Raw genomic sequence first — 143,309 nt, 5'->3', positions numbered from 1 at the left:
TGTCACCACGTTTCATCTGTGATATAGTTTAGGCTTTTTTAATCGACACAGTAACAAAATACTATTCACCACGAAATTGTTAAATTTGGAAAAATATGAGCACTCTCTGTTTCGATTTTAAATGTATCGACACTAATAAATAATGCTTGTGTTCATCATCAATGATGTAATTGGCCACCTGGTAACTTGAACAAACGGAACATGAATTTTAATCGGATCTAACTACATACATCAATACTTAAGCGTTTCACTGCCTCTAGATCAACAGTAAACATGTAACAATAGCTGAGTGCTACTTTGAATACTGAGAAACTTCTCTACATCTTCTTGCCATTTTAATCTAAGCATCATTTTAAATAACAAAAACATTAAATGATCTTGCATTGACCTTTTCATGTTTTAATATCTAACCCAGTTGTTTATGATACCTATATCCGCTCATTTCCATCACAAAAGAGACGTTCTATTTGTAGCGTCGATGGTACGGGTAATGCTAGCTTTTTTAGTCTGCGCATACTTTTTTATATTGTCAGGTACAAGAGAGGTGTAATTTGCTGGATAGAGTGCAACACTAAACTGAAATGGTGTAGCTGTAGCAACACATAGTCAAATAATAATCGAAATCAATAAGCTGGGTGATGAAACTTGTTGATATTTCCAAATGTATTCTCCAGAGTTATGGCCAATGTTAACGTACAGGTAAATATATGCATTGATGTTTATATTTGATTTTTGAGTCCTAACGAATTTTATTCCACTGATTGTATTTGTCAATCATCTCTTTGTTTCAATTGATTTGACAAACTTTAATGGTGACGCTAATGGTAAATAATAAAAGAAATATTCGAAAAAATAACCAAGATAATAAATTCTTGTAGATGTTTTCAAAGTTGTTCACCAGATTTAAAGCCTATCTACAATGTTGGGTAAATATATGCATTAAGATTGATTTTTTTTATGAGTCCTATCGGTTTGTATCGGTTTGTATTCCTATCAGAGATACCTTTGATGACCTGTGTGGAACAGACAAAAACATCAATGTCTAAATTAAAAACATACTTCTTATAAACTCTATTTTGTCTTTAGTCATTTCATTTATGAACAAAAATCATGCAAATAGACTTGGGCTTACCGGAGAATGTGTTTTTTCGCCTTTTTTCTTGTCGCCACCGACTTTGCGTTTTTCAAACTAAAAACAGAATTGTACTTGTTTCATCGAAGGCTTGTTATTAATGAACACATCACAAAATGCACAAATGTGCTATTTTACAAATGATAGTTCCTTTCATAATAAAATTGGGATTTGAACGTATTTTAATCGAATGTTTAGCTGCGAAATAAGATTAATATAGCAGTTTTACTGTAGAATTTTGCTTTCTGGATTCAAATAACCAAGCCTTTTTTATCTGAAATATCGTTTGCACAGATTATACTTGATTAATTTAAGTATGAATACGATAGATTTTAATTGAGAAATGTAATTTGCGTTTGTAAACAATGAAATAATCTAACAATATTCGAAATAACTATAACAGCTGAGGGAATTCTTATTAATCTGTTAACAGGATAATGATTATAATATGGTTATACTGGGATTGTAAATGTTATTTGCAAGTACAATTTTAAATGGAGGAAATGTACAATCCATGACTGTATTAATATTCTTATCAATATGATTCTAAATATGTATATAATACATAACGGAATATCCTTCCGGAATGATAATTATATGTATATTTATTACATTTTTGCCAGTGAAATATCGAATTATATCAACTTGATAAAACTGATATCTTTCACACTGTGACAAATATTAAAAGTGATATTTTCACAGTGTGAAAATATCACTTTTTGATATTGATCAATCATAACGGTATCTTCTATTCGCTGCATTCAAAGGCAACGATTGTTTTGTTCAGATTCAAATGAAGCGACGGTAGAAAAAGTGGTTGTTATGGTAAATGTTTGGTACACACACTTAAATATTTACATAAATATACAATTTATAACATTTTTATAAGCAATAATACCAGAAAATGGCAGAAAACGTCGGAATTGCGTTGAGTATCCCATTCAAAATAACAAATATATTTGTAATTACTGACGACACCATTAAATATCCTCTATATATTGATAGAATAATAATATATGTATCAATATTAAATTTGTGATAGAGGTCATTGGTTTGAGTTTGGTTCAGGTTCATTCATGTTGACGTGTGTATTAAATAATCATATGCGAAATTTCCTTCTCAATTTCTAGCCATCCGAACTTTTATCGATTGTTGTTCTGTCGCAATTGGGTTTTTTTCGTGGTAGAGAAATATTTTTCTTACTATCAAAGTTTGTCAAATGTTCATTTGTTATCAAGTAAGAAATTATTTCGAATACAATATCAACGTCGCTCGTACGTACCGAACCAGGTGAGGTTGAGTAAGGCCCCTCGGAGCTGGTTTCGAACATTCTTTTTTCATCCTGAAATTATGAATTATATCAAATTGTATCAGATATCCCTAGGTGATCTGCCTGTTAATGTGTGTATGATATCAGATAAAATCACAAAATATTTCCCACTGTATTACAGTCGATTATCATTCATTGCTTTTCCGGAATTAGTGGAGATTTTGTATTCGAGACATGACAATATTCAGGAAATTATGTTGTGTGCATTGGGTTTTTTTCTGTTTCCTCTATTAACATTCTTAATTCAAAGTTCACATATGTGATACAAATAGATTAATAGTGTCTTATTTTACAACTAATAATACTTGTTTCATCATTCGTATTTCGTTGATGGGAAAAGTACATATGTATGTGTAGAGACTGAAAATTCTAAACAGTTATGTGAATATATGGTTACATGGACCTTAGAAAGTAATACTAACCGAGTCGAAGTCGAGGTCAATATAACTTCCTTATGTCCGAGTAACCACATATTCAATTAAACAAAAGTCAATCATTGCTTTATTAGATGCTACATAAAGTTTTAATCTCGAACAATATCAAAAATATGGAAATTGTACAGAGAAAAACACTGCATCTGGCAGGGAGCATTGTATCGTTAAAAATGAATTGACGTCATAAAGTGGATATTAACCTGAGGCTTCTTAAAATAGTAACACCCAGTTATTATCAGAAAGCATCGACGTCCATGTGATTATGATCCAATCAATGAATATGTAAGAAATATATGTGTGTCATATAAGATGAAATGCAATATATCTCCAAATATATTCATGAATATCCGATAAAGGATACAGCTAATTTCTTAAATCTCCTTTCAGATGTACATTTGTACTCGTGTTGACCTTCGTCTGGAAAAGCCGTAAAATAACGCTCCTTTAGTCCTGACTTTTATAGGAAGTAATATTTAAATAGGTAAAGATATAAATAACAGGTCTGACATGTGATCATTTTATTTTTAACATCGGAGGTTATTCTGATCTATATAAAGTAGGTCAAAGATGTTTGAATGACCTGATTGTCAATTCTTCCTGAACACTCACAGTATGTTTTATAGGAGGCGACACAGTTAACCCTTCCACCCCTTGCCGTACAAACAAAGTTATCAATTTCATTATCGGTGTTAACATTATAACGCATTTTTCATTCTCTCCTACTGGTCTTTTCATTTAAGTCTTATTATACGAGAAAAAAAAATGATAATCATCAACAAGTCAGATAAATTCTAATATAAATCTTAAAATGAAGTGCGTCACGTAATCTTATTCACTCACCACTGATTGCATTTGTCAATCATCTCTTTGTTTCAATTGATATGACAAACTTTAATGGTGAAGCTAACGGTAAATACTAAAAGAAATATTCGAGAGAGCAAAAAAAGATAATAAAAATCTTGTATATGTTTTCAAAGGTGTTCACTAGATTAATATATGCATTTAGATTTATATTTAATTTTTTGACGAGTCATATCGGTTTATATTCCTATCAGAGATACCTTTGATGACCTGTGTGGAACAGACAAAAACATCACTGTCTAAATTAAGAACATACTTCTTATAAACTCTATATTCTCTTTAGTCATTTCATTTATGAACAAAAATCATCTTAGCGTTCTTCAAACTAAAAACAGAATTGTACTTGTTTCATCAAAGGCTTGTTATTAATGAAGACATCACAAAATGCACAAATAAGTTATTTTACAAATGATTGTTCCTTTCATAATAAAAATGGGATTTGAACGTATTTTAATCGAATGTTTAGCTGCGAAATAAGATTAATATTTGCTTTCTGAATTCACAATGGTACTATAATAATGCAATTTTGATTTTTCAATATCACTGCTTTATATTATTCTTGCTGTTTGCACGAACCTGCTTACTAATGTATGTATATAGTTTTTGCAATTAACAATTTTTTAGCATATCAACAATCTGCTATATACATGAATATAAATGAAAACTTCTTTTTTAACAGATATAAAACCACCTATATAGGTGAGATCTAATTTACTGGTTGATTTCACATATGATTATATATGCGTTTTTTAATAACCAAGCATTTTTTATCTGAAATATCGTTGGCACAGATTATACTTGATTAATTTAAGTGTGAATACGATAGATTTTAATTGAGAAATGTAATTTGCGCGTATGTATACAATGAAATAGTCTAACAATATTCGAAATAAATATAACAGCTGATGGAATTCTTATTAATCTGTTTACAGGATTATGATTATAATATAGTTATACTAGGATTGTAAATGTTATTTGCAGGTACAATTTTAAATGGAGGAAATGTACAATCCATGACTGTATTAATAATCTTATCAATATGAATCTAAATATGTATATATACTTCCCGAATGATAATTATATGTATATTTATTACATTTTTGCCAGTGAAATATCGAATTATATCAACTTGATAAAACTGATATCTTTCACACTGTTACAAATATTAAAAGAGATATTTTCACAGTGTGAAAATATCACTTTTTGATATTGATCAATCATAACGGTATCTTCTATTCGCTGCATTCAAAGGCAACGATTGTTTTGTTCAGATTCAAATGAAGCGACGGTAGAAAAAGTGGTTGTTATGGTAAATGTTTGGTACACACACTTAAATATTTACATAAATATACAATTTAGAACATTTGTATAAGCAATAATACCAGAAAATGGCAGAAAACGTCGGAATTGGGTTGAGTATCCCATTCAAAATAACAAATATATTTGTAGTTACTGACGACACCATTAAATATCCTCTATATATTGATAGAATAATAATATATGTATCAATATTAAATTTGTGATGGGGGTCATTGGTTTGAGTTTGGTTCATGTTAATTCATGTTGACGTGTGTATTAAATAATCATATGCGAAATTTCCTTCTCAATTTCTAGCCATCCGAACTTTTATCGAGTGTTGTTCTGTCGCAATTGGGTTTTTTGGTGGTAGGGAAATATTTTTCTTACTATCTAAAGTTTGTCAAATGTTCATTTGTTATCAAGTAAGAAATTATTTCGAATACAATATCAACGTCGCTCGTACGTACCGAACCAGGTGAGGTTGAGTAAGGCCCCTCGGAGCTGGTTTCGAACATTCTTTTTTCATCCTGAAATTATGAATTATATCAAATTGTATCAGATATCCCTAGGTGATCTGCCTGTTAATGTGTGTATGATATCAGATAAAAACACAAAATATTTCCCACTGTATTACAGTCTATAATCATCCATTGCTTTTCCGGAATTGGTGGAGATTTTGTAATCGAGACATGACAATATTCGGGAAATTATGTTGTGTGCATTGTTTTTTTTCTGTTTCCTCCATTAACATTCTTAATTCAAAGGTCACATATGTGATACAAATAGATTAATAGTGTCTTATAATAACTCTTATTTTACAACTAATAATACTTGTTTCATCATTCGCATTTCGTTGATGGGAAAAGTACACAACGTAAGTGCAGGCAAATTCGCCTTGCACCCAAATTCGCAACCCTGTGACGAAAATGCCATATGACGTCATAATACATAAGATGTGACGTAGATAACGTCACCATAGTCTTCAATACAGTTAAAGCCTTCAAAAATTTTGACAAGAAGAGGTATAAGATGGGAAAAGTTATTTCATTAATCAAAACAGTTATGAAATAACGCAACGAATCTTAAAGAAAATGTTCTGTGCGGCAGGCATATGCCCAGAACTTCAAGGTTCCAAACAATTTCAGAAATCGAATTCGCGAAAATAACCCCTGGGAAGAAATTCCGTTCACATAGTCGCAAAATTTACATTCGCGAAATTAAATAACTATAAAGTATTTGTATTGTTTTAATTTCACTACTTTCTCGGTCGTGAAACTCCAGTTCATTTTCAAGCATGTGATATGAATATTGAAATAAATGTATATGAGCGTATTATTACCCTATGGAAATATTAAAAACGCTTTACTTACACAAGAAATAATATTGAAAATTTGATAACTTTGAAGTGTAAAATAGACCCGCCCATATTGAATGGGACATCCGATATCCTTAAAAACGCCAAATATGTGAAATTCTTAGTTAACTCACTGTGATCTTGCCGCAAGAGAGAATTAATATATCGTTTGAAAGTATTTCAATGCTTATTTTCTACAACTTAATCAAAATGTATCCATTATTCCTTCTTGTATTCATTTAAATATAAAAAAAAAATCAAGAAACAAGACATCGGTGTGTGTATGTCCTATGCTGTATTGTAAGTAACCAAAAGCGAGTTACCTCCCTTTAATTACTTTATCGTTTACATATATGTATTTTCATTTCAAAATATCTATAAAATATATTTAGCTATAGTTCTATAATATTCTTGCAATACTCTAGCCACCTTTTGAAAGAATTTATATAGGCTTTCCTGTTATTCGATCCATTTGACCATAACACCATGTCAATAAAATCTGTTGAAATGAAATCAATTTTGTGAAACGTTCTTTCTATGTATACCGTCATCACGCAATATTAAGTCGTCATAGCTATGTCATTATTAGATATAGCTATGTCGTTAATATCAAAACGCAATATCGATATTACGAGATAGTAAGTATTTTTCAAGACAGATATTTTTTTATTTTATGAGCCGTACCCGTTCCCATAGACATCAGATGAGTTTACAGTCTAACAAGATTTACTGATGTCATGAAATAATCATTACAATATACAATATTAAGTTACAAATATATACTGCAAAACCATTCACAACAAAGTCCGATCTCCATAAATTACAAGCCCTACCAGGATCATGTGCTTTTTGCGAAGACACATAGTTTATTCTATTGTAAAAACTATTAATCAGAAAATAGCTTTATTTTGATATGATTTTGTTTTACCGACGGTGTCCACTAAAATCATCTCTGAATGTATTTTATGTTTATTTTGCTTTTTAAAAAAACAATATTTATGTTTTCCATATATTTATGTAATGTTCGATACTGTTAATCTGACAAATTATCAAGAACAAAAGAAATATAAAGCAGAAGTAACGGGACAGTTATATGTGAAAGGTAATGCTTGTAAAATAATGTACTTTGTAATGTTGCAAGCGACCTTTAAGATTGCTTGATGCTGGGTGTAAGCGGCCTTAATAAAAGTACTTAACGAACGCCATCTTGATATATGTGTGTTGTGACTTTTCAATGCTTCGTTATTATAATTGCATACATGTTATCATAAAAAAATGACAAGCTTATGACAAATATTGGGACAAGTGTGTGAGAATCAATATAAAGCTGCCTATATGAATGTTTTGTATGTTAGAAGGACGAATTAGTTCCGTGATGCAGTGTAATTCATTTACGCATTATCTATACCCAAAATTTAGACATGTTACGTTCACCCTTTAGTAATTCTGCTGTTAAGGATACCTGTTCCACTGTTTACAAAACGCTAGAGAGTTCCGATGTAGTTTTTCGAACATACAGTAACCTTCACTGAGCTTTGTTATGGATACAACTGTAGCGCGGCTTGGCCAGGTTACTACTGTTGACTTAGTTGGTCAGGGCGATAGTACATGTATATTAATCGTAAACACAGGGTTCCAATCCAGGTCTGACCCTGTTACATTTTTACACTCCGAACAAAGTTTTCTTTTTCATAAAAGTCTCTAAGGATTTTCCCGCTGATTATTTAGCAATGCTTTAGTCTTGTCGGAAAGAAGTTTCCAGGAAATAGTTACTGTTTTTAGCGGTGATACGGGGATCCTCGATTATTTATGTAATATAAATGTGACCGTTTGATCTTACCCAAGGTTCATCAATGTGCAATAAGACATCGTACAGTTGACAATGATTCATACTCTTATACGATTTAAACTTATTATTACAAATAAACAGTTATCGTATCTCCATTGATTTTGTCATAACATTTACCAGGGGTGAGCGTAACCATCGAAATTTCTAGGATGATTGTTATGGGGATCAATGCCTCTACGTCAAGATTTTTAATAAAAAATAATTTTTGTTTTTGATAAAGCAATGACATTCTTTAATTGTGACATAACATGAACTAGAATAGTGTTAAGATCACTTGTACTTACCGAAGATTCGGTGGTAAACTGACGACGGAAAAGAGGTTGTTTCTCCGGTCCTTTTGGCCCATCCTGCGGCGCTTTTTTCTGAAAAACACCAAAACAAAAAAGAAATTGAAAATGACACCTAGAATATTGAACACTGGGAATATTTCGCCCTATAATGTTTTCCCTTATCTTTATTATTTAGGGCCACTGTCGCCCAGGTATGCTTTGTATGTATATTCACAGATATGCAGATTTTGTCTTCATTACGAATGATATTCAAAATATTCAAATTTAAGAATAATAAAAATTATAATAAAATATGAAAAATGAAGATAGTGAGAATCATCAAGTGATGAAGGATGTAGCAAGTAATTACTTACCAGAGTAAAACCCGAGGCCAAAGAGGCCAGGCAAACAACAACAACAACTAGACAGAGCTTCATCGTGTGTCCAAGACTTCAAGGTGAAGATAGCTCTCTAAGACACATCACTCTCTTTAAATACACATTTCGACAGACTTTAACCTAATTACTATGACGTATGTGTGTCGGTTTTAATTACTTAATTACTCAAATTTGATTTCCCTTGCTTGTTAAGGTAATTTTGATTGCTGATCAATGTATTCTGTTTCGGTTTGTTCTCAACTAAGTATTGTTTTCCTTTATGGTGTATTTGTATACAACCTTTTTAAAAAGCAGAACACATGGCCTATTTGCTTTAAAGAAAAAGTATCGATTTACTTGAACGAACGATGACATTCCCATGATACCATTTGTTAACAAAACCAGACTAATATGTCAAAATATCCCCTGCTATGATTTGAGTATTAACAGAACCTGCAATTATAAGAGTAACGAGCTAGCCGTGCTTTGTATCAGTGAGTTCAAAGATTCTCTTGTAATATTGTCACCAATTTAACTATTGTTATACTTTCTGAAAGAAATGTATTTCAATTTTGGTTTGACATTAAAAGCCATTTCTATTTTGACAATATGACAATCGTACAGAAAATAAGTCTCACCTGTCAATTGTTTCAAAAATTCATTTGAGATCTAAATAGAAATATTATGTTAACATCTTCATATATACTTTACATTAACAATACACTAATTACGCCATACATGAGCTAGTCTTGACCGTTTTTGGTAAGTGCATGTTAAAAGAGAAAGAGACCCTGGGAATAGTATTGTAGCCATGCTCTAACTATCGCCTTATTGATAACGTGAAGGAATTACTAGATATCCTTTGTCCTAGAGAATCAACTGTAAGCATAGTCAGTTTGGTAGTTTGGTTTCGAATCTATTCACTTTCTATTCCCACCGCCATACCATTTTCTATGGAGGAAAAAAGCTATAATGAATTTACCATTTAATGGATGAAATGCCCTATAGTTAAATTGATATATATAATGTTGTTTGTTTCTTTCTGTATTGGCATGCTGGATATTTTGTATGCATGGTTCTTACTCATCAGATCAGTTGTGATTGATTGCAATTATCATCAAAGCATTAATGTTGATAGCAAAATAACGGATTTGTTTTTGTCAGTTCTGGTTCATGGTACATACAAGAAAAAGAAAAAATCCTATATTAACCCGATACTTCAATATTGGCCTGATAGAATGCAAGTTTAACATCCAAACTAGTTATACCATGCTAAGCTGCGGCATATACCATATGTTCCATATTCCGACTATGCATGGATAATCGGATTCGCGGCTGTTGCTGAAAATTTTAAACAGCAAGCAGATTAATGACAGATAACTAATGGGGAAACTGGAGTAAAGGTGGATGTACACAAGGATAGTCGGCTACGTACAAGCTGAATATATAGACAATCGGGTTATTAGTATCATGCTATTGGGAAAGCCGATTTGTGGCTGCTGGAAGTGTGATCACTGGGCAATTAGTGGTTGGATATTAGGACAACTGGATTAGTCCGTGGCAGGATACTGGGTCAATCGGGTTAGTGGTGGCTGAATAGATTTGTAACCGGAGAATGGATGACAGGATAGTTTGACAACCGGGTTAGTTGTTGCTATATAATTTCATAACCGGGTTAACGGTAGTTTGATCGCAGGAAAACCGGGTTAGAAGTTATTTTGAATAGCGAGGCAAGCAAGGTTATATATATATGTTTGTTGACTGAAATAACGAGGCTCAAATACATCCTATTTTGAATTTGCTATTGTATCCGAATATCATATATCGAAAACCCTGACGAAAATCGAAAATGTTTCAAACAATCTCCCAATGATAATGTTAACATGAACATAGCAATTACATACTTTTCTAAAATTACTTAATAACACGAAAGAGAAATATTTTTGCATATGTACACATTCACTGTAAAGAAGAACAATGCTCATGACGTCATCAATTTTTGAAATTGAGTGACGTCATCAATTTGTAGATGTGCTATTGTTATGACATCGTCGCTTGTTAATGTTTACCGTTAACTAAGTGAATTTATTAGGACCTCGGAATAAATATACGTCATTCATGCAAAAGGGCCTGATGACGCAAAAATTTCAACAATTGTATTCTTCAAAAAGATGATTTTTTTAATACTGGTAATCGCCACAATGACACCTTGACTATGTTTACTTATTAGTGTATATTTCTTATCAATTTATGAATATATTATCTCTAATAATTCTACATTCACGGTCAACTTATGTATTTATTATAGTCACGGTTATAAGTAACGTATGTAGTGCAGGTAGTACAGGTGTACTAGTGTCCGGATATGAGGCCGAGGTGACACAGGTAGCCGCGTGAGGCGGGACGGGTGATGTGTAACCGCACGTGTTACAGGTGCGACACGGGTGTCTATAGAGTAGTAAATGTAGTTTAAGGGTTACATATTCATTTGAGTCTTGACGGTTCAACGATTCACTTCAAGAAATTATATTTCCTTTTGTTAAATCATAGAGTTATGGAATTTCCCCGTTTCCTTAAGACAGGCACAAACTCATGGGAAGATTTAGGAACGAGATTTCCTAGCGTCTGCCAGGATCCGGACTCAGGATGAAGAGAAGAGAGAAGGGAAGGAGGATCGGACACGTGCCCTTTGTATTTCATGTACTTGTTCCTTTAATAAAATGATTGACCGTCGAAGGCCACTACCATACATATGTGTTGAGTTTTATATGATAAATGCTTAATGTTCGGTTGAATGTAGTGAATTAGAATCATAAGTTATTATATGTAAAGTCATCAAAATTCGTGTCTTATTAGGATGTTTTCAAATAGTTCTTAAAAAAAAACACGTTTTATACGATCTTCTAAAATCTGATATGGGTAATATCGTGGGAGGAATATTTAAAACTATAAGTATCCAGATGTTGGTAAAATAGAATTATTCTTGTCACTATTGATCACAAAGGTGATAAAGATAATTAGAGCTCATTTGCAATGACAACTGTAAACAAGAGATAATTTGTTAGTAACTGTATCGTGATATATCTATATAAAGCTTACGTTAGTTCTGTGAACAATAAGACTACTGACCTGACCTACATGGCTGTCTGACAGCTACTGTACGCTATTGTTTCTCCAAGGTCACTTTATATTGTGATATATAGCTTAAGACGAAAATTGCTTAATTACGTACCCGATGTCTCGTTCTCTTATTAGCTGTAATGTATTTGTCCGAAAATTAAGGGGGGGGGGGGGGGTTGTCAACCACGTACACAACCAATGCATATACAAACGGTATCGATTGTGGAACATGAACGCTGGAATTCTATTTCTTTCTTTTTTTGTAAAATGTTGTTCATATAGATCATGCGATATTCAAATTATGAAGTTCAAAAACACAATGAACAGAAGTATGGTTATTTGTCGTTTACTATCACGAAGTTGAATTTAGAATTTTGATAAAGGCTTACAAATAAATAGATTAAAAAGGATTTTAAGGCCATATTTTGATAAGTGTAAATATGATATGGAATGCACTTGAAATTCTAAAACGTCTTACCACGAAAGTACACTGATACGAAATCTCGTTTGAAGTGATCTGAAAGGCCGAAAATCGGCACTTCGACATGGTGTTTGGTGATGTATGGTTAAGCCAATCGTCGACTAATGTTAAATTAATTTTACCGCTTATTCGTGAAAGAATTTTTGACCAAGGTCAACAACATTTAAGAGGTTTACTAGAGACTTCCTCTAAGTGTTTTTTATACAAGTGTATCGTAGACCACTTTTCCATTCAGTATTATTTAACCATATATATTTCTAAGAATTATAGAATTAGTCTAACAAAGTTACGAATGTCTGCACATTCATTAGCAATCGAGACCGGTAGATATCGCAACGTTATTCGAGAACAGAGATATTGTACGAACTGCAATTCGGCTACAGAAGTCGAAGATGAATACCATTTTATTCTGATATGTAAAACCTACCAAAACTTAAGAAGTCGCCTTATTAAAAAGTACTACTGGAAAAAGCCATCCATGTTTAAATTTATACAATTATTGTGTGTTAACAATACTAAGGAATTATGTCAACTTGGAAAATATATTTTTGAAGCTAATAAGTTAAGAATCTACTCCACTCTCTCATTGTGTATTGTGAGCCGTGTTATTGTGTATATTATGCATTGTATTGCTATATTTGTACTGATGGGCCGAAAGTTAATAAATGAATTGAATATACTTATCAGACTCTTTTCTCAACGTCAATGGGTCATCAAATTAACTTGACCCCACTGTCAATTAATGTACACAAATTAAAACACCTGTTGCCATATGAAGCTTGATAATTGTCTTTACAATTTAGACAAAAGCTACAGCGCGCGCTGATCTATGACGGCCCCGATTATGTTTACGCAATCAGTGTCAGCCACAATACACAAGTGAGTAGACAGATTGTTTTTTGGGACAAAGATACAGATTTTCCCCATTTTTAAAAACTTAGTAGTCAATTTAGTAGCCACATCGTATTTTTAGTAGCCAATAAAAAATAAAAAATATCCGATAGCGCGAGCCCATTTGGACGAGAGGTCACCTGTATTTAGATATCTATAGAGACCACTTTTAAACATCGCCATCGAATTTATTTTCATATCTATCTGAACAGGTATCACATGATGGATTATTTGACTTATATATCTCTGCGGACTATCTTAGGACACTATTATATATGCATATTTAGTTTCTTTTCATCGAATTGGATTTGTAATATAATATACAATATATCAGATGCTTGTGTAGAACTATTTAAAAACTATAAAAGTGGTTATTTCCAAGGATGAAATAACTGCCACGTGTGAAAACTATAGCGAAATAACTATTCGGCCTGCTATAACATCAAAAGAGTATCTCGGTAGATGGTAAGCATATTTCAGAAGAAACACAGAGCAAATAAAACGGTAAAGCATGAGAGCGAAGAGCAGTTCGCAAAAGGAGTGTTCTCCAGGCAATAGACCGAGGGCTTACACCCAAATATTTTAACCCTTTTTGTAAAAACAATAAATAGAAATATTTGATATAGTGACGCTAGAATAAACCACTTCAACATGTTTCACAGTGTAATATATACCAGTCATACACTCATGATCAGTACAGTATAACAAGGGGCCGCGGTGGCCGAGTGGTTAAGGCGTCTGCCATTCTACTATCACTAGCCTTCCACCACTGGGTCGCGGGTTGGAGACCTACGTGGGGCTGTCGCCAGGTACTGACTGTCGGTCGGTGTTTTTTCTTCGGAAACTCCAGCTTTCCGCCACCATCCAAACCTGACACGTCCTTAAATGACCACAGCTGTTACATGTAATAGGACGTAAAACACAAACAAGCCAAACCAAACAATATATAAATCTATACAATTATATAGGCGCTCACATTAGCCTCTCATGCATCAGTCGTGAACTACTAGCCCTGTATCTGGTGGTTAATACTTCCACGTGTGTATGTATGCATGCGTGTTTGTTCTATTTTGTTTTATGGTGTAACCACGGTTCAAACAGTGCCTCCTTACATGAAACGTAAACAACAGATACTGCAATTTTTCCAGGCCATTTTATACTCCCGCTGGTTTGTTGAACTGATGCTGACGGAAACAATGTACTCCTCCGAATACTACCTACCATGATGAATTTGAGAGTATCATCTCGGCGATCTACGTGGAAGGCAGGAGTTTCAACCACTCAGCAAAAACCGCCCATGTGAACGAAATAATTAAAAAAAAAGTGTCAAATTAACAGTTGCCATACGAGGTGCAGTGACATTCGTTCATCTTTTAAGAGTTATGTCCTATTAAAATAGTACGTAGCGTTCAGTTTAAAACATATATGAGGTTAACAAAGTAAGATTGCAATTTTCGTGTGTCCCTTTGGCCAACTGTATACCAGAGAACACTTATATATGTACCACCGAGATACGACGTCCATACACATTATGGTGTTAACGACACATTATTTAACAAAACCTACATACTGACGCCCTGAAAAGTATATGTATGGAGTTTTATGATACACATCTTTCTTGCAAATAAACGATTTCAAAATTGTTAAGTACAATGTACCCTACACAACGGATCCCATACTATGTAAAAGCAACTGAATTTCAAAAATTCAAATTCTACAAAAATAAAGTAGCATTGTTCTGAATGAACACATCTAATAATCATTTTGATATTCAATCAAATTCAAATACATGTAACACATTGATCATTTTGATATTTATACAAATTCATGTAACACATTGATACATTTAGCATCTTTGTCTAATGTTCCAATCTCGAAAATAGTCAATAGGAATATATGAACGACTTTTATGACATACTACAGATGAGTCACTCCTGAAGATTAGTAAGACCAGGCAGGAACTAATTTGTGTCGTTCGACGTTTTGATTGATCAATGAAAAGATGAGGCGTCGAATGTTCTGGTTAGACCACAACCCGACTCATGTTTCCTCCTATAACCCTGATCTAGATAACAATGTAATAATATTTTTAATCATATTTGTATGAATTAAACTTTTCGTACGACATATTTACTGTTCGCATTATATCTTTTAATATGTACATATATCTAGTTTTATTTGCGTTGGCAGTTAAATACCATAATAAAATGAAACGAATTTTCAGGCATTTGAAATAGTAGTTAATTGTTCAAAAACGGTAACATTGTGCTCCGTTTCTTGGAAATCATATCCTACGTAGCGTTAAAGTGGTGTTCCATGACGCTATCATCGATCCTGCCATCGTCAGAGGGTTAAAATGTACCCTATGCTATTTGTCTAGTCAGTGCTGACGCCTTGCCAGATCACGAAACAAGACGAATTCAGGGTTGCGTTATCGTACGCATGCGCTGTCACCAATATCCTGTCTTGAATTCTTCATCCCCTGATCGAGCTCAAAAGTAAGGGGGCATACTTGATGTTTGGCTCATGAGGCTGTAAGGATACTGGCAGCCATTTCGATCTGGGTTGGCGGATTCCATGATGTGTCGGGCCTTGTGACGGAGCAATGCCAAAATTCTCCTTATCCATCTTTGCACCAGTTTGGCTTTTTTTATTTATGTTGTCTGTTTTCCCTTCGGGTTGATGTTTAATTCCATACCGGAATATTACATTTCGTCTTCTTTGTGTAATTACAGTTTGATTTAGTCTCTTTTGGCTTGGAGAAGTGTCTTGCGTTCATTTCTAATCATGAGACCAACAATCTGTGGTCTGATAAACAAGACGAATTTAGTAGTCACTAGTCATGAGTTAACTTAGTTGATAGTTGGCTTGTATTTCTGTTTTCACTACGTAATGTTATAACAAAACTCTACGAAATCTGTCTTGCGAAGCCATTTGTTGTCATAATCAGCATCATTAGACTGTTGGGGGATATTGAACAGATTATTTTTTCTCCTGTCGTGGACTGTCACTCTGGCAGTTTCCTTGATATGCTTAATTTCTAAATGTAAATCAAGTTCACATCTTCACGAAATGGGTATTGCTGAATTGACCAATTTCAATCGCTTAGGGTATTTATTGTAATAAATTCTTGATGCCTTAATATACTTACCCGTAGACGAAGATTGAAATATGACGTAGTGCCAACATCTGCAAATATAATTATGGAAACAGATTTTAACAGTTATTAAGTGATTGACAAAGACAATATATTCATTTTTTCGTTTGCTGCAGAAATACATTTCTATATCTTTTTTATGACGAGGTGCATTTACGAGAGCACATGACATGGGCACTGCTGCTAAATTGCGTGGCAACGCGTTTCGAAAATAGTTCTTTAAAAATAAAAATAATAATATCAGCTGCTCCTTCGTTGCTGTCCTAGTTATTGACCTAGTCTCGGCGGTAACAGTGCGCAATTTTGCATTATTGAGGAAACATCAATTCTTATTGCATTTTTTAGATAAAGACGAAATCATGAGCATTACACTGCCTAGCTGTGGCAGACCTACCGGTACAATTGCAACGTGTGTCGTAGACAAACTGATGGTGCATGATAGCGCGCATCCTTAATACTCCAGGGGTTACGCTCACTTTCGCTCTCTTCACCCCTGGTATATGTCATAGCAAAATTGAAGGCTCCGTGTGCGCCACCTTGTTGATGAGACAAGAATTCGGGTGTCGCTCCTTTGTAATCTTCAAAGGACAGGTATTAGCCGTGCGATAGGTCAGGTCTTTTTACCTGAGACCAATCAAACAGCTATCTTCGTGCCTTCAATTTTGCTATGACATATTCCAGGAGTGCAGAGGGCAAACGTGAGCGTAACCCCTAGTGTATCGAGGATGGATAGCGCGCCATGACAGTTTATCGCATTAATGCATTCAGGGGAACGTCACTCCACGTGGTGCATTAATAGGCAGATTGAAAGAGGATCAGATCAGACGTGTTTATATTTCTTGTGCTATTGTAAGGGTTACCACACCGTGACCACGATATTAAACAAAATGGAGGACAAGACTATTCAGGAACAATCGTCTGCTGATCTGCTGAGTGATACAGCGCAACAGACAAAGGGCGAAAAGTCACTGTCAGAGGAACTCAGGTGTGATAAAGCTGTTCGATTCAAAGTCCTCCTGAGTGTATGCGTGTCTTTAGCATATGGAATACTGGTATGTGATTAGTTTAGCTATGCTAGTCAAAAAGCTCTACAAATCGTATGTCAATGGTTATATTTACCCACCGACTCTTAATAAAAATTGATCTCATCTTTTCTTCTTTAAAATTATTCTTATAGTTTTTCAGACTCTACAATTAGCATAATTAAGAAATACAGTAACTTATATAACATGTATTCCCGTTTGCATATGTTACATGTTCATATATTATTTTGATGCAGATTCAATACAAGTATCGCTTTAATGTATTCACCACCCGCATAACCTATGTCCGCGGTGAAGTTTTGCCAGCTCTCCCAACTGTGACTATCAGACCTTGACATGCGTAAATGAAGTGCAATATGCAGAAACCTGTACCTGCAGATACAGGGTGTCTACCCAACATCCATTAGCACTAAGATATTACGGCATTTATTGTTATTTTAATGGATTTTTTTGTAATTTAAAATCCCTAGCACAAGATAAAATTGATGATAATTCTTTTTAGAAAAGCCCAGTCAGCGGAAAACCAGTTTTTAAATATATGACATAGTCTATTTCCAAACTTTTATGAGATATCTTAAATGTATCGTGAACGCATACACTTTAATAGCAGACGTTTAAATGGAGATGATTTATATAGGTTTTACCTGTTTCTTATTAAAATACATACCTAATTATACAATAATATTTCTGTTGTTGTCAAAAGTTTAAATCAAGTCAAATATGATATGGAATAATATAGTATAACATCGCCAATACACGTGAATAAAATCATTGAAAAAGAACGCAAGGGAAATTAAGAGACACAAAATAAAATGATCGACGTGATGAGTATCTATCAAAAGAAAATGGTAAAAACAGAGGTATTAAAGGAAAGATTCGTGAGATTATATCAAATGTCTTATAAAGTATAAAAAAATTACCTCTTAAGTCAAATAAAATAGCTCAAACGTACTTTCTCTGGATCGCCTATTCACAGAAATATCTCGATCGCAAAATTAGCGAAAATTATACCTACCCGAAAAATATAAACTTACCAGTATGCCATTCGTAGCAATTTCTTGTACATTGTGCATTATTATACTCGGGTCCAAGCGAACCAAAGGGGTTCATTTAAATACCAGTGAACAAGTAAAATAGTCACTCTGTGTGTATTTTCTCTTTGTCTGCTGTTATTGTGAAGCGTTTTTGTGAAATGGCTGCGTATTAAGAAATGGTTTGATTGTCTCTAAAAGTTGACACACTGTTTCGCCCCCGCTAGTAAATTACTACTCTGCTGAATAATACTGGTTATAATTAGGTGTCAAATTTTACGAGCGACCTGCTTCTTTTTCAAGACAAAGCAAGTACGATAGTACTCGTGACAATAGCATAATACCCCAAAATACGATAATATCAGGTACAAACCAATAGCATGTCTTCAATGACTTCTGACAATTAAAATACGGAAAATGCCGACGGTTCCCGATTGAGTTTCATGGGTGATCGCTGTTGTGATTAAGGTATGTAATCAACTTAAGAAACCCGATGCATTTGTTTATCTTAGGAATAACGTGTCTGTAATGAATTCAATTCCAGATGTTTGATTGAGATCGCAAAAGGAGTTTGCTTAATACGACTAACTATCCTGTATGTTCATTTAGTCAAGGAGTGGTGACTGGAGTGCAGGCAAATAAAAATGACGTGTGCACAGCATCACCTAAAATAGTAGTAAACCATGTACAACCGTGTGACAGTTAGCACTGGTGTTTATCCATCAATAAATACAGGGACAACTTAACACATCTGTATGATAAACAGTTAAAGTTCCTTATAGGCCGCATAGCAACCATCGTTTCACGACTGTCACTTAACTTAAGGATCCCTGTTTCACTGTAGGCAAAATACTAAAGAATTCCAATGACGTGTTTCAGGTAGTTATAAGTTGAATCGGGCTACCATGTGGTGATCGCATGTCCAGGTTTTCGATTCCCGGTTCTGGCCACTAGCATTTGAGCTCTTAGAACATTCTTGATGTTTTTTGGTTGTTTAGGGTTATAGTTTTTGTTTTTGTTTTTTTTTATGGTTGTTTTATGGGGGGTGGGGGGGGGGGGGGGGGGGACGTGAAAGAATGGGGTCATCAGCTCGACCTCGTGGGTATTCTCCGGGTATTCCGGTTTTAACCCATATTAAGTCCCTCTGTGCGTTTCCATCCGGACCAACATGAGAGGTTAATATAAGTTGGAAGGAAGAACTTGTTTCATAATTGTTATCAATAAATTAAGTTTATATGTAAATATATGTCAAATACGTATTTCTTTCCTCAGGGATGGACTTAAGGACAATCTGGACCAGCGTTTCTTGATATCCTGGTCATCTCTGGGACAGACATAGACAAAGGATCTGCATTTATGACATCATATTACATTGGTAGAATGGTTGGACCAATCATGGCCGGCATATTATATTCGAAAATTTATTGAAGATGCAAATTGTATTTTCTGTAATTAGGGTGTCTCCTCTGTCACAATTTGTGTGGTTACATACCTCAGTCCTCAGTCAGCTGATGTCGATCTATATAAGCTTTGAATTCATATAGATTTTTTGCCAGCGAAACATTCTGCGAACATGAAACAACTGATATTGTTCACATTGTGGCAGATAGCAAAAGTGACAATATCACGTTTAATTGTTATTGACCAATCAGAACGGTTCTTTCTATTCACTGCATTTAAGCTGTGAGATGAAGCAACGGCTGCAAAAAATGATGTTTTGGAACATATTTACTACATACACTTTAATGTTGATTGAACTACGTAGTTGGTAACGTAATGTAAGTAAATCTTGCCAGATTGTAGTAGAAAACGATGTAATTGTAATTGAGTAACATAATTCAAAATGACTCTTGTTGTCCTCGACTTCCTCTCGGTAAATATCACTTTCTTAGGTCCATATAACCCCATATGCACCCAAATAAAAGTCAATAATTGATAAATGTTTATTTTTTTCCTCTATTTTACTTTAGTCGTGTACTATTGATATGTATACCCGAAGATATATTACAAATTTTAATAGCATCATTTTAGATCCCTGCTTTTGCCAAAAATAAAACTCTGAATATCTTTTCTTTCAGCCGTGATATCCGAAGCGGTAACTATATGGGGAAGAACAACGAGGGGGCGGTCCTATCTGCAAATACTGAACACAGTCTTTGCCATTTTCAGCGTATTGTCGCCATTAGCAACCGCGCCATTTTTATTACAAACATCAGAAAATGAAACTTATCATCAGGGAAATTCTTCAAACGTCACAATGGTCAAATTGGACTTTAAGCCGATAGTTGCAAATACATCCTTTCCATCCTCAGCTGATTAGATGTTTGATAACAGGACAAAATCGTCTTCTTTTCCGGAGTCGACATCCCGACTTTATATCGCCTATACTATTTCCGCTTCTATAATGATGATAGGAGTGATTCCATTCTATGTGCTGTATCATCATTCTAAATCAAGCGACAGCCAGATTAACCAGAATGAACACATAAGTTACAACTTTCTGGGAAATCGTTCTATACTTGTAAAACGACTGCAATTACTCAATGTGGGTATATTCAGTTTCTTTTATTTTGATCTGGATTTCACCTTAAGTGGGTTTCTGTCGACGTTCTGTGTTCTTGGTTTAAACTGGACGAAAACATCCGGGGCTTATCTTACCTCTGTTGTGTTTTTCGCGACGTTGTTTGGCAGGATAAGTGGCATCTTCCTTGTACAAATCTTACACGTCCGAACTATTCTTCTAACTTCCACATTTGTGTACACTGCCGGATATATCGGGATTTTAATCAGTGCGCATGCTCACGTCGATATCGCTATATGGTTTCCATATGTGTCATTGGGTTTCCGTTTGGGTTTGCTATGATCTTGACCTTTGCATCTGGATTTCCCCTCCTGTACAGTATCTGAAGTGGAATGGCATTGTTACTAACAAGCACTTTCCTATTACAAGATGACGATTATAGCTCGCTAGACTAGCTATGCATAACGCATAAGATAAAGATTACAATAACCATTACCGTGATAGCTTAGTTTATTTGCAAGCGTATCTGTAACGAAATCATTTTTCGCTTATAAAAGTCGACAACTTGCATTTTCTTCATTTCTTTTATTTTGCAATTTCCGTTTTCATTCCATGTTGGTCCTGTGATAGGAAGGATATGAATGTGCTTAAAGCAGAATAATCTCCTTGATAAATACATCCCTTATGATCTTATCAATGCCGTTGTATATGGATAATGCCGTATATGAATAATGGCTGATCTCAGAATTCAAAGATCTTTCGTACAAGCACCCTGCAGGTCGGGGAATGAGAAAAAATATATATGATGGTAACTTCTACACGTGTAAGAGACAACTAAAGTGGTTACCCCTACATAATTGGGGATTTGCTTTTGTGCCCTCTACTAGGACCCACCGATGCGACCAGAATACATTTTCTGTGCCGATTGTAACAACTTCCTTAAAACCTTGTAGTTTTTGCTATTGCTTGGCAATACCTCACTTTTTTTTACCTTAGTGGTGAACGTTCGTCCAAGTGAGGAATGCATTGGGTTCTGTTGCAAGCCGGGACTTCTCAAAGTTCGTGAAAATTGTAGTTGTTGTTGTTGTTGTTGTCTGTTAATCGTTCAGCATTTAGGGTATTTACAACAACTGGTTGACTCTTTGCCAGGCTAATGTGACCGGGTTAGAATACCATGCCGGGCGCCTTCAGCATGGTATTTTGAGGAAGCGGTATAAAGTAGGCATCGGATCCGCGCTATCACAAGGAGGAAATCTACACCACCATCATGCCTCCAGCACATATCGAACGATAAGAAATATTGTGACGTCACGCCTAAAAGTACATGACGTCACAGACTTACGCACTGGAGTCAAAATGGCCGCAAAAAAAAAAAAATGAAAAAATTCTTAGATTCGTTTCATAAATCTCATATGAAATGGAAACTCATTTAAGATCCTATTTATATATGTAATAAAGCCCGCCAATTACAGAGAGTCAACCTATTATTATTCGGCATCTTCCTGTCAACATGTGAAGGCATTTCGAAATTCCTGTTACAGTCACTGTAAACAAATACAAGTTTACGCGGAGTAATGTATACATAAAACACTTCCTGTCATCAGCTGTCCTATATCTGAAATTTACGCTTCAATGGTCATTTTTCCCAAAAGATATTTGTTCGTAACTTTAAAAAAGAATTCTTAACGACAGATTTTCCCCATGCTCAGTGATTTTGATGGATAATCGTGACCCTACTCAGCAACCTGACGTTACTTAGCTCGCGCACACATTCTACGATTTGCCGAAAGGGAACAATCCATTTCCAGGTTGTTCCCTGGATTTATCATGCTACTAGAAGGTGGTACAAAGTAGTATGTGCATGACGAACTGAATTGTTTGTATTTCTCTAAAAATAACACCAAGTTTAGGTGATATAACTTGTTATTGCGACAAATTGGGATCGAACTAGAGATTTACAATCGGGGCGCGTAACTGGACTGTCAACAATGCAAAGCTTATATAATTACCATCTTAGGGGATCCGGCACACCCAGCTGAGGGAAAAAATGAAATCTAGAAGCTCTGTGATGCTGTCTGGTAGCTTTTGATAGCAACATTTGAGTGTTTAATTTATTCAATATGATGGTTTTTCTTTTGGGGGTTTTCCCAGAATGCCTTGGTGGAAAACGTGAATTGTTATTGAAATAGCAGAAAATAATTTTAGTAAAAAAAAAAGCTATTACAAATTCGACATCCATTTCCCTATATACTTAATACGTAATAACGATTGTTGGCATTTTTGTCAAGATATGGCTCATTGTAAGGAATACATACAGTTAAGTACATGCAATTGTTTATTTTCTTACATCACAGGGGTTCGTTACAAATGTCTGAAATACACATATGCTATACTGATATATGTGCTGTGACCCATATCGGTATAGACGTTTGTGTATTTCAGACATTTGTAACGAACCCATATGCTTACATAGCAGCTACGCGGCTGATGCCAATATAATTCATAACCCATTAACGGAACTCTCTTGTATTGAAAACCAGAAATATAATGGCAATGGCCGCTGTTTATGAATCACGGTCAATCACCAATTTAGGACTAAGATCACAATTAATTTTACTATATGTTTCATTGTAACATTTAATTTCATACCAAATTCCCAATATTTGATAGCCAACTTTCCATCTAACCTGGTCAAGAGCAACATCTTGGGAGTAAAATATCAAACTTTCAACATAGGATGTTGGCCTTTTTCTTGAGAGTATCGTCTGCATGTGTCACCAATGTCAAAAATAAACTTCCGGGTCAGGGGTATAGGTAAACACAGGACTTTTCACACAGCACCCTGCACCAAAAAATAAATGCACAATATAAAAATTTGACACAGAAATTGTTAGATTGATATCTTTACACAAATACCAAGTTCTAAGAGGCATAGTATATTTTTTACTAAAGTACCTATATTTCTTAGGGACTTCATTCGTGGGTACTGCCCCGGAAGCAATTTAATTGTGACCTCAGTCCATCTCCACGCAGAGTTACGGTCCGTGTGATTGAAAAGGAGAGACAACCCTGAATCACAGGTACTAGCCTCGTGTGTCTTATAGGTGAAGACAGACGAGGCTAATACCTGTGGTACAATCGGGAATCACAGGCACTTTCCGTATCAATCGTCATCATATTATAATAATGTAAAGATTATGTTATAAAAAGAGTAAAGTTTTATAGAATATTAACTCTTTTATATTATTAGGGCGTTCAAGATACTGAATGTTGACTGCGAATTTTTTATCATTCGAGAAATAACTGGCATCATTTATATCAAACTCTGTAGATAATTACAGCAAAACTTCGTTATACTGCCACTATTTGTCCAGCAATAAAAGAGGTGGCATTATATCGAAATTTTAATGTACATGTACATAAACTTTTACAATATATTCATACTACGGGGTACTTGTATATTGTTATGTACATATAGTTTTTCATTGATGGATAAATCAGAGTACCTGGAGGAAAAACCACAGTTGTCAGCTAGAAAAGAAAAACAGGAAACCACGATGATACTTATAATGGGCTGTCCCGATTTTATCCTTGTGTGTTGACAATATGTTATTTTACGATTATCATAATTTTATTATGAATACATCCTGCTATGGTTCGAAGTTCAATTATGTTTAACGACGCAGTCTGAGCGTTCTGAAGTGCTCTTGTAGTTAGACACGGATCGCCATGACCTTATTGCCTAATTTTAGACGATTTATTTGAAAATCTTGAGGAACGTTTGCTAATTGGCCGGTCTGTCCACGCCCCATCGTTTATATAAGTGTTCAAATCAAGGATTCACCATGACATATGTTCTGTGTGTATGCGTGGAGCTGTAAGATCGAAAGTAAGTATGGATTTTAATACTTAACCACACAGTTCCTGTCAGCTTAGTGACAAGTTTTAATATCATGTTTTAATTAGTTGTATTTTCTTGATTACAAAATACGCATGCGCAGCAATTCTCTCGTGAATAATATGCGGAAAAGTACTAATATCTTTGTCAGTATTTTTAAATGATATATTTGGCTAGATAACGATAAAACGGTATGCCGGGTGGCGGATTCCGGAAAGTATCTCGGTCATGCGGCGATAGTAATTGTGTGTAGGCGGTCGTGTATATCCGGATAAGGTTTAAGAACGAATAATTTAAAGCTTTCCTAAAAAATTAAGTGACTAAATTTAACAATGTGCATCGGTATATGCACATAAGAAAACGTGTTCAGTTACTTAAAATATTATGACATATCACAGTGTATATATTTCGTTGCTGTTAGGTGTTCATGGTAGTGGGTTAAAGTCCACGTGGAAAATATTCATACGCAAAATAAAGCAAAATCTGAAACCTTTAGATAAACACATATATGTCGTATTTCCCATCTACTACATACCAGGAAATGTTCGCAGTAAGATACCAGGTAAAAGAATGTTTATTTAACGGCACAGCAGTTTAACATTCCCCACTTTCGCCTTCCCTTATATGGCCACAATGATCTTGAAAGCGAATATTAATTCACAGCATATATATTAAACAAAAAAGGGAAGGGCGAAAGTTTGACTTGTTGAAAATGTTCCGGTATATCGTCTATCATGGCTATATATGATTTTGATATAACACAATTATCTATTTCTGCCAGGCTATGACGGGGCGTCTACCGTTATGGGCACTTATGTGTCTACCAGGCCTGTTTGGACAATTGCTGTCAAAGGAACGTGACTATCAAATAGCAAAACTGGAAAACCAGGTGATGGAGTCTATCCGAATCCCTATCATGTCCCTTACTGAGAGTATACTCCAAACCCAGATGGATCAGTGCGACAGGGCTATCAACCTGCTGCAGAATAAAATGGTAGAAATGGAGGAGCGATTGCAGGTTCAAGAGACACGGGAGATAAGTATGTAAATTTGAGTGAAGGGCTGTCGCAATAAATCGGAAAATCGGTGTATCACAATACACCGGCATATTGCATCGTATCGCAATACATAAATGAAACCATCCTCAATACTCCAGGGGTTACGCTCACTTTCGCTCAGGCCAAACGTAATTCTTGAAGTGTCTAGGATGCTGTATATGACAGGAATTTCCTGGAAGCTAAATTTTATGTATCTGTTATGTTTTTAAGTTGCGAATCACTTCAAGTACTAACAGGTATACAAAATAACTATACAGAAAGAGGTATGGCGTACTTGTCCCTGTTTCGACCTTAACGCGACCCATTGCAAAATCATTAATAATACAAATGTGTTTTCAATTTCGGCAAATTTAGATATCTAACGTGGATGGAGTTTATCCTCGTGTCAATAAATAGAAAAAAGCTTTGGATATGTGCCGTACGCAGGACGTAAAAGATTCTTCTTTTGAGAAATATTCAATGAAACAGGGATTGTCTCGACTTTAAATGCGTTTTAACAGACAATTCATTCAGGTACCAACTTTTGGGCTGTTGATTTTAAACATTCAACATCAAATACAATTTCAATCCTATTCTCTAAAAGTGGTAAAGGAATTCGCTGTTATTGAACAAATTTAAAAACAAACTACGACTAAACGTGTTATAAGGTTATTGAACTCCATCTTGAACAAATTTATGAAATGTTAATGGTCTGGTCCACAGCTTAGACAGTAAAAGGTTTTGTTTGGTAATTCCTAGATTGAAAGTTTGAGTCCGTGTCCCGTAGAGCATTTTTCTGTTTCCCTCCATACTATATATTTTTAAACGAGTCAATTGGAGCAATCGGGAACCATCGGCAATTTCCGTAAACGGGACAAAATGCATTCTCTTTTACGGAAAGTGCCAACGGTTTCCGATTATCAATTGGAGCTGTAGGTGTGGGTGGTTTTTTTTTAAATTCATATTTCAGATATTTAAGATTTGGGAAAACGAATGTTGTATTTCAGAAAAAAATGCTTATCAAGAATTCGCTTCATTGCTTCATAATATTAAAACAACGAATACTGGTAGCCTTATTTAATTTGGTTTTAGACTCATTTTGCTACAAAAAGTATATACAGTATATTTGCTTTTAATTAGGCTTGAACAAGCTAGATGTTCTGTATTTAAAAATGTCATGCATGAAAATAATTAACTGTTTAATTGATTTTTTATGTTCATTTGATTAATGCTCTATTTGTATTTCCCTTCAATATTCATAATATCATGAACATTTTGTATATAATACCTGATACGTGTATGACAGAGAGTTTGCATGTACTATTCTTAAACAACGAGTTACTGAATGCACGCACATTAGTAGCTTTTAATCGTGTATTTTAAACGGTGTCAATGCGGCAAACTGAAATAGTTGTTCAGCGAACCTTACACGTCATACCTTATCCCTAATGGTTTGAACGTAAATATAAGTAATAATGTTTCGTCTGCCAGTTCATCCATATTAAATATAATTTCAATTCTGAAATAAATGTCTACAACTTAAATCCACATTTTAGGCAATCAAGCCATTGAGCAAATCCGATTTTTTTAGAATTGAGAACGATTTTAACAAGAAGCCCAGAGGGCCTGTATCGCTCACCTGGATATCAAAAGTAATCATGGCAAAATGTTCTCCAAATAAGATCCAAGGGAATGGGCCAGACCCCAAGGTCAATCGTTGAATCATATCTATATTAGATGTGTCATGCCCAGCAATTTTAGGTATGGTTATAACTTATGGGGTGGGAATCTCAAAAGGTGTGATTCAGAAATTAGGTCCCTAGGGTTGTGGCCAGACCCCAGGATCAATTATAATATCATGACTGCATTCGTCTTTTTATGCCCAACAGTTGTAAATATAGTTTTGGGGTGGGAATCTTAACCGTTTCAAAGCCATGACCCGGGGGTTAAATCTCCAAGATTGGGGCATACCCCAGGATCAATTATAATATCATGGCTACATTCGTCTCTTTATGCCCAGCATTTGTATATACAGTTTTGGGGTGGGGATCTCAACCGTTTCAAAGTTATGACCCAGGGACTATGTCTCCAAGGGTGGGGCCAGACCCCTGGGCAATCCTGGAAGCATATGTGCATTCTTCTCTTCATACTCAGCAATTGTATATATGGTAATATATGGGGATCTCAACCATTTCCAAGCAATAAACAATGTTTTGCCCCACCCTTAGACAAAGGGGTCAGCCCCACTACTTTTACAATTTGAATCCCTGCCTCCCATGAATGCTTCCAACTAAATATGATTGATATCAAGTGCATAGTTCTACGTAAGAAGTAATGTTTAGCAATATAGCAAAAATTACCCCCTTTTGGCCACGCCCCTCAACTCCCTGGGGGGTCAGCCCCACCATTTGTTCACTTTTGAATCCCCACCTCTCATAAATGCTTCTGACATAAATATGATTGATATCCAGTGCACAGTTCTACAGAAGAAGTCATTATAGAAATTTAACCAAATTGACCCTTTTTGGCCACGCCCCTCAGCCCCCTGGGGGGTCAGCCCCACCATTTGTACAATTTTGAATCCCCACTACTTAGGGATGCTTCCAGCCAAATATGGTTGATGTCAATCTTTTAGCTGTAGAGAAGAAGTTGCAATATAGCCAAATAACCCTTTTTGGCCCCACCCCTCAGCCCCTTGGGGGTCAGCCCTACCATTTGTACAATTTTTAATCTCCGCCTCCAATGAATGCTTCTGACTAAAAATGATTGATATCCATAGCAACATAGCCGAATTGTCCCCTTTTGGCCCCGCCCCTCAGCCCCCTGGGGGATTAACCCAACCATTTGTACAAATATGGCATAAGCTCACCTTGGTCCTTCGGACCAGGTGAGCTAATAAGAGGACAATTTGGATTGTAAAGAATAGGCAACTTCATGACAGTGAACACAAAAAATTCATATATTTACATCTCCGCTGCAAGTCCCTGAACTGCCAAAAGAAATTGCATTCATATGGTTATGAACGCAACGCGATCAGTGTGACTTTGACGCGTCTCTTTCCTTACGACACCATTTTAGATGACGTAAGGCTGTACCAGGAATGTCGTTTGCACTGATTATACGAAAAATATCGATACAATAAGCATCGGAAATAATTCCGTTTAAATCACTAATAACTATAAATTAATAATGAAAATATATGTATTGCTTAACGAAAGGCAATCGGGAACCGTCGGCACTTTCCGCATTGTTTACGGAAAGTACCGATGGTTATAATAGTCCAGTAGGCCTCGGGCTAATCACTCTGTGCACGACAAGACCCGAGACAATCGGGAACCGTCGGCACTTTCCGTAAACGAGAAAAATACTCGTTTACGGAAAGTGCCGACGGTTCCCGAATGGTCCCGAGAGCGAGATTCTGGGGAAAGCGAGACTAGCTTCGTACCACAATATGGTTATAAGCGATTGGCCTTTATATTGTCAAGATAGAAAAACTCTGTTCAATAACTTTGCTTCCGGTTCCATTTCAGATAGCAGGATAGGATTCTACACATATATAACTTTTGAAACCACGGACGCCATTCTTAAATTCGACAGAGTCATATTTAACGAAGGCAATGCGTACAACAGCTCCACCGGTAGCTTCACGTGCCAAGTACCTGGCACGTACCATTTTGTTTGGTCAGTCCAGATACAAAATACGGACTGGGGTCACGTGCTTGTGGATTTCCAATTGAACGGGAACACAAAAGGTTTTACTATAACGTTTGGTCCTAAGGAACACACAAGCACGAATTCAATTATTATTCGGCTTGAGCAGGGAGACAGAGTTTGGCTACAGAAAAGGTCGATGAATCAGATCAAGATTGCGGCCTACGAAACCTCATTTTCCGGACACTTTTTGTTTTATTAGGCATACATATATTACATATTACGTCTCTGATGATGCCAACAAATCATCTTCGACTGTTTGACAATAAAGGCATACTCTGCATTTTGTAGTTTGTTTATAGTCAAATAATGACATCTTTCTAGCTGATTAAAACCTAGGTTCTTGTGTTCACTTTCTATTTCAAATTCTCGATACTCTGCACTCCTGGAATATGTCATGGCAAAATCGAAGACTCAGTGTGCGCCGCCTTGTTAATGAGACATGAAGACTATATTGATCCTTCGATGTTCATCAAAAGAATCTCGCGGTCGCTTAACGGTAAAATTACCCGGCTTTGAAGTCGGTGTCCCTCCTCTTTAATCTTCAAGGACAAGTATAGCGACTGTTCATGTTTTTCTTTTCCTGTGACCAATCAAATAGCTAGCAGTGTGCCTTCAATTTGTTCATGACATATTCCAGGGGTGCAGAGAACGTAAGTGAGTATTGAGTATTGAGGATACCTATTTCGGCGTTACTAGTTTTGTTTAGTAGTCCACAGGGCCAGTTCAGTAGATTAATTGCTAGCCCTACGTCAATATATCTAGTCCAAGACAAGCCCTTAAGGAAGCATACCCAATGCGAAACATGATTAAATGAGCATAGGAACATTAAAAAATGCAACATATCTGTATTTTAAAACCGTTTTTAAGAAAATATTGTTGTGTTATAATCTATCAACTAATATTATGATAATAAACATGTATGTCGTTTTCAAAAGTACAAAGAGCCAGTTAGGTTAATTGATTCAAAAGCCTTTGCTGAAATCTATTTCTATGGGACTGGTTGTTGTCAAACCCTGTATTCCTCTTCGGTATTTCTGTATATTTACTCATTAAAATAAATTAAATTAAAAACATTGTCTTCCGTCTTCTTTTGTCAATAAAATGTATTGTTTATTGTGTGAATACTAGTGACGATTTTTGTCCTATTTCGGCCTTATTTTATATGTCATCGAAAACCGTCGGCTCTTTCCGTAAACGAGTATTTTCTCGTTTACGGAAAGTGCCGACGGTTTCCGATTGTTTAATTTGTATGGTAAAAGATGGTGGCGTTAAAGGATACTTGTCCCACTGCAGATAATTCCGCTATAGTTTTTCACAATTTTCACCTTCCCTTCGGCGTCTTATTTCAGTGAGACAGCACTATAAGGTCGGCATCAGATCCGCACTTCCACAGAAAGGCAATCACACTAACATACCCTGACTCTAGCAGAAACACACACATGCACACATACACAACACGCATTAAAGCAAGTCCATGAATTACCCTATTCCGTCTTTGCGTATTGCAGAGTTATCTTCTCTTGGGAGCAGGTATTGATTGTTACGTCACTTATTTATGAGAGTAACGTCATCAATTTTTGAAAAAACGACGAAATTTTCCCGCACAAACCAATGACGTAACAATCAATACCTGCTCCTAAGAGAAGATAACTCTGCAATACGCAAAGACGGAATAGGTGTTGATAGGACGTTCATCACTGTACATTAGCATTGCTCCTTTGAAACAGGGAAAGCTGGCTTACCATATGTATCCGGAACTCTATAAAGTAATATCTATTAATAAATTCATCGTATGTGTTGTATTTAGAATTGTATTATTTGAGATCCAAAATCAAAGACTCGATCCGACAGCATACCTTTAAAACATTCAAGTGGCGTGGACTTTCGACTTCTCGAAATGATCCGTAAACTGTTTCAAGGCGTCAATGGTGACAGAAGACCAATTATATATATTAACGCCAGGTCACATGACTGAATAATTAGAAAAAGAAATAAAATAATTTGCATACAAGAATGATCTCTGACCCATATTTCGTCATTTCCGGTCCATGGAAGTGATCAACGAGATAAGGTAAGTGACAATTTCTTTATAATATCGTGCATTTTTTATTTGTGTGTTTCCATAAATATGATGATCACGTGCACATACAAATGGTGCCTTTCGGTGTGATGTGTTCTTTGCGCAGAAAATCCCCCAAAAAATAAATGAATGAAAGGAGGGTTTAAAAACCTACCTCATCCTACCATTATGGAGCGCCTTATTCCTTTTTATAGTAGTTTAATTTTTCAATAAATCAATTTTTAGCTATCAAGAAATCAATTTTCGATATCAAGATTTCGAAGTATTGAAATAAAGAAATCAATTCCTTATATCAAGAAATAGATATTTTTTATATCAATAATTTTACTTCTTGATATCAAGAAATAACTTTATTGATTCAATAAATTACTTAATTGATATCAAATTATATTTCTTGATGTCAATTTATGCTTTTTTGATATCAAGAATTTGCAATAATTCGACCTTTTTAAACCAAATATTCCTTTTTTGATATCAGTAAATTGATATCGTGATACTTGTATATAAAACTGGGTTACTAGTTCGATGGGGTCCCCCATCACCCTACACATAAAGTCATATTCTTACGGTTACACGAAGCAGAGGTCTTCTTAAGTTAAGGAAACATAGCACGTTAATAATCAAAGTCTATTGAGGATTTCCTTCGCATTTAATGTTGTGGAATGCAGATATCTATGTCACAGATTTTGGTATGTTGATATATAAGTGTGGTTTGTTGGTGCTAGGGTAAAATTTAACTAAGGCCGCTTTCGTTTATTGCTATCCAAACGGTTGAACCGGTTGGATTCGAGTTGTTCGTTTAAGAAATAAGGTCGGACCCAGTAATCAGATGCTGTTTTCAGGCAAGCATTGACAAAGTCTTGCAAGGCATACACTTTTGCAGGTCCGCCAGGATTTATACCAAAATTTGTTGCATATAGAAACAGACGAACCGGTTGTTCCGCATAAACGAACAGGCCCTAGTTTTACGAACATTGTGATCCACCATTATACATACATACACAATGTTAACTACAGTGTAACACTATATGAAACTTACGTGCTCCATAGATTGTGTCTGTCCACAGGGACAAAAACAGGACAATTATATTTAAAGCTATGTTAATTTAACTGAAAACAATGCCTGTGGTTTGACTGCAAGTATTTCAAGCGTCCTTGATATACATGTAATACAAATGGCAGTCGCTTAACTAGGGAGACTCATTATAAAGGGGTGGGCTCATTGTTTAATAATTAGCCTCGTTGTGAGGCAATTAAATATACATCATTAGAGCTTCTCAATCGGGAACCTCCGGCACTTTCCGTAAACGGGAAAATATAATTAAATATACAAGTTTGTAAACAGGTCTTACGGAAAGTGCCAATCGGGAACCGTCGGCACTTTCCGTAAACAAGTATTTTCGACTGGTAAACGATTGGTAGAGGTACAATACACTTTTAAAGCTCTATGATACAGACTCGACAATTGAACTGTCTATCATAGAAACACAGTTATGCGAACTCACCATTGTAATATCTAGCTCAAAAACGGACAATTCTGTAATCAACATCCAACAAAAGCAATATCTGAAGAAGAATCACTGTGATCCAGACTCAATAAAAATACTGTCTCATTTCTAAACTACAATATAGCAACTTCTACTATAGAAACTCTATGAACCGGACTCTATAATAGCACTTTCTACATTGACAACTCTGTAATCCGGATTCAACTAAAGCATTATCTACCATAGAAACTCTGAGACCGGACTCCATAATAGCACTTTCTATTTTGACAACTCTGTAATCCGGATTCAACTGAGGCCATATCTACCGTAGAAATGTGTAAACCTGATTCTTTTATTAGCATGGTCTACTTTGAAACTGTGTCATCTTGGTTTAACAATAATAATTTCCATTCAAGACAATCTCCGATCTAGTTCAACAGCAAAACTATCTTCTTTAAAACCTCTACAAACCGGAACTGAACAAAACTGAATAGCACTGTCGTTTAAAGAAACTCTGTAATCCGAAACCAACAATAACATTATCAGGTTTAGAAACTCTACAATATAGACTCAAGAATAGCATCCTCTTTTTTAAAATTTCTGTATTTCAGACTCTTCAGAAAAGATTAACTACTTTAAAACACTGTTATCCTGACTCAAAAATATCACTAAATACAAACGTTCTTACGTACTTTGTAATCCGGGTCATTAGGACGTAATTCTAGATTTAAAGTAAACTTACAAAAAAGTTGTTAAACATATCAAATCCCGGCTTCAATGTCATGTAATAGACGGGCAGATATTGGAATCTAATCGCTACGAAAGCAATGGGTGTAGTCAGAAAATATCATTTAATGTCGCAGCCAATCGTCACTTCCAGCATCTGAAACAGTCCATAACTACCAAGATATTAAGATAATATTACATTCCATCCTCACAAAATAATACAAGAGGCCCAATGGGCCTGCATCGCTCACCTGTTATTAATCTAACACTTGTAATCGTAAGATTTCATAAAAACCTATTAAGATTTAAACCTATGACGCCTCTGACCTTGATTGTCGAACAAGGACATTAGGTTGAAAGTGGATCAAGGGCATTCATTTGAACAAACTTGGTAGCCCTTGATCCCAGCGGGCTACTGGCTAAATATCTTCACCCTGGGCCTTTTGGTTATTGAGAAGAAGTTGGTTGAAGATTTTAACATATTTCAACCCTTGTGACCTTGAAAGTTGGTCAAGGTCATTCATTGAACAAACTTGGTAGCACTTCATCCCAGTATGCTACAGGCCTAATATCAGTACCCTGTGCCTTTTGGTTATTGAGAAGAAGTTGTTTGAAGATTTTAAAGACATCTTACCCCAATGACCTTGAAAGCCGGCCAAGGTCATTCATTTGAACAAACTTGGTAGCACTTCATCCCAGCATGCTAAAGGCCCAATTTCAGTACCCTGGGCCTTTTGGTTATTGAGAAGAAGTCGTTTGAAGATTTTAAAGACATCTTACCCCAATGACCTTGAAAGCCGGCCAAGGTCATTCATTTGAACAAAATTGGTAGCCCTTTATCCCAGTATGCTACAGGCCCAATATCAGTACCCTGGGCCATTTGGTTATTGAGAAGAAACTGTTTGAAGATTTCAACATATTTGATCCCTGTGACCTTGAAAGTGGGTCAAGGTCATTTATTTGAACAAACTTGGTAGCCCTTGATCCCAGCATGCTACTGGCTAAATATCATCTTCTTAGGCCTTTTGGTTACCGAAAAGAAGTTGTTTAGACAAAAAGTTGACGCCGGATAGACGGACGACGAACGACGGACGCCGCACCATAACATAAGCTCACTTGCCCTTCGGGCAGGTGAGCTGATAATAATGTTGTTTGTAATAATAATGAGCATTCCCTTGATAAATTATGATAATATCATTTCATAGTTTTTGATTCCTTCAATTGATTTATTGAATTAATTATATGATAACTGCCATTAGTATGTGTGGTCAACGCTTCCCAGTAAGTCAGTGGATCACAATTTGATAAGGGGAGGTAATCATATTGTCTCCCTTCGTTAATTTGCGTGTCCAAGTTGGTATATTGCAATAAAATCTTATTTACGATATTAATATCATGAACTCACAAACGTTAATTTTATTCCTGATTGTTTTCCTTGTCAACTTAAATGTTTTGAAAGATATTTGTATAACAAAAAATAAAGTTAAAAATTCATACATCTAAATTGCAATCGCATTAAATGTGAGGTTTTATCACAACTCAGCACGTGTGAAAATCGATCGAAAGGTTCCGATTTTGATGATGCTATCGTTGACTCATTCATAGGTTGCAAACAATGGGACAAAATTCAACGAAAACCAAAGTACAAGCGGTGACAGCTTGGGGAGCCGAGAAGACATCGTCGAACAAATCTGTATCTGCTCCTCCTGCGCATATTACAGAAAAATCAAACTCATCGAATTCCAAATCCTCTCCAACTGTGCAAAATACTCTGGGCTCATGTGTAACGCTGTCTGAAGCTCCAGGGAATGGTCGTTCTTTAACAACAACAACAGCAGCAGCAGCAACAACAACCACAACCACAACAACCATTGCGCATGCCAAACAAAACAAGAATTCTAAATGGTCCATATTGATGCCACCAAGCACGTATGCACATACTGATGTACCATTGCAATTGGCTGCCGAATATTTTACGTCATTTCCGTTCACGATTCCCTCCGATCAAGATGCAGATGGTTTCAAACATAACCGAGTGGTGGCGCTAGCCGACGATACAATCATCTTGTTAGACCGAAACAACGATAAATTGAAACTCTTCAGCCCAGATTACAAGTTTCTGCACCATTTAAGAACGCCGACACGCGGGCCAGTGGGAGTGGACTATGCTAATGGTCTGACTGTGGTTGACAAGTCAACGGTGGCGGCGTCTTTCGGTGGTGTCTATAATTGCGTGAACTTGTACACCGTGAAGGGCGGTAAACTTGAACTGACCACTTCAGCAAAACGGAGGGACAAGAGTGGCGATCTGCTGGACATCGCTTATCAAAACAAGAGCTTTATTTGTCTGGTGTCGCATTATAGCGAATTCATTCGGAGTATTGAATTGATGGATACGGACAACCACAGGCGAGTCATAGTTAAAGAAAAGGGACTCTTTTCCGTATATACGGATATTATAGCCGGTAATCGAAACTGTTTCTATGTGTCTTATACATATCCACACAAAGTTCGATGCTTTTCCTTCGAAGGAACGCAACTGTGGAACATACCGGCCCCAACTGGCGCCGCAGGACTGGCGCTAGTGCTAGGACAACTTTGTGTCGTTTTGGAAAACGGCATTTTGCGAAGTGCCACCAGGAACGGTCAAGTGTGTAGTGATGTTAACCTCCGGTTGCCTTTCACGCCTCACTGCGTGTGTTACCAGCAACATGCGAAGAAATTTCTTATGACTTACTGTCCACTCTATGAACGCATCAGAGTATTCTCTTTGTGTTGAATACAGTTTCGGCGATAATCATTTTTGCCAACATCTCACCTTGTTCGTTAGGGAGAAACAGAGCAGAAAAACTGTCCTTTAGACAGGTGATGGTAACTGCATGCGGAGGTTGTACTTTAAATTTTCGGTCGATTTATTAAATATGTTTTGAGTATTTTTTGTGTTCGATTTTTTTTTATAGAAGAAAATCGACCGAACCTTTGAATTACGGTTCCCGTAGCTAATATGTATACAGAGCATTTCTCTGCAAATACTTGTTTTCAATATTTGAGGAATAATGTGGCACATGTAGTACCAAGGTATTTTGGCAATACCGCCATTATTCCAACTTCATAATCTAAGGGTTCCTCTCTCGAACAACATCGGAGGCTCTTTACGCGACACCTGGCGGACGATACAAGTAGACTGTTCTGATGGCTTTGATGAAGACCGAAGTAATCACACTGTTTCGTAACGGTAAAATTACCAGGCTCTCAAAATGGGTATTGCTCCTAACAATCTTTATATGACAGGTATCGGCCTAGCGATTTGTCAGATTTTTACACCTGAAACCACATTCGGCTAACCTCGGCTGATTCCGGTACTCAACATGTAGGTACAGAATCTGGCGAGTTGTGACGAGTGCGGAAACCAATCAACTGGCTTGCCGCAAGTCTTCAGTATTGTCATGAAAAATCAACGCATGCGTAACTTAATTGAGCCTAACTTCTGAAATTTCGACGATTTAGATTCACATATCTTCTCTGTACCCTTGGAATATGTCATGACAAAATCGAAGTATACAGAGGAGTTATGACTGATTGCAACGCCGGTCAATTTTACCGTGAGGCTGCCGCGCTATCCTTCTGATGTACAGACTTGTGCCAATAAAGTGAAGATAATTTCAAGATGGCTGCCACATACAGTTGTCAAGCACCTGCCACTTTTCAACGTTTTCAAAAGTAAAGGTCAAATGTCACGTCATAGGTCAAATGGCTGAAGGTCATTCATTTGAACAAACTTGGTAGCCATTCATCCCAGAATGTTACTAGCTAAACATCATCACCTAGGCCTCTTAGTTATTCAGAACAAGTTATTTTTTTTAACATATTTGACCCCTGTGACATGTCATACATTTGAACAAACTTGGTAGCCCTTTTTTCCCCAGCATGCTACTGGCCAAATATCATCATCCTAGGCCTTTTGGTTATTCAGAAGAAGTTGTTTTAAAAGGTTTTTAACATATTCGACCCCATTGACCTTGAATATAGGCAGGTAAGCTAAAAACGCATACATGTAGCAAGATTACTACATCTGTAATTTGTAATATGACAAACCAATTTTCATATTAGTGCAAATTGTAACCGCAAACAATATACTGAACTTTATGACACTCTTAACCTGATGAAATTAAAGCTTACAGCCATAAGGAAATGATTTTTACTTGAAATTTTCTCTTTCCTAGCTACATATTTGAAAATTGAAAAACAATAAAACATGTTTTGAAAAATAGTAATTTATTATCCTTCCCTTTGTCATCTTAGACAAGGTAACTATGTGAGAACGCCTTGCATATACGTTTTCTCACACTTCACATAGACTCGCATGTATTCTCACACTCGCCCTCATTCTCAAAGTTCTCATCGGAACAATTCTCAGTCACATCACATGTCCAAAGTGCTCCATATCAAATGTTGAAAGACAATTCTCAGCAAATACTGATGATCTAATGTACATACTTACAAAACACCCACAAATTAATCACATGGGAAACAAAACAGGTTAAAAACAGGAACTGATAAAACACAAGTTTAAAACAATTGCTGATTTGTCAAGCTTAAAACAGAAATGAAATAAAACTGGTTGTTGGATGATTAGTAAAAATGGAGAAATTTCAAAGAAAGAAACAAAAGCCCCCTTCCCAAACAATTAAAGCAAATTAGTTCTCCCCATGTCAAATCATCCTGTGGTACATTACAGGATTTCACCTGCATGGAAACTCTTTATATAAAACACATTTGGCATCTAAGTGTAATAGTATATTTCATCAGTGACCTCTGAGGTCGTCAATGACCTCTGATGACTTCAGTGACCTCTGACGACATCAGTGACCTCTGACGACATCAGTGACCTCTGACGCCTTCAATGACCTCTGACAAATGTACATTTGAGTATAGCACAAATTGAAGATACATATGTACATTTTAGTCCTGAAAAAGAAATTGCAGCCTCTTGCTACACTTTTTATTTATAATAATCTTCCCTATCTATACAGAAGGTTGATATTCATTATTAAAAACATTTTTTTTAAATACATGTTTTAAATTTTGCTTTTAATATGATAAGCTTTAAAATCAAACTTGGAATTAAAAACAAAACAAAGAACTTAACACTTATCAAAACAAACAAAACTACTGAATATTAACCTCGACATTTATTTCCTTTTCTATTTATTTCAATGAAATGTTGGGACGGATGAGTCACAACCAATATATTTAGTAATTGAAGAGAAAATCATATTTTTTCTGTCATTGAATCGAAAAGTTGAAAAAAAATTTGATAATATCAAGAATTGATTGAAGAAATTAGGAAAGAACACTTGAAGAGAAAATTGACAGGACAGTGAATTCTACACAGAATAGACAGCAGAAGGGCAGACAACTCTGTATCTCGTTACAAGAAAACACAAAATTAAAACTACAAGTTGCTTTCAGCTAAACAAAAGAACACAATTTGACTATACATGTACTGCTGTATGATCAAACTCAAGATAATAAAGCCAAAATATGAAACAGTATCCTAAATTTTAAATAAATTTTCCAGCCGTGGCAAAAATTATTGTCCACAAAATATCAAAATTCTTAATAATGAAACAGGTTCATTTAAGGAAATGTTCACAAAACCTCAAAAATAAATTGCAACACAGAAAAAAATAAAACACATAACTTGTATTGCTTATGGAGTGGTAATTGTTTTGTTTTTTTAGCTAATTACAGCCGCTGTAAGGAAAGCAATTTGTTACATATGTATCCTGGAGAGTGTGGGTCATTGGACTGGTCCAGTAAACACAAGCTGGATACATCTATACGGCAATAGATGACAGTTAATGTTAGAATCTTGATCAGCATTCACAAACACTCCCCAAACCAGTGTGCATTATTCCGACTAATAATCAACATCAATTTTGAGTACTTTCTGTTTCAGGACATCATAATAGTACACTTCGGGTTATCTGATAGAAGTTATAGTTTTAAAATCAAACATTACAAAATCCTAAACCTGCAGGTATCTAATGTTGTCTTGATAGGTAATATACAGTGAATCGGAGAAAGTCTAATATTCATTTTTTTCTTTTTTCTTTTATTTCAATATAACGACATGCACACTGGTAAAGAGTTGAGAGTTGTCTTGACAGCAGACACACACATAGACTTGACACAGCACACAGTTTGTATGGCAAGAACATCACACAGAACTTAACACACAGTAAAGCGATGAAATCATACAGGACACTACACACAGAACACAGGTAGTATGGCAAAATTAACATCACACAAAAAAAAACAATGCAGGTTTGCATCATGTTGAGCACTTGATCAAAGGTACACCAACACCTCCACACATGGACATTCGATTCGCTGACACACATGATTAAATTTATAGGCTGTAACTTGACTAGACATATCTATGAATCTGTGCCGCGACAGTGTTGCCGTCATCTATTTCGGTTTACGTGATTAATGCAGCAACTATATTTTTTTCCCTTTTATATTTTCAGAGATTTACAAAACAGACAATGAATTCCATGTAAATATTTCATGATCCCCAAGCACAACAGAAGAACAGTTTTATGCCAGACACTGCCTAGAACGGACATTACAAGAGACCGAATAACAAAGATTGTATACATAACAATGGATTTCAAAGAGACATGATTAACTTGCAATTATTGTTAATGCTTTCCCATCTTTGTACAGCGACAGGGTCTTACCTGACAGAGCGTCAATGAACTACCTTTAATATTACAACACAATTTTGTTAAGCTTTATTCAAAATTTTAAAAATGCTTTACACAGATCATGTAAAAGCTAATTAATTTATTTTCTTTAAAGTGTTTCCATGCTTTCAATGAAATCAAAACTACATTGCTTCATCTTAAACTAAAAAAAAAAAAAAAAATCCTGTGAAGAAGAGATGTAGAAAAATTAAGAATTTGTAATTTACAACAGCTGCTGCATCACTATGTAAATACAGCCATAAAGAACCAGATAACTATTTTCAATTGAGCTCTTAAAAGGCCATTGTTTTATTTTTAATTCTACTAATTCTGCCAGTAACAAAACCCTATTTAAACTAGTTTCAGGATAATCTCATGAGGTGTTGTGCTTTAAAACAAAACTATGATATACATATATACGATTAAAATTAAAGAGTCCTGTATGTTTGTTTTACTTTATAACAGAAAAAAACCCAATCTGTTCCCATTTAAATATTTGAAAAATAAATTGTTCATGATTAACTTGAAAACTGATCAATCAAGTAATTAAAAGGTAAGGATTCATTTGTTCATCAAATTTAAATATATTCCATTTTTTTCCCCTCTTAATTGTGCAGTTTTCAAATAACTCTATCCAGTTTGGTTTTAACACTAATTTATTTTGGTAAATAAATAATTACATTCTATTCCATGAACCAATACTGTAGCATTGTTAAAAAGTAAATAACTTCAACATAAATTAAAAGTAAAACAAATTAATTTTTGAATAAATCCATCCCTTATTCCAGTTGTTACGTTAAAGCGCCATGTAACAAGTTTGTAATATAATAATTTTCGGATAAACAAAAGACAGAAACTGCCGAATAAAACGGGGATAAAAACTGACCGTTTTCCTGAATATAAACGAATATTTTGCAATTAGCCAACTCTGTATCCTAGAAGTTCTACTGCTTCAAAAAATAATTATATTTGCAAATTCAGAATACATAAAATTGTATATTTTTTTTACATGTGATTTTCCAAAACAATAATAATTTGTCTATTTATAGTATTTCTTTGTTAACCAAAAGAACAGTATTGTTTGTTCTCTTAAAATCGTATTTTCATGTCATAAAAGCCTTGCTTGCTGACTTTCTTACCACAAACAGGTAATTCATATTTTTGCCGAAATCTGGCAGAGCTAGCTTTATTTTGCTTTCCAACCAACGACCATGGAAATCAGGAAAATTTCAACTTAAACCCATATAACTGCAAAAAGCACCTATTCTACTATCAGAAATTTGCCCCAAAAAAATAATTCAGATTTTTTTCAATATATATGCAAAATAACACCCACTTTTGAAGAATATGGTGTTAATGGGCTAAAACATGCTTAGTTTGATAGAAAAACACCCTTGAATTTATAAGACTATGAAACAGTGGATTCTGAAAAGCTCAAGTTCCTGCTTAAAACTGATCATCTGATTAACAATAAAAAAATCACTGCCTTTATAAAGTAGCAAAATTTCTTAAAACTTTTCTCTGAATGTGATACAAAAGTATGCCATAAAAAAAATGTCACCCTGAAAATCAACAACATAATTGAATTTCTTAATATTCCATCGGTTTTCTTTTCTCAAGAGAAATGACAATTTGAATCAGTGGACCATTCGCTCATTGGTCTGAAGAGGTCTACACAAAATTGATATATACATGATTAATTTATACAAGATAGATTTGGAATCCCCTTGGACAGGTGAGAGTTGCATACAAAAGCGCGCGCACACGATAACACTGTACAGGGTTTTAGCCAAGAGAACTGGCACTCGCTAAAACGTCTTCGCGCATGCACTCCAACCCAAACAACAACGCTGCAGACTCTTTGTACACACGACGTACAGACCCACCCCATCATCAGTTTGTTGGGATGGTTTGTTCAGAGGCAGATTTCCGAAGTTGTGTCCACCCGTCAGTTTTCTACAGTGGAGTATCGACATGGAATTATCAGTGTAGTTGCTAATGTAAGCACAGGTAGGAAACTTGTGAGATCATAGCTAATATTTATAAGCAAGGTTTAAATCAATCATGTGTGTAGTTTGCCCCACAGAATTTTGGAATAAATAAATTAATCAATTTCATTCATGCATTTTATTCTCATTCTTGTTTTTTTGGGTTTTTTTTTTTTTTTTTTTGGGAAAATATTATTTCCATTTATATATTGCATAAAGGTTGAAAGCATCCACAATTCAGAACCTAGCTTCAAATTATAACAAATAATCATTGAATCATAAGTCAATACTCCCCACAGCCATTTTATGATATCAAAGACTTATCTCAAGAACATTCCTTGCTGTGAACGTCAGAAAGGAGGTTATACAAGCAATATGTGACCATAGTGGACATTTAAAAAAAAAAAAACCATGTTCATCTTACAAACCTTTTTCCCCCCCAGAGAATAAATTAATCATTGCCTGAAGTTTAATCCTATGAGTTTATGTGACAAACTCTTGTTTTCGGATCAGAAAACCACAAAGTTATCTCTGTAGAAATCATTTGTACAAAAGGAGGTGAACATTGTTTATTTAAAGATCGGAATCTGTCCCCACACAAACCACGCAGCAACTGACCGATGTATGGTAGGATCTGTACGATTAAACTGGACTTTGTCAAGTCCTTCAATGACCACTTTCTATTTTACCAGTGCATGAACGTGTATCTAGCTTTCTCCATTCACAAACTATTAAACCTCGTAACTCTTATACTCATGCATACATCAGAGTTCTTAACTCTTTTCACTCTTTCCACAACGTGTGTAAAACACACAAATTTTTAAATAAAGAACATGTTCAGAAATTTTCCCAAGGACAGGCTGTGCACAGACAATACAGATTTGGTTGCTCTATCACATATCAGCACTGAAAACTGTCTGGGGACAGCAGATAGTGTCGCTAATTTTTCTACTGAATAACATTAATGTCTGTCATAACAATTTAAATGGCTTTTAATGTTATTCAGGATCACTTTTGCATTTCAAATTTAGCTATAATTTCCAATTTTGTGATGTGGTAGTTATTCCTTTTATGAGGAAACACAATTCATAATGAAATTCCATTTTTTCTCTCTTGCAAAACTTATATTTAGTAAAAGATGCACTTGAAGACTGGCAGAACTATTTTGATTGTCTAGTTCAACCGGTAACTAGCAATGTCTGGAACTAGACGTCATAAATTGCTTCTCCACATATGGCCTTCAAGGAAAAGTGGGTTTTAAAAATATCTATTTTCTATCATAATTGTAGCGTACAATCCTTCATCATTAAAGCTTTGCTATGTGGTCTTGGTTGTTTTAAAATATTTTCTGCAGATATTGATTTTTTTCTGTATATTTTCTATCGACACAGCCAGTCTTGAGAACAGTTCTGACCATATTCCGGTACAATAAATGCTGAATGCATGACCATGTTCTCACAGGTAATTTCACAGCCAACGGATGACACCAGTGCAGTTATTTTTATAACATAAATATCATGCCATCTAATTGAATAAAAAAAAGTTGGCAACAAATGATGGTGAGAACAGACCCCACCAACTTAATGCAGTTTCTTTTAAACACAAGCTTGGTCAAAAGATTTAACTATCACCAATTCTGGTGAGACTTGTGTATATAAGTGCTATTGTGTGGTCTGCCGGAGGCCCTCAAGGGACCTGGCGCGGCGCCCGCCTGTCCATCTGTGCGACCTCCAGACAATTTGTGACGGCAACATGACTACATGGGGCTTGCCCCATACACAGTTGTCTGGGCTCGGCTAGCACATGGAATTGTAGGTGGAGGTCAGTTATCTCCCTTGGGTCAACGTCCAACACACTGTTGTCATGTTCTGTCCCCAAACGTAAAGCCGGAAGGTTGGTTGAGCGACAACGATGCCTGTATAACACTGTTGGATCCGGATCCCAAACCACTATCACCTGAATGTCTGCAAGGTCATGAAAAGGTCAATATTAAAGTATCTTTCACATGGTAAAACAAGATCACTATACATGACTACACAGAAATTCTTTAATAATAAACCTGGTAAAACCAAGATAATTTTGATTTCATTTGCCAACATTCTTCGTACACATATAACAAGGAGTTCATTTGCCAACATTCTTTCGGACACATATACCAAGGAGTATGTATATTGTTGTCTCATGAATTCATGTCCTTGACAATTAACATTATGATGATATATGAATTACATTTGCTAACCAAACTTCAACCTTAAACCTATTCTGACATAAGGTTTTAATATTTTCTTGTGAATCACTTCACACAAAAAAAGTGTAAAAATAAAACTTTTTATAACAATATTGATAAACATATTCTTCAACTGTTGAGCAGGTTTACTTTTTCTTTTCTTATTCACCTAACCTACATTTAGAAGTACAAAAATGTACCTGAATTGGCATGAATTTCTGAAGCATACCATTAAACATTATACTCACCAAATAGAAGATACCTCATATTCAGGGAAATTACCAAGTTAACTTAACTAGATTCAAAATACTTGAAATACAGCCATTGCCTGCAAACACTCGCCTAACCCAGTGTTAAATAGTATCTATTTTTCTTTTTTAAGCTTTTCAAGGGTGCAGGATATTTCGACTGAAAAAGCCAGATGCAACCACACAATTTTGTAAAAGTAAATGGGTTCACACGACTCAAGATAAAACTGTAACTTACTGAGCAGTTACAAATTTCCTGTTTTAACCCTTTCACCCCTATGTAACTTCAGTAAACTCTTCCATGCATTGATTTGGATGAGTCCATTATGGTCTACAGTGGTGAAAGGGTGAAGGTTGTAGCCTGCTTAATGAATGACTAATGTTAACTACAGTTACCCTTTGGATTTCAGCGGGGCAGGCCTAAGATAGTCTTGGTGAGCCAACAATAGGACATCTGGCCGATGTTCCTTCTTGTACTGCAAACACTGTCTGATGAAACCCTGCAAAATCAAACCAATGATAATGGTGGTATTTTATTGAAACCTGTTTAATATTTCTCAAAGCAAATAATGGATTTTTTGTTGAATTTTGAAATCATTATTTTTCATTATGTTGATAATCTTTACGACACAATCAACTAGTGAAGAAAGTCACAGGGTCACAAAGGTCAGCTTGTCCTTTTATCAATGATCAGGTTTTATTTGTAACAAACAATTATCTAAATTTTGAATGAGAATTCACTAGTATTGTAATGCAAATAACAGTAGTTTCCATACTGCTGATCACCCATCATACAAGGTAGGAAACCAATTCCTCTTGTTGAAAAGAAATTACAGATAAAACAAGAGGCCCAAGGGCCTTAGTGGTCACCTGAGTTATATCATAGGTACTGGTAGCTTTATTTTATTGTTTAGATGTGATGTGGAAATCAGCATGTAAACTAAGTGAAATACAATACTTGTCATGTCATCAAAGGATAATAATTTGAAAATATTGGTAATTGTTCCCTTTGAGGCCCCGCCGTAGCCCCTGGGGATCTGGCGGGCCCCCAAAGGGACCATATCAATCAAACCCTTTCCATATCAAATAAATAAAGTACTTCCTAATGCCTACTTGTGCACCTCTGAGTTTATCACCGTTAACCTATCAGCATACCTTAGCCTCAGTACTGATCTGAGGTTTGGCAGGGAACTCCACCTCTGTAGCCTTAAGAATGGTGTTTTCTTCTAGTATGGCAGCTTGAGATAAGTTGTGCCCAAATGGCTAAAAAATACAAGCACAAGTTAAGATTCAAAAAGACCTTGTGAATATTTTAATATTTATTTCTAAATTCTTTTTTCTAATGTCTTCTCAGAACCACTTATAAATGTTATCATCAATATTTGGCCAATTCAAACAACTTCAAAAGAATTAATAGAATTGGGGCTATAAAATTACAAAATAAAATTTTGCAGACCTATCAATAAACAGTTAAAAGACTTTTATTAGATGGTATTTTTAGTAACATCCTTACCTTTTTGCCGTACAGACATTGGTAAAATATCACTCCTACTGACCAGACATCCACTTTGGAAGAGATTTTGGGCGGGTTGGAACCAACGACGAAACATTCTGGTGGCAAGTACCTGTTGGGATTTTTGTGTGTGTCAAATTTCATTAAAATAAGCATACATGTACATAATAACTCGAAGGAATATAAAAATATTGGTATAATTCTAAAACTTTACCCAGCTACTACATCTTTATTAAGAAGGTTGCTGTATCAAACAGTAGAGTGTGGTTTATTTCACCTGAATAAATTTGACTTGTTTTTATCACAATTTCCCATTATACCTGTATTTGACATATTTCAAAATGGCGAATAGATTGAGGGTGTTCGGGCCATACCAGCAACGTCCAAAAAAAAGAGATAATAAAACCTAGTGACATGATACAACTACTTCAAAGTATCTAAATCTAATGTTGGCAAACAGAATGTAGATAGCTACGTACCAGTACGTGCCGGCTCCTTGGGAGGTTAGGTCCATGCCGTCTGGTGTCAGATTGTCGTCGTCCATCACTTTACTGAGACCAAAATCGGTGATTTTGATCTCCCCACTGACTGACCCACTTCCAAGCAGTATGTTGCCTGAAAATTTATATTAGAACCAACAGGTTACTTTCCGTTACCACCATCAGTATGTTATAGTTGTATTTGTCATACTCTCTGAAGCTCTAACACAGTGTAGCAAAAATCAAGCAATTGATTCTTATATGTGTGTATGCCCTAAATAAACATGGAAGGATTAAGTAGGGGACAGTTTTGCCAACAGCTTCAAACTAGGTATGTGGCTATGGCAAACACATATTGAATGACATATTCCCGTTTTATTCATTTTGTGATACACGATTGAAGAATCTGAATTTTGCTCCAATTTCATGAGATATATCACAAGAACTGGTTCATAAAATCATGGGAAATTGAACTGAAAATGGAAATTCAGCCAACAAACTGGAGTTAAAATTCTGCACATTAGAAATGGTTTGTTCTGTTCAAGGAGACCTTTACCACTGCAGGTAAAACACAGGATATTTCCACTTGTTTTTACATTCAAAGAGTAACCTCCCCTTAAATTGGTATTAGATATAACCGCAGCATGACTCTGCAAGGGTGCCTCAGTTGATATTGGTGAAAGCAAGAGTATCTTGATCGGAGATCCAGATTCAAATTCTAGTCAGGCCGCTTTGCATATAACAAGAGGCCCAGAGGGCCTGTTTCGCTCACCTGGATACCTAAGCAATCATGGCAAACTATTCTCCAAATGAGATCAAGGGAATATGCCAGACCCTAAGGCCAATCCTTGTAGCATAGCTATATTAGATTTTTCATGCCCAGCAATTTTATGTATGGTTATGAGGTGGGGATCTCAACTGTTTCCAAGCTTTGACTCAGAAACTAGAGTTGTGGCCAGACTCCAGGCTCAATTCTAATATCATGACTGCATTTGTCTCTTTTTGCCAAGCATTTGTATATATAGTTTTGGGGTGGGGATATTAACCATTTCAAAGTTATGACCCACGGGTTAAGTCTCACAGGGTGGGGCAGTCCCCAAGGGCAACCTGGAAGCATATGTGCAATCATCTCTTTATACTCAGCAATTATATATATACGGTTATAGGGTGGGGCTCTCAACTGTTTCCAAGCTGTGGCTAAGAAACTAGGTCCCTAGGGGTTCAGTCGGACCCCAGGGACATCCTGGAAGCAATGTGCATTCTTCTCTTTATACTCAGCAATTGTATATATGGTTATATGGAGGGGATCTCAACCATTTCCAAGTAATAAATTTTATTGGCCCCACCCCTTAGCCCGGGGGGTCAGCCCCACAATTTGTACAATTTTGAATCCCTGCCTCCCATGAATACTTCTGACCAAATATGATCAATATCCATGGCATAGTTCTACAGAATAAGTCGTTTGTAGCAATATAGCCTGATTGCCCCCTTTTGGCCCCGCCCCTTAGCCCCCTGGGGAGTCAGCCCCACCATTTGTACAATTTTTAATCACTATCACCTAGGGATGCTTCCAGTCAAATATGGTTGATATCCATCACTTAGTTCCAGAGAAGAAGTCGCTTAAAGCAATATAGCCAAATACCCTTTTTGGCCCTGCCCCTCAGCCCCCTGGGGGGTCAGCCACATCATTTGTACAATTTTAAATCCCTGCCTCCAAGGAATGCTTTTGATCAAATATGATTGATATCCAGTGCACAGTTCTACAGAAGAAGTCTTTTGTAGCAATATAGCCAAATTGCCCCCTTTTGGCCCCGCCCCTAAGCCCCCTGGGGAGTCAGCTCCACCATTTGTACAATTTTTAATCACCACCACCTAGGGATGCTTCCAGTCAAATATGGTTGATATCAACTTCTTAGTTCTAGAAAAGAAGTTGCTTAAAGCAATATGAGCAAATTGACCCCTTTTGGCCCCACCCCTCAGCCCCCTGGGGGGTCAGCCCCATTATTTGTACAATTTTGAATCCCCATCACCTAAGGATGCTTCCAGTCAAATTTAGTTAAATTCCAATCAGTGGTTAGGAAGAAGAAGTTGTTTAAAGAAATTGTTGACGTACGGATGGACGACGGACGGACGCCACCGTATGGCATAAGCTCACCTTGGTCCTTCGGACCAGGTGAGCTAATAATATACAATCAGAACACTAATGTTGATTTATTTAGTTCATAAATGTTCTGCAAGGTACGGTTTTCTTCTCAGAAATAGATCCCGTGCAAAGTCCTAGCTTTTGGTATGGGGTTCCTTAAATATAAATCTAGGATGGAACATTTAGAAATATCACCTGGTTTAAGGTCATAATGAATCACAGGTGGCTTTATCTCATTCAGGTAGCGTAGAGCACTGACGGTCTGGGAGATGATGGAACGGGCTTCCTTCTCCGGAATGGATTTGTTTTGTTTCAGATAGAAGTCCAGATCGTTCCCTTCACAGTACTCTAACACTGTACAAAATCTTTAAAGGAAACAAACCAATGGGCATTCAACATTCCATAAATATCTGAATTTTCAAGAAGACTTCTGTTTCCTCAACAATTATTTTCAAAGAGACAAATTTGTTTTTTAAGTTGTACTGCTCATGACAAATTTTAAATGTCTGAAAAATATTCAAGAGATGGTTGAACTTGCTTTTACAAGTGAATGTGCAAGATGTAGACAATTTAAGGTGCAGTAGAATAAATGCTCGATATCAACATGCAGCCTAGCATCATTAATGTAGCCGACGTGGCTGAGCGGTAGACAAATTATATTACAGGCACATTTTTTCAAAAGAAGATTTTTCTTTCACAAACTTGCCAAAGAGCACAACACTTCATATATTGCTATTAAAATCTTAAAACACAAAATTCTTCAGTGTTATTTGTTAAACAATTGTACAGGTAAGTCCTACAGAAATAAATTTGACTTGTGAAATCATATTATTATCATAGATTTAATAATCATCCGGAGTGTTGATTTTCCTGACTTTTAGATCATAAGGAAATACTTCCAAGGTGTACAGGTACTTACGAGTTATTGTCTATTTCAAATACATCATACAGTCGCACTATTCTGGGATGATTAAGACTTTTGTGGATATTGTATTCTCTTAAAGCGTGTCTGAAAAAGGAAAAGCATCGTTTTATTATATAGTTATTTTAATTCGGGTGATATCATGTCAATTTTAATGTATTTAAAGTAGGATCATAATCACAGCATACTAATGTGTCACCAGTCAAGTGACTGGGTTTTTAAATTTATTTTGTCGACCGATTTCAATAAATATTACAAAACGTTCAGATGAAATTAAAACTGTAAGCCAAAGGCTAACTTAAGTACCCCCTCCCAGATCATGATCACCACTCATCAAAATGTACATGTGCCCTCAATAGAAAAGCATGTGCTAGGCATGTACAATGATTTACCCTACCAGGTTTCATAGAACTCTTCTGGCAGCAATTTGTCTGAGCAAGACACATACATAACCATGGGACTGGTAGGCTGGATGCAAAGTTACACACTGCAGGAAGATGGTTAAGCTTAACGGTTTCAAGAGTCAGTTGTAAACTGAGAATCTTCACAAAATAAGTTTGGTTAAATTTTGAAGACACCAAACAACAGACTGTTACCTGCCAAAATGTCCTTTTTAGAGAAGGGAGACAACTTCGATAAACATTTCTTTCTCAAGTTTTACTTTTAGATACAAATCAAAAATTACCACAAGTATTGTAACGATTTAAACTTGAACCACTCTATTATTTTTTTTCATATTTTGCTGCACCTCTGTTTAAAAATTATTCTTAAGGCACTTGATAAATTCCACATGTGCAATAGTGCTTAACAGGTAAAAACAGTAGCACTGCATTTACTGTAACCAGTCAATTCAGCAATAACGAAGAATACAATATCTAATTATTAACTCATTCACCCCTGAAGTTTCATAATGAACTATTCCTTGAACTTGATAAATTCTACATGTGCAATAGTAATAGTGCTTAACAGGTAAAAACAGTAGCACTGCATTTACTGTAACCAGTCAATTCAGCAATAACAAAGAATACAATATCTGATTATTAACTCATTCACCCCTGAAGTTTCATAATGAACTATTCCTACCTTTGAATTGGAAGAGTTCAAATGTGTCTTCAGGGGTAAATGAGTTCACAAGTCTTTTTGTAATGCAAAACAACGATGCCAAACAAAGTCTAGACACTACTCACTTGATATAATTGGCTTTCTTGTCGTCCTTCCACTCTCGGTTCAACTGGTGGATCTTGCAAGCCACATATCTCTGTTCTTTTAGGTCAAAACCCTGCGGAGAATGATACATATAGACTTCAAAATATGTTTATTTTTCTAGTTATATCTCAAAGAAATTGTTGCATTATAATTTCACAGAAGATGACGGTCTTTGCCCAAGGCTGTGTGGGCATCAATGTAATAGAGGTCATTAACTGTCAATGCCTGTGTGGGGCTGAACCGGACACTTCTGGTCTACTAATCTGATGCTCTACAGATTGGGCTGAAGAGAAATGCTGAGTGGTTAAGAGAAATGTCTAATACTTAATATAACCGGTGTGACACAACTCATAGGAAACAGATTTCCCTATCACCCACAAAAACACACTTTTTTAACTAACCCATTATAAATTGGCTTGAACTCCCTTTAATAATTTTAAAGATAAAGCTTTTGTACAGGACTATTTAAAAACAATATTTCTTTCTTTCCTCATACAATAATACAAATGTAAATACTGTATAAACATTATTTATTTTACAACAGTTACAAAACCAGTTTTATCAACTGATATTAATCACTCTTGTTGACCCGGATGTTAGCGGACCTTTGCATGTCGTATTGGGAAATCAAAAACCAGCCACCTTGGTGAACAGCGAGTGCATTATCCACTGCGCCATCCGACCACCGATATCACCGACATATTTATCATCAATCCATCCAAGAAAATATTCAAACAAGTATTCCCATCCATGACTGCTCACAAGCGTTACTTACCTTGTGTACTTCACTGAATCCCCCTTTGCCTAATAAACATAGCAGGAGATACCGGTCATGCAGTGTTGGGTGTTCTTTGAACCTGCCAAGAACAAAATAAAACATCTGTAAGAATGAATGGTACATCAATATACATATTAACAGGGTGATCAGTTGGAGGTACCAGATGATGTAGTATTCTAGGTTATCAAAGAGGACAAATCATTAATAATTACACTTTAAAACCCAAGTTTTCATATTTCGAATAATGAAATCTGTTGATGAACTACACTGCTGAACCATGAAGTACCACCAATCACAGGTGAATAGAATATTTATGGTATCCAAGCTCAGTGCCATGCTCTGGTGTACATCCTGTTGTTCCTTTATTTACATGAATAATGCTGTTGTCCGATGAATCATATAATATCCTTGTTTATACCAGAATTGCTTGAGTTAACATAATATCCTTTGGTACCACAGTTCGGTGTGACACTTCTGTTAACACAATATCCTGAAATACCAAAAATAACATTTTGTTCCAGGCTCCACTGAATAAAATATCCTGTGGCACTGCATTCAGTTGGGTGTCATGTTCCAGTGAACACAATCTTTGGCGATACAACATCTGGCTGTCACACTCCAATTAACATATTATCTTTTTGTGCCGAAATAATTTTGGTGCCATGCTCCAATAAATCTAATTCGTGTCAAGTTTGTGTCCCACTCCAGTGAACATAATATCCTTTTGTACCGAAGTTGGTTGTCACACTCCAGTAAATTTAATATCCTTTTGTACTCAAGATGGTTGATACTCAAGTGAACATAATATCCTGTTGTACCCAAGTTGGTTGTCACTCCAGTGAACATAAAAAATCCTGTTGTACCCAAGTTGGTTGTCACACTCCAGTGAACATAATATCCTGTTGTACCCAAGTTGGTTGTCACATTCCAGTGAACATAATATCCTGTTGTACCCAAGTTGGTTGTCACTCCAGTGAACATAAAAACTCCTGTTGTACCCAAGTTGGTTGTCACACTCCAGTGAACATATAATATCTTTTTGTACCCAAGTTGGTTGTCACACTCCAGTGAACATAATATCCTGTTGTACCCAAGTTGGTTGTCACTCAAGTAAACATAACAAGAGGCCCAAGGGCCTTAGCGGTCACCTGAGTTATATTATAGGTACTGGTAGCTTTATTTTATTGTTTAGATGTGATGTGGAAATCAGCATGTAAACTAAGTGAAATACAATACTTGTCGTGTCATCAAAGGATAAGAATTTGAAAATATTGGTAAATGTTCCCTTTGGACCCCCGCCGTAGCCCCTGGGGATGGGGCAGGAATCCCAATTTTACAAAGTAATACTCTCATTCACCAAAGATGATTCTGACTAAGTTTGAGTAATTTTCTGCTGAAAATGGATAAAATATACCCAAAAGTGTCATTTCCCTATATAAACTATGGTAAACTTTACCCCCTCCCTAAGGGAGAACGGATATCTCGGGGGTCCTGAAATTTACAATTTAAGTAAAGCCCCTAATGATCTTTCTTTCCATGCAGAGAAAATGACTGTAGTACCTCCGAGTCTGGAGAAGATTTTTGAAATATTGGTTAATTTTCCCTTTGGGGCCCTGCCCCCAGGGGTTGGGGTAGGAATCTCAATTTTACAATTTGAAACCATCTTCCTCCAAGGATAATTCTCACCAAGTAAAAATAATTTCCTACAGAAAGTTGTCAAAATATACCCAAAAAAGTTATTTCCCTATATAAACTATAGTAACCTTTACCCCCTCCCCAAGGGAGAACGGATAGATCGGAGGTCCTGAAATTTACAATGTCAGTAAAGCCCCTGATGATCTTTCTTTCCATGCAGAGAAAATGACTGTAGTACCTCCGAGTCTGGAGAAGATTTTTGAAATATTGGTTAATTTTCCCTTTGGGGCCCCGCGCTTGCCCCAGGGGATTGGGTAGGAATCCCAATTTTACAATTTTGTAGCCTCATCTACCAAGGATGATTCTGACCAAGTTTGAAAAAAATCCATCCACTGGTTCTTGAGAAGAAGTTGAAAATGTAAAAAGTTTACTACGACGGACGGAAAGCTATTAGAATAGGTCACTTGAGCAAAGCTCAGGTGACCTAAAAACTCCTGTTGTACCCAAGTTGGTTGTCACACTCCAGTGAACATAATATCCTGTTGTACCAAAGTTGGTTGTCACTCCAGTGAACATACTATCCTGTTGTACCCAAGTTGGTTGTCACACTCTAGTGAACATAATATCTTTTTGTACCCAAGTTTGTTGTCACTCCAGTGAACATAATATCCTGTTGTACCCAAGTTGGTTGTCACACTCTAGTGAACATAATATCTTTTTGTACCCAAGTTGGTAGTCACACTCCAGTGAACATAATATCCTGTTGTACCCAAGTTGGTTGTCACACTCCAGTGAACGTAATATCCTGTTGTACCTTAGTTGGTTGTCACACTCCAGTGAACATAATATCCTGTTGTATCCAAGTTGGTTGTCACACTCCAGTGAACATAATATCCTGTTGTACCCAAGTTGGTTGTCACACTCCAGTGAACATAATATCTTGTTGTACCCAAGTTCATGTCACACTCCAGTGAACATAATATCCTGCTGTACCCAAGTTCATGTCACACTCCAGTGAACATAATATCCTGTTGTACCCAAGTTGGTTGTCACACTCCAGTGAACATAATATCCTGTTGTACCCAAGTTGCAACCATTTGGCAAGCACAGTGTTTTTTTCATCCATCATTTTGGAGTTTTTGCATGTCAGTATGTTTGTTAAATCATTGCAAATGTTATAAATAGAATCTTCCTTGTACCTTGTTGTGAAGACCAGTTATTGTTCAAACACTGTAAAGCTGTTCCCCAAATTTACCGAAGGAGAGAGGCACTTTTCAGGGACCCATCACACACGAAATCTTAAAAGTGATTAAATATCAGGAATGATAGACAGATCTGCTTTTAACCCCACCACTCATAATATGTTAATACAGGGCGGTTTTCTTTTAACGTAATCCAAATGGTTAAACCGGTTGGACCAGAGTTGTTCTTTTATGAAATAAGGTTAAACCTAGTAATCTGATGCTGCTTGACAAAGCCTTGCAAAGCATGTATAAACTTTTGCAGGTCTGCCAGCATTTATACCCTAAAATGTTACATTTAATAATGATCGTGCAGGCTGTTCCACATAAATGAACAGGCCCCTGGTGCCTCCCCATACAATAAATTCTGGAATAGCCCTTAGATGAACTTTTATGTCTCCGACTCATTGAAATATTACCAAAGTATACACCTAACAAAATATAACCGATTTTCATCACAAAACAAGATTACCCTCCCACTATTTTATAAAAACATGAATCGGCACCTCTACTCTGGATTACTCTTGAAGAATTGACGAAATAAATCCTGAAATTTTTGTTTAATCCAGGGGAAATCCTTGTTAAAACTTCTTTAAGAAACAATATTTCCTCCATATTTGTTAAACATCACAAAGAAAATCGGCTAAAACCAAGAGGTACGAAACAGTACCTAGAGTTGTCCTCATTGTGAATCCGTTTAAGTTCTCGTATATGTAGGTTCCGTTCCCTTTCTAATTTTTCTAATTCTAGCTGAAGATCTGCATCCTCCTTTTTCAGGCTGGCTTGACGCAACTTTAATATTTCATCCTGTTCGTAGAATTCAGCCAGCGTCATTCTGAAACAAAAGAATAAGCTTTAGAATTCTCTCTCAACACTAATAACTGTAATATCAAAGTTTTACTATCTACACAAACAATGTACGTAGTCAAGACCGACTGGTCCCTTTGTCAAGCTATTACTGAATTTGATTCTTGTGATAACCTGATGAAGTAGCCATCTTGTGATCATTGCATACATACACTGTTGGTGAGATACCGTTTAAATTCCTTCCAGACTTGTAATGCACATGGAATAAATACAACAATGATAAATTGATATCAAACATCATCTAATCAATGGTTCAGATATGAGTTGGTCAGATAAGAGGTGGTCTCGTATGAAATAGAGAGATATGAGTCTACCATTGCATACTGGGAAATGTTCGCCTAGTCAAACATTCAACCTTCGCCTGTAAAATCCATATTTGCCCAGTTTTAATTTCGCCCTTCATATTTAATTTATTGTTTATGATGCTGTGTACGTATAATCGCTGTAATGATAAATTCGCCTTCATCACAGAGGGCGGAAAAATGTGAAAATTGAACAGCAGCGAAAAAATCTCAATATACAGTATATATTGGAGAACTCTATTGGAGAATTCTATAACCAATTTCGCCCTTTATATTTAATTTACAGTTAATTTTGCTGTTCACTTATATTTCGCTATAATGTTAAATTTGCCTTCATCACAGAAGGCAGGAAAATGTGAAAGTTGAATTGCAGCGATAATTTCTCGACATGCAGTGTATATTGGAGTATTCTATAGCAACAGAAAAACTTCAATACACCGACAAATAAAATATTGAAGAATATATTAAGATAATGACACTTTACCAAAAGACAACAATAAACTATCTCATAGAAGCAAGATTTATCACAAAACTCTACAATTTTCAAATTTCAGTAGATCTGCTGCATATTTGTTGGAAAATCAACTAATTCTGATGAAAGTTTTATTTTGAATCCATAAACCTGACTTTAAACATTTTATCCTAAGGCAAAACAAATTAAGTAGATTATCTCCCTTGCATTGAGTTGGTCAAAATCTAGATGTCATATTTGAGTTGATACTTACGGCTTATCTCCACCTGGCTTGAGGAAAGCGTCATGTTTCGAGTTCTTCATCACAGTTGGGGTTGGTTTTTTCTTTGTAAGAAGTTTTCTTTGTTTTTCTATTTCTTCTCTATCAGACGATATTCGTTCTTGTTGTCTGGAAAAAATAATAATATCAAATTCAATAATGATCCAAAACATTGAATCAACATTTTAAAGGAGATCTATATCTTGTTCCTTTGTCATTCACCAGTTCAATTTTCCATGACAAACAAAAAGTTAAAAGTAATACATTTGTCCATAGTTATATTCAAATCATTCTAACTGTGTTGCCTGTTTTTATCTGATCACATTTTGAATATGTTAACCATAATATGTTTTTCCCTTGTGATTTGTTTATCATACTGTCCTTTGAAATAAGTAAGCCCAATATTGGATTTACAGATTTGTACTTCATAATTATATTTCAATATGTGTATAAAATTATGTCCTATTTTGAAGTTGCGTCGTCATTCAAGGGCCAAAATAAAACACAAGAACATTTCTGTTTTACAATGCACAATAACTCAATCAAATATGTGCCTTTAATTTCGCTATGACATAGTCTAGAGGTACAGTGAGCGTCATTGAGCGTGGTAAGCCCTGGAGTATCAAGGATGCAGCTATACTACACCGACCAGCTTTGAAATGATCCTGGATTACATCTTAACATATTTGCTAATACTGTTTGAGATTTGCTTTTTCAGTGCAGCATTTGAACATTAAAGAATTGCATCCAAAGGACAAGTTCAATGGAGGATGAATTTAGTTGCTCTTAGACAAACTTTATAAACTGCAGGGCAATTCGTTTTCAATTTGTCAAAAGTTAAACTTAACTCATCATTACCAGATGACATTGACCATAGCAAGATACAACTCAAAAACATCAAAAACATGGCAATGTAAACTGCAATATTGAAATTAGTGAAATATACAGAAAATTGGCAGAAGACCTCCAGCAGTACTTCACAGTTGTATCAATAATTGTGCCACCATTTTCGATTTTAACTTTTTTAGCAGCGCACACACACACACTGCCAAGAATAACCAACTCAATTTCAGAGAAATCTAGAAGGTTACATCCAGTAGTTTCATGGAGTAGTAACTTTGAGAGAGGACAGGACCCTTACTTCATCAGGTCTGTGAAGGCCCATCCGTCGACCCAGTTCTCCACGAACGTAGCACCCTGTCTCTGCGTGACAAACTGGCCCAGTCTCAGTCGGTCCCCCATACACTTTTGTCTCGTCGTCTTCTTCTCCAACTTACTCTGTCAAAACATATCACAGTTACCCTCCGAGAACAGGTCACAGAATAGCTATACACCTGATAAAATTTCATCCTAAAATCGGTGTTATTGCAAAAAGTACAGCAAGTTGTTAAAAGAAGCATACAATTCATTCACATGTGAAAACTTTAGGTAATATATTCTATTAGTAAATACCGACATTGCCACTAAACCTAACCTAAAATGCACTAGTCATGGAGGTTTTGCTGGTGGAATTGTACTCCCATGATTGTTAACGTATTCTACAAATTGTCCTGTACTTAATCTGCTGTATACACGCACACTGGCTACAGTGAGCAGTTGGGTTTGTGTGAATCAACAGCTTTAACTCATTCACCCCTGAAGTTTCATAATGAACTATTCTAACCTTTGAATTGGAAGGGTTCAAATGTGTCTTCAGGGGTGAATGAGTTAAGTTATCTTCTACAGACATAGTCTTTACCAACCTTTTCTATTAATAATGACTTGTTGACGTTGAGACACTTCTGTAAATTTTCTTTGTGCTTTTCTATAAGCTTCTGTTGTGCTGTTAATTGTCGTCGTAACTCATCGTTTTGCTGTAAAAAAGAAAGAGGTTCATGTTAGAATGAGTTGACGACATAAGGAAATCACATGGAAGAGTATGATATTGTAATGGTGTGAATATGGGTACATGGTGCAGGTCTGGTCTGTGATAGTGCTGGCATAGGAAAGATTTACGATAATGTGTGTATAAGAACTGTCTGTGATGGTGTGTGTATAAGAACTATCTGTAATGGTGTGTGTATAAGAACGATCTGTGATGGTGTGTGTATCAGAACGATCTGTGACGGTGTGTGTATCAGAACTATCTGTGATGGTGTGTGTATAAGAACTATCTGTGATGGTGTGTGTATAAGAACGATCTGTGATTGTGTGTGTATAAGAACGATGCGTGATGGTGTGTGTATAAGAACTATCTGTGATGGTGTGTGTATAAGAACGATGTGTGATGGTGTGTGTATAAGAACTGTCTGTGATGGTGTATGTATAAGAACGATCTGTGATGGTGTGTGTATAAGAACTATCTGTGATGGTGTGTGTATAAGAACTATCTGGGATGGTGTGCATATCAGAACGATCTGTGATGGTGTGTGTATCAGAACGATCTGGGATGGTGCGAGAATGATTTGTGATGCTGCATGTATAATCTTTGATGGTGCACATATAATATGCGATGGTTCAAGTGTGTCCTGTGAATGATGATAGTTTGGTGGTGGTATGAGGATGGTACGGACGGAGAAAGTACAATGATAGTTTGGTGGTGTTATGAGGATGGTACGGACGGAGAAAGTACAATGATAGTTTGGTGGTGGTATGAGGATGGTACGGACGAAGAAAGTACAATAATAGTTTGGTGGTGGTATGAGGATGGTACGGACGGAGAAAGTACTTTGATAGTTTGGTGGTGGTATGAGAATGGTACGGACGGAGAAAGTACAATGATAGTTTTGTGGTGGTATGAGGATGGTACGGACGGAGAAAGTAAAATAATAGTTTGGTGGTGGTATGAGAATGGTACGGACGGGGAAAGGACAATGATAGTTTGGTGGTGGTATGAGGATGGTACGGACGGAGGAAGTACTTTGATAGTTTGGTGGTGGTATGAGAATGGTACGGACGGAGAAAGTAAAATGATAGTTTGGTGGTGTTATGAGGATGGTACGGACGGAAAAAGTACAATAATAGTTTGGTGGTGGTATGAGAATGGTACGGACGAAGAAAGTACAATGATAGTTTGGTGGTGGTATGAGAATGGTACAGACAGAGAAAGTACTTAGATAGTTTGGTGGTGGTATGAGAATGGTACGGACGGAGAAAGTACAATGATAGTTTGGTGGTGGTGTGAGGATGGTACGGACAGAGAAAGTACAATGATAGTTTGGTGGTGTTATGAGAATGGTACGGACGGAGAAAGTACAATGATAGTTTGGTGGTGGTATGAGGATGGTACGGACGGAGAAAGGACAATGATAGTTTGGTGGTGGTATGAGGCTGGTACGGACGGAGAAAGGACAATGATAGTTTGGTGGTGGTATGAGGATAGTACGGACGGAGAAAGTACAATGATAGTTTGGTGGTGGTATGAGAATGCTTTGGAGGCAGTATATGTATCTAAGCATGCCATTTCCAAAGCTAAGCTTACATTATAAAGAATATGCAAGGGTAAATAAAGAGGAATACAAATGGCAAGGAAGGCTGTCTGTATGGGCACATTCCATGATGATATAAGCTCACTCGAAATGTTAACAAAGCTGACAAAAAATCAACAGAAATATTATGGTACAAACAGCTTACTACTGGTACTTCTTTTTTATATATTTTACAGTAATTATTAAGAATAATTTGAACTATGAGCTTTAGACATGTAATTAGGGTCCCAATGGGATATTTTATTCCTTGCCTTGGAATAACTTACTAGGTTCATACTATGTTGGAGCTTTTTCTTTTAAAGATAAAATTTTGTAGACATGTCGAATAATGACTAAAATAGTTTGATTTTCCCCTAGGCATACATACTTTGCAGGTGATAATCTTCAGATCTTTCTGATTTCAGCCAATCATCGAAACTTTCCAAAAATAACCAGCAATGCTAAGGTCAACAGACCATGACCTTCATTCAGTAATTTTTTGTTTCTTTACAAATTCCAATTTTCTTTCAAAAATATTTTTTAAATTGAGTGTCTATATATAGTGTTTGTCATGTTACTGGGATATTTTTGGACAACACTTTGGTTCAGAGGTGATAGTTACCCGTAGTAGGTCATCTATTTTGCTATCCTTCTGTTCTATGTGAGATGAAGACTTGTTTTCTAGGACAAGTATCTGTTGTAGGTTCAAGTCCGTCTGTAAGGTAAAAAGGGTATAAACATCATCAGTATGTGATGGGTTTAAAGCTAAAAGCAGGGGGTTTCTGTGTATTTTTTAATTTAAATGGCCACCTTCCTTGACCTGGGGGAAAATACTAGCACAGCAACAGCATCTAAAATCCATTTATCCTCTGTGATTTTTGTTATAAAATATGTAAATTCTGCAGGAAACAAAACGCCAAATTTTCAAAGGAGAAGTTTTATTTAAGGTTTTTAATATTGATATTTCCCTTTATAATTAATTTGAGAGGAAAATTGCCTGATTTTTTTTTATAAAGGTAGGAATTTTTTGGACTTCTCTGAAAAGATTTTGCCATGGCACATGGTCCGATAATTAGATCACTGGTTATATTATGAAATACTTGCAGGAATGAAAATAACAAAATAAATCATATAAAACATGCATAAAATGTTGGCATATGTCCTAAGGAAATGGATGAGAGGCAGAAATGTTGGCATATGTCATAAATGATTGCTTGTTTACGTTATTACACATCGATGATAAGATCATGTTCATGTTCCATATCTCCTAGCAACCTAACAATACCCCTCATTACCTAGCAACCATATAATAGCCCTCCTCTCATTTCCACCTGTTAACCAATACCCACCATATTTTCACGGCAAATGCATCGACTACTTCCTGCTTATTGAACATCTATTAAACCAACATTGACTTGTTTTCCCATTACAACACTTGGGACCTTTATTTTTTCTTTTCTCCGTTACCTACTCTTTCATTTAATCAACATATTTCTAGGCCCCTCTAGATCTGGTCTTGTTACAGTATATACCGAAGTACTTACCTGTATGGTCTTGTTATAGTGATAAGGTAGGTCTCGTTATAGTGTGTACAGACTAACCTGTATGGTCTTGTTATAGTGATAAGGTAGGTCTCGATATAGATGTACAGACTTACTTGTATGGTCTTGTTATAGTGATAAGGTAGGTCTCGTTACAGATGTACAGACTTACCTGTATGGTCTTGTTATAGTGATAAGGTAGGTCTCGTTACAGTATGTACAGACTTACCTGTATGGTCTTGTTATAGTGATAAGGTAGATCTCATTACAGTATGTACAGACTAACCTGTATGGTCTTGTTATAGTGATAAGGTAGGTCTCATTACAGTATGTACATACTTACCTATACCTGTATGGTCTTGTTATAGTGATAAGGTAGGTCTCGTTACAGTTTGTACAGACTTACTTGTATGGTCTTGTTATAGTGATAAGGTAGGTCTCGTTACAGTATGTACATACTTACCTATACCTTATCACTATAACAAGACCATACAGGTTAGTCTGTACATACGGAAACGAGACCTACCTTATCACTATAACAAGCCCATACAGGTAAGTCTGTACAGACTGTAAAGAGCCCTACCTTATCAATATAACAAGACCATACAGGTAAGTCTGTACAAACTGTAACGAGATCTACCTTATAGTGATAAGGTAGGTCTCGTTACCGTATGTACAGACTTACCTGTATGGGCTTGTTATAGTGATAAGGTAGGTCTCATTACAGATGTACAGACTTACCTGTATGGTCTTGTTATAGTGATAAGGTAGGTCTCTTTACAGTCTGTACAGACTTACCTGTATGGTCTTGTTACAGTGATACAGAGGTACAGGAGGGTAGCCAATACTGTCGGAATTGCTGTGATTACTAGGGGAGGGGGCAGTGTAGCTGTAGCTCATCCCCTGGGGTGAGGGTGACTTGGTCCCGGCCGACTGACTGTTGGCACTACGACTAGGTGACTGGTTCTGCTGTAAACATCCATGACAGGTATACTGTAAATCTGACAATTTACAGCACACAGTTACCAGGTTAACATGTTTAAAATGGCCTACTCAAGATGATTTTAATTTGAAAAGAAACTTCTTGCTGTATTCTTAAAGTCAGCAAGACACCTGTCACATGACTCAATATATTTAGTATATCATGTGACAGAATGTCTCTCTTAAAGTAGGGGCCTGACAAAACATCTTCATCCTAAGTTTTCATCATCCTGGGTTAAGATTGGAGATGGTCAATATCTCCAAGAACATGAAAGAGTATACATCACTTGAAACCTTTGCACTAAACATATCCTTATGGCCTGCCTGCAGCCTCCTTGTAAAATCAATTTAATCTTTCATGAGTATTTATTCTGACTTTTTTTTTTTTTTAATTCCAATCATTCAAGACCGATTTCCTGAAAGTTTGATTTTACAAGAAGGGGTCAACTCCTTCTGAATTGCGAATTCTAATCTTCATCATATAAGGAACAGAATGTTGGTGAAAATCCAACGGTTTCACAGCAGCTGTGTTAAGAAGATTTCTGTGACTGTAGCTGACTCTGCCCCTCAGCCCTATCAGGGTTAATCCTTTTCTGGTTGTAAGCTTTTGAATTCATTGCTATGATAACATATATCCGCTAAAATAGTTGATAGGTACCGTTTTGAAATATTTTTTTAATATATTTTTTCAGAATTGTTTTTCGCTGGACAAGAAATATCCTGGTCATAATATGCTAGCAGACTTTTTCCCTGTAAGAGAGGGCAATTACAGTTCACCAGCCTGAATCCAACACCTCCCCGACAAATAACAGGCAACTAAATACCTTGAAATATTCATTGATTTTCTTCCCATTAGCTTCTGGTCGGTTGGATTTTGGAGTATCTGAAAAGACAGAATTAGTTCATCAGTTAAGCACAACATTTATTTTAGACAAAACCAATTAAACGGAACTTAAGCAACTATTTCGACCTTTCCCCCCATATAATTGCTTGACAGGAGTTCATATATATACAGCAGACAGCTGTAGTAAACAGTACGACCTTCACCCTGTCCAGAACACTTTTTCCTAAGACACCAGCTTTCTATCACGTTAATTTCTATGTCTGACAGCCCTAGAACATAAACAGGGTCAACCTGGTCCTAACATGACCATATAGCTAACATGGGTCCTGTCTGAACTGTCGGTCCAACTGATCAACAACAGTCATCTCCAGAAAAATGATAAACGGACCCCAGAATTTCGGTAAAATGTTTGTGATATTCATCCATTTGTAGACAACAGTAAAATATCCTGTCCCCTGACATCTGTTGAATGCTTGTGATTTGTTACATACTCTTCCTTTTCTAGCATCAGTCATTTGTATTTTCCGACTGTCAAAAGTTAAAAGCATTATTTAATATCTTTATTTTTCAAAACTACTCTTTTTTTCTCTGTCTATTTTACAATTACCTTATATTAGCTGATTCCAATATGTAAATGTATCATGAAATTAATTATGCATATTTATTATTATTTCTTATCAAAATTTTCAGAACATAATTATTTTTTGAGAAATACATTTTTCAGCCACTATCCGTATCTCCTAAATCTTCAACAAGAGAATCACATTTTATTACGATATCTATCTCCCCTAGCGTTCAAAAGCATGTCTTCAAATTCGAAACTACTGGCAATATATTGATGTTTTTGCATCAGAATCTTTCAAATTTATAATCAGCTGTAACAAGACCCCTCAAGGCCATGCCGAAACAAACTTCCAGAATCTGACAATTTCCCTGATTTCGACATCATTTTCTTTCTACAGAGCAAAATATCCTGAAATTTGGTAAAACAAGAGGCATAAAATAAATTGGATTACATACAATGTACTGTAGTGTGGATCAAGAGTACAATGCTAAATACACTTTGACAGAGAGTTCTTCCGACATCTGTACTAAAGTATTATATAACTAATCACTGCCCTGGGTAACCATGTACATTACAGTACTAAACCAACCTCTATAGATATCATCACTGCACCATGTACCTAAACAAAAACCTTCAATTAAAGTTGAAAAGCAGTAACGAGCTACGTATACATGCCAGGAGCAGTTAAAGCATCATGTTACACACTTAAGGCACTTTGGGTAAAATAATCAGCATGATGTCATTGTACAGGGCGAGCATGCTTGCTGCTCAATTTCTACCTTCAGCGCACCTCCCTGCATCAAAGACTTTCTCTCGTCTCAGTTTCCTGATGCAGTTACACAGGCACGTTCGCGGGTTAGCAATTACATTCTTTGAAAACACAGTTTTCCTTAAATATAGCAGGACTGCGATGTTAAATCAACAAGTGTGGCTACAGCTAACAATCAAAACCTCTAGCTGTTCGTTGGTGTATGTAACATTTTGAACCTACTCGAACCATGCTATAAACTAGAACTGTAAGCGGACGGCTAATATATTTACCCCCGCTCATCTATGTGAACGAGTGCCTTCCATGTACCCTTGATCAACTTGTACTAAAAACAATTGATGTGATAAACCGCAACGGAGTGACGTTTCAAAGAAATTGAATAAAATGTTACAAGAATGGAAACAGGGACTACATTTACAAACAAGGTTGTGTCTACAGACAGAAAGGCATACTAGCCTACAGACAGATAGCTATATAGGCGGACTACTAGCCTATAGACAGTAAGGCGGACTCCTAACCCTGAGACAGTTAGGCGGACTACTAGCCTATAGACAGTTAGGCATACTCCTTACCCTGAGACAGTTAGGCGGACTACTAGCCTATAGACAGTTAGGCGGACTCCTAACCCTGAGACAGATAGGCGGACTAATATCCTACAGAGAAAACAAACACCAATGCACCTTGGTCCTGTGGTTGACCTTCATAAAGCAAGAAAATGAATGACCTTGGTGTGACCTTTTATTTGGAACCCTGAAATACAAACTCATCTGAAGGTCAAAGAGATTGAGTTTACAGGTAATAAACATTCTGTAAAATATACTGTATGCATCAAGGAGCCTATGCATGAAGATCCGTAACTATAAAGCTGCTATAATCGGTCCAAAAAGGAGTCAAGTTCAATGGTGAAGGTCAAAAATATGCTGTGAAACATGCATTATTCAAGGCACATAAGTATGAGAATATACATGACCCTATAGCTGGTTGCAGTAATTTATTCTTAACCGACCTAAATTCAAAAACATTTACTGGCCAGACAGATATAGTTTGCAAGGTTAACACTCAATGCCCCTGCACCACAGCATGGCAAGGTGTAAAACAATTGAGGGGTTTTGAAGTTAACATTAAATTCTTGGCCAAGAATATATAATTTATATAGAACAAGCACTGGTGAATATATGTGGCTTTATTGTAGACCGTGACATGACGAGGCTGATCACCTCTGACAGTTATAACACTGCAGCCGGCAGCAGAATCTCGAGTGGATAAACACCTTGGTACATATACCAGTTACACAGCATGTACAACATTAGCACATCACATGATACAATCTTAAATATTGATTGGACCACCACGCTCAAATGTCAGTGCATAGAACCCAGCCAGGAGCATCATGTCTTGAACAAAAGTCTCCCAAACATAAGAGGGTCAAACACGTCACAATACCTGGAACTTTTTTTAATATGAATCAGAGCTGCAAAAATTGTTTTGAAACATTTCCCCACGCTAGTAGGTCAAACATGTCACATCACCTTGAACTTTTTTTTATATATGTATTGCAACCAGAGCTGCAAAATTGTTTTGTTACCTTTTCTTTGGTTTGGTTTGTTTGTGTTTTACATTCTATTAACGGCTATGGTCATTTAAGGACATGCCAGGTTATAATAATGGTGGTGGAGGAAAGCTGGAGTTCTCGGAGAAAAACCACTGACTTATGGCCAGTATGTTTCCCCACTGAAGTAGGTCAAAAAGTGTCAAAACAACTTGAACTTTTCGTGTGTATTGCAACCAAAACTGAAAAAAATAATGTTTTAATAGTTCCCCTGCAATGGAAAGATCCAGTACAATCTAAAACGTGCATGGTTAGCGATTTGTTTGATCAGAGTTTTGTAACCTCGCAACAGTACAGTTCATAGCTGTTACTAAAGTGATATTAGTAAAGACACCACTGCTATAAATTTCACAGGTGTACATGCGTCTACATTATTCATTTGGTTTAATCCAGAGCAGAATACCTTGACCTATTTGAATACCAAAACATGTAAGAAATGGCACCCATTTTTATCAGATGTTAGGTGAACTTGCAGTACTTTTAAACAAACTGACCCATTTGTTACATTAAGAAGTTCACCTATGGCTTTCACTAAACAGTTTTATCTAAACTTTGGATACTGGACTTTTAAATCAACAGGCAATCTTTAAACCTAACAGTTAAATGTACTTATGATGTCATCGCCGTTATACCATGCGACTTAGGACAAAATACCCAGTTTTTCAGACAGTACATGATTTTGCCAACACAAATTGCATAACTTGGAGCTTAAGCAAAGCTAGGACATGAAAAATACTTATATCACTTATCTTATACTTTTTACCTTGCAGAGAGCTTAAAATGAGGTTTTAAAACCTGTTGTCTAATGGTTGTTAACATAATAATCTTTATCAGGCTTATTTATACTATTGATTTAGTTTTGAAAAACAGTTGCATAATGAATGGGTCGTGTTGCTTTTAGAATGAGACCAAACATGGATTTCATTGACTGTTATAGCCTTTCTGACTAAAATCAAACACAGTTTAAATATTCATTTTAAAATCTGCTAAAAAGAAACAAAACATGAACGTTTGCTTCACCTACACGGGTTTGTCTGCTCTAGATATAGATCTGTGTTAATGTTCGTCAGTGGTTTGTTATTTTTTAATAGCACTACAGTGCTAACGTTGTATATATACATAAATTACACGAATGGAGCTCTTTTACTCTTAAATGAATTCACGAATAAATCAACAATCGAACAATGTTTACTAAGTTCACTATCCGCCTCGCTCACTATTTAACAGCAAGGATACCATATTTATCAACCAGCCGACTTCCAAACAGGGGCAAGCAATGACTGTCAAAAGGGGCTTAATGTCAATATTGAGAATAGGTCTATTACAACTACAGTCTAAATATGATGGCGATAAATATCTGAACATAGATTACATCATTAGAAGCAAACCAATCTGGTCACAGTAATCCCAGACCTTGTACATCGGATTGTCCCGACATTACATAATCTTGCCATAAATACATGTACATAACATATGAAGGCCAAGTGAATAAATATTTGTTTCATGTTACCTTTTGAACTACCAGGTTTGTGAGGAATGAATTCAGTATACTGGCAAAGCTAACCATTACAAATAGAAATTCATGCTTAAGTTTCAAAACTATAGTGCAAGAAGGAACATTTTTGAAAATTATTTCATACAAACAATAAATTAGACACCAGCTAGTGTACATACACTGTGCTGGGTATTCACTGTAAAAAAGTAGTCCTTATCATAATATATTTTATTTCAGTTTGCAATAGACTGGCTACCAGCCCTAAGGGTTTGTGAATATTTTTTTCAGTTGCATTTTACTACATGTACTACTAAAAACAATTTGAGGTTCTTATATACCGCTTAATTCATCACAACCTAGTTTGTAGGTCGTCTCAAACCGATTCACAAATTATTATCCGTGGTTACCTTGCTTACTTATCTCCCCTCGTTTTAGAATCACACATCAAAGTGATCAATCAAAAATTATTAGAGATTATTTTTTCTGATTAGTTCAAAATTCTAAAGATTGTCATAAATGTCAAGGAACGATCTATAGTTTCTAGACAGTCTATAACAAAGTAAAAGTTCTTCTGACTTATCTCCCCCTGGTTTCTGACATCCAAAAGATCACTATTGTAAATCTGATTTTCTCCCTTTATGAATACAAGATTCTAGAAACAGAGGCCGGTCTAGACCACAAACTGTAACTAGAAGCTCAAAGATCTGTCATGACAATCCTGAAATTACAGTGATTATGTTTTAACAGTAACACCGATTACCTCCGCAGTAGCACTTAATTTACACAGGCCCTGCAGACTGTGGTATGTGTTACTATATAAAGACAGTGGTTCTGTAGATGGCAGATCTAAATATTTTTAATTCATCATCATGCCTGGTTTACAGTATAGCTATACTAACAACAGAAAGCAGAATACATGTCTGTAAATTATCAATTTTTCGAAGATGTCTCTACATGTCTAGTTATTCTGAACAGTCCGGAGAAAAAAGGGGAGGGGCTATGGACCATGTGAGCATCAAAAATTTGTATGGCCTTCAAGATTTATATTTGACCTATTAAACTAGTCGCAATCTCGAAAATAACCCCAGTCTGTTGTAGCCATTAAACTTTCTAATCACCTAGAACATTCCATGTTAATCTTTAACTGACAGAAAAACTGTGGTTGGTAGCATAATTAACTATCAGGGTTCACAGACTTGCAGAAATACATGTTTGCTCATCTTGCATACATTTAGTGCAGTAGTGGAGTCTAGAGTTTCGAGTCTCGCTCATCTTTCCATCTTCATTCTCAGCCTAACTAGCTGAATTGTGAGACAGCCTGCATCATTTTCTGAATATTTTAGAAAGTTTTCATCCAAAATTGCACCCTTCTTGGAAAAAGTTGTCATGATTTTTTGTTCTGTTTTACTGATTGGGAATTTTAAGTCAATTTTGGGGGGAAAAGAAGATAATTTTCATCTGGATTGGCCTAATTTACAAATGCAGAAAAAGACTGACAGCTGAATTACTGCCTAGTTAAAGTCTCCTACCAGAGGCCCAGAGGACCAGTATCGCTCACCTGCATATTCAAGCAATCATGGGAAAATTTTCTCAATTAAAGCAATTTTGCAAATATTTCCACACATTGAGTCTCCTTGGCTGTTGAGTGTTCCAGACTTGGTGACTGATTTCACCTTTACAGATTTTTCACCATCTTTCTAAAATATTCACTGATACCGTTTCTCCTCCTCGACCTTTGTTCGGTGCGAGAATGAGTAGCCGTATATTCCAGAATACTACTGGCTAATAATCATTACCCTGGGCCTAGTGTTTTCTCTCTACACATTTGACACCTGAACTTTGAAAGTAGGTCAAGTTCATTTCTTAATGAAACATTGTACTACTCTATCCTAGCATGCTATTGGCCAACTATATAGTCACCCTAGCACTCTTCGTTTTTAGGAAGAATTTACACATTTGACCCTGTGACCTTCAAGTAAAATCAAGGTCATTTACAGGAGGAAACTTTAAAACTTCTCTCCAAGCATGCTACTTGTTCAATGTCACCATCCAGGGCCTCCTGGTTATGAGGAGCAAGTTGTTTAATGTTTTTATTTTTTTTTACATATTTGACCCCTGTGACCTTGGAAGTAGACCAAGGTCATGTATTTTGGGACTTTATAGCACTTAATGACAGGTACCTACTGGAAAACTATGATCACCCACCTGGGACTTTTGGTTGTTCAGAACAAGTTGTATAAAGGATTTCAACACATTAAACCCTTGAGAGTAAATCCTTGATCAAATTCATACTATACCTTTAGTTTCATGTATAGTCAGTCATTGGCCTAAAAGTCTGAACATTTGTGTGGATATTGATGGAAAGACTGCTGGTATTCTACCTGCAATATTTTTCTCAAAACGAAGAATGAAGTTGTGTTTTCTAAATTTTTGATTGTTTCACGATTGTTTTAGTGTATCCCACTGACTACAGTCAATTCAATTAATCACTCATTCACCTCCAGTTGGGGAGAACAGATCTGGAGAAACACATGATAAACATGTTTAAGACACCAGTCTATTGCACCTTGCCCCAGGAAAGTGGTCCAAATTCTTGCACTCGCCAGAGCACTAAAGAGGCAAGTGAATTTTTATACCCGGAAAAATTGTGAAATTTAAAAGATTTAATTTTTCGCAATTTCAATAATTCTTTTCGATTTCTTAAGTATATTTTGGACATTTACACCTTAACTATCCTATCTCGTCAATTTTACAACATTCACTACAACCACTTGTTCGTCATTTTTAGAAAATTTACCACACCCATCCAATCTGTTACAAACTAGGACATCTACCATACCTATTTCCTAGAGTCAAGCACCAACGTTTGTATAAGGCAAGCTTATCTGTAATTTATGTGTCATTGACAACAATTCGCAGCACTTCCTGTATAAGGTGCCGACTAGACAAGCTGAACCAGTAGGCAGTAATATGAGTGTGTGTGAGTGTGAGTGTTAGGCTTGATCAGAATATACATATGTTACATACAATACAGGCATTGCAGCAAAATCTCCCACACATTTTATGCTGTGATGACATTTGGCTGGCAGAAAATAGGCTTTCACATAATGTAAGATGGCATTGTTATTATGTGATACCAGACAAGAACAGCCTTTTCCTGAATGTTACAGATGGCACCTTAACACTATATTCTACACCGGCAGAAACGTTTTTTTTTGGTGAAATAACTATTTTATCCTCTACCAGAGGAATAAGCTGACAAAAGAAAGGATATGCTACTATTGGACATAATAATGTTAAAAAAACGGGCGATTTTTTGACATGATGTAATTTTATCATTTAATTTTCCACACATCCAAGTACTTTTCTTTAAATTCCAAAATGCATTTGAATAAACCTTTTATTTATTTTTTAATTTAAATGTAGTTTCCTTCTCATCAAAATGTCTTAAAATTCCAAAATACATCTATACTACATTAATTTCCTTTTTTTTCTTTTTCAAATTTATATATTTTTTTTAATTTTTATTTTAATGTACTGTTTCAAATTCCTTCTCTATCTTTTATTTCTTAAAGGTAACTTATATCAATATGTATATATGTATTAGAGGAAATCAAGACTGCATGTTTCTGTGATCCGAAATAACTCCATATAGGACAAAACAAATTACGGGGATAAGTCAGTCTAGTGCCATCACACCACCATATTGATCCCGGCGACTCACGAGATATTTAGTCCCCGACTGAATAATAGATACATGGGTATATATATATGTATACGTGTCATATACGGGATCTGTGGTCATCCCAGTAATGACCAAATCATTAAGTGACCAAGTCATAAGCTACTACCAGCCTCTGTAGGCACACAAAAGCTTCTTTATAGCCACACCACAGTAATGATCTAGTATTGAGGAATATTTGTTATTTCACTTCAGGGGCAGTGTTCAGAAGATTTATTGTCAGTGAATTTACATTCTTTGTGAATTTATTTTACCTAGTTTTACAACAGAACAAAAGCTGCTTTCTCTAGCAAAAAAAAAACTTTCTAAAAGTGAGAAATATCGTCCCAATTTTTATAAAAATATTGTTATATATTTTCCAATTCACGCAGGATCATCAGGCTGTTGTAAAATTTAGGTAGAAGAAACACTGATTCTAGCGTTGTGTCAATTTATTTGAAAATTTTAAACAGAAAATACATAAAACAACATTTGGAAGAAAATGAATAATGTTTGAGAGAAAAGTTTCAATATTCTAGAGAAAGACAATGCTAGAAATAACCTTGATTTTTTATTCTGGACAGTCAGGTTTCTTCAAAATTTGGGAGAAAACAACATTTGAAATGACCTGGATTATAAAGTTTTAGGTTTCTACAATGTTGAGAGGAAAAACATTTGGAATTACCTGGACTGATCTATGGACAGTGACAGCCAGCTACTGCAGTAGTTTATCCAGCTGTGCTGGTATACTTACTGCAGCACTACACTCACAATCTGTGTGTTACACCAGTAGTGCCTAAAGCTACAGTACCATATATACATTCATCTGTTAATGCACAAGCTGGGGTTTATTATCCAACAAATATATCATCATAGAATCCCTATACTTATAGACTGCTTCAAAGAATGAAGGCTACAATAAATATCCCTATAGTTATAGTCTGTTTCAGAAACTGCTTCCGTCAATGCTAAAAGGTCGAGGTCAAATATCTGTTTTCCAACACTTCTGATACTATTATCACTGCATTGATAATGTTTCTGCTGGCACTGGCAGCGAGCTTATTGTATACCAGGGGGAATGTCCTGGATGATAATATTGGGTGGGCACTTCTGCTCTACGCAGTTCAATACTAGTGTGTATAAATGTAGTCTGCAGGAGGACATTAACTGTAATTAAACTGCTGCTATAAATAGTACAAGGTTTAATGCCCTATAACTGAACTGTTGGTGACTATAAAGCTATTTTAACATTCTGTCGTAATGCTAGCTACCTACTGTACTTAAAACTGTGAAACACTTTTACTGTAGTGACAAAGCATGAGCGAATTTCTACGAGATCAACTGCATTTTTTTTTTTACATAAATTGAACCTTAATTGTGAAAACTTGTACTTTTTTTTGTACTTCAAAGTTCCATTGTACATTACTTATAATTGTTTTTATTTTTATTTAAACATATTTTTCATTTTCATCAAATATACCAGGGAATATGGCACAACTTAGTTTATTCCTAAAAAACATGTTACACATATAATTCAATTTATTGTAATTAATGTAAAACTATAATCATAAATTATAACCTTTTATTCAAAATATTTGTACAATGAATTTATAAAATGAATATGATCAGTTTAAAAGTCATGGTAATCGACTGCACACAGCTATTATTATATAGCTCTTTAAGAATGCCATTTTCATGACAATGCTAAATGCACCTGATCAATTATTCACAAAAGATGTGTCATTGTAAAACGAGCATTGTCTGTCTCTATTTTGCAATGTTAAATACTAATACACTTGTGCTGATGATATTTAACCATTTTAAGGCATATTTGTAGCTTAATTATACATATATATATACAAATGTAATACTCATGAGGAATGAAATAAACAAGCTCTAGAATTCCAAGTATGTTGTTCTATATATATGTACACTATAAAGTCACTGTGTGTACTGGGAAGTAAAATTCCTTTCACCTTTCTGTATATTTCTAGTCAAAATATCATGTATAGCCTTATGATTGAAACATATACATACAAATGTATATATACTACAGGTGTATAAATGTTTGAGTCTGAATTCAGTGACTGATATTTCCATTGTGCCTTATTTATCGTTCCTTCATATCAAGACCAATGCATAGACATGTATACCACCTATCCAATACCTATATAGATCTACATGTACACTGTCCTAGATCTTGCAATTTACACATCCTTCACTATAGGTCTATGAGAATTAGATTTCTGATAGACTTGCTGAAAGTTTGATAGACCAGACCTTGACAAAGTAAATTTTACTTATAAGTTATCGTGTTCAAAAACATTAAACAAAGAAATATGTGTAATAATAACGGAAGACCATTAAACAAAGAAATATGTGTAATAATAACGGAGGACATGCATTTTCAATGAGGACTGTTTCTCTAACCACTACGTACATGATACTTATCATTGAATTAACCCTTTCACCCCTATGTAACTTTAGTAGACTCTACCATGCATTGATCTGGACGAGTCCATTATGGTCTACAGTGGTGAAAGGGTTAAATACAACACAGGAAATAACTTAGAAGACAACTTGCTCTATGAAGTCAATAACTCCCACCGACTGAGGACTGCAGCGATACGCATACCTCACGATACGATACATATCGCCGTATGATGTTTACGATACCATATGCATACTTATCACGATACAAATATCTGCTGAAAAGGTCAACATCATAATGATTGAGTGCAGGATTTTATAGAGTTTTGTGACAGATACTATTGAAGTCTATTTTTTGTATAATATCTAGTACTTTGGGGTTTGGCTGGAGGGTGAACCACATCTTTACTGACAGATTCAAACAATAAGTACACTTTTTTTAGAATTTGATAAAACTTGATTGATAATTGATAATTTAAGTACTGTTAGTGCATTGTGATACATCAAAAAAGGCTTGATAAGAGCACTAGCTTCATAAGTGTACAAAACTTCCTGTATACATCTTGAATGCAAATGGCTCCAATAGAGTGCTAGGTTGATAAGTGTACAAGTTTAATTTCAATTTGTTATTTTAATAGTTTTGAGATCATGCTTTAGAACCCCCAAGTTTTGTATTTTTCCTTTTTCCATGGCAACAGAAAAAGAAAGAAAAATTATCCAAAATGAGAACTCCTTCAGTAGCAAAAAATGCACCAAGAGAGTGCTACATGTAGCTTGTACAAAGTGTACAAAGTTTCAGGCAGTTCTTGAACAATTTTATTACCATGCTCCGGAAACCGTGAAATTTGTAATTTTGCCTAACTAGAGTGATAGGGTGATAGGATGATAAGTGGACAAAGTTTCAGGTACAATGTAGTTATCTTGAAAGGTTTTGACATTTTACTCTTGAAACAGCAAAATTTGTAGTTTAGCCTATCTGTTTCCATATGGAAACCATTTATTTTTTAAAAGATGAGAACTCCTTCATTGGAAAAGGCACTACCAGAATTTTAGCTTGATATTTATACAAAGTTACAGGTAGTTATCTTGGAACAGTTTTGGAGTCATGATCCATTCAACTGAAATTTGTAATTTGGCCTATCTGTTTCCATGGTAACTGAAAAAGTATTTAAATGGGGAACTTCTCCATAACAAAAGGTACTACTAGAGTACTAGCTTGATAACTGTACAAAGTTTTGAGTAGTTGGGAACTGCTCCATAACAAAAGGTACTACTAGAGTACTAGCTTGATAACTGTACAAAGTTTTGAGTAGTTATCTTGAATGGTTTCAGAGCTCTGGTCCAGAAAATGCACATGCACGGACGGACGGAGGGAGCCTAATTTAATATCACGTGTAATGGGGTGCAAGATAGAAATTTCCTAAACCCCTTTTCTTACCCTGGGCAGCTCTATCTTACACACAGGGAAATGAGAGAAATAACTTATCTTCCATAGCACACTTCTGTTAGTTGTTTAGTGCCTTGCGACACCCATGGCCATTCAACTCATTCAAGTAGCTAGTCTTAAGAGAACTATTGACTGCACATTTGCTGAAGTTTTTCATTGAGAGACCCATACTGTTTTTACTTCTTGATATTTCCTACTAAATTAGGATAAATATCATCAAGATATGAAACCACAATAGGGTAAAGTTAACTGCCCACATCATTGCTCCCTTCCTCCATATCCAGGAGGTTAGGCTCACTTTTTACTCTCTGCACCCCTGGAATATGTGGTAGCAAAATCAAAGGCTCTAGTGCACACCGTGCTATTGGTGAGACTATTGGTGAGACGAGAAGGCTAGTTTGATCCTTTCATGTACATCAAAAAGGCTAGTTTGATCCTTCGATGTACATCAAAAGAATCTGACGGTGGCATGAAGGTAAAACTTATTGGCTTTGAAGTCAGGCGTTGCTCCTGAAAACTTATTTGCTTTGAAGTCAGGCATCCCTCCTCTGTTATCTTCAAAGGACAAGAATCAGCCTAGTGATTAGTCAGTTGTTTTTCTACCCGACACCAATCAAATAGCTAGCCGGGTGCCTTCAATTTTGTCATGACCTATTCCAGGGGTGCAGAGAGCGAAAGTGAACTTAGCCCCTTGGTATCGAGGATGCATTGCTCCAATCAGTAGGTAAATTGAGCATTTGTTATATCAAAGAAGACAGGACCACAACAAATCACTCACAGCGTTTTTTTCATCGCTGAAGCTGTCTTGTCATCAACAGTTGCTGGACCACAACAAATCACTCACAGCGTTTTTTTTATCGCTGAAGCTGTCTTGTCATCAACAGTTGCTGAGGTTTTGCATGAATATATTTATCTTTTTACTATAGATCTCTGATTCCTAAAACATTTTTTGGAAACAATCCTGCAGCAGTCCAATAAATAGGGCTAATTATGTACTGGTATGACAGTTTGTTACGTTACAAGATCAATGACAACAACCAACCTATCAGCATTGGTCCATCACTGATCATGGAGTTTTCCATCTTTGTATCGGACAAAAATGATTCTATCATGGTGCATGCCTGTTGAAGTTGGCCGCAGAGGTTTTGCGGGGCACTCATTATGGAGAGATATGGGTACTCTTGGTGTAACCGGTCAGGAGGGAAGACGGAAAGCAGGCAGGGAAGCAGAAACATCGTCCCTGTGGATTTAGAGGGTTCGAGACAGAGAGTTGAAGAGGGCAAGTTAGTGATGTGTGTAGCAGTGGCAATGAACTTTACATCGCAGGTTATGGACAGTGTAAGCTGTGTTCACTGCAGCAGACTGCCCGCAAACATGGCGACGAAGCTGACCAGTTCAAGGTTGAGACTGATCACCTCAGCCGGCGCACTTTCGGGAGGCCGTCATGGAAGCGCCAAAACGACCAATGAAGAAGGAACCTACCTGACCATGGAGCTGGTCTGCAATGGTACTGCCAAAATGTAACCAAGGTAATGAACTTTGAGTCTAGCTTTTCATTTTCATAAATGCCTTGAACTTTTCATTTTCTTATACCAATCAGTTTCCACTGTTTCAAGTAGTGTTTTTCGAATATCATTGCCATAATGAGCAAATGTGTGTACACTGCCCGAGATTACCGATGACAAGTGGTGAGATTCTTTCTCTGTAATTGTGTGTACGCTGCCCGAGATTACCGATGACAAGTTGTGAGATTCTTTCTCTGTAATTGTGTGTAAACTGCCCGAGATTACTGACAACAAGTGGGGAGATTCTTTCTCTGTAATTGTGTGTAAACTGCCCGAGATTACTGACAACAAGTGGGGAGATTCTTTCTCTGTAATTGTGTGTACACTGCCCGAGATTACTGACAACAAGTGGTGAGATTCTTTCTCTGTACTTGTGTGTACACTGCCCGCGATTACCGACGACAAGTGGTGAGATTTTTTCTCTGTACCTGTGTGTACACTGCCCGAGATTACCGACGACAAGTGGTGAGATTCTTTCTCTGTAACTGTGTGTACACTGCCCGAGATTACGGACAAGTGGTGAGATTCTTTCTTTGTAATTGCGTGTACACTGCCCGAGATTACTGACGACAAGTGGTGAGATTCTTTCTCTGTAACTGTGTGTACACTGCCCGAGATTACCGACGACAAGCGGTGAGATTCTTTCTCTGTATTTGTGTGTACACTGCCCGAGATTACCGACAACAAGTGGTGAGATTCTTTCTCTGTAATTGTGTGTACACGGCCCGAGATTACCGACGACAAGTGGTGAGATTCTTTCTGTGTAACTGTGTGTACACTGCCCGAGATTACCGACGACAAGCGGTGAGATTCTTTCTCTGTAATTGTGTGTACACTGCCCGAGATTACCGATGACAAGTGGTGAGATTCTTTCTCTGTAATTGTGTGAACACTGCCCGAGATTACCGACGACAAGTGGTGAGATTCTTTCTCTGCAATGTCAATATTCCTTCTCATGATTTTGTTTTGCAATATCATCATGTTAGCATAAACAAATAAGTCTGTGTCAAGTTTTCTTTCTCTTGGCTTTGTTTTGCCATCATGATCATCATCTTAATGAAATTAATCTTAGTTCTATAGGGCAAGGGTTCGACTATATCACTAGTCCTCTAGTCCAAGACTTAGTAGACTTCAACAAGGACTACTGAATCACCTAAACTTGCAGGGTTTTAGCCAGCTGTTTTGGGAGACGGCCCCCTAGATGGAATTGGGGAAAATATCATTTGGATTTGGCAAAAGTTGCGAGTAACAGTATCCAAGTTTATTTCGTGTTAACGCTAAAATTAGTCAAGTTTCAGAAACAAACGACCAGAAGTTGACTAAATTAATTAATCAGAACAGCACTACTTGAATGATTTGTATAATGTACAAAAACATCAATATTATGCTTAAATCATATTGGTTGGCAGCTCTGCTTATTTTATACTATTATAGCTGTTGTCAAAAGGACTTTCTGTTCACGAGAAGTAGCAACAAAAACATTTAAAATGGCTGGGATTAATCAATTTATTGCCCAGGTTAGATTCAATTTACATTTTGCACTTGTTCGACCTTTGACCTAGAGGTGAAGGTCATCATGACCTGATTTCAATGTACTGCACATTTTTGAGGGTGATGCAGATATGCTTGAAGTTTCAATGTTGACCTTTGACCCAGTAAAGGTGAAGGTCACAATGACCTACATACATAGTGACCTATTTACCTTCTATTGGTGATGCAGGTTAATTTCAGTTTTAATACAAGAGGCTCAAAAGGGCCTGTATCGCTCACCTGAATATTTAAGCAGTCATAGCAAATATTCTCATTAAATGTTATATTGCACTTCAAATATTTCCCTCGTAAACTTTGTCAGCTCCATCTGTTGAAACCACCAGCCAAATATTACAAGATTCTATGCTTTTTTGTTCTTTTTCAGAAGTTGTTTGACATATTTTCCCCTTTGATCTTGTAAGTAGGTCAATGTCATTTTCCTTCTCAAACTTTGTTAGCTTTATCCCAAAAATCTACCAGCCAAATCTTATGAATCCATTTCTTTTGGTTCTTCAGAACAAATCCTTTGAAATGTTGTTGACCTCTGTGGTTCAAGTAGGTTGAGGTCATTGTCATTTGCAAACTTTGGTAAGCTCTATCCCAGAAAGCTAACAGCCAAATATTGTAATTTTATGCCTTTCGATTATTTAGAAGAAGTCGTTCAATGTTTTTGACATATTTGACAACTGTGACCTTGAAAGTTGGTCAAGGTATTTTCCATTCTCAAACTTTGTCGGGCTCTATCTCAGGAAGCCAACAGCCAAATATAAAGATTCTATAACTTTCAGTTCTTCAGAAGAGGTCGTTTGAAGAGTTTGACAAATTTAACCCCTGTGACCTTGAAAGTAGGTCAAGGTCACTTTCATTCTCAAACTTTGTCGGGCTCTATCTCAGGAAGCCAATAGCCAAATATAAAGATTCTATACCTTTCAGTTCTTCAGAAGAGGTCGTTTGAAGAGTTAGACAAATTTAACCCCTGTGACCTTGAAAGTAGGTCAAGGTCATTTTCATTCTCAAACTTTGTTTGGCTCTATCCCAGAAAGCCACCAGCCAAATTTGAAGATTCTATACCTGTCAGTTCTTCAGAAGAAGTCGTTTGAAATGTTTGACACATTTGACCCCTATGACCTTGATGGTAGGTCAAGGTCATTTCATTCTCAAACTTTGTTTGGCTCAAGGTCATTTCATTCTCAAACTTTGTTTGGCTCTATATCAGGAAGCCACCAGCCAAATTTAAAGGTTCTATACCTTTCAGTTCTTCGGAAGAAGTCGTTTGAAGTGTTTGACAAATTTGACCCCTATGACCTTTAAAGTAAGTCAAGATCATTTTCGTTCTCAAATTTTGTCGGGCTCTATGCCTGTTTGTTCTTCAGAAAAAGTTGTTTTAAGGAAAAGTTGACGGACAATGACAGACGTACGACAGACAGACAACGGACGCCGCACTATGACATAAGCTCACTTTCCCTTCGGGCAGGTGAGCTAAAAAACAATCTGCAAAGGTTTAAAATCAACAGCCAAGAGAAGTCTTTCTTGAAAATTTTGAACTTTCTTGACCTTAAACTTTGAGGTCAAGGCCACGGTGACATAGCAGTACATTGCACACCATCTGTGAAGGATGCAGGTACACTTCAAGTTTTATGAAGATATATCTTTAATGGGTTAACTGTTATGGCACAGACAAAACTTCATAAAACTTTTACACTTTTTGAGTTGGACCTGGGGGGTCAATGTGACCTACCTACAGTGCACTACACACCTTCTGCGAGTGAAGCATTCATACTTCAAATTTCATAAAGATATCTGCAACGATTCATAACTAACGACCCTGACAAAATATTAGCAAAAAAGGCAGAAAAACCAGTACTAATACAGTAAGTCTCCCCTTTTTTCAAAGGAGTGACTTGAGAAGAAGGAGCTCCTGGGAATTTGATGCCAATTGAGGTGAACCCAGTACTAAACTAACACTGATCCACTACAGCTGCTGAAGAACTCGTATATCAGGTAGACGATCACTACAGCTGCTGAAGAACTCATATATCAGGTAGACAATCACTACAGTGGCTGTGACTTACTGCTTTCGGTGCCTTCACTGGTGGCCTTTCGTTTTCTTTTCCTCTCAGAAGGTGTCCGAGCATGCTTCTCTGGCGTGTGGACCACCCCGATTAGCTGGAAAAACAATGTAAAAATCAAAATTAGATTCTATCTTTACAACTACAATCATCATTTCAACTAAATTGTAAGTAGTGGACCTGATGAAATTCAAGAAAGATCCCTGCTACAGAACTTTCTGAGAAATTAAATTAACATTTTATGGTCAAATTAAAGACGACTGCCTGGCAGCCACTTTGTTTTTGTGATCAATCTCAAAAGCTGAACACGCACAAATATGGATCTGGACCAAGGGTAACATAAATGCAACATATAAGAAGATCTGTCAAGCACATTTTGAACAGTGAAAAAAGATGTTCAAGTCAAAATCCAAGATAGCTACCTGGCAGCCAAATTGTTCTTCTGATATGTTTTAAAACTGACCATGAATAATTAAGGACAAAGACAGACCTTGAAAAAGATGCCTTAAAGATTTTCTAAGAAATTGCAATAGTAGACTTAAGTGTTAAAACATGTTTGTTCTTGCGGTAAGTCTCAAAGTTACTACAGAGTGCTAGTTTTTGAAAAACCTTTCAAGCATTTCTTTCTTAAAAAAATAGCGATAAAAACTGTTTGAAGACAGAGGATGGATGAAGATACAATAGACAAAAATGCATTTTGAGCTGCCCAAATGTTTTTCCAAATATTTTGAGTCATCAAGATCAATGTTAAAATGTGTCCAATGTTATTGTTATAGGTATTTATATGGCAATAGTTGTATTTTTTGATACTAAAACATCAAACCCAAATCTGAGTAGAGTTTCGTTTTGTTTGCCACTTCAACTTCTGACATCGTGTTTCTAGGCACCGTGTTGTATCTATGAGCAAGATACTTAACTCTGCTTGCTCCAGTCTACTCAGCTGTAAATGAGTACGTGGTTGGGCAGTGCTAGAATTGTTGACTGCTAGCTGTTAGCGCCGAAATGTCAGCACTGGCTGTATGCTCCCCAGGGAGTTGAGAAAGATATTGGCTGGTTGCAAAGGCCTTATAACCACGGATAATAATTTGTGAACCGCTTTGAGACGACCTACGAACTAGGTTGTGACAAAGCGATATATAATTATATTATTATTATTATTAAATCAACTCTGTAACATTAGTTACATTAGTGTTTTTGTGTCCCAGCAAATGTTTTAGTAGCACTGTTAAAATGTGGTCCTGTCAAGACACGTTTAGGCTGATCAATACCAAACACTGACCAAATGCCCTGGAAGATTTTGAAGCTTGTTTACCATGAAATTTCAACAAATTACCATTTTTTCGGTGAAAAATATATGCAAGAAATATTTTTAACTGCTTGACCCCTCAAGACCAATTATGGAGTTGTTCAGATCAAAGGATGGAAGAGTGTACAAGAGTTAATCAGGGGTGAAAGGGTTAAACAGTCCAAGGGGCTTTCTAGTGACAGATTCTTGGCAGCCTGGCTACTGTTTACCAAACTGTTATTTTGTTTATTTTCCAGAAAATGTATGTCACCAAATTACGGAGATTCTGTTGTAATAAATTAAAGGTAGACAAACAGAATCTTTCCCTTCCTTTAGGGCGTGACAGAGAAATCTCCACCCCAAGGGGCGATTTTATCGGTGGTCTAAACCGAGGCTCTACTGAGGGTTAGACCACCAAATTATCATCCTGAAGGTTGGAGATTTCTGTTCCATCCTCAATGTAGGGAATGATTTTTTTCCACCCTCCTGATTATTTCAGTCACAACTCTGCCGACAGTAGAATCACACGTTAGATTCAAAATGGACATCTCCCAATGATTTTGCCGTCATGCATTCAGTGATTTTCTACCTATTTTTGATAGGGGCCTTGTGACCTCGGGAAATTATTGCACGCAAATTAAAAAGCATGGGCCGACAGAGAAACACATGAGACAATTTAGTGAATGGTTGGAGAAATCTGTGTAAAAGGTGATGGCACTCTCAGGGTATTACCTCGTCATCCCTCTCCGCGGAGCCTGCGCTAAGGTTACTGTTGTCCTGCTGTTGTGTAATGTTCAGAGGCTGAAACTGAAACGAAAATTAACAATGAACAAGTAATGGAAATGAGGAAAAGCATAATCATATACAAGTCATTTTACGAGAACAGTCAAGCATCTCAGACAAGACACAGTGGCGGATCCAGAGGGGTTTTTTGGGCTTCAGGAAACCCCCCAACCTGAGAATTTTCTTTAAAAATCATGTATTTTCACCACTTTCCTCAATTTTTCCCCACATGGACACCCCCCCAGGAAATTTGGAAACCCTCCCAGATAGGTGTCTGGATCCGCCACTGAGACATATATCTTGTAATGTTACCAGAATCAGTGATAAGAACTAGTTAAATTTTACCAGGATCTAACCATTTTTGGGATCATTTTCAATCTGTTGTAGACCATTGTACTGAACAATGACTCGGTCTATTGGCTCCTAATTCATAACAAACAGCCAAGCCAATATGTAGCTGCTAGTACAGATCATAGCTCTTGATATGTTTTGATGGATTGCACTAGAGCTATAAATACTCTGTATCCTTTTGGAAACTTGCACAATTGCAGCCTTGCACATGTGCATAATAATTAATATGCTACAGCAGGTTGTGTAGTTTAGACATAAATCTTTAAGTGAAACTATAGAAGTATGTAACTGATATCCTGATGACAAAGCCAATTTGCAAGGGCCCGAGCTCCAAATGACAATCAGAGTGATTAAAAAAGATATGTATGCCATCAATCTAGATCTGCAATAATCATTGGTCCTGCCAAATACTCAAGAAGATGCAGATCATATTCATTACAAAGAACCAGACTCCCGGGCGGGTAGACAGGAATCTTGCCATATGTCCATGAAACTGGCTTACCAACAGACTGAGAATCTTACCCTACTTCCATAGAACCTGGCTTCTAACAGTTCTTGTTTTCTTGGGTCCAGGCTTTGTAGGTTTACATTTTCCATGCTGTTGTTGACAGCTGAAAAACAACAAAATATTGTGATTAATTCTATCAGTTGGTTTATAAATTACATATTTCTATCAAATTCTAAGCTAGTAAATTTGCCAAATGCTTGCATTACTGCCATGGTCAATATAGCAGTCCCTGCGGGTAGGGCGTAAGAACTGTACCTGCTGCCCCCATTGCAAGATCGTAAGGGGCAACTAAATTTGGGATCTTATCTTATCTTTCTTAACATTTTTCTTCTTGCTAATGTCTCCCTTGACAATGCCTCACTTTTGGCCTTTAGTTGAGCATTCACCCCTGTGAGAAAGGCTTTGGGTTCTGGCTGAGACATACCAGAGTCTGTAAAAATGGTAGTTTCTACTCCTGCTCAACGCCGACAGCAATTTAGGAGTGGGGCGACTGGTTCGCTCGTTGTCAGTATAATGACTGGGCGGGGGTCCTGCTGCATGTCTTCGGAAGTATGTTTCAGTGAGGTAGCACTAAAAAGTCGGCATCAGTTCCGTACTATCACAAGGAGATGAACACGAACATATCCCAGCCTCCCAAAACACACACGCATACATCTTGCACACTGGAGAGGCCGTCCTTAAATGACCATAGCTGTTGAAAGGACGTTAAGCAATACTAAACCAAACCAAGGTCAAGATTGCCACATTTGTGTGACTCTGAAATCGAACTTGACACAGATCAATGGCAACCTTCTGATTTCAACATAACTTTGTGACCAAATCAGCGATGTACAATTCTACTAGCCAGAGGCCAGGGCCTCGAAGATTTTATGTCAAGGCTAGTACAAATTTGCAATGGTTTGGCTGTAAAAAAAAATCAAAATCTGACTGTGGGCTAGTACTCTAAATAAGCAAATATACACCCATGTATAATCATTTTCAAGTTCTCACATAACCATGACTGACAAATAATTTATCATACTTTTGCAACACTAGTATACAATTTTCCGGAAAACAATGTACTTTTTATCACGTAACTGAGTTACATTTTGACAGGTTTTAAAGCCAAAATGTAGAGGGCTTAATCAAACGGAGACAGACATTTTGTTGCGCCATTCACAATTTGTTACGTCACGTCATTGTACATATTATGACATCACAATCGATTTCTGACTGGCACAGCCAATGAAAAACGCTCCAGGGTATATTACACTAGTGATATATGTAAAAATATTACATGGGCGAATTCACTGGATAACAGGCCGATTATGTGATAAGAGATGACATATACACTACATGTGGAGTGGACACCAGATAAAAAGAAACAGTGACAGTACACAGGGCAGTGACTGAGAGTTGGAACAAGATGAGCAGGTCAGCGGAGCAGTGAGCCCGGGTCCTAGCATACTAGATACTCCAGGGTCCTGTTAACCTCACTTTTGCTAGATCTCGCCCCTGGAATATGTCATAGCAAAATTGAAGGCAAGCTATTTGATTGGTGCAGGGATAATTCTGGAAGGGGCCATGGGGTCATTGACCCCTCAAAACTTAAATTGACCCCTCAAGGTTCCAATTTTTTGTTTTTATTTTACATAGAATGACCCCTCTTAAATTGGATATTGACTAAAAATTGCTGAAATGGCCCACTGGTCTCAAATTCCAGGATTTCCCTGTTGGTGTCAGGAAAAAACCCATAAATATCACGAAGGGTGACCGTGAATTGAACAGGAACCAAACTCAAGGTCTACAGCAGTGACCTTGACATTAAAACAAGAAACGTCTTACAGGTCAGGGAGATTGACCGAGGGGTCTGAAACAGGAAACAACTGAAGAAAGTCGAAGGCAGCCACCAAAGGTTTATAATGGGAGGGATGTACAGGTTACGCAACATCACCTTGAACATCCATGACAAAACTTTAAGGTCAGAAAGTGACACTTTAGAGTTCAAAGCAAAAACACAACTGAAAGGTCAGATATAGTGACCTCAAACGAGACTCACTGCCCAACCGAGCCATTATCACTGTAATGTTGAATGGTACACCGTGTCTGTAATCATGTGACAGTTTTGACCAGAGCATGAATGGGCGATTTATTCACCCACATTTCTTGTTACCCAACAATGAATTACACTGCCACTCAAGGTAATAATCAATACTTTACAGCATTGGTTCATGTCTGTATCTCCAAGGCACCATCCATGATTTCTATAAAGCAGAATATGTAGTGCTGGACTCTCAGGGTTTTATTTTTTTTGGGGGGGGGGGGGGGGGGGGGGATGCCTCTATTCTGAAACTAAATGATTTCTTTTTTACTTTGAGCTAAAAAGAATTTGACTTCTTGTCTGCGGCTTATAAAACAATACGATCTGGGCACTTCAGGGAAAGGGCAAACTGCAGTCTTTGATAACATGTATCATTTTCTGTTGAATTGTCAACCTTCGTCAAATATATATACATTACATGAAAACAAATGTGTCCATATATGATTTTAACACGAAACAAATAAGTCCTAATCTTCATTGCAAGCTTTTTATGAAGACATGCCAATAGGCCAACCCTTGTTGGTTATTGTCGGTCTACTGAAGACATCGTCCATTGCATGTCCAGACAAAAACAGAATCATTCCAATTTAATCTGATCAAAGACCTACCATTTTCCCATAACTCGACTGAAATTCACCACCATCGTCGACTATTGCATGCCCTATATTGATTCATATAGGAAGTTGACACAATGCCAACTGCCCGAGTTAAATTTGTTACATACATACAGCATATGTACATGAAGATAAGACTCAATGCAAAATCTATGTCCAACACTTACATAATATTTCATTCATTCATTATAACCTATTTTGATCTGGCCTTGTACACTTGAATCTTCCCGTCTTCATATGACCATAACACCCCACCAACAAATATACCTGGGCTCATATTCATGAAACTGTTATCGTAAAGTTAAATGTAAACATTGAAAACAGTATTTGGCATTAAGTCTCTTAAAAAAAAGAAATCTGTATCATTGACAAAGAGGGGGTATCCTGAGCAAGCGATCAAAGAAGCTATCGAAAAAGCAAGCAATATACCCAGAAATAATCTCCTAAACCCACCGAACAAAGTCACGGAACGCAGAGTTTTACCGTTTGTATTGCCGTATAATCCACTAAATCGGGCAATACAGAAATGTTTGAAACAGTACAAACACATCCTCGGACAAGGTCCAGGAACCAAACATTTACAGGAGTACATTATGTTGGTAGCCTGCACCAAATTAAAATCCATAAGGGACATTCTGGTTAGAAGTGATATTAACCGTAGCATGGCCCCAGAGAACGGGAACGCTCCATGCGAACGTGATTGCAGGATTTGTAACCACATGATACCAAGTAAAACATTCACTAGCTATTTGACTAAAGAAACACACAAGATAATGGGAAGTATTACGTGTCCGAGTACAATCGCGTTATATTTAATCACATGTAGGAAATGCGGTATACAATATGTCGATCAGAGGTCAACGACTATTAATACACGTATCAGGAATCATCTATATTCAATCACAAACCCGGACCTGGACAAACCCGTGGCGAACATTTCAGTACGTCTATTCACAATACCAGTGACGTCATGGTTGTTGGCTTAGCAACGGACGTACACGACATTAACCGCCGGCTAAGTCTGGAGGAGAGCTTCATCAGATTATAATTACTACGTACTCAACAACCAGAGGGATTGAACATAATCACATAGTATCCCAAAGACTAAAAACACACCGCACAAACAGGGTACTATGAGATGCATACCTTGTATACGCTGTGGCAGAACGTACACAAATATTAGGAACTTAAGGACACGCTAACACTGCACATTCAGCCATTTAGACATGGCATCAATGTAAAATCGGCAAAAGGTCATAAGGAACACACAACCTATAGGATTGAACCTGAAGTGATAAAGGACACCACCAAGGAAGACGCAAAGAAACCATCAAACGAAAGACCATTTGAATCATTAACTAAGAAATAACTAGACCTAGTGAAATTTTGGAACATCCCGGGACGGCAGATAATCAGTGGTGGACCTGCTGAGAAATCACGATCGGTCTTGGATCAGGCGATAGAAAGACTAAAGGAAGACCTAGAATTGAGCAACGACTCGGGAGTTGTCAGTGTCTACACCCAGTACTTCAGAACCTGGAGGGGAAGAAATAACTAGGAACTATAAATTATACAATTATGTATCGGAATCCAGGGAGACACTATGTCTAGACGAACTAGAATAAGCGTTAAGCAGAAACAGAACAATATGTATGTGCAGATGTGTATAAAAGAATTAAACACTAACCGTGAAGGATTTACCGAGATGATATAGACATGGATAAATATGAGAATACTTGATAAGAACTTAGAAATGCGTAGGAGTTATCTCGCCTGTTTAAAATGTCAGGGGCGTGACGTCATAATGCCAAATATGTTATTAATAGAATAGAGCGCCCGCATTTTTAGTACTTTAAGGGTTAAGAAATTTTTATTTTGTCCTGAAGAAGCCCGACAAAGGGCGAAACCGGTCGACAGATACCTAATAAATTGAAGCAACCTATCCTCATGCTGATGTGATTGTTACCTTCTACTGATTTGCTCTACTGATCAATCAACCTGCATACTTCCGGGTATCCAGCTGAAGGATAAAGGACCCTCAGATCCAACCAAGTAACAACGAACGGTGTTGGCTCTATTACCTGCACCATTGACAAAATAACATTTTATTATTAATTTATTAACGAAACAAGAAATTAAGACTTGAGCACAAAATTCATGCTTGAGCAACGGTTTCATGAATTCGGGCCCCGGTTCTCAATAGTGAAAAAAGTATTACTTCCTCAATAGCTAAATGACTCTCTATCTTGTGAACTAATTCAATTATCTAGTACCTCTAGGGCAAGTTAGGATGAAAGTTTGGACCCAAAACTACCAGGTTCGTGATTATACTGATATGCAATGGATGGAATTCCGTCTTTGCGTATTGCAGGGTTATTTTCTCTTGGGAGCAGGTATTGATTGTAACGTCACTTGTTTGTGAGAGTAACGTCATCAATTTTTGAGAAAACGACGTAATTTTCTCACACAAACCAATGACGTAACAATCAACCCCTGCTCCCAAGAGAAGATAACTCTGCAATACGCAAAGACGGAATAGGAGGCACAGCAGTCTAGTGTCAGGACGCTAGGCTCGTGGCCAAAGGGTTGCGGGTTCGAGTCACAGCAAGATAATTTACTCCGCTTGTTCCAGTCGACTGATCAGCTGTAAATGAGTACCTAGTTGGGCAGTGCTAGAATTGTTGAATGCTAGCTGTGAGTGCCGAAACGGCAGCACTGGCTGTATACTCCTCAGGGAGTTAAGAAAGATATTGGCTGGTTGCGAATGCCCTATAACCACGGGTGATAATTTGTGAAGCGCTTTGAGACGACCTACAAACTAGGTTGTGATCTATATAAGAACCTCGCATTATTAATTATCATCAATGGGCCAAATTGGGATTATCATTTATAACACAGGACTCCACTGTAGGCAGACAGAACGTCAGTAAGTTGTCCAGGCCAGATCCAGAACCAAAACATAAACCAGAAAATGTCAAACATTTGGTCACAAAAACAAAATCAGGAATTTGTTGCAACTTTGAGGAAATAGTGAAATACCCTGAAATTATTCAAGTATCTGGACGCACAAAACGTACAAGCTAGAAGGGAAATGGTAATAATTGGACACTACAAAAAACATAATGATTGCTTGCACCAACAAAGAGAAAATAGAGGTTTGAGTTGTTCTCGTTAATCAATTCTATAATGTTAGCTACCGACTAGGATTCAATACCTTTTTTTTTTTCCATACAGAGTTTCAGCTGGGTGTGCACATTTTTTTTGCAGGTGAATGTCTGGACATATTTGTGTCGGGTATTAATATTAATGGTACAAAGGCTTATTATGGTCCCCCTCTAGCATGATAGGAAATGCACTTCTTCACATGCATCCCCTGCCCCCTCCCCTATATGGCGACAGTGACTTAGCCGTTCGTGTGAAAGTGATGATGGGGGGGGGCCAAACATTTTAAGAAGCCGAGGGATGGGGCAGGGGGTTGGAATTTGCTGGAACTCAACGTTATGCGTGTGTGTGTGGGAACATTACCCTCTTCTACTACAAAATGGTGGGTGACGGCAGCCCTCCCCAGTGGTGACGGTATTGAACTTGGTGTTAAGTGTTTTTTTGAGTAGCAAACACATTTTGAAGGAGGGGACAGTAGTGTGGCAGATTTCAATGACAGCCAGTTTTCTATTAGCTCAAATGGAAGGGTATTAGAATGAAAAGTTTGAGGGATCAGCAATATTCAATTCCTTGTTCAGGCAAAATTATCCTCTCTTATTATGGATTGGTGTCCCTGTCCCCCTCTGCGACGACAGGGAGCTGTTGTTGGACCACGGTGAAAGTGTGTGTGGGTCGGCAATTGGGAGGAGGAGGTGTTAACGGTGCAAATAACTGTATTTTAAAAGGGGGGTATAATGCGACAGGTTTAAATTGTATATATATGGTCACCTTTGACTTCCAGCTTTAGAACTTAGCCCTTTAGCTCTGTTAGAAGATTGTCAGATTGACAATCAGGAATTTGCTGCATCGATATATAAACCTGGTTTGGGGACAAAACAAATTTCCATCTTCATCTCCAAATTATGTAGTTTGACAACAGCACATGTTGTAAAAGGCATCTTCCCACATAGCGACAGACCTAATATACACCTGTAAAATTTTAGCTGCANGGGGGGGGGACGGGGGAGGTGAGGAAAGAAAAGAAAATGTCAAAGGTAGATCATCAGATTGTATACAATGCAAAAGAAAAAGATCTCCACAATAATTGATTTAACAATGGCAATGCAATAAAAAAGAAAGGATTTGAAGATCAATTAAGAATGAAGTATGTGGCATGCTGACCCTGCAGAATTAATCTACAGCATAATCAATGTGATTTACAAATTCTGCAGCATACTTATGTTATAAACATGGCCGGTCCTCATGTAAATATTATCCTGTTTTGACAACAAATATTTGTATACACACCGATCTATGAAATGACATCGATATATGAACACCACGAGACATTCACCAACACTCAGCTGACCTCGAAAACACCTTTCGACTTCTACCGGGCAACTTCTCAACAGATTATGTCCGACCACGTAAACAGTGTTTTGTTGACCAGGGCGAAATTAACGAATGGATGAAAAAAATATATCACGATGAGATCTGAGCCATTTTCAACTAAATAAACACACACAGACACAAAGCAGGAGCTTACAGTCGTGTATGAAGATTAAGAGAGACTACTAGCGACCTTGACTCAGTGGATTCAGAAAATTAATTGGTATTGTTGTAAACACGAGTCAGCATAATCGAGCCCGATTGACTTTTCGGGGCCATGTTGGGTGCAATACACAAACGAAAAAATACTGCTACCGTTCATAATACTGCATAAATAAACTGACGAAAACAAAAAATGAAAAGCCCAGATTTCTCACTATCGATTGATCCCCGATGCACGCTATCACAATGCCTACCCTCGTTAATTTTGTTACGATCTGGCAACCCGCTAGAGCTGGAAGTCCAAGATGGCGGTCCCCCGCCGATATTATTGAACATTCTTCTTAACAAAATCAGCTGATAAACACATTGATGTCTTTTGCGCACTCATGGACCTGGAAATTGAACAATGCCCAACCATCCGGAATATTTTTTCTTGCAGAAAATAAATAAGATAATTTTCTGACAGCCTCGAAGGTGATGCAGTTCTCCACCAGATCTAACTTTGTTGATGCTCTCGTGACGTCACACTGCCTCCTGTCCGCGATCTGTCGGGATAAATTTTACGTCTAAATGTCTTATTCTAGACGGTTATTAAGAAATAAAATGCTATTTAAACCTTTCCTAGTTACCTTCTGTGAGTTCTGTATTCATTTTAACGGTCGTTACCACACAGGTAAACACCGAGGAAATCGGGAACAATCGTATGACATCGGTCCGATGAAGGCTTTACAACTGATTCCCGCCCTATAACCCGTTCCAGAAATAGCACACAGTATATTTTGCGGCGCTAATTTTTCAATTCAATAAAAACATAAATAGTTTTAATTAACTAGAATTACGAAAAAATGTAATGAAGACTAACTCATATACGAAAATAATAAAATTGTCAAATTAAGAAGTAAATAAACTCAATAATTTACGGTACATTTGAGTGGAGAGTTACCACGGTAATTTACCGTAATTTATCTCGGGCACTGACCAGTGACGTCATTCAATGACCAACTATTAATTCAGAATCCTAGCGCGTGACTGTATTACTGGCATACTCTTTCGTTAACTACTGTATATAGTTTAAACAGTAACCGTGTTAAGTTGATTACAGTTTTATTATCTCAATTATGGAAAGTCCGAAAATGGAATAGACTATAGTAGAAAGGTCCCAAAAATAATTTCCCAGGCGAGAAATAAGAACAAAAATGATTTGCCGATACTTTTCCCATTCGAAGACAATATTTCCGAACACATTGATTTTGATGGTTTTATCTAAGTTTTGTGATATAAGTAAGAAATATGTTTTTACATGTGTCCATTTTTTTGTTTGACTTTTTTTCCTTAATTCGCAAAAAGTTTTTTTAATATATCTATAAATAGACATTAATGTCACATCAGTGCTAAAAATAAATGTGCAAAGTCATCTTTAATTTCTCAGAACGGTATATGTGTCAGATGGACACTCGAAATATTGTTATCGTCATGTGTTAAACCAATGGCTCAGCGATTTTCACTGCGGGAAACCCAAAAATACGCATTCATTTTGTGACTTGCAAACCCCGAGTTTCAAGTTTTTATTCTCATTTTAAGCATTAGGGGTAGAGGGGACAATGTACAGAGAATGAAGAATAACCATTGGCAATTAATTCTAATTGATGTTTTTCTCAAATTGTTGGCCCATTTTTTTTATCAAGTCATACATGCTCACTAATAAATATTGCAATACCTTTAAAGGAACTGTTACCCATAAAAAGTACCTTCTAATTAACCGCGGTACTCATTTAACTATTTCATTGTTGAAATTCAGTACTACAAATTAACATAGAAGTTGCCATGCACATTAGTAAGGGAGTGACATTTCTTGTAATATATATCATGGGTTGATCCGGCTGGCGGATCCAGAAACGAGAATTGGGTTGAGGGGTATAGGGCACACCTTTCCTTTCCTTTTTTTCCACAAGAAAAAAACCCGTTTTTGTCTCTTTAACATTAACATTAATTAACTAGAAATCTTTACTTTGAAAAAAGAAATTCCTCCACTATGCATCAAGAAGTACCCTGCCGTCAGAAATATTTCTCCTCATCGGCCCGATCGCCGATAAGTAAACAATTAAGTGTTACCCTCATCCTCACTTGTAAAGAAGTTTTATAAAAGATAATTTTAAGAAATATAATTGATTTTATATGCCATATATATAATGACTTTAAAGGTATGATTAAAAATCAGTATTGAAATACGTTTTTTTTAAATTATTAAATCACAAAGCTGAACTGCTGCAGGTGGCAATATGGCGCTTATGTTTTTTTTCTTGAAATCAAGGGGATGGGGACATAAACTCGGCCCAGTCGTCATCGTTTTGGTTACGTTTTTGTTTATATTTTATAAATCGCTGTCTCACTGCGCTGATACAGTATAACTTTCCTTTGGGATAGAACTGTAACTCAGTTGGGTCAGGACACTTCCGTTGACCAGGTAGCCTAGTCTGTTAACAATTTGAGGTCCCGTCTTTTTCAATCAGGGCCCAGTTGTTCGAAAGGTGATTAGCTTATTCAGTGATTAGCACAAATTTTAATTTTTGTGTATCTTCAAGACAAAGCCATTGAGTTAGTTACAACTTTCCAGATATCAAATATTAAGTAAAATGAATTTACATGCAAAATTGTGAGAATATACCTTGTATATCGACAACATTATTTAATGTTGAAAAATGTCGTTAAACTGTGATTAAGCTAATTACATTGTTGGACAACTGGGACCTGAACTTCGTTATTGATAATTGTTTGGTTTTATAACAAAAATTCATAAAAGTCTTGCAATTTTTTTCAATAATCAAAACTATAGCCATGTCGGCAAAATAGGTTTTCAATGCATAGAACATAACTGTTTTTGGCATTGGTACGGGGATCCCGAATCAAGAAAGCAGGAAAGAACTTAATTTCATTAGTTTTAAAACAATTATGTTATAACATTTCCTCTAAGATAAAGTCAGGAGAGTTATGCGCTACCATCTTTTAGTAGTCAGTGTGCGCATGACCAGACATCGAAATGCCGCGTTTCCTAGGTTAATAAGAATTGGTGACAGACCCGAAACAGAAACAGAATTGCAACGAAAAGTATATACAACTTGATAAACTTGCATCAAGAATGGAAGGTGAGGCCCAGTGGAGACGCCTGACTACGCCATCTGCTTTTGTTTAATGACACATTAGAGCTGATTTGAGATATGATTAACTTCCCTGTATGTAACAACAAACAAAAACAAATAACAAAGATATAGATAATAAACGACTTTAAATACTCAGTTCGCAAAACGTCCTGTTGAGAAATTTCAATATCCTAACAAGATTAGATTTTGTCATATATGCACTGTTTTGTTTTGTATAGAAATGATATATTCATATTAATAAAAAAAAATCACATACATGCATGTATTTAAATTACAAAAATTACATATGTTTGAAGCCAACATTTTGTCTTTTTTCCTTTTCTTTCTTCTTAACATTTGACATACTTTATCTTATAGCGTTAGTCTTATAGCGTTAGTTTTAATCAGTGAACCAGACAGTTTTTGAAGTTCCGGAAATCCTTTTGCTGTTCAAATCATTCGATCTGGCTGAATTGAGGTAAATTGATTTTATTATTGAAAAATTCTATGTCCATGTAACTGACTATATAAGATACAGGGAACGAATATTTAAATACACACACACTAATCACTGAAATTGATAGATTATGTGTCTCTTTGCGCTGCTGTATACCTCCAGTTTTCCTAAGAAAATTTGAGGCTTTGGCGGGGGTGGTCTTAGTGGAAGGGAAGTAACTCTTAGTTCTTTAGTCGAAAAGTCACAATGTCTCATGAGAATATACTGAAGGATACAACAAAACCCATACACCTCTTTCCATAGGTATTTTTTAAAATTAATATATCTAAACAATTATATTGCTGAAATATATGCATAAAGAACATATTTTGTTTGTTTTCTTTTTTCTTTTGTTTTAAAATTCGACGAAAGTTTGGTAAATAAAAGTACTTATTTAAAGAGACAGAAATCAATGGCCACAGTTACATTATGATATCTCCCCTTAATTTGATATGGTATTGTTGAAAATGCTACAATGCTTAGCGTCTTGAACATCCATTGCAAATGAAACATATCAGCTTAATACAATTCTGGGGAGAACCATGTACCCGTATATGTTAACAATCTGTTTACCTGTATATGTTTACCACCTGTTTACCTGTATATGTTTAACACCTATTTACCTGTATATGTTTACCTGTATATTTTTACCTGTATATGGTTACCTGTATATGTTTACCACCTGTTTACCTGTATATGTTTAACATATGTTAACCTGTATATGTTTATCTGTATATATTTAACACCTGTTTACCTGTATATGTTAACCACCTGTTTACCTGTATATGTTTACCACCTGCTTATCTATATATGTTTACCACCTGTTTAACTGTACATGTTTACCATCTGTTTACCTGTATATGTTTACCACATATTTATTACCTGTTTACCTGTATATGTTTACCATCTGTTTACCTGTATATGTTAACCATCTGTTTACCTGTATATGTTTACCATCTGTTTACCTGTATATGTTTACCACCTGTTTACCTGTATATGTGTACCACCTGTTAACCTGTTCATGTTAACCATCTGTTTACCTGTATATGTTTACCATCTGTTTACCTGTATATGTTTACCACCTGTTTACCTGTATATATTTACCACCTGTTTACCCGTATATATTTACCACCTGTTTACCTGTATATGTTTACCATATGTTTACCACATGTTTATTACCTGTTTACATGTATATGTTTACCACATGTTTACCTGTATATGTTTACCACATGTTTATTACCTGTTTCCCTGTATATGTTCACCTGTATATGTTTACCACCTGTTTACCTGTATATGTTTACCACCTGTTTACCTGTATATGTTTACCATCCGTTTACCTGTATATGTTTACTACCTTTTTACCTGTTTATGTTTACCACATGTTTACCTGTTTAGGTTTACCAACTATTTACATGTAAATGTTTACTGCCTGTAAATGTTTACGACCTGTTTACCTGTATATATTTACCACCTGTTTACCTGTATTTGTTAACCATCTGTTTACCTGTATATGTTTACCACATGTTTGTTACCTGTTTACCTGTATATGTTTATCACCTGTTTACCTGTATATGTTTAACACCTGTTTACCTGTATATGTTTACCATATGTTTACCACATGTTTATTACCTGTTTACATGTATATGTTTACCACATGTTTACCTGTATATGTTTACCACATGTTTATTACCTGTTTATCTGTATATGTTTACCATCTGTTAACCACCTGTTTACCTGTATATATTTACCACCTGTTTACCCGTATATATTTACCACCTGTTTACCTGTATATGTTTTCGACCTGTTTACCTGTATATGTTTACCACCTGTTTACCTGTATATATTTACCACATGTTTATTACCTGTTTACCTGTGTATGTTTATCATCTGTTTACCTGTATATGTTTACCACATGTTTATTACTTGTTTACCTGTGTATGTTTACCATCTGTTTACCTGTACATGTTTACCACATGTTTATTACCTGTTTACCTGTATATGTTTACCACATGTTTACCTGTATATGTTTACCACATGTTTACCTGTATATGTTTACCACATGTTTACCTGTATATGTGTATCCTCTGCTTTACAAGTATAATTGTTTATATAAGTACATCGTAGATACTCCTTCCGAACAATCATCATTTTAAAGAAATCAAATGCCTTTGTTCTTTTTTGTTGAAATAAGCGTGAACCAGAGAGGAAGATTATTTACTATTAAACGACCTTGCTTGAACAAAGAATAGGAAAAGTGAACGTTGAAAATACATTACACAAGAAAATCTAGACCATAGAATACAAATAATTTAAGATTTGAATAAATCAATATGTTTTATCTGACATAGGGTTGAATTGATTAGATTTTGTTAAACGTCCTATTAATAGCTAAGGTCATTTGAGGACGTGCCTCCATGTGTGTTGTGTACGCTTGCATGTGTGTTTGTGTGCTGGAGGACGGTATGTTGGCATATTTGCCTCCTTGTGATAGCGCGAATCTGGTGCCGACTTGAGAGCTATCGAACAGAAACACCATGCCGAACGCACCCAGCACAGCATTTAGCCCGGTCACAGTATACTGACAACAGGTGAACCAGTTGTTGCCATTACCCTGATTGCTGAATGTTAAGAAGGAAATAACAACTACCATTTTAAGGACTTTGGTAGGTCCCGGACTGGGGAAAAAAAACATTGTTCCTCCTCACCTAGGCGAAACGTTCAACATAAAAGTCAAAGTGAGGCATCGCCAAACAAAGCCGAAGGCATTTTGAAGTAGAGAGAAAGATGCAGCAGAATTATTTTGGTTGCTTTTTGTGTCCCAAAGTAGAGCACACAAACGCAAATAAACAATTCTGTAGTCACCCACATTAATCGCCTCTTACCATCATGCAGCCAGTGGGTAACTGCAGATATTTGCCACCGTGACATAGTGAAAAAGCGCTGATATTTTTTAACATAGTTGTATCTTATTGTCGCGACAAATCCAAAATGTGCGCCGTTTAACTTTCCTAAACGGTGTCCTGTCATTTCTGTTGTATTTCGTGGAAAGGCGAAAAACATTTATTCTATAAAATAGCGGTTTGTGGCCCTAAACAATCACCATACTGGTCCAATGTATGGGGCTGATAGTTCGGGCAAAACATATAACTTTGCAATATTGCTTTTAGGTTCTTCGTCTCTTGATTAATACGTAAATGTCAACCATATTTGTTTGGAAGCATTCTCATGTGATGGAATTTAAACTTATACAAATGGAGAGACTGACTGCCCACGGCTTAGGGCAAAATTGCTTATAAACTTCTTTAGAAATGAGGAACTAAGAGTTGTTTGTCATCCATATCTGGAGGTATACTACGGTTTTCATGATTCAAAATGGTACAAATTGAGGGGATGACCCCACTCGACCCCTTCCCCTTTGGGGCTGAGGGGCGGACCAATTATGAGATTATTTCAACCGAATTGCTTAAAACGATTTTTGGGGGTATTCTCCTCTGCAGCTATGCGATAGATATCGATCATGTGTTATAATTATTCTTATGTGACTGGTATTAAAATTTGTGGAAATAAAGTTGTTGTAACCCTAAAAACGGAAGCTTTTTGCCCAAAGGCTTTCATTTGGAAATGGTAGAGGTCCAACTCCTATATACCTTTTATATATACAATATATGCAATTGCTGAGCATAAAGAAACATATACAGATATGCTGCCATGATAAGCCCCAAAATCCGCCTCCTCCCCTGGAGACTTCCTTTGTGTTTTCTACCGACTACTTATGCAGATTAACATTGAGTTGCACAAAGAAGAGTCACTTCAGGAAAACGTACAATTTCAACAGCGTAAATATATCAAAAGTCAGAATATGATTGTCTAAATATTGACAAAAACGGTATTTTTAAAAATATTTTTATTAATAAAATCGTCATGGAAAACGTAAAAGACAAGTAAAAATAACAGATAAAAACATATGTAATTGTATTATATATATGGAAGATGTTGACTGAAAATGAATTAATAGCTTTTGTATGACACAATTATACATAAAATATATTCTATATGTTACATCAAACAAACATATTTTGGGACGCTTTTTAAATGAAATATGCAATAATGACAATAAAATGACCATATGAATTCCAATGACATGTCATTAATTAAAAACTTAGACATGCGCAATTATCCGTTTGATAAAATGCATTATTAGAACAAACAGAGACATCCCACCCGCAGGGGAATTCCCGCCATTAGATGAATCCTTCGTAGTGACGTCAGCGTTTTGGAGGTACCCAAGTTCATTCACGCACACTTTCCATATATAGAAGTTGTCACCGCTCGCGCCTGTTAGGTCCATGTTTCCGGTCATCCAGCGATGCACAGCGGGGGCCGTAAACCAGATACAACCATTTTCATCGATCCCTAAAGTGTCAATCCATTGCATTGTGTCGTCATTTTTGACCACTTCTGTTTGCGTTCGCATGATGACCTCACCTTCGGACACGCCCTGTTCCAATCGATCTTTTTCCATGTCCCATCTCCACAGAGCGTTAACGGACAAAGCCGGGAAATAGATTCGGCCGGCCTGTGTAGCCAGCATGCCGTCAGATTGTGTAAATTTGTCTCCCACTTTCCTTATTTCCGGATATGACGTAGCGGTGCTGCTTTCACGTTTGCGCAAAAGCGACGTTGGGACTTGATGGAGTCCAACTCCTGCCACTGGTCCATAATACACGTATTTGAAATCTGGCGACATGGCTATTCCATTAATCCCTAGAACTCCCACTGACAGACTTATATTACCTACAGTGATATCACCAGCTGTTGGACTTTCCGGAGACATGGATGGAAGGTCCTGGATAAAATAAGATATATTCTGTTTCCGGTCATATACGACGATTTTGAAATCAAAAGTGTCCGTTATATAAGCAAATCTCGCCTCCCCGTCGACATAATCCAGAACTATATCGTTGAGAAATGTCGTTGTGGGGTTCACGACATTCGTTGGAAACTCGTATTTAAGAACTGTGACGTTATTGTTCAGATCATAAATGACGAGTTTTGGCGGGCACAGATTCTGTGGGTCCTGGGATCCCGTCGGGGCGGGGAAAATGTTTATACGTCCTGTATCTATGATCCACATAAGTCCAGTGTTTGGATCAATCTCCATGCTCTGTATAAACTTAAATGAGTTACAATCACCACCAACCCTTTGCATTTCCCAGCTAGGATATGGCTGAAGATAAGGTTTACCATTTTTCTCGACCACAACGTTGAGTGTAGATGGTACACCTAATCGCCATCTTGGAACGTTGACGTAAGTTTTCCCTTTGTAAACCTTGATCCCCGTAAACGGATTGTTTTCAGGAATAAACCTGGCATCAGCAATATATTCTTGTGTTTGGTTCTCGCTTCTCCAATCGAACTCGAGGATTGGCCAGCTATACACTGCTTCCGGTGGATCTATCGTGGTGGCGGTATTGCAGCACTTCATGAACAAAAAACAGACAATAACGGAGGTATACAGTAGCAAGTCCATGGTGTCTACCTGTGTGTGGCCGTGCAATGATACATCTCAGCCCAAACACGGTTTATATAGGCAGTGAACGTCCGATAACGTCCAAGCCGTTACGGTAGATCCGGGAAGAAGAAGGTTGCTCACCAAACATGACTTGCATACATTCATATTTCAGTGAAAAAAAGTCCGGGTTTAAAAACGATCAACACCACATCCGGTTAAATATGTTTACCTTGACGTCTTCCGTAATGAAGACTTAAAATATCTGCGTTAAATATATATATGTGTGTGTCTCACTCCTCTTGTGTAAGTATTTTTGTTTTAAGATATTTTTAATTACAAAACTATTCTGTATTAAAACAAAATCACGTTGTAGAAAATATACAGTTTATTTTCTGATAAAAGAAAGAATATGTTTTTGGTTTACAGTTTTCTCCGATAATACTTTAAAAGGGAGAGAAAACTCAAGTTAGAAGCGGCGCGTATTGTTACCGGTCTGCCATCTTTTGCTAGTAGAGCGTCTCTTTACTTCGAAACTGGTTGGTAATTCTTGTCTCAACGTCGCACCCGCCGCAACCTTCAATTTTTCTATAAAATTCACAACAATATGACTCCCTCTTACCTAACTGACCTTCTCCCGCCACTAGTAGCTACTGTAACTCCTTATAATTTGAGAAACTCTGAGAACTATTCCATTCCTAATTTCCGTTTACAATCTTTACTTAACTCGTTCATACCTTCTACTTTAAGATTATGGAATGAGCTTGACACTAATATTAAAACTGCACATTCTAATAAGAGCTTCACAAACTGCATCAAGAAACAAAATAAAACATTCAAAGTGCCTGTTTTTTTTATTTAGCCGGTGACCGTAAGTTAAATATTTTACTAACCAAACTCCGTCATAAATGCAGCCCTTTAAATGATGATCTCTTTAATGTTAACCTAATCAACTCTCTTATTTGTGCATGTGGATATCCAAATGAAAATGCTCATCATTTCTTTTTTACATGCAGTAGATATACCGATCACAGATTTCAAATGTTTAGAACGTTCATAAATACTAACCTCTAAGCTCAGAGAAATTATTAAATGGCCATGAATATTATTCGAGTGACGAAAATAAAAATGTATTTATATATGTCCAACAGTATGTATCGAGTACTCGCAGGTTTTAATATGGTGTCACGTTCTTGTGTCTCCTCTCCAGCAGTCATCATTATCTTTCATATTCATTTCTTAGCTTGTGTCCGTATAACATGGCAAAGCGTGCACTTGTGTGTTCCTTAATATTTTAGTAATCCTCTGTAATGTTTAACTTTCTTTTAAGTGCACGAGAGCGTGAATGCAAGGAGTGTGCGTGTGCTTGAATGTATGCGAGTGAGTGTGTAAATGTGCGTTACGTTATTTCTGTAAATAGTTCCACTTACCGTCGAGTAAATGTGTGCATTATATGTTGAATATTGAGGATGTACATATATACCGCAATGAATAAGTAATAATCTCTCTCTCTCTCTCTCTCTCTCTCTCTCTCTCTCTCTCTCTCTCTCTCAATAATAGATAAATGTAGTAATTCACACTATGAAAGCCATGTTATGATGCGTATACACAATTATTTTTCTTATAAGGAAAGGGCGTTAATAATGTTCATGTAACTTGTGCCCAATCCTTTTGCATTTTTTGGCAATAAAATATGTTTAAACTAAAAGGGAGAGAAACAAATGAGTGGCGACATTTCAACAACAACAACAACAACCGAACAATGCTAACAAACTAAATTGTTATTCTGTATTAAAATACTATCATAACCTTTCCTAGGTTGTGTACAGCTATCGTGACTTCACAAGCAATGATGGGCGTACAGATGTTGCATTGTTGCATGCCTACCGGAGCACTTGAACGATGTCCCGTTGTGTACGACTCACGAGTATAAAATGTGCATTGTTGATAGATCGCCAATGTTTTTTTTTTATTTTTTTTTTTATTTAGTTGATGTTTAATTAAAATAGTACATGGTTATAAATACAGAAAAGGATCCAGAAACAAGTACATAGTACTTATGTAAATCCGTCTCCTTATAGACATAACAGCAGCTATGGATCAGTACTGACAATATCATAATTCATATAAATAAATATAAATATATATAAAGTATAACATGTGCAGGGAAAAGAAAGAGAAAGGGTGCAAGGATTTATAGTGGGATGGGGGATGATGTTTGATGGGGAAGCGATGGGCATCAAAACTGCATTGAGAGAACAAACGCTGATTGCATGAATACAAACCACAACAAACATGATTACTGATATGAATGAAGTTTAAGTTTCTTTAAAAACGTCTAGACTGAAAGATGAAGTTTTGAACACAGTCAAAAATAATTTCATTTAAGTGAATTGGTAGTTCGGGTCTACCATAAAGTAAAAAGCTTACATTATAGTTAGGAGGTAGGCGACTAAAACATTGGATTCTCAGCTGCTGGTAGTTAGGACATTGGAGGAGGAAATGTTCTGTAGTTTCAATAGACAAATTACATGAGCACATGGGACTATCAACTAAGTTTCGTGCAAACAGGTGAGTGTTTAAGGAGCTGCAGTTCATCCTAAGTCGTGCATGATGGATCTGACCTTGTCTGCTTCTGCAGTAGTAATAGTGCTGAGGAACAGAGAGAGTGTCGGCATTAAGAATTTTTTTGAGGTTAGTAATTGAGGGATTGTATTTTACGTTATCTGGTAGTGCATTCCATAAATCAACAGAAGAGGGGAGGAAAGAGTCTTTATATAGATTAGTTCGACAGTTGACTTGACAGAAGTTGTTAGCCCTTCTTGTATTGTAAGTATGTATATTTGAATGGCGAGCAGGTAGAACGTTAGCAAGATAAGAAGGGCACTGACCATGAACAATCTTATGAAATTGGATTAATTTGTGTTTTCTCCTTCGGACAATAAGGGGGTCCCAACCAGATTCTGCATATAGTCTGTCGTGACTTGTGAGTTTGGTTGCCCCAGTCACGATTCTGGCTGCTTCGAGTTGTATGTTTTCAATCAACTGGCTTTGGCCTAAAGTTATGTTGTCCCATACAATATCACCATATTCTAATAAGGGTCTTATAAAAGTATAATATATCGTTTGAAGAGACTTTCTATCAATGATAAATTTTAGATTCCTAATTATGCTAAGTTTTTTAGAGGCTTTACTAATAATGTTTTGAATATGGTCACTCCAACTTCCATTGGCTGAGATAGAGATACCGAGATGTTTATGGCAAGTGACTTCAGTTAAAGAAATGTTGTTCATATACAGAGAGGGATGGATCGGTTTTTCGAGTTTCTTACTAACAGTCATTGTTACAGTTTTGTTAGGATTAAAATTTACAAGCCAAGTTTTAGACCAATCGTGAATTTTCATTAGATTATTATTTAACAGGTTTGCGGTCGGACCCGGTGACTCCACTTTGACATATAGAGACGTATCGTCAGCAAATAGCTTTATAGTACAATCGATGTCTTTGACAATATCATTTATAAAGATTAAAAAGAGCAGTGGACCTAAAATTGATCCCTGTGGAACTCCTGCTGTGATATATGCTAAATAAGATTGTTTACCATTTATAACAACACGTTGACAGCGATTATGTAAGTAATCTGAGAACCAAGTAAAAACATTTCCTGTGATGCCGAAAGATTTTAGTTTAGAAAGAAGGCCTCGATGCCATACTCGGTCAAACGCTTTGCTGATATCACAGAAGACCATTCGGACTTCTTTACCTTTATCAAGAGCAGAGAAGATATCATTAGAAATAGATAGAAGTTGATTTATAGTGGAATCACCGGATCTGAAACCAGACTGGAAGGGTGTTAATAAAGATTTATCAATAAGATAGTTGTAAACATATTTATATACACAGCGTTCCAACATTTTCCCAACAATTGATAATAGAGAGATAGGACGATAATTACTTAAAGTAGATGGATCGTCTTTTTTAAATACTGGTGTCACATGAGCAGTTTTCCAAGATGACGGAAAAATACATTCAGTGAGCGAACGGTTAAATAGGATTTGTAGTGGATAGCTAAGAATATCGGCAGCTTCCTTAATCAAACGAGGACTTATAAGGTCGGGACCAGAGGCTTTCTTCATGTCAAGGGACTGTATTGCATCAAGAACGTCTTGACGAGATATAACAATGTCGGAAAGTATGTGAGTATGAGAATAGTTTAGAACAGGGGGATCAATATTAGAGTCATTAATAGTAGATTGTGAGGAGAAAAAAGTGTTAAAGGCGTTTGCTTTATCGAGATCGTCATAAAAAATGTCGTTATTGGCAGAAATAGGAGGAATGCCGCCTTTTCTTTTAGAGTTAGACATAAAACCATTTATAATTTTCCACCATTCCTTGGCACAAGTGTTAGTATTATAGTTGAGTTTATCACAGAGTTTGTTAAAATAGTCCCGTTTGGAATTACGAATGGCGTTTATACAAGTATTTCTGAATTTTCTAAATTTTGCCCAGTCGTCTACTTTACCAGAATGCTTAGCTTTTCGATGAAGGTATTTTCTTTTTCGGATCAGTTTTCTTACTCTGTTGTTTAACCATGCGGGAGCGTTACTTCTTACAGTTATAGTCTTATTCGGTATACATTCTCTAGCCGTCTTAAGTATAATGTCAGTAAGTAGGTCAGTACATCTGTCTATGTTATTATTATCTAGAATGCTGTCCCAGTCAATTTTAGAAAGCTTGTCTCTGTAATCGTCATAGTCACCGAGGTCATATAACAAAATGTTACGTTTAAAACATGATTGAATGGGTTTGGATATATTAAGGCTACCATATACTGGGCAATGATATCTAATAGGCTGGTCTAGGAAGCTTTCACCGACATGACATAAGTTAACTAAGGATGGGTCACTAGCACAGACTATATCTAGGAGAGAGGAAGACGATTCAGTGAAAAAGGTAGGATTGGCGACACTCTGTGTAAGATTGTAAGTAGTTAGTAAGTTGCGAAGGTGAATAGAGTGGTTATTATTATTATTTAGTAAGTTTGCGTTGAAGTCGCCGGTTATTATAATGTTGGGAATTCCAGTGTTAAAAGCAAGTTCGATAGAATGAGCAATATGGTCCCAAGAAGAAACAGGTTCATCTGGGGGTCTATAGAATGTCCCATACAGAACTAGTTTACCTAGTATGTTAAGTTGCACCCAAACGCACTCAACTGAGGGTAATTCTAAGTCAGATCGACGCTTGGATGTTATGCTGTTGCTAACGTATACTGAGACCCCACCTCCTTGCCTATGAGGTCTACAATAACAATATGGGGAAGAAAAACCAGGAAATTCGGAATCAGAAATTATCTCATTAGGACTAAGCCATGTTTCGGTAAAGGAAAGGATATTAATCTTATACAGTTCACTAAAGAGAATATCAAATTTATGCTTTATGCTTTGTACGTTTAGGTGAACAAAAGTATATTTGGCATCGTCAAATAATGTTGTAAAGTTAGATGAGCAGGAAGAAACTGATGATACGTCAGACACGCTAGGCCCGGGATTACTTTCAATATCGCCAGAGAGAAGGAGTAATATTCGGAGAAGTACTAAAGATATACACATAGTGAAGCTAATAGATATGACGCTCTTCACTTCGTAGGGTACTTGCCTGGTTCGGGTATTAAAGTCATATTTAAGTTTGCATGAGACTTGTAACATTTGATTTAACTGTCGTGGCATGAATCGTTCGACCTGGAAATAAGAAGAGGAAGCTAGGACGAAAACAGAGTTAGGACAGACAGTTAGGTTTGGTATGTTTGTGGGGAGTGGTAACACATTCGTAACACTCATACCTGTTTTTGTCAATAAAAACTCAAATAATGTGATGTCCCTTTACACCTGGGCCGCATTTGTTTATCGCGATCCAAACTGTTGAACCAATCGAAAAAAAACCAGGTTTCACTGTATTTGTCCAAGTGTAAAAATGCAGTGCTAGTATACTGATGAGTAAATCACAGGGCACTAACTGTAACACTACAGGTATTCCTAGAAACATCTAAGCTATCCCGGAACAGGTGCAGGTAAACTTATCTCAAATACACAACGTATTATATGTAACCACACAGGTAACGGATGTTTATCATACAGCAATACATCACGCGCCTCTACATCGCCGACAGCTTTCTCACTTTCATTTAATGACCTGCAAAGGTACATGGTATGTCGCCGTCTATAAGGGTTACCGGGTCCATCAAAGGACACATGTGCCTTCCCTAAATGTCAATTATCCGATTTATAAAAAATATTATGATTAGGTCTGCGATGTGACAGTCCCAACACATAAATAATAATTGTTTTAATAAAAAAAAATCAAGGATGCCCGTTACCCCTTTATTGTTTTTTCACAATAAGGGTTAGTATAGCGGATTTTATTATATGTTTTACACTAATGGGATTTTTACATTTAGGGGGGATATGTACTATATAACCCATAATTATTTTTATATTAAACTTAACGCGTTACTCCTTCATGTAAACATTTCGCCTAAAACTGCATGACGCCTCTATTACATTATACATATGTTATTAACTTAAATATAATTTCGTTCAAAATCTTTTTTTTTTATATATATCCTACACCATATTTTTCGATTGTATCAAATAAAAAAAAACCAACAACCAGAAATCGAAAACACGGAGGTTAGTCTCGAACATGTGAACATTGGTCACGTGGTCATCTTTTGATGACAATCGATTTACCGGGATATAGTTTTAAGACGTTTTCATTGTCGTAATGAACCTACTAATCGTTCTGCTTAAATCATGTCATCACGCCACGTAAACCGAGGCAATCAGCTGATAGGTTGGCGGAGCAAGTATGCGACCTTGACCCCGCAGTATTTTTGTTATCAAATTATCAAACGACCAAGGCATCATTGCATTCAGAATGGAATTTTAGAATAAGTACATACTGTAGCAAGATTATTATTGTAGTTACAGCCTGTAACCATGTAGTTACAGCCTGTAACCATGTTTATTTCTCGAGACGAACGTCACGTGTTTGCTAACAACAATGAGGAATATACACAATCGAAAGTTCAACGCGGTGAGGTTTGCATCAATGTAATAAAAATATTATAGATTGGTCACTCGTAAAATAGACATATTTATTGTTCCTTCAAGACAATCTACTTTCTCGGCCCCTCGGGAAACAGTTTTTACATTTTCCTTATTCCGAACATCATCGAAGTCCTCTTCGAAAAAATCATTTCACAAATAAGTGATTGTTGCAAATATAAAGACAACAATATGCAAACCCGTATATCATTCGTGTCGTATCAAATTGCAGGTTTTCAAGAAGATCGCTATGGGTTTACTGACCCCCTCTCCATGCTTCACATTTGTGTCCTGATGTTGGGGAAAGAAAACTCGGACATGCCTTTGATAATGTCGTTTTCGTTTACATGAATTTTCAATTATATGAATGGATTTACATTTTTAGAGCGGACTTGTATATACTTTCAATAAAATCTCCCCATTTAGTGATAAAACCTAAGTGCCAATGCATATCTGCAAATCCCGAAGGCGAACCCTCGTATCTAAGGTTTCTATCATAATCCGCGTCTTTGTTCGAAACAAGTAGCGCTATACTTATATTTACTTTACGTTATATTTCACTTTCCCAACAAACTCTTTCATCAACAGAAAGGCGTAATACTCTTATGAATTAAAACAGAAACTACCCTAGCACAGATCCTTGCTGTACTCCAGCATTTACACAATAACCTTTTTTTACTAAATTCTGTCAAAATGTCATATTTATATATAAATAAAATATAAATACTGGCCTGGTGATTGTTTTGCGTGATACTAAAACAATAAACTTTAAAACAAATCTATATATAGAATACACATGTGTTTTCAACTATGGCTTAATTTAAATCATGGAATTTAAGTTCTAAACCATGTGATTTTGATTTTAAAACTTGTGATTTATATTTAAAATCATGTTGTTTATATTTAAAACTAAATATTTCAGTGATAACTATTCGATCCAAAGATAAAATAAACCTTGTGAATATTATTCGAAGATTTGTGATTTGTATCATAACGTTTTGTAAAATCAAGCAAATACAAGGAGCCAGGTATAAAATCTATAATAGTACGTGTTTTTTTTAGTTCGCAGTCAATAAAATTCACGGTTCATTAATCTATTTCTTTTTCAAATTTTACAGCTTCGTTCTAATAAAAAAAAAAAAATCGCGCGTATGAAATACTATTTTTTGTATACCGTCACTTTAAATTTATTATCTATTTATTGCCACGCCTTTTATACGTGCAACTGGACCCGGCTGTACTTCAAATTGACATCAGGATCCGACAAGTCCGCGTGTACTATATAAACATCCGTCAGTTAATCTTCTTTTACACGTCATATTTCACAAATAATCTTGGTGTTCGATTTCTCCGTTATATTTCTGTCCCTCTGCACTGTGTTTTTTCTTTCTATATACAGCAAGCTCCGTTTAATGTCTGTTTGTCTATAAAGTTAGAAAAGTTGGGCCTGGATACGTCTGTTGACCAGGTAACTCAACCGCTAAGAGGAATTTAAAAAAAAAAGAGGGATAGTAAAATAATCTGGAGTTAAGGGTTCGAATCCCGGCCTAGCCAAGCGAGGTTGCACTCAGAAGCCTGTTGGTGATTAGATTATGTTTATTTGCATTTCTCATAAAACCTCACAAGTCATTGTGTTTTTTTCAGAAATGATTTATTAAAGCTATAATCATGCCGGAAGAAACACGCGGATACAGTTTTTGGCAGTGGTACAGGGATCCTTAATTATAAGTACACAGTTAGGTGTAGGTGTAGGTGTAGCAGTTATTCTAATGTGTTTATCATAGTTATTACCGACGATGCCTAGATTATTGTGCAGTGTAATTCGGCTTTGGTATGCTGTACATATTACCAAGATGTATAGGTGCAATCACCTTTGTGCGGGTCTAACGTTTATTTTACACACTAACTTCTAAAGCATGACCGAAGACGATGCTTACTCGACAGAATGGCCTCTATGAGCACCAATCGTTACTGTTCGTCACCTCTGACTCTAGATCCGGTACATCATCGTCACAAGACATAAATGTATTCGAATCGAAATATTACTGAAATTTACATGTATGCTTAGTTAAAGGATCCTGGTACATCTGCCAAAAACTGTAACTCTTCATAAGGTTTTTTTCTTCCGTCATGACTAAAGATTTGAAAGATATTTTTTGGAAGCTTTACCTTGCGAGACTATCATGAAAAATGAATAAAGATGAAATAAACAAAATGTCATCAACCATTTTGTTCTGTGTGTAAAAAATTCACTGAGGCTGTACTAGAATTCGAACTCTGGACTGATCAATGTACTGTGGACTCGCTCTAACCTACTGAGATACCTTGTCAACGATAGTCACACTACAGGTATACCTTACACAAAAGAGAAAATAACTGTATATACGGGGGGAAAATTCTGAAATAACTATTTACAAATAGGATTCGACACAAGTATGTTTTACTTTTATTAAGATTCCACCTAACGAAAGTCCAAAAAATGGTCACTTACTACGGGGGATGGTTAATACAGGCTAAAATATCATGACAATAACCGTTATTGATCCATTAGTCTTTCAACAGAGATGGTATCTCGAGCCCATTGACTTTTGGACAACACTTCCCACAATTCCAAATTCATGAACGTGATCAGCACGCTCATCCTCATTCGACGAAGTGACGCAACCGGTCATTCCAGCCTCAACCGACGAAGGGGCGCAACCGGTCATTCCAGCCTCGACCGACGCTCTAACGTCATATGGCTACCGTTACACGCCAAGGAAGTGCTGGTGAAGCAAGACATACAGTTTCTGCGGACAGTTGACCGACCTCTACAACCGCGTGGTCCTTACTACTAGGACAGGTAAAGAGTATATCTTACGTATCATGGAACGTTTGTAGGAAAAATAAAGGAGAAACTGAGCAATGCGGATGTTGTATATCAAATATGTAAAGTGGGGGGTCAACATTCGGCCCCAATTTCCATTTTGTTATTGCTTTGCCATATGTTGATACATAAAAATGAACAATAATTGCAATATATGATCATTCATTATTACTACTGATAACCGTAGTGGACCTCCTTGCTGAACACCAGATTGAATGATGGGGGTATCCTAACAAAATGACAGATAAATGTCACAGGCGAATATAATTTTGAAAATGAAATATGACAGTGTATAGTGATTAAAATTGCTGCTATTTTGATACTAAATATGATTTATAAATGCAGTTAGCAAAGTGATACTGTTAATTAGAAAAATACGCAAAATTTAAAATATTTCTAACATTGTCAACCTTCCTAAATATAGATAAAATGATAGTCTATATTTTCAACTTCCTATAAAACTTTTCTTGTATATTTTCTGACTACAAAATCATTTTTATGTAATATCAAAACCGGTAAAATACTTAGCATGTCACACATGACCAATGCACAATTTCACATAATCATGAAGATTTGATTATCAATGTTTGTTATAGTAAATACCGATACATTTTCTGTTTTTGTATCATACCAAAACATGTTATTTTACTACACCTGTCTTGAAGTTGATTGCAGCAGTAACAACTCCTAAATATGAATTCTACAAAAGTAATCTTTCCTCCGGAGAACTACCTAATGTTCTACATAAAACAATAAAACAATCTTAATAATAAAACTAATCTTATATCTTTAACTATAACAAATAAAGCAAGGACAGATATCTTGTCTGGGATAATGAGATTTTGTTTGTCACAAAATATTTTCTAGAAATATTGTGAATTTTAAACTGATAATAAATAGCTAATAGTACATATTATCATGATGAAGTTACTAATCCCTTTTTCACTCTTGAACATTTAATCAGTCAGTATATTGGATATCATCGTATTATGGCGATGGGAGATTTTAATAGCAAGAATGGTGACAGTTGTTATTTTTATAAGAAATGACAGGCTCACAGATCATATTATTAACTCAATGCCTGATCATGTTAGATAAATTCCGGATACAAGTATCCTGATGCGTTGTAGTGAAGATAAGACTGTCAACCAGTTCGGTCAAATAGGAGAGATTATGCTATATCCGAGAACAAAAAAATAGTACAATATTTAACCAACATCTAACACACCAGTGGGATGCTATCTTTATAATCCAATAAAACAAGGTAGAGTACCAGCAGTTATTTACCCATGGAATTCAACATCCTTCACATTTTAGCACAAAGAACATGTTGCCTGATGATACACTTATTTCGCTGCTGTTTGAAACACTCTCACATTCAACAAGTGACAGTGACGTTGTCGTTGCTGATGTTGGTGCCGTTTCTGTTGCAGTCTTCGTCTTTTTGTGTCCTTGAATGACATTACTTACAACGAACATATTCATTGGTGCGTTTATAAGAACGAACCGCAGAAGATCGATGCCCCGGTTTTCTCAACAACTAGTTGTTCGTTCACCCAAGCGTTATATAAGCGGATTGCTGCTGTTGCTCGTGATAAATGACTTGTAAAGAATTCCGAAAATCCTGCAGACCTACACAACCTGGCGACAGTTAGCTGTAACTGGTGTACCCCTATATCAGCATACCATACATCATATATAGGGAACTTCCTAGGCAGGAGATGTAGTACATCACATTTCGCAATGCTAGGTCTAAAATAAGATTTAAAAAATCATAAGAAATAAAGAATAAATTCGTGAAACCTGTGAATACAAAATACAGTTTAGTTGAAATTCAGATGTCTAAAATTACTTGAAGTAGAGGAAATGTTTAAAACGAACGATTGTGAACTCGGAACATGATGAATTATCCAATGACTTATTCAAACTTAGCAATAACAAAAAGATATATAATAGATAAAGGATAAATTAAAGAAATATTCAAATAAGAAATATCTGTTAATTTGCCTGTCACCAATGATACATTTTATATTCCCCCAGCCCCTTAAAACCCCACTTTTCTTGCCACCTAAATTTATTTTACATGTCAGCATATACCGATATTCATCGGAAAATTGCATAAACATCTGTCGATGTTAGTGACAATCTCATAGGCCTTTGTAACCTTCGGTTTAACTTTCCGATGCGAAATCCCTCCGTAGTGTAACTTTCCGATGCGAAATCCCTCCGTAGTGTAACTTTCCGATGCGAAATCCCTCCGTAGTGTAACTTTCCGATGCGAAATCCCTCCGTAGTGTAACTTTCCGATGCGAAATCCCTCCGTAGTGTAACTTTCCGATGCGAAATCCCTCCGTAGTGTAACTTTCCGATGCGAAATCCCTCCGTAGTGTAACTTTCCGATGCGAAATCCCTCCGTAGTGTAACTTTCCGATGCGAAATCCCTCCGTAGTTTATTTCGTGAAGGTCACTATTCTACACCTTGGAGCCAAGGATGCATATTGTACCAATTTTTTTTTTAAAAGGTGATGTAAATGACTATTTTAATTACCGTGGTATATCTCCTGTAAGTTGCCTTTGTAAGATTTTTAATTCTATTTTTAATCAACGGATCAATTAGTTAAATAGAAAATACAGTAACATTTCTCACGCTCAGTTTTGTTTTAGTATGGAAATGTCTGTTGTTGATACAATTTGTTTTGTTACATTTTTAATCAGAACACTTGTTTTGTTGATTATAGAAAGATATTTTGTTTCGTGAATCGTCAATATTCATGGTACACATTATTAAGAGAAGGTATTGGTGGCACGATTTTAACTATAATAAGATCACTACATGAATATGGAAAAGTTCAGTGTTATTTGTAATATAAAGCAAAATTGTCAAACTTCTTGACCAGTGAAAACGGATAGTTCCAGGGAGAAATTCTGTCGCCAATTATATTTTCATCATATGTTAATGATTGTTCAATGTAATGTATGGATGAACATTGTCCATCGATTGAATTCGGGTACCGAATTGGTTTTAATGATGTTCCCTGATGACCTGGTCAGTGTAGCAGAAACTCCTGAGGGTCTTAAGAACATTTTAGATTCTCATTCAAGTTATACTTGTAGGTGGGATTTAGCAGGGAGGAATACAGTGATTGTTACAATGAATCCTTTTTGAAGCAAGGATGTTTAGAAAGCAATAATGTTCTTCAAAGTGTAATATAAACAATACATTTTTATGAGTTTGGTTCACAAAGTCACTTAAATAGTCTATTGATAATCAGTACTTGAAAGACTTGGTAAAGACTAGAATATCTTCTCATAAACTAAATATAGAAACTGGTAGCTACCAAGGTATTGAAATCAGAAACAGAGTTTGATCGTGATGAAATTCAAATGATGTAGAAGATTTTGTTCTAATATGTCCATTTGTTGCCGATTTACGCAATTCATTTATCAAACCTTACTGTATCAGACATACAAGTATGCATAAATTGATGAAGTTGTTGGCCACAGAGTATTAAAAATGTAATAGCTAATTTGGCCAAATATATAACTATTGTTTGTAGAGGTTGACAACATGTGTTGAATTAATTCACTTGTATCTAGTGCTTGTCAGTAATAAATTATTGTTATTTTGTTATTAAATACATTAAATGTGTATTACTTAACTGTTCCAGATATCTCTCTTCACTTCTATATGTAGGCGTGGAAGTGGTGTTTATGTGTGTTGAGGTTTTTTTTATATACATGTACTGTATATATGTACAACTGATGAGTTGTATAGCTTCAACGTAATAAATAAACTTAACCGTAAGATATGCCCACCAGCTAAATGATATATATCCGGCTGAAAGTGAGAGCTTATTTGCATTGGAAACACGTCATTGGCGGATCAGAAATATTTTAAAGGAGGGGTTCAGGTCCTGGAGTGGACAATAAAACTAACAGGAAAACGTCAGCATCAAGTCATTTAACTCACTGACCATAAAACATATACCTTATGTATCACACAGGTTCTGATCACGAATTGGGTACTTTTGTTACTTGTCTGTTAAGATTAGCGGGAGAAAAGTTTGGGGAATGTCATATAAAAATGCCAATATAACAATCGTCTTTAGAAGATCATTTGAAATCTTTACGCTAGCAATCTGTATAAAATATCTGAACAAAAACGAGAAACGTTCGACTGCGTCTTACTTTTGTTTTTGTTTGTGTGTGTGTGTTTGTTTAACAGTGAGCTATTACATCTTTCATTAAAATCTTCCAATTGAAACTTACCTAGTCTTTAATGTAGTTTATCTGTGTTTAAACAATAATGGTCCTAGCACGGATCCTTGTGGTACTCCAGAAGTTGCAATGTTTGCTTTAAGCAAATGATTCACCAATGAGTATTGTATTTTTCTATCTTCAAATTGATCAAACAACAGAAGCAGTACTGCCATATGATTTAAGTACTTAAATTTAAAAAAAAAAAAAAAATGTTTAAAAACGGTATAAAACAAAAGATCAATGCTATGCTTGCCTTTTACTTCCGTATTGAGAAAAATATTTGACATTCCAGTGAATTGATGTAAAGTTTAGCGTTCGAGTAAAATTCTGGATTCCGTTGAGTAAAACTGTGAATTTTAAGTTTGGCAATAAGTCGTTCGAAAACTTTACCGACTGAAGAAATTAAAAAAATGTCTGCAATTTAATGCTAAATTCTAGCATTCTTTTTGAACATCGGCATAAGAATACCTTGTTTCCATATACATTGGATACATATATTGAGATAGATACACGTTCGTCAACAGAAGTGGAGGTTAACAGACTTTTGTTAGTGGTACGTAGTATGTGGTGAATTGAAAAAAAATATCCTCTAACATATACGATAACATATACCGGATCTAGAATTCAGAGGTGAGAAATAGTGACGATGGACGACCAGGAAGACCATACTTCTGTAATTCAACCGGTATTTTGTTGTCGAGCATGCATCACCTTTAGTAACAATAAAGCAGTGCTTCTAATTGTTGGAGAAATCACGCCGGTCCGACATAGCACAATAGCCGTGAAAAGCATATTTACAGAGATATCTTGGGCCGATATTGATATTAAATGGCCTAGAATGAAAGATTTATTTTATGATTGTTTTGTAGTGCACTATAGATAGCTGACTTCCTCAGCCCATACTGCCATTTTAAAACGCACCGGCGTTCAAACATATCACTAGCCGTACTACTAAATGAAAATGTAAGCAAATGTAATGACATTTTATTGTTGAGAGGATTTTTATAAGAGAAACTTCAATTCGATATAATAAACACTTGTATTCAGAGACCATCAGCAGGAGAACCATACAATACTGTTTTACTACAGATGGTTGTTTGATTCATGTTTAGTTAACATACATAAAACTGAATAGAGTTTAAAAATTGTTTTCTGGACAAAGGCGGTCATGCTATTGAGGTGGTATCGAGAAATTGTTTGACTGAAATACATGCAAACAGCTTTACGGTATATCCGGGTGAAAATATTTAAGAAGGGAGTGCAACATTAAAAAGAGAGCATCGAGATGTCATTTAGCATACTAGCCAATCCTTATCAAGAATTGATGCATATTTGGTCTTGGTATGAGATTTTGAAAAATATTTGAAATATGAAAACAAAACCTGAGATCACAATTGTTAATTGCCCCGTAAGTTTTCGAAGTGATATTAGAAACGGTTCCTTATAATTACAATTAAGAGTTTTCTCCTGCAATTATAGAAATTATTATAACACTTCCCGTCAAAATGCGCTTCCGTGTTGAAAGAAAGTCAATATAGCGTGCAAATTGATTAAAGAAAAGGAACATCCCCAGACAGATACCACAACCATCAAAAGTCAAATACTAATGAACACATTTAATGATTGTGATGCATATTGTGTGCAGTTATGATGTTATGAACCTCAGTCGTCCCATAAACGTAAGTCGTCCCATAAACGTTAGTCGTCCCATAAACGTTAGTCGTCCCATAAACATTAGTTGTCCCATGAACGTTAGTCGTCCCATCAACGTTAGTCGTCCCATAAACATGAGTCATCCCATAAACGTTAGTCGTTAGTCGTCCCATAAACGTTAGTCGTCCCATAAACATCAGTTGTCCCATAAACGTTAGTCGTCCCATGAACGTTAGTCGTCCCATAAACGTAAGTCGTACCATAAACGTTAGTCGGCCGATCAGCATTAGTCGTCCCATAAACGTTAGTCGTCCCATAAACATAAGTCGTCCCATAAACATTAGTCGTCCCATAAACATTAGTCGTCCCATAAACATTATTCGTCCCATAAGCGTAAGTCGTCCCATAAACGTTAGTCGTCCCATGAACGTTAGTCGTCCCATAAACGTTAGTCGGACCATGAGCGTTAGTCGTCCCATGAACGTTAGTCGTCCCATAAACGTTAGTCGTCCCATAAACGTTAGTCGTCCCATGAATCTTAGTCGTCCCATGAACGTTAGTCGTCGTCCCATAAACGTTAGTCGACCCATAAACGTTAGTCGTCCCATAAACATTAGTCGTCCCATGAACGTTAGTCGTCACATAAACATTAGTCGTCCCATAAACGTTAGTCGTCCCATAAACATTAGTCGTCCCATAAACATTAGTCGTCCCATAAACATTAGTCGTCCCATAAACATTAGTCGTCCCATAAACATTAGTCGTCCCATAAACGTTAGTCGTCCCATAAACATTAGTCGTCCCATAAACGTTAGTCGTCCCATAAACGTTAGTCGTCCCATAAACATTAGTTGTCCCATAAACATTAGTCGTCCCATGAACGTTAGTCGTCACATAAACGTTAGTCGTCCCATAAACGTAAGTCGTTCCATAAACATTAGTCGTCCCATAAACGTTAGTCGTCCAATAAACGTTAGTCGTCCCATAAACATTAGTCGTCCCATAAACGTTAGTCGTCCCATAAACGTTAGTCGTCCCATGAACGTTAGTCGTCCCATAAACATTAGTCGTCCCATAAACGTTAGTCGTCCCATAAACATTAGTCGTCCCATAAACGTTAGTCGTCCCATAAACATTAGTCGTCCCATAAACGTTAGTCGTCCCATAAACATTAGTCGTCCCATAAACATTAGTCGTTGTCCCATAAACGTTAGTCGTCCCATAAACGTTAGTCGTCCCATAAACATTAGTCGTCCCATAAACGTTAGTCATCCCATAATTATAAGTCGTCCCGTGAAAGTACTTAAATTTATAAACATTAGTTGTCCCATAAACATTAGTCGTCCCATGAACGTTAGTCGTCCCATAAACATTAGTCGTCCTATAAACATTAGTCGTCCCAGAAACGTTAGGCGTCCCATAAACATTAATCGTCCCATGAACGTTAGTCGTCCCATACATTAGTCGTCCCATAAACGTTAGTCGTCCAATAAACGTTAGTCGTCCCATAAACATTAGTCGTAGTCCCATAAACGTTTTTCGTCCAATAAACATTAGTCGTCCCATGAACGTTAGACGTCCCATAAACATTAGTCGTCCCATAAACATTAGTCGTTGTCCCATAAACGTTAGTCGTCCCATAAACATTAGTCGTCCCATAAACATAAGTCGTCCCATGAACATTAGTCGTCCCAGAACGTTAGTCGTCCCATAAACATTAGTCGTCCCATGAACGTTAGTCGTCCCATAAACATTAGTCGTCGTCCAATAAACGTTAGTCGTCCCATGAACGTTAGTCGTCCCATAAACATTAGTCGTCGCCCCATAAACGTTTTTCGTCCAATAAACATTAGTCGTCCCATGAACGTTAGACGTCCCATAAACATTAGTCGTCGTCCAATAAACGTTAGTCGTCCCATGAACGTTAGTCGTCCCATAAACATTAGTCGTCCCAGAACGTTAGTCGTCCCATAAACGTAAGCCGTTCCATAAACATTAGTCGTTGTCCCATAAACGCTAGTCGTCCCATAAACGTTACCCATAAACGTTAGTCGTCCCATCAACATTAGTCGTCCCATGAACGTTCGTCGTCCCATAAACATTAGTGGTCCCATGAACGTTAGTCGTCCCCTGAACGTTAGTCGTCCCATCATCATTAGTCTTCCCATAAACGTTAGCCGTCCAATAAACATTAGTTGTCCCATAAACATAAGTCGTCCCATGAACATTAGTCGTCCCATAAACGTTAGTCGTCCCATAAACATTAGTCCTCCCATAAACGTTAGCCGTCCCATAAACATTAGTTGTCCCATAAACGTTAGTCGTCCCATAAACATTAGTCGTCCCATAAACATTAGTCGTCGTCCCATAAACGTTAGTCGTCCCATAAACGTAAGTCGTCCCATAAACATTAGTCGTCCCATAAACATTAGTCGTCGTCCCATAGACATTAGTCCTCCCATAAACGTTAGCCGTCCCATAAACATTAGTCCTCCCATAAACGTTAGCCGTCCCATAAACATTAGTTGTCCCATAAACGTTAGTCGTCCCATAAACGTTAGTCGTCCCATGAATGTTAGTCGTCCCATAAACATTAGTCGTCCCATAAACATAGTCGTCCCATAAACATTAGTCGTCCCATGAACGTTAGTCGTCACATAAACATTAGTCGTCCCATAAACGTTAGTCGTCCCATGAATGTTAGTCGTCCCATAAACATTAGTCGTCCTATAAACATTAGTCGTCCCAGAAACGTTAGTCGTCCCATAAACGTAAATCGTCCCATGAACGTTAGTCGTCCCATAAACATTAGTTGTCGTCCCATAAACGTTAGTCGTCCCATAAACGTTAGTCGTTCCATAAACATTAGTCGTCCCATAAACGTTAGTCGTCCCATTAACATTAGTTGTCCCATAAACGTTAGTCGTCCCATAAACATTAGTCGTCCCATAAACGTTAGCCGTCCCATAAACATTAGTTGTCCCATAAACGTAAGTCGTCCCATAAACATTAGTCGTCCCATGAACGTTAGTCGTCCCATAAACATTAGTCGTCCCATAAACATTAGTCGTTGTCCCATAAACGTTAGTCGTCCCATAAACGTAAGTCGTTCCATAAACATTAGTCGTCCCATAAACGTTAGCCGTCCCATAAACATTAGTCGTCCCATAAACGTTAGTCGTCCCATTAACATTAGTTGTCCCATAAACGTTAGTCGTCCCATAAACATTAGTCGTCCCATAAACGTTAGTCGTCCCATAAACATAAGTCGTCCCATAAACGTTAGTCATCCCATAAACGTTAGTCGTCCCATAAACGTTAGTCGACCCATAAACATAAGTCGTCCCATAAACGTTAGTCATCCCATAAACGTTAGTCGTCCCATAAACGTTAGTCGTCCCATAAACATAAGTCGTCCCATAAACGTTAGTCATCCCATAATTATTAGTCGTCCCGTGAACGTTAGTCGTCCCATAAACATTAGTTGTCCCATGAACGTTAGTCATCCCATAAACATTAGTTGTCCCATAAACATTAGTCGTAGTCCCATAAACGTTAGTCGTCCCATGAACGTTAGTCGTCCCATAAACATTAGTCGTCCTATAAACATTAGTCGTCCCAGAAACGTTAGTCGTCCCATAAACGTTAATCGTCCCATGAACGTTAGTCGTCCCATAAACATTAGTCGTCCCATGAACGTTAGTCGTCCCATAAACATTAGTTGTCCCATAAACGTTAGTCGCCCTATAAACATTAGTCGTCCCATGAACGTTAGTCGTCCCATAAACGTTAGTCGTCCCATAAACGTTAGTTGTCCCATAAACATAAGTCGTCCCATAAACATTAGTTGTCCCATAAACATTAGTTGTCCCATAAACGTTAGTCGTCCCATAAACTTTAGTTGTCCCATAAACATTAGTCGTCCCATAAACGTTAGTCGTCCCATAAACGTTAGTCGTCCCATAAACATTAGTCCATAAACATTAGTCGTTCCATGAATGTTAGTCGTCCCATAAACATTAGTTGTCCCATAAACGTTAGTCGCCCTATAAACATTAGTCGTCCCATGAACGTTAGTCGTCCCATAAACGTTAGTCGTCCCATAAACGTACCTTATTTATTCCATCTCGACCTGCAATCATTTATAACTCATATTTATATATATGTTAAAAATCGATAAACAATCAGATCAATAAATAAATAAATAAATTTCAAAACGATATCCATCTTTATTTTGTGAGACAAAACATTTGAAAGATATGATATTTCTATTTTAATTTTTAACTTAGTGCTATCTTTGTTGACCGCAAATATAAAGAAATTTAACCTCCCGCGAATATTACCAACTAAACAGTATATTCGGGAAATACAATTTAACAGATAAAAAGTAACATCATTTGTTTTGTAGTATAAACGATACAATGATGAATAAAGTCAACGCTGACAATAACACTGTATTACAAGCTACATTTTTCATATTTCCTTTTGAAATATTGTCTCTTGTTCGTGATATTGCAGCAGACAGGTATCCGTTCTCTCCTACTGGTATTTTCCAAATGAATATATTTGTTTTTGTAATGTTTCTTCTTCTTGACACAAACATGTCCAATCCGTTGGCAACTAGCCAAAGATTCTGACGGTCATCAACAGCAATAGTGTCCACCCAGCGTAGATTTGTTTCATCGGAGATGACCATTTCTTGATTAAACGCACTGTACTTGACCCGACTGGTTGACCACTTATAAAGAGCATTCGTGGTCAAGCCTCCGAAATATAAAGCCTTATCAGTGAAAACCATCCCGTCTGTGAGGTCAATTTTTCGGCCAACGGTTTCAACAGACAAGATCGATGATTGATTTCTAAGCAATGCCGTTGAAACTCTATATAATGAGTAGCCATTCAGTGCGCAGTAGTACAGGAACCGGAAATCGGAGCTCATTGCTACTCCGTCAATGGTGGCGCTCGTTATTACTTGATTATCTCCAATATTAATTGTCTCTGTCCCGGGTTCGATTCCCATGGACGGATGTTTGAAAAAATACGACGTATTCCGTTGGCAGTCATACACATACAGTTTGGCATCAGCCGTGTCTGTGATGTATGCAAATGAGGCAACACCATTGACGTAATCAAGAACAATGTCGTTCATAAAATTAGACGCTCTGGAAACAACTGCGTCGGGAAACTCGTGGACGTGAACGAGCTGGTCATTTCGGACGTCGTAGATAACCAATTTAGCAGGACAGAGGTTTTGTGGCTGGTCAGTTAGTCTATTGATTCGTCCAGAGTCTATTATCCACATGTGTCCAGTGTTGGGGTCAATCTCCATGCTTTGGACATATTGGAGTGCGTCACAATCCCCCAAAGTTTGCATTTTCCAATTAGGAAATGGCTCCAAAATATTCTCATTTGTATCTGTCGGATTGATAATTACTTTGTTAAGCGTCGATGGGACGCCTGGTTTCCATCTTGGCACGGTCACGTAAACGCTTCCATCGAGTACTTTAACTCCAGTAATGATATTATTTTCCACAATGAATCGCTTGTCTGTGATATACTGTTGCTTTGCAGTGTCGTTTTGCCATGAGTAATCAAGGGACTTCCATTGGTAGACAATCTGCGCTTGTCCATCAAGCTTACCCTGCACAGTTGGTAGAATTAAGATGACAAGCGTGAAGATATAATTCCCCAAGGCTGCCATTACAGAACACATGACCATAGTTATATTTTATATAGCTATTCGTCGAGGAAATCGTATGTTGACTGCCCCCGAAATTGCCCTACATACTTTCATGGTCTCTGTATGCTCCTGAACGTACAAACATGTAGGTTACCGGTCATTGTTGAAATGTGACACAGTGTACATGGAAACAATGGAATGTGGTCCTATTTCAGGTCACTAGATACACTTTCTAATATTNTTGTCCCCAGTCAGTGGTTTTTTTTTTTTTTTTTTTTTATTAAACTTCATCAGAGTACCATCAATTATTTCCACTGCACTATTATATTCATTTTCTACAGCATTATTCTACGTTAAACACATTTTTGGATTTGTTCAAAATTTCAGTTTTCGAAAAAAATAATACAAGAAACAAAATACAGAATTCGGGACTTTGTCAGTGGAAAAGAATGTTTCTTTTCGGGAATTATAAACAATAAACAAATATAAAGTATCAAAATGAAGGATGAATACATTGCAAGGGTAAGTAACTCTATACCAGAAAGTCCTTTATGTTGCTTTATTTGATATACATTAAAGAATATAAGAAGCGTAACAGTTCTGAAATTGAAATATTTGCAATTTTTGTAGTTGTATTCGAGATTAAGCCCCAGTAATTTTCAATTTGCTACCCATACACCTCTAGAAAGCAAACACGGCAAGACATTTCAAACATTTATCAGATAAATCTGATAATTAGTAATATTTTCGACAAAACATGTTGCTCCAATGAATTGTCGTTAAACTAGTAGTCGCTTTGATGTCCATAAAATCCGTTGTAAGCATTTGGACCTCGATATACTGGTAGGTGATAGCTTGCCTTTCGATATCGGGGACAACGTGTTATTTTCCACCTCGTACCAGTTGCTTATTTTGTAAAAATGTTTATTTTCTCCGGATATCTTTTAGTGAAATAATCACTCATATACATCGATCTAAGTGTTATATTTCTCTGTGGGAAATAAGAATACAATACAGTAAAGTTAGCGACAAAGCTTCAACCGGTCACCATTTTTTCTTTCAAAATAACATTTCTTCGTTAAACTAACCATACTTTAACAAAGTAGTGTAAATTGGTATGATATCTTATTTTGTGTTATCTGTAACATTCCAACATAATCCTAGACTAGAATAGTTAGCTTGTCGAAAACCTCAGAGTGACCACGCTAATATTGACAAAGTGAAAGGAATGCGATAGCTGGACAAGGTATCAATGACCGGAGTGCCTGCGGACATGTTTGATTTGTACAGTTCACTGGAGTGAAAGGCTAGATTGTTCAAATCAAAGGGGTTTGTTACTTAGATGGAAACCTTCTTCTTCTCTCTCTCTCTATTTAGGATACATAACACGGAAGAAATAAACAAAATTACAAATAAAACGTGTGTCTGTTATAAGATGCGAATTCATTTTGTTACAATAAGTAGTGACCTTTGCCGATATTCATGATCACATACATGTAGGTCAAATGAGTCGAAAACTTCAAATGACTTCTTGTCAAGAACCACGATGCCTACTATAGTGAATCAGTCGGCCTGAAATTCAAAGGATGGGAGTTCGTAAGTGTTTTACACGTGTACGTCTTATTACGAACGTGAGATGTTTTGGTGGTGTAGGAAAACCGGAGTGCCCTGAGAACAAGTACCGACCTGCGACTAGCACGCTGGTTACTGCCCCCACTTAACCCGCGACCTAGTGGTATAAAGGGGTAGACGCCCTTTAACATTCGGCCAACGCGGACCAAGGGATGAAGGTCTTTCGTGTTCATTTTCAACAAAATTTACTTCCCTATTCCTAATTAATTATTGTAGATATTCTTATAACTTTATTTTCAATATGAACTATACATTTTGTCAACACAGCTAAATAATAGATGAACGATACATACCTCTTGGGCCTCTTGGTGCCATTGCTATCTTGGTGGTAATATTCTTATATTACAAACATATCCTATAAAATGAGCCCAGGAAATTGACAGAAATTAAATCTACACACCCATCCCTTACCTCCTCTCTACCTATATATATATATATAACCATGTACAATACTGTCATTGTGAAGGTTGGTGTTTTTACCGTCGCCAAGATATTATTACTTACTGGTATGTATGTTGCTGATACCATTAAGATGTTTGTAATTTGCCAACGTTATTTAACAGGATATATCGAACACCATACATTTAGATTTTACATTTCCAAGGTAAGCTTTTAGCGTCACTTTATTCTATAAAGTATCGGCTACTACACATATGAGGTATACATTTTGGACACAAATTACACATTTCAATGGAAAACAATGGAAAGATACTTTCAATGTTGGTCGTAGTTAGAATGTATTTTCCAATCATTAATTACCCGTTGTTGCTTGTAAATGTGTAATTTTAGGCACCTTTCTCTTTTTGTATTATTTCTTCATTATGTTCCCGGAGCAATTTAGACTTGTTTCAATTTGACCTTTAACCTTCACTTTGACCTTTACTTTGACCTTTACTACCACTGATTACTAAAGAGATGAAATGGTTTTGTGGTTTAAACGTGGATTAAAATGTCTATGTTGTTTGGCTTTTTCATTGACTAACTAAAATAGTTGCATCCTTAAATCGTATATCTAGTGATAAGCTCACATGTTAAATAATAATAGTAGTCTATACGCATTTCTGGTATCTGTACATTTTCTACAAAACCTGAGATTAGCCACAATATTTATCTACTGATAAATGCATTGTTTGGCCTTCTGCGTGAGGCTACATGATGTAAGAGAGATAATCCGGGTTATCCCACCCTAGGTTCTCTCTTAAAATATTCTGGGGAAATACAATAAAATCTGAACCTAAAACAGATACAAATGCTTTGTTTGTATGACTGTCTTTATATGACCTTAGGTATTTCGAGGACGTACAGGAAAATAAACAAATACACAAACAAATACTAAAATGTAAACAATATTTTGTTATGGCTCTACTTGTTTATTCTGAATATTCGAAAGAAATAGTAAGGAAAGGAAACACCTGGATTTGCATATCTATTTAAAATAGAACCAAAGTAACTCGTGAATGGCCTTTATCATGTATTATTTATATTTCCTCAGAGCTGTTTGGAATGGAGACAGCTGGTGACATATATACAATGATATAATTTATCATGAATAATAAAATATGCATGTTCTCCTTCACCAGCTGGAGTTGTGTTTGTGCACACTGAAAACCAAGAGGCAATATTATCTAACGACATTTGTTTACGTGTTGGTGTAATATTTCTTTACAACAAAATCACGTTCCAGTTACGTCATTGTTTTTCAAATCAGTTTTCTATGGTAAGCTTCGTCATAAACATATGCACAGCGTACAATAAAGAAAGCAAAATTGTACAAAAAAAATCATCTGTAACTACCATTTTAAGTTATGGTTGTCATTCCTAAAGCTGCCATATTGCAGTCGAAAATGCCAGTGATCTTTAAATCATTCACCCTGAAGTTTCATAATGAACTATTCCAACCTTTGAATTGGAAGAGTTTAAATGTGTCTTCAGCGGTGAATGAGTTAAGGAAGCTTAGGATAAGTAAAAATTCTGTCATGGTGTACCTACTTTTAATGATTTACTGAGATTGGCAATGCTATCATGGAATGTTGGAGATGTCCGTCCACATAAGTGTACATTCAAGTCCAGACCTTAATTTTAGATATAAAAATATACATGAAATCTTTTTGACATACTTAGTTTAATGAAATTAAAGAAATATCGAAAGATCATAAGGGCACTGGTATAGGAATATGCAATGAACAGCTCCATTTACGGCATATAAGAATATAAATAAAATCGGCAACGGCGGAGCATAATATGATTTATTATAAAGCTCATAGATTAATTCATTTTTCTTTTTTGTACAAGACGGTACAGCTACATGTTGTAACAATCGTTGCATCGTGTTGTCATATTTCCGAACTAGAGGTATACAAACAATACAGATTGTGTGTTCGAAAATACTCCTACACTTATCAACTCAGGTACTTTGTAATTTATCAGTGTTTTGTTCGCTTATTCAGACAAGAAATCAAACTTCTTCTTGGTCTAGCATTTATATGTAATTCATACCCTCTTCTAATCAATAAATTGTTACAATCCACACAATATATTGACAACCGCGTCCGTGTTAAAATAGTTCAGGCGAGAAGAGTTCTTGAATTAAATTAGATAGAAAGTAAATATAAAGTTTGGAAATATGGGGCAGCCGGTTACTTTATTTTGCTTAAAGTGTGTTGAAATATACGTGCATATATGCGGTTGATAGTAAGCATAAGTGTGATCCCTATACAGAAATGCGTCCTTTTTGCAGTTACATTGTAACTTCGAGATTGGGGCGATCATATACGATAATAATGATGCGGTTGAGTGACGTTCTGCCCTAAAATATTCAAGTTATACTCTTTATCTTAAATTTTAGATGGGTTTTATGCATACATTTTCATCGACTAATTAACATCTCTTACGTTTCGTTGAGGAGTTGCCATTAATCTCAGCCAGCTACAGGCAGCTTTACTTGTTCCAATAGCCACCAGAAAGACAACCATGGATTGAGATGATATACAGAACTCGGACACTTTACCAGTGTGAGAAACGATAAACAAACTTAACCGTCATGACAACCGTCAGGTGATTACAAGTATTTATAGATATTTTTAAGGTAAATTCTAATTCCGTCACTACAACACTTAGGACAACAGTTAGGATAATCACAAAAGTGAACCGTCACTACAACAGTTAGGATAATCACAAAAGTAAACCGTCACTACAACAGTTAGGAAAACAGTTAGAATAATCACAAAAGCGAACCGTCACTACAGCAATTAGGATAATCACAAAAGAGAATCGTCACTACAACAGTTAGGATAATCACAAAACACCGTCACTACAACACTTAGGACAACAGTTAGGATAATCCCAAAAGTGAACCGTCACTACAACAGTTAGGACAAGAGTTAGAATAATCACAAAAGTGAACCGTCACTACAGCAATTAGGATAATCACAAAAGAGAATCGTCACTACAACAGTTAGGATAATCACAAAAGTTAACCGTCACTACAACAGTTAGGATAATATCACAAAAGTAAACCGTCACTACAACAGTTAGGAAAACAGTTAGAATAATCACAAAAGTGAATCGTCACTACAACAGTTAGGACAGCAGTTAGGAGAATCACAAAAGTGAACCGTCACTACAACAGTTAGGACAGCAGTTAGGAGAATCACAAAAGTGAACCGTCGCTACAACAATTAGGATAATTACAAAAGTGAACCGTCACTACAACAGTTAGGATAATCACAAAAGTGAATCGTCTCTACAAGAGTTAGGATAATCAGAAAAGTGAACCGTCACTACAGCAATTACGATAATCACAAAAGTGAATCGTCACTACAACAATTAGGACAGCAGTTAGGATAATCACAAAAGCGAACCGTCACTACAGCAATTAGGATAATCACAAAAGTGAACCATCACTACAACAGTTAGGATAATCACAAAACACCGTCACTACAACACTTAGGACAACAGTTAGGATAATCACAAAAGTGACCCGTCGCTACAACAGTTAGGATAATCACAAAAGTTAACCGTCACTACAACAGTTAGGATAATCACAAAACACCGTCACTACAACACTTAGGACAACAGTTAGGATAATCCCAAAAGTGAACCGTCACTACAACAGTTAGGACATCAGTTAGGATAATCACAAAAGTGAACCGTCTCTACAACAGTTAGGATAATCACAAAAGTAAACCGTCACTACAACAGTTAGGAAAACAGTTAGAATAATCACAAAAGTGAACCGTCACTACAACAGTAAGGATAATCACAAAAGTGAACCGTCACTACAACACCTAGGACAAGAACTAGGATAACCACAAAAGAGAACCGTCGCTACAACAGTTAGGATAATCAAAAAAGTGAATCGTCACTAAAACAGTTAGAATAATCACAAAAGTGAACAGTCACTACAGCAATTAGGATAATAACAAAAGTGAACCGTCACTACAACAGTTAGGACAACAGTTAGACTAATCACAAAAGTGAACCGTCACAACAACTCTTAGGACAAGAGTTAGGATAATCACAAACGTGAACCGTCACTACAACAGTTAAGATAATCATAAAAGTGAACCGTCACTACAACAGGTAAGATAATCACAAAAATGAACCGTCACTACAACACTGAGGACAAGAGTTAGGATAATCACAAAAGTGATCCGTCACTACAACAGTTAGGATAATATCACAAAAGTAAACCGTCACTACAACAGTTAGGAAAACAGTTAGAATAATCACAAAAGTAAACCGTCACTACAACAGTTAGGACAAGAGTTAGAATAATCACAAAAGTGAACAGTCACTACAACAGTTAGGAAAACAGTTAGAATAATCACAAAAGCGAACCGTCACTACAACACTTAGGACGAGAGTTAGGATAATCACAAAAGTGACCCGTCACTACAACACTTAGGACAACAGTTAGAATAATCACAAAAGCGAACCGTCACTACAACACTTAGGCCAAGAGTTAGGATAATCACAAAAGGGAACCGTCACTACAACACCTAGGACAAGAGCTAGGAAAATCACAAAAGTGAACAGTCGCTACAACAGTTAGGATAATCACAAAGAGAGCAATAGCTACAACAGTTAGTCTTTTTCACAAATCACAATCATGAATCAGTATTAGTTAGGAAAATCACAAAAGTGAACCGTCACTCCAACAGTTAGGATAATCACAAAAATGAACCGTCACTACAACACTGAGGACAAGAGTTAGGATAATCACAAACGTGAACCGTCACTACAACAGTTAGGACAACAGTTAGAATAATCACAAAAGCGAACCGTCACTACAACACTTAGGACGAGAGTTAGGATAATCACAAAAGTGGACTATCACTACAACACTTAGGACAAGATTTAGGATAATCACAAAAGTGAACAGTCACTACAGCAATTAGGATAATAACAAAAGTGAACCGTCACGACAACAGTTAGGATAATCACAAAAATGAACCGTCACTACAACACTGAGGACAAGAGTTAGGATAATCACAAAAGTGGACTATCACTACAACACTTAGGACAAGAGTTAGGATAATCACAAAAGTGATGCGTCACTACAACAGTTAAGATAATCATAAAAGTGAACCGTCACTACAACAGCTAGGATAATCACAAAAGTGAACCGCCACTACAACACTTAGGACAACAGTTAGAATAATCACAAAATTGAACCGTCGCTACAACAGTTAGAATAATCACAAAAGGGAACCGACACTTCAACAGTTAGGATAATCACAAAAGTTAACCGTCACTACAACAGTTAGGACAACAGTTAGGATAATCACAAAGAGAGCAATAGCTACAACAGTTAGTCTTTTTCACAAATCACAATCATGAATCAGTATTAGTTAGGAAAATCACAAAAGTGAACCGTCACTTCAACAGTTAGGATAATCACAAAAATGAACCGTCACTATAACACTTAGGACAAGAGTTAGGATAATCACAAAAGCGAACCGTCACTACAACACTTAGGCCAAGAGTTAGGATAATCACAAAAGTGGACCGTCACTACAACACTTAGGACAACAGTTAGGATAATCACAAAGAGAGCAATAGCTACAACAGTTAGTCTTTTTCACAAATCACAATCATGAATCAGTATTAGTTAGGAAAATCACAAAAGTGAACCGTCGCTACAACAATTAGGATAATTACAAAAGTGAACCGTCACTACAACAGTTACGACAGCAGTTAGGATAATCACAAAAGTGGACCGTCACTACAACACTTAGGACAAGGGTTAGGATAATCACAAAAGTGAAGCGTCACTACAACAGTTAAGATAATCACAAAAATGAACCGTCACTACAACACTGAGGACAAGAGTTAGGATAATCACAAAAGCGAACCGTCACTACAACAGTAAGGATAATCACAAAAGAGAACCGTCACTACAACAGTAAGGATAATCACAAAAGTGAACAGTCACTACAGCAATTAGGATAATCACAAAAGTGAACTGTCACTACAACACTTAGGACAAGGGTTAGGATAATCACAAAAGTGAATCGTCTCTACAACAGTTAGGATAATCACAAAGAGCGCAATCGCTACAACAGTTAGTCTTTTTCACAAATCACAATCATGAATCAGTATTAGTTAGGATAATCACAAAAGTGAAACGTCACTACAACACCTAGGACAAGAGCTAGGAAAATCACAAAAGTGAACCGTCACTAGTTAGGATAATCACAAAAGTTAACCGTCACTACAACAGTTAGGAAAACAGTTAGAATAATCACAAAAGTGAACAGTCACTACAGCAATTAGGATAATAACAAAAGTGAACCGTCACGACAACAGTTAGGATAATCACAAAGAGAGCAATCGCTACAACAGTTAGTCTTTTTCACAAATCACAATCATGAATCAGTATTAGTTAGGATAATCACAAAAGTGAAACGTCACTACAACACCTAGGACAAGAGCTAGGAAAATCACAAAAGTGAACAGTCGCTACAACAGTTAGGATAATCAAAAAAGTGAATCGTCACTAAAACAGTTAGAATAATCACAAAAGCGAACCGTCACTACAGCAATTAGGATAATCACAAAAGTGAACTGTCACTACAACACTTAGAACAGCAGTTAGGATAATCACAAAAGTGATGCGTCACTACAACAGTTAAGATAATCATAAAAGTGAACCGTCACTACAACAGTTAAGATAAACACAAAAATGAACCGTCACTACAACACTGAGGACAAGAGTTAGGATAATCACAAACGTGAACCGTCACTACAACAGTTATAAGAATCACAAAACTGAATCGTCACTACAACAGTTAGGATAACCACAAAAGTGAACCGTCACTACAACACTTAGGCCAAGAGTTAGGATAATCACAAAAGGGAACCGTCACTACAACACCTAGGACAAGAGCTAGGATAATCACAAAAGTGAACCGCCACTACAACACTTAGGACAACAGTTAGGATAATCACAAAAGTAAACAGTCACTACAACAGTTAGGAAAACAGTTAGAATAATCACAAAAGCGAACCGTCACTACAACAGTAAGGATAATCACAAAAGTGAACCGTCACTACAACACTTAGGACAACAGTTAGGATAATCACAAAGAGAGCAATCGCTACAACAGTTAGTCTTTTTCACAAATCACAATCATGAATCAGTATTAGAATATTACCAGCAAGAATGAATCACCATTCTTAAGGACAGCTCCATACAAAGTATAACATATTTGTGATAAAAAGCATCAAAATAGCAGACGTAATTAGGTATTCAAATGAAAACAAAGCACATTGCAAATCATGTCTGAATATTTGAGGTACAATTTTGAATGGTTTTAATCAGTTAATTTTAGAATCAATTGGAAACAGTTGCTTGCTATTATAATAGCTATAAGCACTAGATAACGCTTGAAACTCTGCTTGAAAAAAATATGCGAGTTATTTCCCTTTGACCTTCCAGAAATATGATAATTCACTGATATTCGCGGAGTAGCTTGATTTTAGAAAATAAGATGTAACGCCAATTATAGCCCACTGTTCCTTCATCAACACCAATACTATATTAATTATATATCTGTCGTTTTAAAATTTTAAACTCAACAAAATATTACTTCGTCGAATTTACCAGTGTATAGCAACAAATCTCTCACAATGCATGACGTTAAATCAACCAATCGCCACACTTCAATGAATACAGACACACATTGTCGTTACAAAACCGCAAGTTAATAAGAGACTGGAGTGTTTAATTAATAATTTACATAAATGACAAATGAATATGTAATAGCCTGCAAATATGGATATAACGGTGGTGGGAATCTACCTTTTCCAATTTTCTCACGCTTTCAACCATGTTCTTTTCAACTTGGAACCACATGAGACAAATTTTATTATCAGGGCTTACAAAACGGAACATGAATTATTGAAATCAATTGCGTTTGAAGATCACTGAATGGAAAGGAAGGTATGAGAGAAGTTGAGTATAAAAACAAAAACGATTGACGGGTTTACGTATCTATATACGTACGTGAGTAATACAGCACGTGGTTCTAATTAGAGAGAACCGCTCGATGACCATTGCTGACCAGAGGACATTATCAGAGAAAATCGATTAGTTTATAAACTTGGAGTACTCTGTTGTTTTTGAGAAGATTTCTTGTAAAATTAAGAGTATTGATTTCCTTCTGTAAACTATAACAGTTTGATTCACATTGTTGTTAGCCAAAATAACTGGAAAATTAGAATTATGTTATATGCTGAAAGAAGGTAAAATACAAATCTGTTACCGCAAAATTGGAATATGTACCTAAATATAGGCCTAACTCCAAACGTCCCTTTGACGAAAGGAAATTGCTGTTCAAAGCAATATCGGACTGATCAAACATCGTCGAACAATGACGGAAATTGTCGAAGGATGACTGGACACTGACGAAGAATTACTAGACATAAACGAAAGATGACAGGACATCATCGGAGAACAATCGGACATTCTAGAATGATGACCGGTTATTGTTGAGAACGATCGAAGCTTTGTTGAGTATTGAGCGATTCCCAAAAACAGGTCGGAGAAAGATTCGAATTTTCTCGAATAATGATTAGAGATTGTGAAAAGCTGACCGGAAATTGTCGAATAATGACCGGAAGTTGTTCAATTATGACCGGAGATAGACGAATCATGACCGGAGATAGACGAATCATGTCCGTAGATCGTCGATACATGAACAGGGGTTGGCGAAAGAAAAAAAAAGGTTAAGGAACTGTTACACGAGTAAACATAGTCACAAGACAACCAATGGTCATTTAAAATATATTTATAGTTGGTGCTAGCATTAAATCGATGAAGAATCAAAAGAATGAACAAATTTAGATCGAAACATGAAAGTTAATACGAGCAAACGTAAAGCATTGCGAGATGACCTTTCCAGCAGATACAGATAAAACCAAAACCATCGAGACAAATATTGATATCGTTCAAAATTTTAACGCCATACGCATCTACCTGACTACATATATAGTAGTATTTCTGCAACTGAGACCAATCATGGCTTAAAAATCAATCGGATCTATTTAATTGAGGAAGATCACCTGTTTATACAAGCCAGTGTTATTTTGCATGTGTTCTGTGTAACGCAGATATTCCTGATGTACGGTAGCCATGCATACCGATTCGAAGCAACTAGAATCTTGTTGGCTCTGTGGAACAGCTGTTTGGTCTGATTTGTAGGAGACTAGCCAACACAATCCCATTAATCGCATTTGTATACAGTCCCAGACTAATTAAAATCTGATATCTTACTGGATAGCACATCGTAGGGAACGCAGTAAACGAGATATAGGATTTTAATTAGATTGCAATCAGCACTTGTATATATGTACTGATAATATATTCAAAATACTAAGGTACCTGTTACTTTCGACTAACGAAAGACAGTTCAAAATTTGCTTTGACTGAAACTAACCTCGATTATATCTAAACAATAAAATCAGCGAAATTCAACTGTTGCAAATGTGTCATTTTATCAATATCATGAAAGCTGTGTGAAACATTACCGAAACAGTTGTTCTTTTCCTGAAAAGCTGGTGTGATGAAACACCCTACCAATGAAACGAAAATTATTCCCAAATTTGAGAAACATGACACATGACGATGAATTGTGTTTTTCAATTTATGGAAATTTTGCATATGCATTAGCAAAGGATTTTCTGTCGCTGAAAACGAAAGTGGAAATGGCTCATTTTAGCGATGGCTCACTATGACGGGGATTTATTTCTGGTGTCGATGAGGTGGCTGAAACTGAGGGGCATTCAATCGATTAAGTGTTGATGACCAATGATGAGCTGGACACTGATGACCAATGATGAGATGGACACTGATGACCAATAGTGATGTGGACTTTACGACGTCCAATAAAATATAGTGCGGCATCAATGATGGTGATGATGATGATGATAATGATGATGAAATCTCTGGGCACAGCAGCCCAAATTTAATGATGAGGAACACATATGATGAAATACTTGCAGAAACTATTTGATCCGTTCTGTTAGGGTTATATTGTTTCTAGAATCTTGTAACTTTACTGACCCTAAACGTGAGAATTCTCACGGGAAAATAAAAGATTCCATTAACTATCTACGCAGCCAGTTATGTGTTAGAGTCATACATACTTTAATCGATAGCGAAACGTTGAAAACGCAGTAGGATGGTTTCTTCTAATTGGCAGAACCACAAGTTTTTGTCTAATACGTAATTTTATAAAACGGTTTGAGAAATGTTACATGCCAAGAACAATTAGGTGGGTTGTATATCTTTCTTGTTTGTCTCGGGTTCAAAATCGTCAAAACAACTTGTGTCAAATCACAGGGACCTGAGAACTTGGTACAGCAGCTATGTGTTTGTATAGGCATTAAATGCTGATTGTTGATCTAAAGTACAACACTTCGACTATCACTCTGTACACCAATCTCTCCCCAGATTGTTCCTTACTCTCACTAATTTAAAAAACAGGAACGACAACTCTAGGTAGAGATAATCTCTACACATTGTGAAACAAATTCTCAGGTATCGTCTATCGGAGGTACGACGCTTCATAAATATAGGTATACATATTTTCTCTAACAAACATGTAAAACGCTTACAATCGCTGTCGCCAGATTTCGACGACAAATCCCCGTGTTTTATAGAGCAGTCGATAGCTGACCGTATACAGGCGACCGGTCAGATTTTTTGAGTCTGCGAAGATAAATTATTGGTAAAGGGAAATAACTCTTACTAGTAATTAGTAAAAGATGTTATCTCCAGTTCACCATCAATGCTATAATAATTAATATATAACATCTTGTTTGTCAAATGACGGTGTATGTCGAGAAAGACGTCGTAGAGAACTGTTCCACTGCAAGCAAAACAATATTTTTTAATTCAAATATATATGATGTAATTTACCTTAATTTTATATTAGAGTTCAAAGTTCAATTTAGAGGTAAAGACAGAATTGTCACGTGACGGACAATATTATCAATTTGGCAATCTTCGAGAAAAAAAGGAGCATGGCGTCGTATGAAACACCAGCCAAGAACACAGAGTTTCAATCCCAAAAATTATACCCATATACTACAAAGTTGATGGTTTGGCCGAGCAATCATCTGTAGCACTGCTTTCCTGTTTCCTGAAATATGAAATATACGGTAAGATCCCTTAGAAAACACAATGCTATCTTATATATCACTGATGCGCAACAGGGCCATGGCACTACGTCGAACATAGCTCGTTTGAGCGAGAATTTAACAAGAAGAATTATGTTTTGTAATGTATTGTAATGTAATGTATTGTAATGAATTGTAATGTATTGTTTTACGGCCCATCAATAACTCCGGTCATTCAGAACCAAAATAATGACAGGCGATCCAGGGTCCATTTTCACTCATTACACTTTTTTCATTAATTATGATTTTGTAATAAGTTCCTGGATGTATTGTTTTCTTTTCAGATGTAATTAATCAAAGTTATGGTTATACAGGAAAACTGTTTCTAATACATTGTTTCACCTTTTGCTCGTGTTACGGGGATCCTTTAGAACAGATATTCCCATTCATTCTGCAACGATGTTTTTATTATTGGCTATCTTAACATGTTCCGACAATGAAACTTGGTACTCGGTATTCTGCCAGCGTCAAACAGATTAACTTACAATTTCTTTGTCGTCGTATGAAAAAAATAAAGCACCTATACGTGTCAGCTCAATCTGAAATTAATGTTAGATTAATAATTTCAACTTTTGTGAAATACATAAAAATAATAATTAAAAAAATACAATCAAACACAAATTCATTATTATACACGAACCGTTATTTGCGTACCTAGCCCGTGTGTCAATAGCCACTCCTGATCTTTATCATTGTATCTATTCAAAGATATAATTGCTACACAAAAACTGATAAAAATATATGTCGGTTAATATTGTGATTGCCTTATCGTTATTGTTTTGTTTAGCCAGGCATGCATCACCTTCATACCAAGTAAACAACTTCAGGTCATGACACGGAATGACGTGTTGTGTAACATTGAGACATTCCATCACGACGTGGTTTACATAATAGATGGTAAATTTTAGATGATTACTATTGCTACACTTTTCCTAATACTGTTTGTATGTATTTATCTGTGATATTTTATTATACTTTTGTTATCATTGTTATCAATTCTGTTATTGGAACCTTGGGCTGTTGAATTGAAATAAATAAATAAATTTACTCCTGTCAGAAGACGGATGTGTACCGATGAAGACCCTAATCATCCCGATCGGACATCTTCGGAACTCTCCGGCATACATTTTTCCGAGTTATTCCGGAAAGGCTCGAGAATATATGTAATTGAAATAATAACAATAATAATTCGAGGTTCTTATATACCGCTTAATCAACACCTAGTTCGTAGGTCGTCTCAAAGCGGTTCACAAATTATTATCCGTGGTTATAGAGCCTTTGCAACCAGCCAATATCTTTCTCAACTCCCTGGGGACAATACAGCCGGTGCTGCCATTTCGGCGCTCACAGCTAGCATTTAACAATTCTAGCACTGCCCAACCACGTTCTCATTTACAGCTGAATAGACTGGAACAAGCGGAGAAAAGTATCTTGCTCAGAGATACAACACAGTGCCGTGACGTGAGTCGAACTCGCAACCCTTCAGTCATGAGCCCGGCGTCTTACCTAAATAATTCTCGACACAATCGTCCTGACTCTTCAGTGGTTCGCTGTTGTAAAACCAAATGTCATATTGTAAATAAATACATGGGGAGATAGAAACGACAAAATATTTGCATAATATATAATTTTGAGATCGTGTGAGTGATTTTGTTCACACAGACGGTATTAATAATATTCGCTATTCGAAACAATCAGCTGTTACCATTTCCCGTTGCTTCCTGTACAATGGTTTCCGCCCTCTTTGTCATTCCATTCCTCCTGATAATTGTCATTTGAATCAGGAAAGGCCCGAGACATGATCATACAAATTGCCACTTTCACATCCTATGTTCCGGAAAGAACGCTGTTTTGTACATTATAATGCTTGAATGTTATTCAATATCTTCCATGCTGGAAAGACTTTAGAAAGGAATTGACATTTTGTTTTAAATGTCTGGAATGGACTGGAATTATTCTAGACGACATATTTTTGTTGTTGTTGCAGTTTTGTATCAATATGCTGTGTCGGCGGACAGAAATGCTCAGCATTGCATAAATACTCGAATGAAACATGGCCTTAGGAATATTGATAGAATGTCCACATCTCCAGGAACCACACCAGTCTCCAATCGTCTTAGATTAATCTCGCACGTCAAAGACACGCCAGGTCCAAGTAATAAATACGAGCGCTTGTTTGTGTGTGGTTTAACATCTTGGCGACATCGTACGTCATGTGAAGACGGGTGCCTATGACGACACAGCCGATACGAAGGAGTAGGGAACAAAAGGAAACGAGGATCCCAATTGTTCTAATAGTTATAATGGAGGCAGCAGGTCGATTTTGGTTTATCTACTTTCCCTGAAGCAGAAAACACAGAAGTCGACCGTGTTTCTGTAACTGGTCTCACATAAGTCGTCTCTGATAACAAGCATCGGGATCAAGGTATATTTGTTCACCGAATCTTGTCGCGTATTAGTATCAGTAAGCACCCACAAAAGCTGTGTACAGCATCCAAACAGTCTTAATGGCGACTGACTGTGCGAAACATTACGAAATGACAATTACCTGATTATTTATTTTATATTTTTGTGAGTTGTGTTTTCTTATTTATATCTTTATCAATATTTGCCCGTCGTCTTGAAGCCTCTATAGTTTTGGTCACATCGACATAGGACCGACTTTGACTTAATCAAATTATAACTGTCGGTAAGATTTAGATCTATATTTGAAATGTAGCTAGTTAGACTCTTTCTGTTGTATACAATAAAAAAGGTATTCATGAAGAGTTGTAACCTGCTAACAGTAAATATTATTTTGGAATGTTATGAATTACCTAACATACATTAATATTTATTGACTGATATTAATGACCTATTATATAATAAATATATATGGAGTGTAATAGATCACCTTTTATACGGTAGATATTCATGAAAATGAAGTGTACACAATTAGTTCGGATGAAAAGTGATAAGGGAGGCAAGCATCCTCGATACTCCAGGGGTAACGTTCACTTTCGCTCGCTCTCCAGCGAAAGTGAGCGTAACACCTTGAGTATCGAGAATGTGAGGGAAGACGGTCAAATTGTTGTCCTCGTTTATTCTTCGTGACTTCACAAGTTATCGACTATGAAGTACAGTAAACTAATCACGTGGACTGACACCCTACCCTTCGGCTTTGCGGAACACATGTTTTTGATGTGAATTGTAACACATGGCGATGATGGACGTCATTTGGTAGAGGTCTAGGTTGTACGGGTCAACCCTCATGTGACGATGACCACGCCACACTTTATCACGTGACACCTCGGCACTCGGCCAACCATCATATAAGTGTATAAGTATATCTTATGATCAACGACATCTTTCTTTAAAGTCAACAAAGATGTATCTATCATATATATGTGTGTACTTAAGTCCCCCGTATTCTCAACAAATGATTAAACAGCCAATATTTACACATCTTGTGATACGTAACAGAGTTATATCTCCGTGACTTAAAAGCCAGCATCGATATCGTACATAAAGGTGTCTTTTATCATTCAGCACTTAGAACTACTTAAATGTCGCATATATAACAAATCAAGGAGATTTACAAGATGAACAGCATTATTCATTTGTTTTTTAAAAAAATATCCTTTGGCAATCATAAAAAAACTTATTTGTTACATTGAAAGAATCACTAACAGCTAAAAGCGGTAGATTGAAAGTTTGACATTTCGAGAGAACAACATATTTTTTCCTTCCAACATTTTGCCAAAGAGTCAAAGATTGAAAACCTTGCTGTCAATCGATCAGACTGGAGCGATTATCTGATAATGTCCAGGGAGTTAGTCCTCTATCAGCCGTGTGTTAGTCCAAAAACTATATGCCTTTATAGACTATCTTCCTGCGCAGGCTTCGGGGTGCAGACTAACCCATCGACAATTGTCGTTTATCATCGATCTTCAGACGACAGCTCAGACAATTAATGAGAAAAGGTGGCTTTCGGTAGGTTGTCAAAATTTCTAAATTTAAGATTCCGGATATTGCTATCTTTCAAAAACGTCCGTGCGTTTTTCACCGCTTTAATTAGCTAGTTCAAGTAAGAGCTTAGCCTCCATATTACACTAAGCAATTTTTGAGTCCTTAAGTCAAGAAAAACACGAAATGAGTGCTTAGAAACTAACTTTAGTTGGAAGTAATTTTTAACTTTGCACTATAGGAATTTACTTTCAGAAATCCTTTAGCTTTTTCTTTATTCTCCAGGATACAATCCGCCCTATCCTATGAATATATCGCATTAAATTGTTTGTACCGCTGGAGCCAGCATAAATAATAGACGGAGCTTTGAAATCTGACTCACTTTTTGCGGCTTTTTCGAGTGCAATACCCCAAAAAATCTATAATGATTTATAAAAATATCTGCATGTATTTTGAAATGTATGAACATGATATGTATTTATATATATGTACTTCAAAGTAGCATAAATCACATTTAAAAATGAATAAAATATAAAAATTCAATTACAAATGTTTACAGGGCGATAAAAGTTATGTTTCAAATATTACAGATAAATACACTTAACCCACTTTAGCGTGCGGTATAGTCGATACAGCCGAGTAGGGGAAGAGTTAGAGCATATTATATGAGGTGCGGGGGCAATTCCAGACAGGACACGTCCCTCCTGACCCGATTTTTGTATTAGAACGAGGAGAAGCCAGACATTTACCAAAGAACCTCAACACCTCTTGTAATAAAAGTTATTAAAGCAATTCAATATTCAACGTATACAACCTCGGGCAGCCATTTTCTATCCTACAGACAGCTCGGCAGCGTCGTAAACTTGGCTCAATATTGTATCTAACCGTTTCAACTAATGGTCCAAACTTCCTGTAAGATGTCGACTTAACAAATGATTGATGCTGATACAACAAATGACAAAACACTTAGGTGTATATCTGCATTAACTCATTCACCCCTGAATACACAGTTTAACTCTTCCAATTCAAAGGTTGGAATAGTCCATTATGAAATTTCTGCGTTGAATGAGTTAAGGCCTCGTTTTTTTTTTATCTTGGTACTGAAACAAATGCATACCACATCTTAATGCTGAGATAAATTGTTTGAAAGATTAAATTATAAGAAAAGCATACCACTTCATGAAAATGATACAATAATTATAATAATCGTGGCGATGTGTGTTTGTAAATACAATAATTTGCTTATTAAATTTCAGACATATTATACTTAATGATTTACTCGAATTAGTACATGAACATGAAATGACTGCTCTCAGCGCACCTTTGCAGGTTAAGAATTAAAAAAAGAAAATATTCTACTTCATGATGTAAGGTAAGAGAAGACTAGTTTGGGATCCCCTGCAGAAATGGCCCGGATGTAGGGATTCTTTTTTGGCGCCTGCCTAGGGAACCACAAATTATCAAAATAAATCTAATTCACTGAATGCAATATTTAATTTATTTGTATCTTCTTTCTAATTACGTTTTCGTTTCGTGTTTTCCTTACTTAGCAATACCTCACTTCTGGTCTTGGTGTTGATCGTTGGCCTAAACCAGGAAGGTTACAGGTTCTGTTCGCCTGACCGAGGCAAACTGCCCTGCCTGACGTTCAGTTATGAATGACTGGCAGTATGGACTAGTTCGCCCGTTGTCAGTATAATGTGATCAGATAGACTGTCATGCCACCGTGTCAAGGCTATAACAGTTCAGTGTGATAGCACTATAAGGTGACATGATCATCTGTAGACACCACATTTGTATGACCTCAGTGTTTGCGAGGAAGTAGAACCTGAAATCAAACCGACCAAGCGTTCCGAATAAGTATGTCATGAAAGCAGATTCCAAACACGTGCTTGTCTCCTTGTGAAAGCGCGGATCTGATGCCGACTTTATAATGCTATCTCACTGAAATACCATGCCGAAAGCTCCCAGCACAGCATTCCGCCCGGTCACATTATACTGACAACGGGTGAACCAGTTGTCGTCATTTCCCTAAATGCTGAACGTGAAGCAGAAAATATCAACTACCAATTTTAAGGACTTTGGTATGTCCCGGCCTGTTGACAGAACCCATAGCCTTCCTCAACATTATGGCCAAAAATGAGGTGGTGCCAAGCAAGGCACTAGGAAATAAAAGGGAGTTAGAAGTAGGAAGAAAGATACCAAATATTGCAATGGGTGCAGCAGATTTATTTTGGTCGCTTTTGTGTCCCCAAATAGAGGACACCAATGCAAATCCCCAATCACACCAAAATACCATGTCTCCTGCATACACACAAGTGTGTACAAGCACGCATACACTACACACATGGAGACACGTCCTTAAATTACCTTAGCCGTTAATAGGACGTTAAACAAAACTAAATCAAACTTAACCAAACCAAATCGAAACACGTTCTGTTTGTCGTTCTTAGAGATTGTGATAAAAACAGATTCAAATCCTCATTTAAAAAAATCCTGACCTACCATCGGAAACGAGAGCGCTCTCTATTGCAACAGCAAGTACTGCGCGTCGGAAATAAATGGGCTCTCTTTTGCAGTAGCAAGTACTAAGCGTCGGTAAAGCTTTGTCTCAGTATTGTGATAGCACGTACTCGGCCTTGGAAATATTTGAATTCTCTGTAACAGTAGCAAGTATTGCGCGCCGGAAAAAAGTGGCCTCTCTATTGCAACAGCGAGTATTGAGCGTCTGAAATAAGTCGGCTCTCTTTTGCAGTAGCAAGAAGTACGTGTCGGAAATAAGTTGCCTCTAAATTGCAACAGCGAGTATTGAGCGTCTGAAATAAGTCGGCTCTCTTTTGCAGTAGCAAGTAGTACGTGTCGGAAATAAGTTGCCTCTCAATTGCAACAGCGAGTATTGAGCGTCTGAAATAAGTCGGCTCTCTTTTGCAGTAGCAAATACTTAGCGTCGGAAATAAGTGGGCTCTCTTTTGTTAAGTAGACTCTGTATTCCAATACCAAGAACTGTTCGTCGAATAGAAGTTGGATATAAATATGTATTGCTGTAGTAAACGTTACACGTCGGAAAATGGCTCTCTTTTGGTATAGCGAGTACTACGCACAATGATATTGTCTGGAAAAAAAAGTAGAGATAAAAGGTCAGACCTTTAAAGTGATAAACTTTTCGAGCTTAAGCAACAAACAGGCTACTGGCCCATGTTCCCGATAAAGCGGGGATATATTTACTGTTTTATGATTTAAGGTGTCCCGAATTTATTGCGTATGGTACTTAACGTTCATTGTTGTCGGGGCCGATCCCGTCGTGGTGTGCTTATATTGCAAGATAGAAATAGACATGATCTCAACAGGGGGGAGGGGCAAGGGTCAATGATTCCATATTAAACATAACACGAGTTATGAGTGGTTTAATAGGACAATAGGACGAATGTAGCGGTCACCGTCAACACATCAACAATACATCTTTGTTTCTATGCAAATTGAAAATGATATCTCACCTTATGTTCTATTAATAGAAAATAAAAAAGTACATTTAATAACATTTTACCAATTAATTAGATAAAATTAAAATTAAATAGCGTTGCACCGTTTCAATTGTTTCTTGGAGTGACAAGTGTTTGGCTTAAAAATAGGATGACACGACAAGCAAAGCATGACATGATGAATGTTGGCAATGACCAAAATCTTAAGATTTAATTGTTTAATTTTGAAAGAAAATATCCTTTGTTTATAGATGTATTTTAAATACATTGTATACTTTATTTTCGTTCATCCGTAGCATTTCTTACCACCTTACTGTCGCTTTTAATGTTTAACTTATCAAACCAAGTTGAATGATAAGCCATATCACAATTTATATTGTATTTGCCTTTGTCAAGTTCCAAAATGTGTGCA

At 36.5% G+C, this 143,309-nt stretch overlaps 5 protein-coding genes across 8 annotated transcripts in view; 1 reads left to right on the top strand and 4 right to left on the bottom strand.

Moving 5' to 3' along the window:
- Window positions 1–9,011, bottom strand: part of LOC110449737 — a 25,589-nt gene extending 16,578 nt beyond the window's left edge. The window contains exons 1-5 of the mRNA XM_021496793.1: window positions 8,903–9,011; window positions 8,544–8,621; window positions 5,524–5,583; window positions 2,415–2,474; window positions 1,133–1,189 (exon numbers count right to left, since the gene is read on the bottom strand). Coding sequence (XP_021352468.1) covers window positions 1,133–1,189; window positions 2,415–2,474; window positions 5,524–5,583; window positions 8,544–8,621; window positions 8,903–8,965 — 318 coding nt within the window. The 5' untranslated portion in view covers window positions 8,966–9,011. The remainder of the gene's footprint in view (window positions 1–1,132; window positions 1,190–2,414; window positions 2,475–5,523; window positions 5,584–8,543; window positions 8,622–8,902) is intronic.
- A 15,819-nt stretch (window positions 9,012–24,830) lies between these two features.
- On the top strand, window positions 24,831–30,078 carry LOC110449742 (complement C1q subcomponent subunit C-like). Its single transcript, XM_021496798.1, has 3 exons — window positions 24,831–25,038; window positions 25,829–26,087; window positions 29,615–30,078. Exons 1-3 carry the CDS (start codon window positions 25,015–25,017, stop codon window positions 29,995–29,997), a joined length of 666 nt encoding a protein of 221 aa, XP_021352473.1. The 5' UTR covers window positions 24,831–25,014; the 3' UTR covers window positions 29,998–30,078.
- Window positions 30,079–40,188: 10,110 nt separating this feature from the next.
- LOC110449715 (serine/threonine-protein kinase tousled-like 2) lies at window positions 40,189–92,182 on the bottom strand. 4 transcript variants are annotated; one of them, XM_021496757.1, is made up of 20 exons: window positions 92,081–92,182; window positions 84,080–84,168; window positions 83,156–83,230; window positions 81,142–81,235; window positions 63,919–63,977; window positions 62,912–63,082; window positions 61,195–61,287; window positions 58,869–58,979; window positions 58,268–58,404; window positions 57,121–57,255; window positions 55,897–56,061; window positions 52,348–52,429; window positions 51,554–51,645; window positions 50,364–50,453; window positions 49,640–49,809; window positions 47,302–47,437; window positions 46,823–46,934; window positions 46,465–46,572; window positions 45,706–45,809; window positions 40,189–44,798 (listed from the first exon to the last, which is right to left on the bottom strand). In XM_021496757.1, exons 1-20 carry the CDS (start codon window positions 92,100–92,102, stop codon window positions 44,696–44,698), a joined length of 2,148 nt encoding a protein of 715 aa, XP_021352432.1. In that variant the 5' UTR covers window positions 92,103–92,182; the 3' UTR covers window positions 40,189–44,695. The 4 variants fall into 4 exon arrangements, with proteins under 4 accessions (XP_021352432.1, XP_021352430.1, XP_021352431.1 ...); XM_021496755.1 differs by lacking the exon at window positions 92,081–92,182 and adding an exon at window positions 91,706–91,977; XM_021496756.1 differs by lacking the exon at window positions 92,081–92,182 and adding an exon at window positions 91,706–91,977 and having other exon boundaries at window positions 62,912–63,079.
- Window positions 92,183–99,213: 7,031 nt separating this feature from the next.
- LOC110449741 (protein yellow-like) lies at window positions 99,214–100,667 on the bottom strand. The gene has a single exon (XM_021496797.1). The coding sequence runs from the start codon at window positions 100,612–100,614 to the stop codon at window positions 99,244–99,246; it is 1,371 nt and encodes a 456-aa protein (XP_021352472.1). The 5' UTR covers window positions 100,615–100,667; the 3' UTR covers window positions 99,214–99,243.
- Window positions 100,668–120,869: 20,202 nt separating this feature from the next.
- Window positions 120,870–122,177, bottom strand: LOC110449736 (protein yellow-like). Its single transcript, XM_021496792.1, has one exon. It carries the CDS (start codon window positions 122,175–122,177, stop codon window positions 120,870–120,872), a length of 1,308 nt encoding a protein of 435 aa, XP_021352467.1.
- Between the last annotated feature and the right edge of the window lie 21,132 nt (window positions 122,178–143,309).

The sequence above is a fragment of the Mizuhopecten yessoensis genome, unplaced genomic scaffold (assembly GCF_002113885.1).
Source record: "Mizuhopecten yessoensis strain PY_sf001 unplaced genomic scaffold, ASM211388v2 scaffold4805, whole genome shotgun sequence".
Lineage (NCBI taxonomy): Eukaryota > Metazoa > Mollusca > Bivalvia > Pectinida > Pectinidae > Mizuhopecten > Mizuhopecten yessoensis.
Note: the sequence above shows the minus strand (reverse complement) of the source record. Positions and strands in the feature narration are given on the sequence as shown.

Bases quoted from the DNA above. Each gene is read 5' to 3' on its own strand.
- LOC110449742 (XM_021496798.1), top strand. From the start codon at position 25,015: ATGCGTGGAGCTGTAAGATCGAAA. The intron at 25,039-25,828 runs GTAAGTATGGAT...TATTTCTGCCAG, and splicing joins GTGGAGCTGTAAGATCGAAA to GCTATGACGGGGCGTCTACC. The intron at 26,088-29,614 runs GTATGTAAATTT...GTTCCATTTCAG, and splicing joins TCAAGAGACACGGGAGATAA to ATAGCAGGATAGGATTCTAC.
- LOC110449736 (XM_021496792.1), bottom strand. From the start codon at position 122,177: ATGGCAGCCTTGGGGAATTATATCTTCACGCTTGTCATCTTAATTCTA.
- LOC110449715 (XM_021496755.1), bottom strand. From the start codon at position 91,787: ATGTTCAATAATATCGGCGGGGGACCGCCATCTTGGACTTCCAGCTCT. The intron at 51,646-52,347 runs GTAAGTAACGCT...CATTCTCCGCAG, and splicing joins GATTCAGTGAAGTACACAAG to GGTTTTGACCTAAAAGAACA. The intron at 45,810-46,464 runs GTATGCTGATAG...TTGATTTTGCAG, and splicing joins AGATCAGTACTGAGGCTAAG to GGTTTCATCAGACAGTGTTT.
- LOC110449741 (XM_021496797.1), bottom strand. From the start codon at position 100,614: ATGGACTTGCTACTGTATACCTCCGTTATTGTCTGTTTTTTGTTCATG.